General features: G+C 36.1%; 2 long non-coding RNA genes across 3 annotated transcripts; one reads left to right on the top strand and one right to left on the bottom strand.

Moving 5' to 3' along the window:
* Nucleotides 1-40,202: 40,202 nt before the first annotated feature.
* On the bottom strand, nucleotides 40,203-65,366 carry LOC130145025 (uncharacterized). 2 transcript variants are annotated; one of them, XR_008820350.1, is made up of 6 exons: nucleotides 65,075-65,366; nucleotides 61,999-62,094; nucleotides 60,901-61,006; nucleotides 55,602-55,775; nucleotides 50,233-50,296; nucleotides 40,203-46,648 (listed from the first exon to the last, which is right to left on the bottom strand). It is a non-coding gene; the product is annotated as an uncharacterized LOC130145025 (long non-coding RNA). The 2 variants fall into 2 exon arrangements; XR_008820349.1 differs by having other exon boundaries at nucleotides 40,203-50,296.
* Nucleotides 65,367-65,377: 11 nt separating this feature from the next.
* LOC130145026 (uncharacterized) lies at nucleotides 65,378-129,971 on the top strand. Its single transcript, XR_008820351.1, has 3 exons — nucleotides 65,378-65,759; nucleotides 103,269-103,341; nucleotides 129,815-129,971. It is a non-coding gene; the product is annotated as an uncharacterized LOC130145026 (long non-coding RNA).
* The last annotated feature ends 14,208 nt before the right edge of the window (nucleotides 129,972-144,179 follow it).

Genomic DNA, 144,179 nt, shown 5'->3' with positions numbered 1-144,179 from the left:
ACACAGTACAGAAATTTCCTGAGAAATCTACGTCAAGGTAAAATTGTACTGGTTTAGTGCTGGGCCTTGGATGTCTGGGACACAGGCAACCAAACTTCTAGGGGAAATGGAAGCTGGGAGAATTTACAGAAAGGGTGAGAAGAGAAGGTTATAGTGTTAATCAGAAGCTGAATGTCTTGTCTTCCTACATCCTGGCAGTGAATTTTGCTGTTTCTCACTGAAAAATAGACGGTGCTTTTTGTCCACAGAGATTCTTGGATGCGCTACTGGAAGACAGAACAGAAAAGAAATTTCATGTGTTCCCAAGTCTGGTTTTTAAAGTAAAAACTTTACTATCCTAAAGAACTGTAAAGACAACCTTCATCTCTTTGATTCACAAATAGAAATACCAGATCCACCAGATAGACATAAATGTGAAACCATGCAAATTTCCATATATGTAGTATCAGACAGGGCTACTGCCTCACCTAGATTTTATGAAAAATAATCATTCTTGAAGGTAACACTGTTTTTTTTCTAATTCTGTAAATCGGTTTCTTTCTGTTTATTGACAGGTTTGAAACCAGCATATTAGATTTGCAAGAAGAGACAAAATCAATTACATTTCTGTAATTATTAAAAAAATTTGCTTCATTCACTTTCAGGTTAGATAGGTATCCCTTATAAAACCAATACCAAAATGAAAGCAAAGGATCTGTTTGAACTTATTAATTTAACAGCATATACAGTTATTTGGTATTTGGTGCTATCTATGTTACTGGGAAATACACTTTACCTATCAGAGAGAAGGCGCTGAAGAAAGGATACTGCAGAAGCATATGTTCTGTTAGAGTAGTTAATACTGCCTGACTGTAAAGATAAAGTGGATCTCTATCAAGCACCTTGAGCTAGAAGTGATTAAAGAACATGACACTCCTCTCCCCAACATACAGTGGTGAAGGCAGGATAGTATTCCTTCAGTTTCTGAATGAAAATCAGAGGACTATACAGAAACATTTTTTTCAAGAATAGACTGAAGTACTTCATTTTGACTTCATAAAAAGGAGAGGAACTCCACGAGAGAAGGAAATTATGCTGGCTCCTTTCCAGCTATAGAAAATCAGTAGTGGTAGAAAGAATCTTGCAGGAATCTTGACTTGCACACTCCTAAGAGTTTACTTTCTAATTCTTTAAGCAGCTGGGATGAGGGTGGTTTGATCACTATACTATGGTCATTGAAAAGCTTGCAACTGAGATTTTGAAACCCAGACACAATTATTGGATCAGGAGTTCAGACTGGTCTGTGACTAAAATGATGCTAAAAATTACTTAATTATTTCCTATTTATGTAAGCACTTACCATGAAAATTCATCCTTTTCTTTTTTATGCTGAAACCATGTTCAAATTAGAACATAAGTAGTCCTTTAGAAGCATTTTCCATGTTTAGCCATAAATGGTTTTTGAGATGAAAAGAGTAATTTTGTTCTACTTGCCAGACCAGAAACAAACAAATAAACAAAAAAATGGAGCTGATTTTAGGCCTATTTAAAACCAGAACATTGTGTTTTGTAGCTGGTGTTTACTGTAATTTTGCTCAAAACTGAGCCGGGCACCCTGAGGCAAGGACAAGAAATCAATTTATTTAGCTGATATAGTCTCTAAGAGGCCAAGTAAGTCTTACATAATTTGTGCACTCTTGATACCAGCCTGTATTAAAAATAAATTTAAGAAAATAAGGGCTTATCTACAGTCTTTTTACATTCTTTTGCATGGGCAAATAAATAATGGCCTAAATATCTGAAACAAGGGGGAAAAAAACCCATCACCTATCAGTATTCAGTGAATATCTTGTCCTTTTTCAGGAGTGGTGAGTATAAATAACTTATCACCACATCTGTTGTTGCTGATTTTTTCTTTTTTTAAGACCAGCCTCCACTGATTCTCAAAAATTGTAAGGATTTTTAATAATAATTTTATAAATGAACCATGGTAAAATTTTGTATGCATATTTATGTATTTATGTTTTTAAATGTGATAAATTTCATTCACATTTTTACAAATATTCAGAGCATTAGAATATTTGTTTTGTTATTCAGGGGTGTTAAATATTCTGTCTGATGAAGCCTTTTCTATTTTGGCCTAAAGAAAAAGAAAAAACCTAAACCTAACCAAAGCCAAATCCATAAACTTAATTTCTGCTGTCCACTCAACTACCATTTGAGTAACATACAGCTGAAAGACAGGAATGCACTTCAAGAAATAATCTTATCCAAGCCCAGGCATTAATTCTGCATCCCTACAGTCACTGTCAGAGACGTTTGACTCATCTGCCCCTTAAAAAAGTCTTGTAAAGAAGACTGAGATCAGCTCTACCAGTACTGCAGTACCCTTTCCATCATATAGATTTTTCCTGTAGTTTTCTATAAGTTTCACTGCTACCTGCCATCAGAACATAGGTCTTGCCAGCCTCTGCTCTGAAAATTATGGCTGGAATACTCATGCTCTAATATCTGATTTAAAACAGTATGAGCATGGGGATGAGATTTTAATCCAGAATAATGGACTTCATATCTGGGTGGCCTCATAAGGGATTCACCTGCCCAAGTATGTCTGTCTGGTATCTTTATTGAAGCCCTAATAGTTTCTGAGGCACCTGCAGGTGTTTGAAAGATAAAACCAGAACTTAGGGAAGACCCGTGGCTTTCTTGGTGGCAGCTGGAGACCATACAGGATGTAATAAGGTACAGAAATGGTATTAGAAATAAATTTTTAGATAATTTAGTCCTGCCTACAATATCTGAGATGTATCTGCTTTGGAGGCTGGGAATCTAACTTAATGGAGTCTAGAGAGGTGTCTACTTTATCATGAGGCTAGACTACACTGACTGTATTGGTGATCTTGTATCAATAGGAAATGCAACTATTCCAATCTGAAAATAATAAAGTGCTTGGTGTTTACATGCCTTCAGATGTCAGAGATGTGAGTTTAAATGATTGCTACAAATCACCTGAAATAAAAATATCACAAGTGAAAATAATATCCTGAAGGCCCAGTCTGTTGGTCCTATTGAATAGCTGGTATTAAAAACCAAAATTGAATTAAGGACAGTAACAAGTTACTTTGTCCTGACTATGATAACTGTTACATGACTCTTCCTAACAGTAAATAGTCCAGCAATTTTCTCCATCTCTCCTGAGCAAATGCAATTGTTGTTGCCATGTAGAAGCAACACCTAATGTAATCAGCAAGGGCTTATTTGGTGTCTCCTACAATGACAGCACCCTGTTTGTTAAAAAAAAAAAAAAAAAAAAAAAGAAAAACAAACAATTAAAAAACCCCAGCAAAAGTCCTACAAAATTTCTTTAGAAACTGCCTGGAAAGGATATTAAACAAAATCCTCATCTTTTTGTGAAGAATTTGTAGTTTTATAGAATTAGTTGCCCTTAAACTACATGGAAGTATGTAAAGAACTGCTCTAAAGAAAACTAATAATTTTAAATGTAATTTATGCAGGACTGTTTATGCTTGACTGATAAGGTAATGACAAGATTGATAAAAATGATGAGACACACCTTTTTAGTTAAAAATGACTGTGAACCTCACAGCTTATTGAAGACAGTGGGTTTTACAGTGAAAAGAGTCCTAAACAAAGCAATTATTGAGCCTAGTAAAATCAGTCTTGCTCCACTACACAATATGGAAACTCATAAACCACCCTATTAATCTACCTTTTTGTATGTTTTTATTAATATGGTTATCCAAAGTGTGAAGTATCACTGTAGACTTAACTCCAGACATACAGACCATGCTCTGCCCTGACTGAGTGGCTAGAGATGTAGCAAAGCTGAGGCCCGATTGTGCCTCGCTATGCTTAACAACTAATAATTACTAGTCTTCTCACCTATATACAAATCGATGAGAAGAATATAATGAATGTAACCTACAGAGATAAAAAAGATGTCAAGAGGTCTTTAGTGCTAGAAGCTCCTACTGTAATCAGTCTCAGATAGGTCTGACATTGTATGCATGACTATGTATGTAGTTCTCTTCTCTGATGGCTGATACAAGTTAATTTGGATAACTACCCAATATACGCTTTTTATATTTGAAACCATCTCAAGGCTTATTAACTTCACACAATTCAGTTCAATAATCTTAGTTTTTCACAACTGTTTTAATACATCACTTGATTGAATAATGTATTATTTATGTTTGGTCTAAGAGGCAAAAAGAAGTTCTGGTTTCTTTCACTGCAGACTGTATGGAGTTACATTCATATGAAAGAAAATCTCCAGCTCAAATTGACTAACCAATTATACAGCTACATTTACAGGCATCTGAGAAGCAAAATGATAAGCAAAAATCAGTTTTTCATAATTTTTATGACAATTGTCAGTACTTATTATCTCTTATTATTGAAGTGCCCAATATATCCTGTATAAGGATCTTTATAACTTCATGTTTTTTTCGAATTGTCTTCCATTATTCTTTTTATAAACCCTTGAAACTAGTCATAATTCTAGTACAGGAATTAGGGAAGTTTATATTAAGTTTTTAATCTTTGACAAAAAGAAAAATAAAAAATCTTCATAGTTATCAAATCTAGAAGAGTATTTCCTGGTAGCCTCATGAAGAACTTCGGCGACAAATTGGCGAGAGCCAGAGGAAGACAGGCCTGGCATTCATGGGGATCATGCAGTGTCACAGCAATTCCCATCACGTGGAATGAAGCGTGTGGCATCCTTCAGGGAAGAATTAGCAGTAGAAAGGGAGCTCTACAGCACTCTTCACTAATTCCCACTCTGTGCCAGTAACTACATCTCTGCTATATGTATATTACTCCACATTCATCTTGCGTACAAATTATACGTATGTATAATTATGAGAAACAATTTAATAATATAAAATTATTAGATTGCCTCTAAATGTTTGCTGACTTGCATTTTTAATGAGTAGAGCTTGTAGCAGTTTTGACATATCAGCCACCTTTTTTATTTTTACATTTAATGATTTCTGATTTTACTTTGAAGCTATTTAATCACCATGAGGTATCTGCATAATACAGTGGCAGGTAGTAGCAAAGAAACAACTAAAAACTTCTCAAAGACTACATTAGCTAGAAATAGCAAATATTAGTTGAACCAGCAAAATTTTTCAAGTTGGTTAAAGAACTTTAAAGTCAAGTACCATAGTAATGATTTATAAATTTCAGTAAAGCAAATAATTTCTGACAATATGTATCGTAAATAAATCTATGTAGTGTCAAAATTGTAGCATTTCCAAATAAAGTTGGGTGGGTTTTTTTGGTTTGTTTTTTTTTCATTTCAATAAAGTGGGACCAAGCATGCTTTTGAGGAACACGATAAAAATTCTCAAAGCCCATTTCCCAGTTATATAAGAAAACATCTTGGACTTGGTGTAGTGATAGAGACCGAACTGTTCTGTACTGAAATGTGTTACAAAACAAATACCTCAGGTAGCTTCAGACAGAAATGTGGTGGTAAAAGTAGGGTGAAAGGAATCTATAAAAGAGGGGTAAATATGCATAAAATCCTTATAGCTAGAGCTACATTGCTGCTGCACAGAAGGATGAGAACAAAGCACTAGAAGCAGAGATGGGGTATAGAGAGAAGGCTGCTCCTTCCTTTTCTTCCCAGATACTAGGTTAAATATTGAGTGTTATGCTACTTCTCAGTCTGGTTGCAACTTCATTATGTGGTACTAATTAATTTAACAAGTATTTCAGCTTGACCTCTAAAGTGGAGGTCTGGAGAAAATGATAAGACAAAAGCTGCCCACTAAAATGTGCACAGAAGATAGCAGAATGAAAAGGGCAGAGCTTCTTCCTAAAAGAAGGAAGATCCTTTCACTTATTTCCAGCCTAAACTCACTTCCTACAGACTTTGCACAAAAGACATTGTCTTCGCAATGGACTTCATCAAGGGGCTTTACTAGGCTGCTGCAGATTAGGGAAACTATTTAATTCATAAGCCGCTCACAATTCCCATCTTTTCTGTGAGATAACTCTTTTGTCCAGTCTTCCTTATTTGAACATACACACTGGGGAAATATCTTTTTCTGTATAACATCATTGTGGTTTTAAATGTTTATGTATTCACAGATATTCATCACACTAGCAATTTAGATTCATATTTTGCATTTCCCCTTTTGAGAATATTAAAAATTTATTATGCTTCATGGATCACAGTCATAATGGTGTTTGATAAAAAATACTGAATGAGAAATCTGAAGATTTATTTTTAAGTAAAGTTTTGAGACATGAAAAAGAACTTCACCAGAACCATCATGTGAGGACTGCAGATAAATTTTTACAAGAGATATAGCAGACATGAATCTTATCCCTCCAAGCCTTCTAAGTGCAGAAATCTTAAGCTTACAAAATATAATTTTAGGGGAAAAAGCTTTTCACACTGACTTAGTATATAATATTTCTGTTGAGTTTTGTATGTCAAGCATACTGTTAAAAGTTAAAAAACTGAGTTCCAAAAATAAAGAACTGAAAGCACTATATATATATATATATATTTATATATATGTAAAGACTATCTGTCTTTATTTGTAGCAGAATTATGCATAACTTGTGTATTCCTCTGGTTGCCATCTTTTTTTTGCTAACTGGTATTTTTAATATTGTTTTGGACTTTGAGTCTTGAATTTTGAAGTAGAGCTTTCAAGGAAACAAAAATAATGCCTTAACCTTTCCCATTTCCAGCATCTCTCTGGCAGCTGATTGACCCATTGAGTCTGTTTTTGTGTGTGCATATATGTATTTGTATATATCTATAGTTTCTCACCCCAAATTAATGAAATGGAAAGACCTTTTTTAATAATGAGGTATTCTTCTGGGAAATTATTACGGTGAGAAGAGTGCCTACTAGTTCCTTAAACAGTTCTTGAAGAATTATCAAGGAAAGAAATGAATCGAATCATTGTCTTTAAAAAATGCAAGAAGAATTACAATTTTTTTTCGAAAACAGTTTTGCTTTCTGTTCTTCTGTGCAATGGTTTTTACTCTCTAGCTTCTTAATACCAAAATACCTGACACAGAGACTTCTGATTTTTCTGCATTGTCAAAGGCCTTTGATGGCTTCAGCAGCATCTGTGGTTATGACACTGACAAGCAAGTAACCGCTAGCCCATCAGGAGATTCTTCAGCACATTCCCTCGCCTCTCAGTGTAAGTACACAAATTTGTCTAGTTAATTATTATGTATTGCTTTTTTTTTTTTTTCTTTTTTTGACAGACTACATGAATTCTAACTGTGTTTGGCATGGACTTTTTGCTGAGCAGAGCATTTTCAAACATCTGAGATGGTTCAACAGAAATTGTTGAAAAACATTCAACATTTACATACAAGAATGTCTCTGTATGTTCAGTAGCACATATTTTTGATCTGTACCATATGATTATTTAATTTATATTTGTACTTCAAATATTACCTATACTAAGTCCTATGTAGGAAAGTTGGAAATCAGGTTATTCTCTGACTGTAATCTAAATATAATTCAGGCAGACTATCTTTAAGCCATGATTGCAACATTCACTTTAACCTGGGAGTGACTTTATTTATCCTGCATCAGCTACATGTCTGTAACTTTCCTGTATCAAATGTCACTGAACTGATAATACCTTGTCATTCTGAGGACTGACAGCTAAGCAGAACTACTGAATCCAATTTTGTCCTATGGAGCTTAAGGGATTAATTTAGAAAGGAAATTATCAATCTGATAATTGGATTCACTTTGTAATTTGATATAATCCTTTTTTCTAAAAAAGGGATTGTGTAACCCTCCTACCAAAACCTGACAGAGAGCAAGAAAAGCTAGAATAAAATTTAAGGGCTTACTTCTAAAACACCAGCTCAAGGATCTATCAACAAACCTGGGATAATTGCATTAAGCTTTTGGTACTCAAGTAACTAAGTCTCCCATGTGCAGACATGAATTAAAGTTTAATAAATAATATTTTTATTCAAGGGATATATGAAACAGTAACAAAGGTATAAATAAATAAGTAGGGTAATAATAACTGATTCTTAGTATATAACCATAATAGCTTTATAGTCTTTCTTCTGTGAAGGCAAGCAACAGACCATCTAGTTAACGTGCCCTTCCTGCAGTAACCTTTACTTTTTAAGGTTTTGAGAACCTTCCAGTGGGTATTGCTTTTATTGGCTGTACTGATGCACAAAGCCTCTTCTACTGGAAGTTCCTTGTTCTACTAGTAGCTACCACTGTCTATCCCTTGTGCTGTTCCTATGTCTTCTAGCCATGGCTCTATCAACTCTACACTCTTCCGGCACCTCTAGAAAACTCTGAAATAGCTAACATTTTGTTAGTTAGTTTTATTCTCACATAAGTGATATTATATAATATTTAAAAGAATATGCACAGAATCGGAAAATAAATGTCATCTCCCATCACACAGGAAGTATATGCACAACTTTTTCCATTTCCTCCTAGTTTAAAGGAGACTTACAGAAAAGCTGCTGATTTCTTTGCCTCTTGGATTTCTGCATGCCAATGTCATAAGCTATTTCTTTAGGCTGAATGACAACCCACCTTACTATGCTTAGGCAGAGTTAGGTGGCTTAGATTTCCATGCACTGTTAACATTGGAAACACTCTTACACTATAGGTGGCTTTTTAACAGGAATTCCCTTCAAACATACAGATGCAATACAATCAAAGCAACCATGCCTAAGGTCTACCCACTGGCCTTTACAGTTTGGTTTCCACAACCACACGTGTCACTCAAGCTACTCCCTTTTTAGGGTTGTCCTCTTCTCTGGAGTTCTCTGAAATCAGTTTGGAGGATAAGAGGATTTTGCATAGTTTAAACATCAGCCATCAGGTTTACATGTAGTTAGTGTTTCCAGTGGTTTGAGATAATAAAATCTGTAAATTAAAATGCTCTGTGATTAATGTGTTCCATTTGCTAGATGTAAAGAGTGGCTGACAGAAGTAAAAGGCTATTTAATGTTTCACATATGCATTAAGAGATATTCTGCCCAGAGACAGAGAAGTACCTCTGTCATTCCCTAACCCCTCAAGCAGCCTTCATTCATGACAACAGATTACTGAATATGAGATGGCCAAATTGTAGATGCATAGTTGAAAGCCTATAGACTGCACATCTCTCTGAGAAAAATCAGCAGTCTCCATTTAAATGGATGTAATATTGTTCTAAAAGAAGAAGGTGATTTTAGTTCACCTGAGCCCATTTTGTTTCTTTGGAAGCATTTGAAAGCGTGCAATTACCTCTTCACAAGCTCAAATAAGGGTCTTTACAACTATTGGCCAATAGGCTGATTCTCACCAACAGGAACCTTAAGATTATGACAACTTGCAATGTATAGGCCTTTTTAACCTCACTTCCACAGACTGCTTTTACAGGTCACGTAACATTACAGTGGAGAAGGTAGTGTTCAAAAAAAAGTTTGACATTTCTGCAAAAGATCCACTTGTCTTTGATCATGGGTATATTTTATGAAATGAACTTCCTTTCCCATAATAAAATATATGGGCTTGACTTGCTGTTTTATGATTTTATTTATGAGCAAGTGTACATTTGCTGAATTCAGTCCAGTGCTCGCGTAAAGTTGGAGTAACAAAATGAAGGATCATAGTATTTTTAATTTCTGATCTGCCAAGTTGCTTTCTATCCAAATTTAGATGGTTTATCAGCTGAATCTGCATTTTTAGTTGCAGTGGCAGATGTAATGAGAGCTATTACCACCTCTCAGATGTGACAGCCATCAGCTCTCAATCCTCGAGTGTGCTTATTGTACGCTGAATATGAAGTAAGTAAAGCAAATGAAAAAGACACTGCTAAGGCTTTTGGCTTGAACATTTCTGTCTAGAAGGTCAGTTCTTGCCTGATAAGTAACATCAAGCATATGGTCCAGACATTTCCCTACAGATTTTCTTGACACTGTTAGAAATATGTGGTTGGTAGTTTCTTTTATGCAAAGGTAGGACATCTGTTACACTGCATTTGTGTACTCCTAAACCAACAAATCAGAAGGGAGCACTGTGATCAGGTCATAGGACAACCTCAATTTAATTCTTAATTAATTAATTTTAACTGCAGTGTATGAATAGGGCAAAAATCCTCTCATCCCCATCTGTGTTCCTATGGGACACTGATGCTGCATGGAGGTTGTTTTGCTTAGCATGTGCAATTGCATGTAGGAAGAAGGGGTCTAGAAAGAAATATCATAGATTAAAACATTCTATTTTTTCTTTTTATGTTTTTTCAGTAGGTATAAAAAACTTCTGTATTACTAGTTCCTCCTAATAATATTTTATTTTTAAAAAGAAAAGCAGGAAATATTCTCTTCAATAAAATGACAAAATGAGCTAATATGTTAAAGAAATCTGAAACAATTTTTTATTAAAAATGTCCATTGATATAAAATGAATATAGTATGATACTACACTGCTGGGACATAGGAGTTTTACTAAAGAAAAAAATACTTTAAAGCAAAACTTACAAATGTGTCTGTATCAGTGCACTCGCTCAGCTGTGCATGTATATGTGAAATACTGAACAGCAAGGAAAAACAACCAACTGGAAATATTTAATACACCTTTTAGTTGCAAAGTCACAATTGTCTTGATAATCTGCAAGAATTTTTCCACAGTCTTTTTCAGACTCTTTAACATATATTATTAGCATCTTGTCTGTGTGTGGATAAAGCTTTTCTGCTTAGTATGAGAAAAGTCGAACACTGTCAGATTGACAGCTCCCTGAAACAGCTTTCTAGAAGTTGTGAAATGCCTTAAAGAGAAAAAAAAAATACTGCAAAATCTCCAGTTTACTTATTTTCACCGTTGCAAAGGAGGCTGATGGATAGGAATGCATAAAAGTGAATGCTGACTGTACTAGTCATTAATATGTTAATGACTCTGTTAAGAGGCTCCTCCATGAGTAGTGAGTTTCCCACTCACATTTCCCACATTTTTAAATGTAGACCAGATGCAACAGAAAGTATATTTATGCAATAGAAATAAACCCCCTTAATCCTATATGTCTGTTCTAATGAATTGTTCATGCAATTTTGTCTGTTCTATAACATTCCTGAGCAAAAAATTATCCTTATTCCTGCATACTTATTAGTTTATGCCATTATAGTCATTCACAGCATCATGAACACAGACTAGAAGTGAAATCCCCAATTAGATTGTTTTGACCTACAACTTAAAAATGTTTCCTTACAGTGAAAGGGCATTTATCATATGACCAGAGTCACTTAAAATGGAGCATAGTGTTTGGTCTTATCCCTTGAGTATGAAAAATTCAAAATGGTTTAACATTATGTCTTGGCAAAAAACTCCCACAAACCTCTCCTTTGTTTGGACTTTAAATTCCATGGTGGCTTGTATTAATCGATATCCAAGATGATTTCATTGGAATAAAAGGGCAACAGACACGAGGGCAAGATTCATTTGGAAAAGAACAGTAGCAAAATATGACAAGTCATCACAAGAGTGGTGGATAGGTATAAGTAGTTTTCAGTAGGAAAAAAAAAAAGCATCTAGCAGTAACAACTTCTTAGGTGCCCTTGAAATCCGCTGACTCATTTGAAACAGCATTCTCTGTATCCCTGACTTCTATTACTACTTATTCTCTATTATTCTAAATCAAGTAGTTTGGCTTCTAGCAATCACCACTTAAGTCCTGATAACAAAAAATGCCAGGACTGCCAAGCTGTCAAATTGAAGATTCAATCACTTTTTAAAAAAACTGACAGTCTTTTACCTTGCTAACAGTTTCAACTTATTTCAGTTGAAGTTGAAGAAGAGAATACTTGTGGAATATAGCCATTAAGAAGATAAGCAGACTTACCTTGAAAAGCAAACAGAAAACATCAATAATTATCAATTTTGAAAAAGCACACTGTATTCGCAAAGAGGCAGGAAATGATTGAAGACCAGGTGAAAACAAGTATCTAAGCTTTTTGACATAGCCACCTAGACATTGCACTATGTTCTGGTTATAACTCACCACCAGAAAAAAAACATTTTCAATTCTCTATATAAAATGAAAATAATTGATGAAAGAAAACCAAGTGAAAGAAATATTCTTAAGTGTCCCTTTAGGGTGTGGGGGACACATGCTGAAAAAGTGACACTGTGCATGTCTCAGAGACAGCAGAATCCCATAGTTATGATGATATTGTTAAATGAAGGAGGGCTGCAGTCTGGTCCTTGGTCCAAAGCCAAAGGACAAGCAGCTGATTTGCACCCACATTGCTGAGGAGTGGGCTTTTCTGTGGCGTATTTGTTTTGAAGAGAACTGTTTAGGATAGTCCAAAATTATTCTGACAGTGAGCAGACAGTTAAATACTACGCGTAAGTGATTCAGTGTAGGCATCCTAAAAAGCCCCATCTGTGGTTAATTTTAGGCATGACCTAGAAAAGAAAAATAGAGTTATAACAGGATTGCTACTGGACTGTGCTAGGTACAAAAATATAATTCAGACTGAAGCAGAGTCAAGACCAGTATTTCTAACAGGACATGTTATTAGCTGCCACCTCATATAGAGCCTGGAATATTATGTTTTATAGGGAAAAAACCCCTTTCTTCTCAGGTGGATTCTAATTATTTCTTCAAAAGCTCATTTAGTTATTTCATTTATGGGGATCAACATTGGATCAAATCCCTAAGAGTGCAACTGCTGAGCTCACCCAGCAGTCAGCATTAATATTTGGTGCCAAATTGCTTCCTGAAGTAATCTGTTAAATGAATGTGACTTTTATCAGACAATATATTCTCTTGCATTTGAGATTGTACTTTGGAGTAACATCATTAAATGGAAACATAAAAATATTAGAATCAACAGTTAAAAATTATTAGAAATTCTTCCACATTTTGCTGACATTGAATTCCTACTAAACACAACAGTCTTGAAATTCACTAACTCACTTAACATTTTAATTTAGACATTATGTGGTTTCACAGAACAGAGCTTATATACAAATGAGGTAGGTACCACAGAAAATGACAAGTTGATGAGTCTAATAGGATTATGTTTGATTTTTTCCAAATATGACTTCCTTTGTTGTGATAAATAGCAGTTTCACAAACAACATATTTCACTGTCAAAGTTTCTTTTGTTATTTTGAAATAATTATAAAAGGAATTCAATATTCTAAGTATTCGGACCCGTCCAGATGATTTCATATTGAGATTGCTTCCCCCAAGAACTGGAAACTATTTTCCAAATCGGTTTATGTTTTAAAAAAGAACAGATTTTCTATGTAAAGTGATACCTGATTCCATATTCCAAAGAATTTGAAGTGGCTAAATTTGCTTATTCACGGCTGGCACTTCAGAAAGAGAAGGAACTTGCATGGGAATTCTTGAGTTAATCATAAAATATATTTCAGTAAAGGTGTGCTGAAAACGTGAGAAATGTATTTTCTGAGTTAACTGAATTTTATTCTTTTATGTATTGAAAGGGAGGCGCTAAGCTTCGATATGCCTTGCTTTTTGCACGGGAAAAGCTGTACGTACACCTGCCCTGGCTCGGCCCGGGACAGGGTTAATTCCCTCCCCGGTGCGGGCGCGCGCGGCCGGGGACGCTCCGGTTTCGGGGGGGGGGGGGACACGGGCACGGCGCGGGGGCAGGGCCGGGCCAGCGGGCCCCAGCCGGCCACGGGGACGGGCCGTGCCACGGGGCGAAGTGCTCGGGGTGTAACGGGGGGCTGCCCGGGGCTGCCGGTCGCTGCGGGGGGGCGGGGGGCGGTCGTGGCGCGTGTCACCGGGTCTCGCGGCTCCCTGCCCTTGGGACGGAGCGCCTCTCCCCCTTCCCTCCTTCTCGTTGTGACTGTTACTGTCGTTATGATTGTTGTGCTTTTGCTTTTATTTTACCTCATCGCTTAAACTGCTCTGGTCGCCACCCCCGCGTTCCCACCCGTTCCCACCCTCACCCCCCCCCACCCCCACACCCCCCGCTCTCCGCCCGCGCCGGGTGCGGGGCAGCCGCGCTGCGAGGCGCTGCGCTACCGCCGGGTGGCGCCGTGGCGGTGCCTCACGATGTAAATACTTCGCAAGGACAGAAATAGTATTTCCCATAAGATTAGTACAAATAAAACATCTAAACTGTTTAGGATTCTATCCCTTTACTATTACAATATTCTAAATGTTTTGCTAAAGGATTATAGAAAATTGGAAAGGACTAAGAAAATGAATAGCATATATGTGAAATGTTACTGTGCCATAGAGGGGATGCTATGGTGTCCTTGGTTTCTTCTAACACACACGGATTGTTCTAAGTATCCTTTCAAACTAGCCTGTCCTTTCAGTCTTCTGCCCCTAAAAGAATGCTTGTAGATCCCATAAGCACGTATTATTCAACCGATTTCTTCCATGTCAGGTTTTTCTTTAAAAGAAACTCCGAGGCTTTGACAGCAATTAATCCAGAGCCTTCTGAGTCTGCACTCCTGACATTTTTTGTTGCCAGGACGTAAGTGGTGATTACTAGAAACTATCTTGTGGAATCACTTCCTTTGTGCCACATCTATCTCAGACAGAATTTTATTTGGAGAGATCCATTAAAACACTTTGGAAGAAAATACCAGGCTAACAGCAGTAGCAGTTTACCATACTATATTTTTTCCACATGGGTGCATAAGGATTTATGCAAATGATAATAGACACATAATGCTACAGTAATCTTAGACACAGTGTGACTGAAGTATTTGACACAAGAAAGAGAATGGGTGTATGAAATACTTCCATGCAATTCCTTCAAGACTGAAGAATTCCCTATCTAATTTCAATTTTTTTTCCTAGATTAAAAAAATGAAATGTAAATGAATGACATTGTTCAATAGAACTTTTCTGAGACCTTTAATTTTGTGTAATCTTGACATTTTGACTTCTCATTTAAATTCTGGAGGAAAAGTAATGTCAAAATATTAATCCTGAAATATGGGAAAAAAAAATCACTGACTGTTCAAACCTTTGAAACAACATAATTTAGTGTAGATGAATAATTAAACTTGGATGGACAGCTATGTAAAACAGAGCCAGTCACTGTTCTCTGAGGCCAAGTCTGAATGTCTTCATGGTACTCACCTATAGGTTTCTTCCAGGGTGTATCTGATGACCCTAAGGCACAAGCGCAGGTGTGTGTGCATGTTAGTTGGGAATGTCTGCAGTAAGGGGAAGCTGTGCCTTAGCCCAGTGCCTGCTGGAATAGTGTTGGAGAACTGCAGAGGATGGAGGGAGTATAAATTGATACAGACCAAAGGCAGTCCTCTGACCTTAAAACATAAGTTGCAGTGCACAGCTTGCATCTATATTGATGGAACATAGTGGTCATAACCGAGCTACCTATTGAGAATAATGTGTTACTTGTGGATTTTGTCTTGCCAGGGCACTGGTGCAAGAATGCAAGTTAGGACAAGCTAAAACTGGATGAAAAGCAATGCTAAGAATCCAACAGTATGGAAACTGCATACCACTGCTAAAAGCAATGGTCTGTCTCTGTCTAGTTTACAAATATATCCACAGAAACCAGGAGCTGGTTCTGTCCAACTTTAATGGTTGGATGATTGACTTGTTCTGAGTTGAGCTGCAGCTTATATGAGGGTTCACATTTACACAACAGTGAGCACTAAACCCGCACCATTTCAGTCATGTACTTTGAGGTCATCTACAGTGAGGTCAGACTTACCCCTGTAAGTTTTGGGCTTTAGACAGGCTGGCGTACACAGGGAGATCAGGTGGACCTACCTTAGTTAAGTATACACAGTTAGGTAGAAGGTATATAGGCTTCTGTGAATTTTCTTAGTCTGTTTAAGGGCAAAATTAAATATGTGAGTTTTCAGAGGCAATTTAAATTTTCCATTTTTGATTTGGCTTCTAGGAGGATCAGATGTACTCAGTCACTGTTGCTTGAAGTCATCTAACCAAATGTGGATAGCACAATCTGAGCTAGGCATTTTAAACTTTATGAAACGATAGAGATGATTAGGCACTGCAGGCTCACTTCGACTATCTAAACGTAGACATCTTGAGCTTTTTTAGAGCTTTAGGATGTCTATCTGCATAGGGCTGGCATATGTCTAAAGAAGTCCTTTACAAGCTGCAACCTTTTGAATTAGCAGATGGTGATGACAGGGAACATCTTACTATCTCAACTGGCCTAACCTAAGGTTAGGCAACTGGATGTGACCTTCCTGCACAAAATTAATGTGATCTATTTAGAACAGAATGTTAAATTAGCCATTGGATACAAATCTGTATTAGCATGATATGTGTTTGCAATTACCTGTTTGGTCAGATGAATCCCAGGTATGACAAAAATTGATGCAATAAACGACTGCTGTGTGGCAGTTAGGGAATGCCCACCCTAACTGTCTAAATCGTTGTTGTAGACTGTCTTTGAGTAAAAGTGACCAGATTTTCATAGACATCTGTGGTGATTTTTTTAAATTAATATTATTTCATAAAGTAGCAACTGGGAATTATCCATTATTTCTGAATCTCTGGCAAAAGTTAATTGTTTTATTGACTTAATTACATATAGATTTTTTTAAGTCTCACAATTGCTGAAGGGATTTATTAGTGAAACAGTTAAATACTTTTTATGAATACTGTTCCTCTATTTTCTTGAATAAAGGTGCCAGGCCAGGGACATCTTGCATCTTACAGTTTTTATGCTGTTGTGATACCTTATGATGTATTATGAGCTATAATGCAGCATATTCTCATTAGACAATTAGACAATGAGAAATAATCAAACCACAATTATCTTTACAGACAATATTCTTGATACTGTGCCCATTCTCCTTATTTTATTCAGAGTACTTTCAGATTCAGAGTACTTTGAAATATATCTAAATTTGTTTTCCAATGAAATCGTCCAACAGAAGATTGCAAGATTGCGAGTAATCGGCTGTCAGGTTTTCCATTATCACATGCATATGCTTTACCTTCTCTGTAGTTATTTAACTTAGGGGTCATTTTGTTTGAATCTGAGTGAGAGTAAAAGGGCTAACTCCTCCTGCCAAGAAACAAATCAGGTTTTTTACATTGTTTAATAACTGCATCCAGTTCCAAATGCTACCAAACAGCTATTAAACAGCAAGCCCCTTGAACAAAAACTCAATGGTGCATAACAGACTTGATTAGATGTACTCTTTTCTGAAAGGGTCATTATTCTTAGTAGGCATATTTCATTATTGTTAATCTGAGTCTAAGTCTATGCATCCATATCCTAATAACTCCATCTGAATTGTCCAATGTGATCTAGCTAATCTTAGGCTAAGTCTTCTAACATGTGGGTGGTCTTGAGAGATTTTTGAGGCTGAAGAACCACACTCGGTATTCTCTGTTGGTGTTTCTAAAAACTAAAATCAATTGTACCTAGGAAGGAAAAGGTTTTACTATTTTAATGCCTACTTTATTTTTTTTATTCCATTGAAACAAAGCAGTACTCTCAGCAGTTTCCAAGCAAACACGTAATTTTCAATTACTGCTTAGTATTGGTTTCTGTGTCTGGATTACTGAATACCTTTTCCTTTAGTCAGTCTTTGCCATTTGCAAAGAGTAACAGAGGTGTATTACTATGAGGACCTAATCTGATGTGTGTTGTTTGCCTACATATACCAATAAACAGTATCAATAAAATATGCTTTCTAAAACAATGTCAGATTGGATGATCTGTGTCCCTGCTGACAGTAGTAAGCTTCTTCAATTGAGAAGGAGGATTTGCTAGTTTTATCAGAACCATGACTTAAATATATTTCCTGATTTGTTAGTTAGCAAATGTAGGAAAATAGTCTGCAGCTGATTTTACTGAACCAGCCAATTTATGTTCTTGTATTTTACAACTCTTTAAGACACCCTTATTAGCAATTAAAAAGTTAGTCATTGTTATAACGCAGTCATATAAAGTTTGTTTTAAAAAGTAATTCTGAATTATGTGACATTGACTGCATTTTATTCACATTCAAATTTTGATAAATTAATTTAGAGCCTTATAAAAGTATATCTTATGTACAATAATTTCCTTGGGAAATGCACTAAGAGATGAAAAAGGTAGACTCCAGCATTGGAAGGCCATCTAATAGCTCTTATATAGTGGAGTTTGCACAGTATATGATTTTTAGAAACATGCATGTACGTGTCAGGATTCATGTGGCTGTTGCTATAGTACAGGCTTTCCTTCTTTGCATTATGTTCAGCCTTAAAATAGATCAAATTCAGCATATTATTTGAGTGCTTGTTGTGAACATGAGTGGCTGTTGTGATTTTCACTTCTCTGGAAACCATTAACTGCTTTACTAGCTCAGTGACCAAATAGGCCTTATATGCCAGCACGCACTGAGAGGTGAAATCGGAATATTTATGTAGATCGTGAGAAAATGTCACTGTGGGAAAACTACAGTTTAAAGTGGTATCTTAGTCACATGTTTCTTTAGTGTTCACATTTAGTTAGGGAGCTGGGGGGTAGGCTTATTAGTTCTAAATTAATTTTCCTAACCTTCTTTCTAAGTTTGGTTTTTAATTTTCATCAGTAGAAAATCTGTTATGATTCATTTATCTCACTGTCTTTAGCTGTTCAGAAAAAAACCCAAACACACATAAAATATATAAATGTTTTAGTCTTCTATAGTGTCTGAAGAGAGACCACCATCTTTAAAAGGTCGATAAATTGATCTATATAGACAATAATCTTGAGATGGAAGTGCCTATGTCTATCTGGCTTAGGGGAGAACCTAAGGGCTTTTATTCAGTTGCGTAAGAGTAGTTGTCTAGTGCTATAGATGGCTAGTCTTGTATTTACCAGTTTTGCCAACTGTGACAGTATCCACACAGTCTGGCAGTTATAACAAAGGACCCAGGGGAACCACGAATCTTTCCAAACAGATTCCTGGATACCAAACTGTGTATCTTAAAGCTCTTCAGTGGGACTGGATACCAACAGTTATTCATCTGATGTGATCCCCTAATGTCAGCTAATTTGAAATCTTGCCATAATTAAAAATACTTATACTGAGATTTTCTGTCCCACTATGCCTCAGTTTTATATACACATGATGAAAGACAATCCTTTACCCAAAATAAAACAACTGAAAGTATAAACAGAAGGAGAAATGTCAAAGTTTAGGATATGTTCTGGTTTCAGTCAGTCTTAAAAATAAAGATGAAGGTTCATAACCGGAGCACTGTAGCTAGCATGCTGTCAAAATGTAGAATGAATACTTGAGACCATCTTCTACCCAAGGTCATATTGTCAGTGAAAACATCTGTGAAAAAAGCAGCCAGTCCTATGGTAGGAACCTGTAGGATGTCTGAACACTTGTCCAAAGACACAGATACAGATAACAAGTTTAACAGCAGACACCAGTTTAACAGGAGAGTGGCCACTGGGGCCACAATAAAGACTAGATTTACTCATTTAAGCATGCTGCCTCTTGCATGATCAAACAAGGAAAATACTCCATTTTATTAAAAAAAACCTAACTGTATATTACAAAGAAGATTTGAATCTACTGTCTCTGCTTTATAGTTCATTAGGCCAACAGGGCTGCACAAGGAACTTAAACTTTTCTTTAAGCTTAATGAAAAACAGAAAGAAGATCAAGTATACGTATTAAAATGTATTAAAATCATAGCTGTGCACTGTTTTTCATGTCATTCTAAGGATGATGCTTTTAGGCAGTACTGCCCATTACAGTGCTGTTTTTCATACCATCAAGTGCATTTTGTTAAAAATATGGACTTGGAGACTTGCATTTACAGGAAACTTCCATTGCACCAATTGGTATATGCATTATATGGAAAAGTATATGAGGAGATTAGGTTCATAATTAAGACATAGTTAAAATTGAAGAGTTAAATAGTTTATATATTTTTTATAATTTTTATTTATATATATATATATATATAAGTATATTAGGAAATATATATGTGTTTTTCTATGGCTCAAACCTAGTTCAATGAGAAGGGAAAGTCTGAGACCTATGTGGCCAGCCAGTTCCCTGTGGAGAACAGGCTAGACTTGCAGCAGAGTGGCGTTAGCTGACCTTTTGGGAAACTATAACATATACAAGGAAAAGGCTAGAATCTAACACTTTGAGCATTTACAAGTGTTCTAACATGTATCTTATGAAATATTTTGTAATATGTAATATGTAAAGTTAATAGTTTTTGATAAGGGATGGAGGGAGAGAAAACCAAGGAATTGCTGGAAGTCACTCTTAACCGAATACAAATTTTTTAAGCCACTGTAGGATGATCCTTCTGCATCGTGAACTAGAATAATTTTATAGAAACATAGTAATACTTTGTCAAGGCTCTAATTCTTGATTAAGTATGTATGTCAAGTGCTTTTACCTTGCATGTTATTTCTAGAATACATCATTTGGCAGACACTAAGGAACTCATCCTAAAACTGTTGTATCAGTTGGTTCTTATGTAAGAGTTCACAAAGATAACATGCATCCAGGTTTCAGAGCTCTCTTTAGTGTCAAGAAAGAAGTTTGGGAGAAGGCTTACAAGATGCAGAAAGGCAGCAAAATTATAATGAACAGTGTAATACAACACAGTGGTTTACATGTGCCTTCTGTTACAAAACAAACAAATAAATAGAATAGAAAAAATTAACTACAAAATAAGACCTTTATAATTACTCTAAGCTCTTACCACTACCTTTTCCACATGCTTCCTAGTTCTATAAAACTAGGACTTCTCAGATTAGGTTGTGTTTAACATTTCAAGGTGTGTAAGTTTATGGTGCAACAATTAGGCTACTTGTGTGAATCTCCACACAAGAGAATGTGTGAGTTTCATAGCTTTTACAACTACAGTGCTTCATGACTAATTTCTTCTTATTTTTTTTGTGAACTGGACTCTTGCCAACTCTATCAACTCAGATTTATGAGCGAATAATAAAAAAAACCCACAAAATATCTGTAAGAAGTGCAAGTTTTAGTACTTTTTTAGCCCAAGTGATGTTGTTACTGAATGTAATACAAAAAAAGTTAAAAATATTTCTTTTGGCTCCTGACTACATGATTTACATGTCTTCCAGATGTGTTTGGAAGTATTTATTCTGAGGAGATAGTTGGATAGGTGCTTTTATCTTCCTGCCTCTAGCTCTGTTATGAAACAAATTTAAGTAGACAGGCCACCTGAAGGTCAGCCAAGTTCCACTGAAAACATAAAAAAATAGAAGTGTAAATTGGCTAGCAGTTACATCACTCACAGAGGAAAAGGGAAATCTTTACCCACTCAAGTGCTGTAGTGATAAGGCTATACATTATTTCCAGGGGAACTTTTCCCATTGTTCCTGTTGAAGCTTGTGGAGCCAAAAAACAGTTAAGGGAGAAAGAAGACATAAATGATCCTGGATCCAGCTATCTAGGGAACTGAGACTAAAATCCCTGAACTTCTCTTTTGGTTGTTATTTTAAACCCTCTAATAAACTAACGTAAAAAGCAGATAGACATCTGAAATTTTAATTCTCTTCCTCTTATCCAAGTCCCCACTACATTTCACTTAATGCTATACAATTTTGTTAGTGCAAAGAACTATGGAAATACATGAGACAATTAGTTTCCTTGAAGATCTTACATTCATTTTTAAAAAAGTATAGTGCTCAAAAGAATGAGAAAGGAATCAGAAATGCAGCAAGCTGGCAAAGATCACAGCTCAGCACAGTGGCAAATTGTTGCCTAGAATGGGGTTTTGCAGACCCTCATCTTGACTAGGAAACCAAGGGAAGAAACATGACAATTTGACCTCATCATATTGCACATAGCATCAGGAGATGCTGAAAGAAAGCTTTTAAGCACCAATCTTACACCCACAGATATCCTTTGGTTTGATTTAATTCTTTTCTGTTACCTTTCTATCATCAGAGGAATTGTTTCTTGTCTCTTGTACAACATCAGTTATTAAATACCTCTTAGAAACAGCATGTTTGTATTCAATCCACCCAATATATGAAGTGACGTTTTCTCACCATTTGTCAATAAGTACTAATTTACAATGCAAAAAGAGGACCAAAAAAAGGCTCCCCTCCTTAGTTTGAGCCAAATTAAGCAAAAATTTGAAGCTGATATATATACACAAACAAAACCTAAATGACTTCAAGAATAGCAGCTGCCTTCTTGATTATAATTTTTTTAGAAGAGAAGAAAAATGTAACTCACCTTAATTTTTAATGGGCCCATGCACCATATTTACACTGTTCTTTTACCTGTAACAGCCTTCTGCATGCCACTTGTGACACCTGTTTTTCTCTACTTGCTTCTCAGTTGACAACACAGTAAAACATACACCTGCAATGGCTTTCACCCTCCATTATTTGACTTTTTACCCCCAACAGATATACTTCATTTGTATGTGCTAAAAGAAACGATAACAAAGACATTTGGCAATGCTTCAGGCTGTTTACTGATGTAAGGACCATGTTTTGCATTAGGAAGATTAAGAAAACAAGCCACACCACAATGTTTTCATTTTTATAGTTAGAACAACAAATATTATATCTGAAGAGAATATATAAAACTGGAAAGCATAAGGTTTTCACTAAAATATGAAACTTTTTCCAAATTATTGCGGTATAACCAAAAACTGCAGTATAACCAAAAACCTAACCTAAGGAGTTATCATGGGATCAAGGAGGACACATAGCCCAGCCCCTCTGAGCCTCCATACTTTTCAACTAAGAGAGAGCCAAAGTACAGGTCTTATAAGCACTTGTCAGTCTTATGCAGGTTTTGGTTTTTGGCTTACACAATAAGAAAGATTGGCCTGCCCTACCCCCGCCCCACCCCCCCCACCCCCCCACCCCCCGGTTTTAGAAGTTAAAGAATACAAGGCAAGAAATACCCAAATCTGGGTTAGTAACTGTCAAAAGGAAAAGTAATGGAAATTCCCCATAATTTGGAATTATTTTTAGCTACATAGTTTTTTGGCAGAAGAAAATGAACCAACCAGCCAAGCCCTCATTACTTGAATTCAAAAGGACACAAGCCACCTTCTAACATAGTCCTGAGAGAGGGACAGGTTGCAGCTGTTTTATCTGACAGTGAGGGTGCCTCGTGAGCCAGCTGCTCCCCCTGGGAGATGTGAAATGGACTTGTGTTTGCAGCCTGGTGTTTAGAAAGCAAGGTATACATGCTACCATTGACACTGATAATAAATATTCATGCTTAAGGAAGGGGGCAAGTCATATATTATTATAGAGGGTGTATGAAAGTATAGAGAGCTGGGACTTCTTAGCCTAAAGAAGAGAAGGCTCAAAGGGCAATCTCATCAATGTGTACAAATATCTGAAGGAAGGGTATAAAGAAGACTATTTTCAGTGCTGTCCAATGACAAGAACAGAGGCAATGGGCACAATCTGTAACACAGGAGGTTCTGCCCGAACATCAGGAAACACTCTTGCGCTTGAAGGGTGACCAAGCACTGGCACAGGCTACCCAGAGGGGTTGTGGACCCTCCACCCTTGGAGATAGTCAAAAGTCATCTGGACATGGTCCTGATAAACTTGCTGTAGATGGCCCTGCTTGAGCAGTGGGGGTTGGATCAGATGACTGCCAGAAGTCCCTTCCAACCTCACCCATTCTGTCGTCTTGTGATTTTGTTGCAGTTCTCACCCAGTGGATGTTGCAAATCCCAAATTAGTAGACTATCGCCTCTTTTATGTTTAGAGAAATTACAGTCCAACTCAAACTTGTAAAATATCAGTACCTTGTACATAATTGTCTAATTTTTAGGTCTTGCATAATCAATTATTAGGTCTTGCTTTATAATCTTGCACCTATTAGTGCAACTTTTGGGCCTTGCAGACCTGGTTATTATGATGCTAAAGTGTGTTTCCAAGATCTGGCCTCAGTTTTAAGATGTTGGACCATGTAGCACTGAACCACATAAGGCTAATTACAACTAAAAATTGGAAACTGTCTTTCCATCTGGAAACATATGCTTCTCAAATAAATCTTACAGTGAAAAAATAGAGAAGACATATGTAAAAAAAAAATATTCAAAACAAAGACTCAAAAGTAATAGTCGTAAGTTTAAGAACTATGAACATTTCCTTTTTTTCATTATGAATATGTTATTATTAGAATTAAGTGTGTTGATTTTACCGTTTAATAACTGAATCTCTTGTATAAGGAGAAAAAAATGTATTGGGAGTATCTGGAGATGAGGTTTATTTGGGCATGCTATATTTGGAATTGTTTGCACTTCTCAATATTTTGATTTCATATGTGGTTACCCTTCTATTTTTCTTCAGTTTTCAGGGTTGCCATATTTTTGCCTGTGTTCTTGAAGGCAAAAAAAAAATGATACCCAAGACCAGTACTAAACCAAATGGTAACTTCAGCATTTGAATAATTCAATAGTTATTTTTATGTAGCTAGAATGTTATTAGAACTGAAAACATTCATATCTCTGTCTTGAAGACTTTCTATTTATATGGTTTCATCTGGTCAGAGAAAAAAAAAATATCTTCAAATCCGATTGTTCACCATATTTTGCCCAGTAGTATCTGGAGAGAGACACCTAGCTGATCTCAAGGGAACTCAAAGGAATGATCAAGATATGATAACCTCTGTCTGTTTCTTCTCTGACTCTCTGAACACAGATATGAACATATATAGTAGCTGGAGTTGGGCCAAAGTTCTGCTAGCACAAGGTGATAATGTCATTCTATAGTAGCAACTGTAACTTGCATTCAGGAGAAGACATATTTACACTATGTTTAAAATTGGCACAGCAACCTTAGAAAGAACTTTCAACTTTGACTCAATCCCACAAAAAACTTGGTGACCTGCTTTAATGCCTTATTTGCTCACATAAAATAAATTGTTTCTATGTATGTTACTGACAAGACAGGACTAAACCCACCTTTTCTTTATATAAGTCATGGCTAACGTGTTGGTAGAAAAAATTACAGAAACTGATAAAAGAGATACACAACTCATTTGCTTACATTGCTGAACACCTGTCTTAATTAAATTGGAAATATACAAATCACTTCAGGGAAGATTTTTGAATTATTTATAATAAATAAACTTTCTCTAATATAATCCATAAATATCATATAATATCATTTTCACTTGAAAAAAAAGAAAAACAGACCTTGATATACAAAAACACCAATGTATTTGCTGGTACCTAAATGACTGGTAAAAAATTCATCTGGAAGCTCAAATCTTGGGTAATTAATTCAACAATACCAAATATGAGCAAATCAGAGAGTGAATTTGCCGAATCTTACTGAACTTTTTCCCCAGTCAATCCTATGATTTATTCATGTCATCATACACATGCTTTTTCCTTTTTTCAAATGATACATTTTTTGAGCCTTGTGAATTCCTCTTCTGTATTACATTTCAAGAATTTTGACTATTTTTAAAGCAGTAGTTACAAATCTGTAGCTCTTTTGAAAATTACAAAACCCTTTCTAAATAGGAATTAAGTATACCCATCCTGAGAGGTGAGTGATACAGTGGAGTTATTTTACTCAGCATGGTCAGCTGTGTCATCATATGCATTAACATAGTGTCATGTTAAGAAGGGCGTTTCCTTGAACCCTTTACATTTGGTCAGCCTGTCAGTTTCCCAAGAAAGATGAGACCCTTGTGTCCGACCAGCCTGCCCGCTACCTGCATTTTGACAGCCCACTGTATTGGGGGGTGATTCCACTGACCTATTCAGGGACCCCTGTTGGTAGCGTCACTGAGTCAGATCCCATGTAACAACTGCTCAAATCTCCAGAGACTTACACAAAATGAACTTCAGCTGAAGGCTTTCATTATACAAAATGCAAGTTTGTGACAGAATAAGGTTTGAAGATTGCCAGTGATAATACACTGACTGCAAAACAAGCCCAAAACAAACACTTCATAACAGCCATCAAGAGTTAGTCATAGAATGAAGTGCTTACCCAACAGGTGTCCCTATGGGGGAGAAGGTGGGTTCAGCCCGTCCACTGGTCCCACAAGTTATGATGGAGTCTTCCTTAACTTCTTCCCACTTTTTATACTTCATGGCACTTTCATATTAATTTATCATACACAGGACAGGTTCCAAGTTTCTCACTTCTAGTGTAAATTAGTGCACATCCTCAGATAGCACTGCTGAAGTTTTTCACTTAGTTACACATGCTCCCCAAGTGGGGTTTTGGTCCCTTGCAGGGGGGGCTGTTTGAGTTGGAGGTCATGATCTCCCACTACCACAATTTCCTTTGTCCTACTTTTGACCAATTTTCTGTTGATATATGGGGGTTGTAGCACCTTACCAGCTTGTCTCCTCCTCACTTGAATGCTCCTTTCTTAGTGAACCGTGTTCTTTTCACCATCTGTTCTTGGTCACTCATCCTTCCCAAGGCTGACTCTTGATTAGAAGTCCCTTCATTTGTAGAGACTGGGTCAGCTTGACCTAAATTTGTGTTAAACACTGAATCAGTGTGTGGTAATTTGGCAGTTCAGACAACAGTTGCCCCCTCTTGGACTTATTTCAGTCCAGGATCAGTCCATTGTCTTTACATTTCGGTGGGGCTTGAGTGACTCCAGTCATACATACATACTGTTACGGATTGGTATCACGTGCCCAGTGAGGTGTGGTGGTACCTTGGAGGCAGGTAACTTTGGGGTGGAGGTGTGTGTTGGTATTACAGTGAGATTATTTCATCTGAGGAAAGTAATTTGCCCACAGTGGTTGGCTCAGTGGTCTCCACTCCACTCTACCCCCTTACTCCTACCAGCATGAGCTGAGCTGGCAGGGTGTGTAGCTTAGGGAGCCCTGCTAAAGTAGATTCCCTGCATGCTAACCATCCCGAAAGCCACAGCTGTCTTTTACCCTAAAAAGCTTTCTGTTATACTACGTTTCTATTAGGTCCCAGTTTTCTCTGATTCTCCCCTCCCCGCACTCCGACGTAATTTTCCCACACATAGGTTAAGATGAATATCACTTATTCAAGGATAATGTTGGTATTACATATTATAGATGTAATAACAGCTCTGAAGTTGGAGGATGCGTTGTGAATAGAAGTGATTCAGCTGGAATTTATGGTCACATAGGAAAACTAATTAACTTTCTGCTTCAGAGAGTGAAAATGTGAGGTCTTTAATGAGAAATGTTGATCAGGATCTCTTTCACACTTCTACCAAAGACAAGAGTAAAGCTATGCATAGATACATAATGTGGTAATAGTTTACATTAAGAGGGACACCTTGATTACTCTGGTTTTGGGCCCATCACTCCAAGAAGGACATTGGGGTGCTGGAGTGTGTCCAGAGAAGGTCTAGGAAGCTGGTGAAGGGTCTGAAGCAAAAGTTGTATGAGAGGCAGCTGAGGGAACTGGGGTTGCTTAGCCTGGAGAAAATGAGGCTGAGGGGAGACCTTCTACAGCTACCTGAAAGGAGGTGGTAGTGAGGTAGGTGTTGGCCTCTTCTCCTAAGTGACAAGCAGTAGGACGAGAGGAACCAGAGAGCTGCCCAGAACAAAAGAGGCACAGACAAACTGGAGCCACCAAGATGGCCTTTGCCTGGGGTACAGGAGGTTGGAGGAGAGTCTGAGGGATTAGGGTTTTAATCCTGGAGATGAAAATGGGAAATCTAACTGCTAACTGCAATTACTTAAAAAGAGAGTAGCTGTAAACCACTTAGAGTTCTGCTGGAAGTTAAATGTAATTTTGTGATTCCATAGCCAGACCTCCAAAGAATAAATAAAAGAAAGTACTATGTAAGGCAAACTTCATGTTCACACAAATAACTGTTTGGGATTCTACTTAAATTATATAGATGTATGAGCCAAAATTCTACAGTTCAAGTGGTTTATTAGACAACGTAACAGATTTTGCTGTCTTTTTTTTTTTTTTGCCAGAAAAATCCAAATTTTCATGAAAGCAAACTTCTAATTCCCTGGTTGTAGAAACTCTATTCAGTTTATTGAAGATAACAAAATTATACAACTGCATTATAAATCTGACGTATTGTTTCCAGTGATCACCTGCTATTTGTTTCAATCTCTAGAAAGAAATACACAAAACAAAATGGGACACTCTGGCTGAAAAGCTGTAGTTGTTAACTTTGGGGAAAAAAGAATTAGTTTGGAATTACTTTTTACATTTCTTGCACCTGCAAAAATCTTCTCCCTTGCCCCTTTTCTAAAGATGAAGATAATTGCTAGTTGAAACTAATTTTTTTTATATGAATGTATACTTTCTTAAACAAAAAACCTATATCGTATTTCTTTAATGTCATAGATTTAGAACATTTTAAATATCTCAGTTTACAGGTTTTCTTAAATAAAAAAGTCAAAATAAAAGAGCAAAATCCCAAACATTTTAAAAACAGCATTAAAGTTTGCTTTGACTTACCCTTCTTTTCATGTGAACTTCGAAAATACATTCCTGTGTACTAATTATAAACAAAATGCATTTTCTTATAATTGCAAAGGTGTGCCAAACTGTGAATTCAATATACCAAGTTTTAATTCATTTTACTTCACTTTTCATTTGATAAAACATGCCGTGAGCTCACTGCTGAAATTACTACACTGGTAGTAAGTTCATCTTTTTGACAATGTCTGTGTTAATACTTTTACCATTTGCTATTCAAGAAAACAACTTTTTTGTGTTTAAAAGAGCTGAATATTCTTATTGGAATCAAACTAATACCTAAGATTATGCAATAAATTTAAATAGTAACATTTGTATCAAGAAGTCTTCTTAACTTTAATAAAATAATTTTATTTTTGTAACAGAATTCTTTAATGATGCTGTGTAGATATATTGCAGTATTCCTTGTTGTAAAATGCTCTTATTTTACAGAATACTTGCTACCCTGTACAATATCAGCAGTCTTCTGAAAAATCCATCTTTACTAAAGTTAGTTGCTTTTTTATAGCATTATCTTTGTCCTTGGAACTGTTTCTGCCCATTAGCTAATACACCAGCTGTTAACTGCTAGTAACAGATTTTGAGAAGCATTTTCTTAAGAAGGGAACTAATAGTTAATTAACTTACATGTTTCTTAAGTATCTGAACATTCTTTTTTTATTGACATTTATTATCACCAACTTTTAATCTTAAACTACAAAATAAGGTAATTAAATTGCATTTGTTTGTGTAGCAGAGGACCTGATAAGAATTCGGGAGCCATGTTTATTTTTCAGACCACACATACTTTCCAGTGTGATTTTGGGGTACTGAAAGGTCAATTAAAAAAACCAAAACCAAACCTGAACCAGAGCTACTTTTCAGTAGTTCTTGCATTCCATAAAAAAGGAGATCATAACAAAGGCTGTTTGGACGGTTTTTAACATTTACAGTAAACTTTGTCCATTTTCTCAATACATCTCTTGCAAATTTTTTCAAATATTTTTCTGAATCCACTGTTCAATATTGACTGTGTAGACTAGATAAAAAATTTCTAACATACAGATGGTACGCAAACTAATAATTTAGATTTGCTACCTCTTTGGTTTTGCATGTTGTTTGATCACTTATGTATTTTTTTGTACAGCCTGATTCCTGATTAAGTACCTAGAATATTTGAAAGAAAAAAGTAATTATTAACAGTGACTTGTCAACAAACACAACTCTTTTGGGTCTAGACTTTGAAACTCAGAGCTCTGATTCACAAAATACTTTCTTGATTTTTCCAAGCTGGGTAAAATCTATTGATTCACAAATGAAATGATACTTGACATAGTAGACCAATCTGTGCATTTATGTTTTCCAACGATTGTTTCAAATTTGTGGAGTATTTATGCATTTAAGTGTATGATATATGATAATCTATACCAAATGGAATATTCAAATTTGTTTACAAGATTTAGATTATTTACTATTTTCATTGCAGTTTAGATGTTTCCACTGCTTAGTATATAAGCTTATAATATAAAGGCCATCTTGTGCCATATGTGAACATTTATGTATTAAAATTCTTTTGAAAAACCTAATTTAAAATTCTGTTTAACTTGAATGGGTTTGTAAGCTTTAGGTGACTTTTGGAAGAAAGGTCCAAAGCCAAGAGCAATGTAAATAGTGTAATATTGAGCATCACAATGTTAAGTATTAGTTGCCTAACCACTGGAACAGGTTTCTCACGAGAACATGGTAAGAACAAGAAATGGTAGACTGGCAAAAGGTCAGAAATTGAACATGAACTTCATGTGGGAAGACAAAGTAATAAGGAATGAGTGTGTTTTAAACCCTGTCCTTTTTGGATTAAGCATTTTGCACACTGGATATTTAGCATCTCCTTACATTTGGCATTATAGCTTGTAACCTTCTTCCAAAGCAAAAGCCTAAAAAATTGGACAGTAATAATTTTTTTTGTTATAAACAAAATCTTATCATGGACAAAAGAGAACACCCCATGTATAGGTAGACAAGAATTTATTGTAAGTCTCATTAATGTTTTAGTTGTCTAATAAAAATTTCAACAGTTATAGTAGTCCAAGCACAGTAACACTAACAGTCATAGTCTAAACTGAAAGAAGGTAGATTTAGGTTACATATTAGTAAGAAATGTGTCCCTGTTAGGGTGACAAGACAGCAGAACAAGTTGCCCAGCAAAGCTGTGGATGCCCCATCCCTGGAAGTGTTCAAGGCCAGGTTGGATGGGACTTTGAGCAACATGGTCTAGTGGAAGGTGTCCCTGCCCATGGCAGGGGGGTTGGAACTAGGTGGTCTTTAAGGTCCCTTCCAACCCAAACCATTTTATGATTCTATGAATTAATATAAGAGCTACAAACAGTTAAAACTGTTACACAGAACAGCCTACTGTATCTTCTTTTCTCTCTGGGACTAGGCTCCCCCTTGATCTTAAGCTCAGTGGTGACTGTCTTCATCTGGAAGAGAGGTGGGCTGACACAGCAAGTCATCAGTGTCCAAAGGTATTTGCCTAGAGGAGTCCAGTACTAGTCCTGAGGGCCCGTTCCACTGCAGTCTTGGGTCTGTCTGAATGACTTTTTGTATATTTTCTTAAAACAGCCTGTTCCTTCTCATTAGCAGACTGCTTCCTACTCATTAACTGCTGGCTAAATTGTGAATGCTACAGAACAGCCTTCCCTGTTCTCCCCTGGCACAACAGGGCTCTTGGTTGTTACGCAGACTACTGGGGTTTTACCATATCTAAAACAGGTTAAGCTAAAACAGTTTAGGCAATAGGCAGACTAAAGATCTCTCAGCCTAAATCAAGTCAGGCAAGTACTGAACCACTGCACTGCCCAGTGAGGTTGCAGATTTTTTACATCTAGAGCAGTGGGCTGGACCTCTCGAATCAGGTAACGGTGCATTAGGCTGAGGAATGAGGGTTGAATGTGTGAGGAGTCCCATCTGCATCGTCTTAAGTTTTTCCACTTGATCTAAAGCAATTCCGGACTAACTGTGTTGGAGGGATAAAGGAAAAGTAAGCGAACAAGTGCTGTAATTTAGTGCTTACGACTTTCCTCTGGGACATCTGGAGTTTGGATTCAGCTCCAAGGGCTGATTAAGTATTTGAAGTGTAAAGTGCATAAATAGAAACTCTGGTTTCAAGTCTCCTCACGCAGAGGAGAAATTAAAACAAGAATATCTCATATCCTCGATGAATGTTCTAAGCACTAAATCCTTATCTAAAGGACATTGACAACTCTTCTGCCCTCCTTCTTCAGGAAAATGGTAGTTAAATCTGCTTTATGGCGTTCATTCAATAAATGTATTCTGTGAACACCCTCTTGCCTGTGCTTTTCTCAAACCTCTGACCTTGAAAGTGAAAAAGTAAAAAAAAAAAAAGAAAAAAAAAAAGAAGAAGTTCTTGTGAATTCTTGTGGAAGACAGGCTTGATCTAGAAGGCAGTAAATCATTACTGTCAAGTTCAAAGTGCCTTTAGACAAAAAGATAAGCAGAATTTTGAGCAACTGAGGAATCTGAGCATCCCAAGGATTCATATTTTTAAGAGGGCTTGGGGAACACAGTACAGATTTAGTCATCCATATTCTACCTAAATTTGTCTCTGAACATTGTTTTTCAAATTGTTTGGGCCTTTATTAAGCCATGGCTAAATATTTTTGGATATCTATGTAGATGAATCTGAGGCCTTTTCATCAAGGAAAATTATACTGCTACTTCTTTTCTTAAATTATTTTTTTTTATTTTATTTACCCTTGCTACGTGAATGTGAAGACTATTTTGGATACCAGATACAGAACAGTATTCTTCCATAGTGTGATATACAAACAAAATGATTAATATTAAATAGGGATAAAACTGGCAAGCGGAAATAGTACCTAGTAATGTCTACCAAACTTTCTGCAACATTTCAGGACTATGTGCACTGATATCCTTATTCATTTGAAGGACATGATGGCAATGCAGCTCCTTTCAGAGCCCTGCAGTTTGTGGACTTAAATAATGTTGCCTTCAATACTCAGGAACTCTACCCATCACCATACTAAACTTTGATGGTTGCCAAAGAAACTTGCAATATAAACAGCTCTCTCATTTTTTTTTTTCACTTTTATTCTAAAACATCCATTTGATAAAAAGAATCCTAACTTACATTTTCAATGTGTAAACTACCTGCTTTATCTAGGTTGATGAAAGTCAGTCTAGGAAAGGTTAAAGTGTCTGTTCAGTAAGAGCACCAAAATATAATAAAGACTAAATTATGAAGGATACACCTAGCCAATTTTATGTGTTATATAGCGTTTACACCCTTTATTTCATGATTCTAAATTTTACATGGGAAAAGACAGAGAACATTTGGTTCTTGTCCATGCTCTTAAACCCACTTGTTTTGCATTTTTTTTAATAATCTACCTTTAGGTTACATTAGGTCTTGTAGCCCTTTGAAACTCTTGAAGTTCCCCTGTATCCTTTTCAGAGTTGAGGGGAAAAGACTGCACAACTGTGGGCAGGCCCTGAGTTTGCACACTGGCATGTTGTTCTGGTTATATTCTTTATTTCTTTCCTAGTAATTTGTCATGGTTTAACCCCAGCCAGCAACTAAGCACCACACAGCTGCTCACTTCCCCCCACCCTGCCCCTGGTGGGATGTGGGAGAGAATTGGAAGCGTAAAAGTGAGAAAACTCAGGGGTTGAGATAAAGACAGTTTAATAGGTAAAGCAGAAGCCATGCACACAAGCAAAACAAAACAAGGAATTCATTCACCACTTCCCATGGGCAGGCAGGTGTTCAGCCACCCTCAGGACAGCAGGGATCCATCACACATAATGGTTACTTGGGAAGACAAACACCACCACTCTGAACTCCTTCCCCTTCCTCTTTCTTCCCCCAGCTTTATATGCTGAGCATGATATAATTTGGTATGGGACATCCCTTTGGTCAGTTTGGGGCAGCTGTCCTGGCTTTGTCCCCTCCCAATTTTTTGTGCTCCTCCAGCCCTCTCACTGGCAGGGCCTGAGAAGCTGAAAAGTCCTTGACTTAGTATAAACACCACTTAGCAACAACAAAACCCATCAGTGTTTTATCAGCATTATTCTCATATTAAATCCAAAACACAACACTAGCAGGTACTAGGAGGAAAATTAACTCTATCCCAGCTGAAACCAAGACATAATTCTTTACACTTCACTTGTTTTCTTTTGACTTCTGCCAAGCACTGACCCGATGTTATGAAACTCCCAGTCATGCTTCTGAATAGTAACAGTCATCGTCCAGCTCAGCTTTTAATATATGAAGCTGGAATAGTTTCTCCATGTGTGCTGCATTTTATATTAATCTACAGTCAACTTTGTCTTCCATTTTATTGCTTTATAATGTCTCATAATATCCTTCATAACCTGCTGTGTCCTTACTCCCTTGAATAACTTCATATAATCAGCCAAATTTCCACTCTTTACTCACCTTTCCAGATGTTATATGTATGTATAAAATACAGCTATTATTTAATACATATACACACAGCTATCTTAATATATACATGCATCTATATGCATATATCAAAATAACCTTGAAGCTCTGTAGGTGACTTTGCTACACTGTGAAAACTAGCCTTTTACTCATATTCTCTGTTTTCTTGTCTTTCAACCAATGGTTTTATCTATATAATGGAGTGATGGTACATGCCCCATTTGACCACAGCCTTCATTCTCAGCTGGTAGCAATGGCACTAGCTCTATGACTGCAATCATCACGACATGTGGGAGCATAATGTGGCTGCCAAGCGCAATCCTGTTCTTGGGTGAGACTCAAGCATAGGTGATGCAGGTAATTCACCTCCCAAAACCTCTGCCAAGATTTGATTGTGCCACCTGATGTCAGAGACTCACCCCAGCCTGGTTCAGCATCCCTCAGGGTACTTTATTGTATAGTACGGATTTATCCTTAGATTGCTCATAGTAATTTCACAACGACATTTAGATGCTGCAGTTTCTGACTGACCCTCTTATGAAAATTTGACTTATTGATTATAAACAAGTCCAAGCATTAAATCAGTTGTACAATTTATATAATGAATCCATTTTTCAAAATAAGGGTTTGCTTGTTGTGAGATGTCTCATAATTAAAATGAATTATAAAGTCTAGCACACCCACAACAAAATAATATACTTCAATGTAATATAGTATAAAGAAGGCAAGGTACTGAAAGTTACAGCTTAGTTTGTTGGCATAAATGTATTGTTTTGTCTTTGTTTATATGCTAACATTATTGCCTTTTGGCACAGAGGAAATAACAGATGCAGTTGTTTTGCCTCCTTTACTTCCAAATATGTGCACAGTCAACAGCAAAATTGCACCAATATAGGATTTTACAGTTACAAACATTTTAGCAGGATTCCCGCCATGCAGAAGGAGAATAACAGTAACAAAATCAGGAACGGACTATGGTTCATATAAAAATTATTTTTTCTCTCAATGTGTTTATCTTTTATTTCTGCTCTGTTTCAAAGCATATGGTTGCTGTAGGTGACAGTACATGCTATATGCCAAGTTTGAAAATTAAACTACTTTTGAATCATCAAAGGGCAAAAAGAAGTCATATTTAGGTGTGAAAAACACATTTTCATGCTCAGGTAACTCCAAAGTAGCTAACTCACATTTTCTTACACTTTCAAAAAAATCACTTTTAAGTTGAAAATAAGCATGGAAAAATTTAGCTCAAAGGGTTTGTGGTCTGTTTTGAAAGCTACAAGCATAAGCAAACAATGCTTAAAAGTCTCCCTTCAAGTATCATATTATTATATGTACTAATTCTACAGTTATTAACTGCAGATATTGTGAACCTGTTTTTTCAAAAAAAATATAGAACCCTTTTCCAAAGTAGACATTATTTTTTTTTCCTAAATAAGATAAGCACTTGAAAATTGTATGCACTAGGTAATGATGATCTTATTAGTGTCTCATGAATCCCAAATAAATGCCATGCTCTGGAAACTGCATTTATTGTACTGCTTCTTATGTTTTTCAAGAATGTCCTTTTTCCCAGTCATTCATGGTTTTTTTTAGGTTTCATACTGTCTTTTTGTCCTTGCCTAACTGGAAACTTGCCTTTTGTGTCTTTTGTTTGTTTTAATTTATACAAGTATAATTTTCCTTGTGAAACCATTGACACCAGAACACTTTTTGGTATTTTCTTGGATTTATCATTTAAAGCAACTTTTGACAGATATAACTCTGTGTCACTGCTAAGTTGACCAGTATTGGGAGGATGACTGCATTTTCAGTCTTCTCCTTGCTAAGTATTCAGTATCATAGAAGTTTCTCTGTAGAGATCAGATAATTCCAGGTAGAAGGAATAAAATACTGGGATTTAGTAAAGAATACAGTTTGTATGAACTGTTGTTTTAGAGGTTCCTGCTTACAGAGTTATCCCACTTCTTTCACCACCTGTTACCCTGGAGTAGCCCAGCTAATGTGGGCAGGAATTAGCATGTGTTATAACAGCATCACATGAGAAAGATACTATGTCTCTTTAACAGCTTTTATGGAGAGGTGAACTTTTCCATCAGAATACAGTATGAGGAATTTTGGGAAGAGTCTTTGGGCTTCACTTTCCCTTGTACTGTGTGTGCCCATCATCTAAGAAATGTTTTAACCTGCTGCCCTGTTTTCAGCTGGGATAATTATCTTAGGAGTGAGGTATTCCATACCATGGGGCATCATGCCCGGTATATATATATATATGTATATATATACACACCTGCCAGGCTGGCTGGGGTGGGCAGGTCACTGCTCTGGGAAGGGCTGGGCATCGGTCGGCAGTGAGCAGCTGCATTGTGCACCAGGTGTTCCTTTCCCTCTGGATGTTATTCTTTCCCTTCCCCTAGTTGTTGTAACTGTTATTGTCATCATTGTTATTATTGTTTTTTCATTTTTATTTTGTTTCAACTATTAAATTGTTCTTATCTCAGCCCTTGAGTTTTACATTCCTCCCCTATTCTCCTCCCCACCCCTCTGGGTGAGGGGCAGTGAGCGGGTGGTTCCGTGGCACTTTGTTACCAGCTGGGTTACACCACAACAGCCCTTTTTGGTGCCCAAAGGGTTGAGATAGTGACAGGCCTGATCAGACTGTGTTAGAACAAAACTGTTGTCAGTGCTTATTGCATTAGGTCAATACTTATTGGTTACGGTGCTGTTTTCTCTGCTGTTGAAGTTGCTGCTCGTGGTCCCAGGGTTGCATTGTTTAGTTTGCTTACAGCATGTGTTCCCTATTGTGTTTTTTGTTTACTTTGGGACCTGGGTAAAAGTTATTATAGTGTTGTACTATATAGCACTGGTTGGTGATATGAATGAAAAGAATCTGGTCTGTGCACTCGGTGGTGGTGTCACCTCCATGTGCCTGGTGGCCCCTGTGGGGTAACGCCAACAACCCAACAATTGCACCTTGGGCTTTGTTTTCCCAGAGTTAGCCTGTGGGTGGGGGCCACACCTCCCCCTTCTCCACAGGGCTAATTAGTGAAACATTTAGGGGTTTGGGAGATCTTGAGTATCTTTGGTCTGCTGCCAGCACCATAGTGCAGGTCCTGACCCTGGTGCTAGGAATACTGAGTCTGGTTTACACCTCCTGGGCTTGGTGGAATGTTAAGTGAGTAAGTAGAACTACTACGTGTGAGTGAGCAACTGCATGGCACTTAATTACCAACCAGGGTTAAACCACGACACCTGCCCAGACCAAAACCTTTTGAGTATGCTGATGGTGACATCGTACAGATGACTGTACCTGTGTTTGCACCAATGCCCTTACTCTGTTTTATTTGCTTGTAGAGATGTAACCAGGCTAAACACTAAATGCTAGCCACTCAAAAATTTTTAATCACCCAAGAATCTGAGCATGTGCAAAAGTTAACCAGTTCACCTAGCCAAGCTCCTAGGCTCCTACTTCAATGCTGTCATGACAAGTCTCTAAAAAAATACCTCAATTTTTTCTCGGTCTCTGAAATTGCAGTATGAATTGGTCTTGCTCTGACTGGTCAATGCATATAGGCTGTGTCTGTGGTGGAATCAGTGTAGATCCACAAAGTAAACCAGTTGGTGCTGAGGTCCTGGTGTCCCCACTGCACAGTTCAGGTATTTCATTTTTAAGTAGCTCTTGTTTGGTCCCATGAACACCATGTCTGTTAGCAGCTAGACGACATTAGGTATCTGTCCTGGTTTCAGCTGGGATGTAGTTAACTTTCTTCTTAGTAGCTGGTGCAGTGCTGTGTTTTGGCTCTGATGTGAGAACAATGTTGATAGCACACTGATGGTTTTAGTTGGTGCTGGGTGATGTTTGTATTAAATCAAGGACTTTTCAGTTCCTTGGGTCCTGCCAGCAAGAGGGCTGGAGGGGCATGGGGAATTGGGAGGGGACACAGCCAGGACAGGTGACCTGAACTAGCCAAAGGGATATTCCATACCATGGGATGTCATGTTGAGAATATAAACTGGGGGAAGAAGGAGGAGGGGGGAACATTTGGCATTTATGGCGTTTGTCTTCCCCAGTAACCATTATGTGTGACGGAGCCCGGCTTTCCTGGGGATGGCTGAACACCTGCCTGCTGATGGGAAGTGGTGAATGAATTCCTTGCTTTGCTTTGCTTGCACGCGCAGCTTTTGCTTTACCTATTAAATTGTTCTTATCTCAGCCCATCAGTTTTACATTCCTTTCTGATCCTCCTTCCCAGCCCTCTGGATGAGTGGGAGTGAGTAAGCAGCTGCATGGTACTTGTTTGCTGGCTGGGGTTAAACCACAACAGTATCCTTCTGGAGTGTGTTTTCTTCTTTGATTTCCAAAAAGATCTAATTTCTGTGATATGAAAAAAAGTATAGTAAGTGGGGTACACAGGGAGATTTGCTTCAAAATAATCCTGATGGGAACTAAACCTCAGATGTAGATGTATGCACAGCAGGCAGCAGTGAGTTCAGTGCACAGTAGCTGCATTCGCTGTTAGTGCAAAACAAAAGACAGACGAAATACTGCTGTGTGACTGGGTAAAAATGTTTTCCTGGGAAGAGTAACAGCTTGATTCTGCCCCAACATGATTTGTTGCCATCCTCCAAGAAAGCCCCTTGGCAGTTAAAAGACTAGCCTTGTGTACTATAAAATAGTCTCCTGCCTTTTTTCTGTGGTGAATAATTGTAGGGGTGCAAATACAATAATAATAGGATGAAAATGAGAGCAGATCAGATATACTTGATTTGTAGTGCTGGCAGTTAAGGCACAGCTAGTGGGAGGTTTTGAGTCCTCCTTCCAGGTGTCCTTCCTTCCTCTCTGTCACAGACTATGCCTCTGCGGGCCCCATGTGAAAGGTGTACGTGAATTTGTTCAAAATGTAATTGTATACAGTGCGTATGACTTTATGTGTGAGATAAATGTTCTGAAAGCTGCATGTGTGCCACTAGGTGTGTAACACCTGTACCTGGTACTCAGATGAGTACCTTTTTGCAAGCTGAGCATCAGGTTGTCCTCAGAGGTAGAAGATGAAATCTCTTACTTCTGACCTCTATCTGTATTGTGTTAATGTTTGAGAAAATTTACAGAGAAGTTAGCTTCCTAGAAGTTTGGAATGAAACCAAATCTTATGATATGAAATAAAAATAAAAAAGCTGGAAAGTGGTTCGCACACCTCTTAGAAATGTTTACCTTCTCACTCTGGGTTAATCCATCACTTCAGTGTCAGAAAGCAGATTTTTTTTTTTTTTGTTAACCTGAACTGTTCTTCTCCTGTGAAGATCCACTACCACAGGAGAGAAGATGTTCAGTAGCAACATCTAGAATATCCCACTGTATTCCCACTGTGTTTTCCACCTTTTTTTATCATAAGGTCTTAATCAACTTATGGTTTAGGATTCATTCATACACCATAAATAATAAAAATTAAATTATCTGCAAAAACAAATCTGGCAACAAATAACTGTACGTGCCAGGTTATGAACAGTATAGATATTTGTATTTCACTATTGTTAAATTAATATATAGAAGTAGGCAGAAGAGTAAAAAGTGTTCCTAATATTAGAAAACTTATTTTATTTCATTTTACATCTTACTTTCAAGTCTGACAGCAAGAAAAATCTGCATTTAATATTCATTGCTAGTCCCTCACAAAGTTGATGATACTTATTATTTAGGATTCAAGAATATCTGCATTTCTCTGTAGTATAAAGTTTCCAACATTATTTTGAAAGCTCACTTTTTCCGTGGACTGGAATTGACAGGCTCAGTAACTGAGAGACTGGTTTTGAGAGTGTATTAGTTCTAATTTGGAAGTATAATTACAAATGCTACTGGGAAGGTCATATTTCAAATATAATGATGTTAAATCTCTCCTGTAGGAAAGGTCTTATGGTTTGAAAATCTCTTTACTTCTACCTGACTGATTGGCAATTCCTTACCATCATCATGAACACAAGCATTGCCTGGTAGCGGGATAAAATATTCAAGGTTTTTGGAGTCAACAGTTTTCAGTTATTTTCCTTCTGTTCTAAAACATGAAGTTGATGAATCTAAATTCTGCAACTCTGACAGGTTTAAACAAACAAAAAAAGAGATACAAGACAATGCCACAAGCCTAGTGGGCTGACATTATAAAATACATTGAGACAGAAATTAAACACTAGTCTTCCTCTTTGTTCAGAACACTGTTTATTAGAAGGACAATATAAACCTAGATGTAAAATATTCCATCAATTTTAAAGTTCTGCACTATTTTTCAATCCCTCACTGAACAACAAAAAAAAATTAATACTGATCATATGAGGTAGTTACAAGGATATTATCTTTGTACAGAACTCACCTGTCAAGTTTTCTTTTAGGGGAAAACTAGACATTTTTAAACATTCCTTAATTTCAGATTCAGAAAGGAAAAAAAAAGTCTAACTATTCAGACTATTTTGATTAAAAGTGTATCCAGATTGAAATAGTGTGTGTTATCTCAACTTTTTCTTCACAATGGTGACGACAGTAAACCACAGACAGACATATCCTGTAAAATGTTGGATACCTTTTACTCAACCCAAAAATTGAAGATGCTGATAGATACCATAGTATTTTCAAAATATAGCATAGTATGGATGTATTTTTGTTTCTTTGTTTTATTATGGTATAGCTGTGGAAAATAAGAGCATTTAAGACTTCAAATTCAGAAGGAGGTTAGAGTTTTTAAATAGAGATTTCTAGAACAAAGTAAAATCCTCAACTGGCTTCACAGGCACTAACCTTTCCTATTATAGCCAAAACGTGAATCTGTTTTCATGAGTTCAGGAATGTTGAAATTGTCTTTCCAGTCATTAGTAATGTAGGTTAATATAATTTGTGTGAAAGCTCATATATTCTTCTCTCTCTAAGTCCTTCGTTTTTTCTTCTGGAGGGATCAGAAAAGTACCAAATGTTATTTTGTAAAGAAAGATGACAGAACGATTTATTTTTATTTCCAGCTCACTGAGAAAAATAGTGATCAATCAAGAGAACTTGAAGTTATCTGTTGATAGATGTGAAGCTGCTCCCGGTTCTCCAGAGGTCTAACAGAAGGAATAACACACTGATTAAACACGTAACTGTAACCTGTGTGCAAAGTTCAGGGAAAGCAATGAGAGGGTTTTATTTATCTTTTCATGATTTATATCAGGTTCTGTATTTCTTGCCTCCCATGTTCAATTTCCTTTCCCTGCCTGGAACAGGAGGGGTTTCTAGCATTTACACTATAAACTCCTGTTCTTGCCCTTTTTGATGACATAGTTTATACATTTTCTGAGTCTTCCCTGATGTTCAAATATCTTTGCTCCTCAGGGCTTACACAGAAGGTGCAACACTGAAAGCTTTTTGTAAGTAGCCTGTGAGATCTTCAGGGCAAACAGTTTTTCTTGATTCTGTCTGCAAAGCATAAAGCACACTTTCCACAGTATAAAAATAAATCTTCCCACTCACCATCATCCCTGGTAGGCACCTGGACAAATTTCATATTAAGTAATTGCTTTTGGCTTGCTTCTTTGAGGTTCTGAGAACCTTTCAGTTCATGCTGAACTTCAGGAAAGGGAGTGAGGTTTCTCAGACTCTTGCTGCAAATAGCTAGCATCTTTCAAAACTGAGTGCTTTCCAGTAGAATCACATTTGTAGGAAAAAATATTCCTTTATTTACGTTTAAAATATTTGTGGGATTTGTGCAATTTAAGTATGCATTTTAATCAGCTTTTTATATATATATATATATATATATATATGGCAACGAGTTCTAGATCAGTGAAGCAGTATCCTGTTATATTACATTTTGGTTCTTCCCTTTTGGACATACAACAGATAATTGAATTCATAATGTAATGTCCTGAATGCATGCATTGCAGACTAGTCCTTCTGGATAAATTAAGGCTTGATTAGAAATAAAATTCTTAGATAGCGGCCAAAAAGTGCTGTTAGTATAGCTGAATTTTAATAGGGGCTAATGTGGGCTTTACATAACATTCACATTTCAGCTTAGAAAATGCTTTGACATTGCTCATGACATTGTGAAATCATTATCAGTGTATGTGTTAAGTTTTAAATAAAAAGAAAATGAGGCAATAAAACCAATAACTTTTTACTCACAGAATTAACATCACAGGAGCCTGTAACCTGTGCATGATACAGTAAATAGAAATTCTTTCATTTTCTGTATCTTAAAAAAAGAGCACAGAAAATATAAGATTTCAAATACAGATTGCAGATATATAGATAGAGAAATAAATAAATACTGAATTTAAATGCTCTTTAAACAGGATTTTAAACCAGGTGATTTTCATACATACATTTATTAAAGAAGACATCCCACAAGTCTGTAATGGCTTCCCAGTTAGGGCTACTTTCTCAGATTTATCAGTGGACCTGGTGGCCAGTCTAAACATTCACAATTACTTAATTTCTTTTATTTTTGCAAGTAAAATTCAGTGATTTAAGAACACCTTTGCACTTACTATAAGATCCAAATAGTTATTGAACACCTAGATGTAAATTCTGAAAGATTTTAGATGATCCAACACCCCACCCACACCCCTACCCATACCCCCCGTAGCCTTTTCTAATATCTGAGAAGGCTTCTGTTGAAAGCTTTGAGAAAGATAGATGGGTATCTGACAAATATCTTGTGTGTGAGGGTGTTTGGGATCCACAAAGTAAAGGTTCTTGTGCTAAGTTTTTGAAAGATGGTTGTGCTCAGAAATACCACTTAGAAACACAGCAGTTCATAGTATTTATGTTTTTCCTAATAGTCTTGATAGGATTAAAATCTACACATTTTCATTTTCATTCCCCGAGTAGTCTTTTCATTCACAGGGAGTATCTGATCAGACTGCAGTCTTTTGGTTAGAAAGAGGCCGCTATTATGACAGGAATGTAAGAGAGCTGTTTGTGCAAAACAATAATTGAGGAAAATCATGACAGTGTAGACAGCATCTAATGGACCTTGATGGGCTAGCTTACATTTCCATGCTGTGCTTCTTCTCTGATTCATTTGCTGATGTGCTTAAAAAAAAAAAAAAAAGAAAAAGAAAAAATCCCTGAAAAATTCACTATCTCTTTTAATTGGGTTTAAGTTCTTTGCTTGGCTGTCAGGTATGACCCAATTCTAATTTATAGATCTGCCACATGACATAGAAATAGTTTTAGGAATGAAATTATGTTCCTTTTAATTTTCCCTTGTCCACAGAATCAGACAAAGGAAGAACTACGAATGTGTGGACTTCTCAAAGGCCCTTGATATGGTCCCCCCCCAAATTTCTTACCTCTAAATTGGAGACATACGGTTCTGATGGATGGATCCTTAGAATGATAAGGAATTGGCTGGATGGCTGTGTCCCAAGAGTTACAGTCAGAGGCTCAACGTCCAAGTGTAAACCAGTTGTGAGTGGTATTCTTCAAGAGTCTGTACTGGGACCACTACTGTTTAGTATCTTCATCAATGACATACATAATGGGATTGAGTGTGCCCTCAGGGAGTTTGCAGATGACACCAAGCTGAGTGGGGCATTTGATTTGCTTGAAGGAATGGATGCCATTCAATGGGACCTTGAAATGCTTGAGGAGTGGGCCCATGTGAACCTCACGATGTTCAATAAGGCCAAGTGCAAGGTCTTGCACCTGGGTCAGGGCAACCCCCAGTATCAATACAGGCTGGGGGATGAAAGGATTGAGAGCAGCCCTGTGGAGAAAGACTCAGGGATACTGGTGGATGAAAAATTTGACAGAAGCAGGCAATGTGCACAGGCAGCCCAGGAAGCCAGCTGTATTCTGGGCTGCACAAAAAGAAGCATGACCAGCAGGTCAAGGGAGGTGATTCTGTCCCTCTACTCCACTTTCATGAGACCCCATATGGAGTACTGTGTTCAGCTCTGGGGTCTCCAGTATAAGAAAGACATGGACCTGTTGGAGCAATTCCAGAGGAGGGCCACAAAGATGATCAGAGGGCTGGAGCACCTCTCCTATGAAGACAGGCTGAAGGAGTTGGGGTTGTTCAACCTGGAGAAGAGAAAGCTCCAGGGAGACCTTATTGTAGCTTTCAATATCTATGGGAGGCTTATAAAACAAAGAGAGTTTTTACAGGACAAGAGGCAAAGGTTTTAAACTGAAAGAAGGTAGACTAAGACTGGATATAAAGAAGACAGACATTTTTTATTATTAGGGTGGTGAGGCACTGTAACAAGTTGCCCAGAGAAGTTGTGGATGTCCCATCCCTGGAAGTGTTCAAGGCCAGGCTAGATGGGGCTTTAAGCAATGTAGTCTAGTGGAAGGTGTCCCTGCCCATGGCAGGGGGGTTGGAACTAGATGATCTTTAAGGTCCCTTCCAACCCAAACTATTCTATCATTCCATGATTCTGTGATTTACCTAAGATAAACAACTTATCACAAATACTATTTCCAAAAGACTTGTTTGTATGTAGATTATATGAAGACTTATGTGATCTATTTTTAATCAAAATATTGTTCTCTGATGCAACTTAATATAAGTTTGTGGGAGTCAGAGAATGTCAAGTAGAAAAGAGGAAGTTAAGGGAACACCAGGATTAATTATGATATAAATGGATTAGACACATGTTTGGAAGTCAACTGAAAGAGTGGAAAGAAGCAGGAAAAGTGATTGATGTTGCTTCCTACTGTGCATTCAGAGGAGTCTGAAGACCATATCATTACTAATTTGCTACTAAATATACCACAGCTTCTTGACTTGTCACAGTGGCAAATTTTATAGGCTTGTTTTGCATAAGCAATCACTCTTACTCCTTCTCAAAATACAATTTATTATTTTTTTTTTTTTTACTCTCTGTATGAAGTCTCAGACAGGATCAAAGCCCAGTAGTGTAACATTTCATAGTGTGGTTCAGTACCCTGTGTAGTGCTACTAGAATTCAGATTATTAATTTGCCATGTTTTTTTTTATGTAGTCCTTAATTAGTCTTGCTAAGCTGCTTGGGCATCATTTGCTCCATAAATTTCAGTCACAGCAGGAAAGGGGCAAGGTGTTTCCTTTTCAACTGTATTTCAGAGGTCAAACACACAGCTAATACATTTGAGGGTCACAATCCTTTGTGTGGTCTCTTTTTGCTCACTGAAGGCCAGTCAAGGAGTCATAAATTGTCTGTGGCAGTTCTTGGCTGTTCAGGAAAAAAAAAATGGGTGTTCCAAGGCTTTAGATGCTGGTTTGGAATTTCATACAAAATTAGACAGTATTTATTTTTCATGGTAGGCATCTGGTTCTTCATCAAGAAACCCTCCAGAAACGCTTTGCCCTCAGATAAATAATTAGTATATACTGTTTGGGGAAATTTGTATGCATACATAGTTTTGATTTGATTCTTTAGAATGGTGTGACATGAGAAACAAGGAGAGAGAATTAGCAAGTGAAAGACTAATACAATAATCTTAAATGTTTCACATCTTAAATGATTCAGATTTTAATTAAAGCAATCAATGCACATGACAGTTATCTTTCATATTATATATAATTGCAGCTCTAATGCATTTTGGCTCTACAGTGGACAAATTACAGTCATAAGAATGTTACCACAAGTATCAGTTTCTGTCTACTAAGCTAACATTTTCCTAAGGTTTAAAATTAATTTTCCTGTTTTTAAATAATAACACACTAGGAAAAAAATCTATTAGAAAGTCCTATCTCCTACCAACAAATATATGCAATAATTTAAAGGAATCTATTGATACCTAGTATCCACTAAGCAAAGAATAAAATTGCTGAGTGTAAAGTAAAATGTAACTACTTTTCCATGAGATTGGATCACCAAAATGGGATTGTACAGCTGAAAAAGATAGCTAAATTTGAAATGTAGACATGTCATGATAAAATCTGAGACCTCCAGAGGGCAGGAAGGAATAAATGAATGGGGAACTGTAAAACAGAAATCCTTTATTCCAACTGCAAATGTTGCAACCAACATTAATAAACACTTTAGAAATTGTCTGTTGTGCTGCAACAGGTAGTTTCTCTTTTAATTAAATAGGGAAGATGCAAAGTGAGTTAAAACTCAAGTATTGCACCTCACTGTCTCAGAGATGCTAGGAATCCAGCACTGACAAAATTCAACACTGATGAAGAAAAACAAATTGCTGGCTCCTCTGAGTTTCTCCTTGGAGATAACCTGCTGAAATCATATATGATTTTTTAACATAAGGGGCATGATTAGACAACAAGATCACTTTAGATTGCAAGCAGCCTCTTTGGTATCAAGGAAGTGAATCTGAAAAAGAAAACAGTTACAACGTATCCTGAAGCATAGGTGTATGTATAGAGACACCTACACACATACATACAAAGATATGCACATGCTTATATAAACATATGTGTTTAGCTTGCTATCATTTCTCTAGCAGTTCTGACGGATTAGGTAATGGGGGAAGTGGGAGTATGCCACTGAGCTCCTGTTGACTCAAGATCTGCTGTTTTGCAAAAAGATAATGCTGGGGTCTGTGTAAATCAGCATCCCTGGTGTTGTGATCAACTAATTGATAGTATCTTACCTTCCAGAACTCCTACTGAGCTCTTGACTGTGAGAATACTGCTGCCTTTCTTACCACAAGCTGTCAGTTTGCAAAATGAGAACTTTATAGTAACCATCAGATAGGAGCAGGTGCCTTGTTAGGTGTACACGATCATCTATTCTTGTAAAAGTAAAAGCTTCTCACTCTTGCTGACTTCTTGCAGATTTTGTGAAGCAGATTGCCTTTCTTTTTTGTGAGGCAAAAGCTATGTGCTGTCAGAAAATAAAATAAAAATATAGAAATTGCCACTGAGAATCCAAATGTCTGAAAACGCAGTAGAGTGACATACCACCCTGCTTCACCACCTATGCTGAATCATTACTGATTTTCCTTGGCTTCTGTATCTAACTTCAGATCTCTTTCCATATGTCTAAATATTGTATAGAAGTATGCTTCTTCAGTTTTGTCTTAACATTATTTTTTATGTCCTCTAACCCTCTGTAGATTCCATCCAGCTACAAACAAGCTATGCCCTTAATGTCTTTAATTTGCTGATATTAGGACATGATTGCTTGAACAATGAGCAGGCATAGCAATAAGCAGCCATTCAAAGGCACCTACCTCTCCCCTGAAGCCTCTTAAAACTAGAAGCGTGCTCCACAAGCCTCCAGAGCAACCTCACAGCCCATAGAAAGAAACAGAAAAAATGCAAGGCTTCATCTCTCTTCAAAACAGAAGGGAAAAGGTATTGCAAATAGTATCACCTGCTTTTATCCAGAATGCTTTGGAAGAACTGAAAACAGGAAGCATTGGTGGTGCTCAGCCTGTTTAATAGGTTGAAAGAGTTATGCCTTTCCTACTGTAAAAGCAACACATGTAAATAGGGTACTCTTAAATTTGATGAACAAGGCATGGAAGATATTACAGAGATTTTGCCTGAGGATCTCATCCAATGTTAGGACAATATTTATTTCTAAATTAAAGAGAAGGACTTAATCTGGGAAGCCTTAAAAGAGCTGTATTAAATACTGTAAGCTGTAGTTTTTCCCAGTTGTGGGGTTTTATCTTGGAAATAAATAAGGTCTTATTTGAAAGCAGCATGGTTTTTATTAAGGACAGTGTTTTGTCCATTTGTAACTGGTAAAACTGAATGTCATAGTGCTGGGTAAAATATGTCAGTAGTCTAAGACAGTATGGCAAGCGGCCAGCCCACTTTTCATTCCTGCTCAATTTAAGCCATTTCTTATTTTAAGTTTTATGAAGCAAGTGTATCTGCAGAGATGTGTTAACTAATTTGGTTGCTAAAAAGCTTAAGAATGTGGAATTAATATGAAATGAGTAAAACATTATCATTTATTCATAGTGCTTTCAACTGTATCTCATTCTCCATTGTTCATCTCTAAAATGTCAATCTAGGTTAAAAATATTTGAGATAAATACAGTGAGTCTGATTCTTAAATTAGCTGCTGTGGTGCAACAAAATACCCAGTGAATCTTACTTTTGCAGGATAACTTTCACTATAGCTTTTAATGAAAAGGATAGGGACAGATGATAGCTTCAGCTTTATTGTATGTGCCTTTTCACTGGATACTGCACTAGTCTTTGGGGATTTTTGCAAATGGGTTTTTAGTAGATCTGCTGGATGTCTCTTTAATTGGAGGGCTACTAAGTTAATTTTAGTCTAAGACAAACATTATCATTTTTGCTTTCCTTCAATTTCTTTCTGTAATATCTAGTATATAATGATCCCCATATATGCAAACATGTAATCCTACGGCCTACCCAGGTCATCCTACCCGGACAGTGTTAGAGAAGCTTTACTTTGCCTGGGAACATGAGAGAGGAAGGAAAGATATTACAGCAAAAACTGAGTCACTCTTGGCCACTTGGAGTTCAGGTTTTTTCAGCCATTGTGGCTATTTGTGCATCAAAGATCAACAGTAATTTTGTAAGAGTTTAGGACTGTCCATAACCTTGGAACTCCACTGGCTAGTGCTTTCAGCAGAAGGTTCCGTCATAGCTACCAGCTAACTTTAAAGAATTTTTCTTGCCAGGCCACATCATGTCTTTTTAAAAGGATTTGGCCTAAACCAGCCAGCTTTCCCTCAGGACTCCGCCTATGCCAAACACAGAATTACTAGAGAATCAGCTCTGTTCACTTTTGATGTGGAAGCACAGAACTGAGCATCACTGCTGTACTGATGATGGTGGAGCTTGTCTCACCTGACACCTGTGTTTTACAGGTTTGTGTAACAAGTGACAAGACTGGACCCTGCACAACACTATTCATCTTAAGAATGGGAGAACAATGAATGAATGTATACAGCTCTAATTCCATAAGGAGAGGTATGAATTAAGTCAACCTCCTCTGCATAAAACTGTCAGATCTGTAACTTCAGCTTGTGTAAGTCATGATTAAAAACATGAATGCTGTTCTTGCACCTAATATTAATAGAGATGTCATTTTTGGCTATTGTGTGAATGTATCTACCAACCACAGTTAGTTACCACTTTTCCAAAGCCAATTCTCAGGCTTTTTCTTAGCCTCTACTGTTGGAGTTAGTTTGTAAACACACATACTAAAGATAATCCCCATTTATAAATAAATAACAAAATGGTAAAGTTGCAGAGCAGAGGATAATCAGAAATATTATTACTCTCAAAGACCTGTCTTTGAGCATTCAAATGTAAAGTTCAAGTATTTTTAATAGGATTGCATTTTGGGTAAGTTGATAATAGTGGATGACAGAAATTAAGTGAGTGTGCCACATAAGAGCTGGGTTTGGGTGATATTCAAGCCTACTTCCTCAAATCAAGTTATTTCTAACAAACTTTATTTCCTGCCCTTTCAAATATATTTGCCATGTTCTATCATCAAACACATGGAGTATCATAAAGTAATGGATGTGGTTCACTCAGAAAATAAAAAACCTACAGTGTTAATACAAGGTCTGGGCACTCTTGCTGGATTTTACTAGTCATGAAACGCATAGATGAAGTTATCTAAGTAGATACTCCAGGGAATTTCAAGTCTCTGGCTGTGTTACTGAGTGAAGGTGAAATAAGGACAGCAGTGCATTAGCACTTACATGTTCTTACAAAGATTTGTGACCGCTAATATATCATGTCAATTTTGGTGGATTTCTTGTGTGTTATCAAAGGACATTTGCACATTCTCTCCATTTAGCTGTGCTCTCTCATATGTGATTTAATTATTTAGTTGTCTTTCAGAATGTATTTATTTTTCAGTGTACAAAATCACACTTTTAATTAACTATTTTCCATGTATTTCTAACTTTTTTTTAATGCAAACTACATTGAAAATAGGGCTTGTCATGTAAAACAACAAAAAAGCTTTCCATTCTTCCTCTAAAAGACTACTTATTCATATACTGTGTTTATTCAAATACGGATTAAAAAATCAGCAGCTTATGTTACTAGTTTAGCCTATGTTTCAGAAGCATTTTTATCCCTCCATAACTAATGTGTATTCATACCTGCAATGCTAGGAGTTGCAGTGCTGTCAGCTTTTGTTGGGGCTGCCCTCCTTTACCCGTTAAATTACCTCAGGCGAAGCTAGCACTTCTGAGGCAACCTAAATTTCAAGCAAACTTCTGTCAGATAACTTTGGGGTAAAAGTGGTGTGACTGAGCACTGGCAGAAGACATACTGGGCTTGTCATGTTTTGTCCAGGTTTAGAGCAAATGCTGGGAACCCTGATAACTGCAGGCAGTGCTGTCAACATTCTTCTACCCGGAATACAAAGAAATTATTCATTAATTTATTTCTCTTCAGCTTCAGCCACTGGCTGCTGGACAAACTGGCTGACAGTTTGTGTTTTTGCAAACTCTGTACCTGTAGTAGCCAGATGTATTCCCTCTCTTCTTTCCTTCTTTCATCTTCCACTGTTGCTGGTGAGCTAAGCAAGAACAACAAACTATAAGAATCTTTAAAGTTTGTTCTTTTTAGAGGTCTTATTTTACCTGAAAATGCTTACTTTTGAACATGTCATTTCACCTTGGCTTTATGGTAGGATTGATAAAACAGTAAAATCCCTTTGAAGTGAAAATAGCCAAATTAAAGCTTCTTCTGTTTAACCCACTTTTTAGAAAACATTTCAAGAGACAAAATGGCTTAAAAGCAGACATTTTGTCAGGAGCCATGAGCTTCAGAAAAGCTGAACACCAGCTCTCTAGCACATTTCTAATTAAATATGCAATTAAAAAGCTTTCAGTGGCCCCTAAGGCTTCCCAGCCTAGTTAATAGAAAACTTCTCATCTCACTTTAACAAGCAAGATAATTTTTTTTTTAAATTATCCACTGTTAAATAAAATGCCTTCCTACTTTGTTTCCTCACTGTGCTTCAAGGATTTATTGCATGCTGAACCAAGTGGCTCAGGATTTTAGAAGCAAAACAAATAAAGATAATGAACATTAAATATTTTTTTTTTAAGAGTTACACTTATACAGACTATATTTTAGGTAATTTTTTTGGCTGAATTAATATGCAGGTTATGTGAAAGTGTACCAAGTATTAAGTAATTATTTGATTATTTTAAATATTTAAAGATTTGTATTTCAGTATAGGAATTCAGATTTGCTCTTTTCAGAGAATGTAGTGTTACTTCAGTTGGACTATCAACATTGTTCCACTTTACTCTCAGTGGTGTAGGTATGGCACAGAGAACAGAAGTTGGATCGTAGTAGCATAAATTATAGGATGTTGTCCTTTTAGTTCTTCGTCCTCTAAAGGATTTTTTTTTCTGGGTGGGGGCAGCTGCAGCCTTGGGATTGAAGTGTGGATGGAAGATACAGTTGAAAATGGCACATGGACACTTATGATAGATGAGGGTAGTCAGAGTACAAGGGAGGAATGGGCACAATCCTGGTTTCAATACAGAGCCTCTAAGTGGGACAATCTACAAGGTAATACTGGAGAGCAAATCCAACAGAAGTGAGCCTGTGGAAAGTGTCCAGGGATATACTGAAAGCACTTTGTGCTGCCAAAGAGGCAGTTAAAACTAATCCATGCTCTAAAAATTCTTATATTATAATTTTTATAATATTGCTGCTTTTGAATTGTGGTGGTTGTAATATTTCTCACACTAGTACTAACAGTAATAATCAAGTCATTTAAGTTTGCTGCCAATTCATACATTCCATGTGCTCATTTCTTCTCTTCACTGTTAATGCTTCTTCTTCACATGTAAATCCTTCTTTGTTCTTAAAAATAGTATATATCACCTCAACCCACCATATGTTCGTGGGATGTGTGGTGGTGAAACAGCATATATATATATATATATATAGTTTCTAATTCTTCACTTCATATGAAAATTACTCTTAGGTCTTGCAATATAAGTTCTGTGCTATAGTCAGTTTCCTGTCACAAAAGATTTTGCGGAAAAGGTTACTAGAATGTTATAGTCTTTTTGTAACATAATAGAATTTTAATTGTTAAAGAAAAAAGACTTACTGACAAATTTGTTTAGCAAAGTCAATATTTGAAGGTTGAATATTTGTGCTTAAAAAACACAGTCAGTTTTGGAATGTGAATAACTTGCCAAGTGTGTAGACAACCTTCCATAGTGTTTCAAAGCTTAATAGAATAGGTTACACAAGAAATAGATATATTTGTCATTTATATCTCCTCACATCTGTGTTTCTGAAAGCTTCTCTTTAGTGTTTTAGCTTTGCTAGGAGCATTTTTTTTACAAGTGATTCATGTCTTTGTGTGGCTACATAATTTCAGTATCTGAATGTAATGTAGACATATGTGATAAAGTAGTAATTAAATTATTAATACTAAACAGCAGTAACAGAAATAGCTATCTTAAAGATAAGTGCACATTTTCAATCAATGATGACTCTGAAAATGGAACTGCATAAACACATTCAAATAAATCAAACAGAACCAATTTGTGATACTCTCAAGGAATGATGACATACCAATTTAAATATCTAATTTCCTACAGTCTTCTGGAAATACAAAAAATGTGCAGCTCATTGTAGCCCTGATCTATGAGGCCTTTAAAAAAATTCTTTGGTTTCTTTGGCTTTGCGCATGTAAAAAAGCTTTCTGTAACTGAATGGACCAGCTGCCTGTGATCAGTCTTTTGCAATGGTTAGAGATGTAGACTCTGTTTGTCCTGTTTTCAATTTATTTGCAATTTAGTTCAGGAGAAAAATATACTGGAAAATCATAAATCAAGTGTTTCCTTCTGTGTTTGCATATGTAAGTGCATGTGTGTGTGTGTATACATATATATATACACACACACACACACACACACACACACACACACACACACACTCTTTGTGATGAGGGCAGATTCTGTCTGGCTCAATGAGTATCACATAGCACATGGATTGCACTTGTTTCCTTTGTTTTCTGATCTTTCTGGTTTTTTTTTCCAGGGAGAATAAATAAGTTGATGTTAAGTGAAAGTTTTCAGTTATGCAACGCTTCAAATTCCTTAACTAATTAAGAAGTAAACTCTTGGGACTGTATTTCTGTATTGAATATTCATGTTACTGAGTTCAAAATCCATGTTTTAGCAGTATTTTCAAATATTCCCCAAAACATTCTTGTACTCTAATCATTTACTGAAACACTAGTCTTAAGAGATGAACTCAGCTAAAGCAATTTCCTTATAGAGCTGAAATTTTGAGATGCAAAGGAGAAGGTTATGAGGAAGCATTGTTTTACTGTGCATCTTGATCAAGACTTACTGCCTTGGAATTTGTGTTTTGGATTTGGAAAGACACCTAATGGTAAGGTTAATTTTACATAATTAATAGAACTACAGTCTGGGAACCTGTGTCTCAGCAACTCACCCAAGGCCCAATTTATTGCTATTGGAGGAAAATAAATATCTCTAGAGTAAGTTTAATTTGACCCATGTTACTCTAGCAAAAGATAAAGATATATGGGAGATTTCAAATGAGAAACAAATAAAGACACATAAATGAATGGGAAGTAAAAGTAATCTGCTTCAGACAGTGAAAACTATGGAGGAGATATCTGCAGCAACAGCAATAGGACTGTGTTAGACAAAGGTAAAGAATAAAAACAGAAAAAGGAGAAGAAGTTGAAATACAGTCAATATATCTCAAAATGCGACTACTGCACTTACATTTTCTATAGCTTTAAGGATAGTTGTAATTTACTTTTGAACGTATGGTGGTTTAAAGAAGTGCCAGAGTTGTTGTAGGTATAAAGAGACTGATATCAGCTGAGCGGTAGTTAAGGAAATGGCGTAGATGGACAATACTGCTGAAGTAATCTGTAGGTTACCAGATATACATGAAGAAAAGGCCGTAGCCTCATTGCAATTGAGGCTTGTGCCTCAATATCCAGAACATCCAGGTCAGCACGAGTGCTCAATAACAGGTAGTACTGATGCCAAAGAAATACATCAGCTGCTATGTATTAAATATTATTGACACTATTCATAGTAAATGAATTTGATACCAGGAAAAGTAATTTGATAAAATATGATAAAATAATATCCAGCAAATTCTTTGCTGAATTGAGCTGAGCTACTTGGCAGACAAACCTGGAAGGCCAAAGAATTGTAAGAGTCTGCTCCGAACATAAAAAAGACAGACCCCCTACCTTTCCTCTGTACTAATTATTTATTTAACAGGAGTCAAAGACTATTATTATTTGAAGAGGAGAAATCTAGAGAGAAGTCTAGACAAAGTAATGCTTTCCTGTATCTTTGCAAGCCTACTGGTTTGCCATTACCTCAATGTTTGTCTTGAAGGTTGTTAGAGTTATAATGAAAAACACTGGACTGATTTAAACAAGCTGCTAGATTCTGAGCCCTGCATACATTAGAGACTTTATTAAATACCTGTATGAATCCCAAACACATATTATATAGAATTATATAATATGAACATAATTTGCACTATACAGACATATTCCTGGTAAACTTAACAGCCCATTCTTTGGAAAAAAAAAGGTCATTTTTCCTGTATAGCTAAGGGACAAAGTAGATTTAGGCCTCTTCATAAAAAAGGTCAAACAGCATAAGCCATTTATCCATCATAATAACTATGGTACTATTATGCATAAAAGCTTCAAATGCCTTTTCTTCCATGACTTAATTTTCAAGGGGATTCACAGAGATTTAGTAGCATGACTCCCATCAGAATATATCACATATCTAAATGTACACACTCCACCCTGAAAATTGAGATGTTAGGACCCAATTCAGCAAACATATTCAGGCAAGTAACTTAATTTACATTTGCATTCTTATTACATTCAGTGGAAGTACTGAACTCTGCATCTTCAGGAGCAAGCTATTAAATGTAGTACAGGAAAATAAACAGCTTGCAATCCTAATTCTAAACAGAAGAATTTTAAAATACAATTTTATCAATAATTTACTACAGTATTGCAGATTTGTAGTTTCTGAATTGGGCACAGCTTGATTTTCCAGTTATCAGAAAATTAGTTAGTTTCCAGTGTTGCAAACTGGCTATTTTTTTTCTCCTTGAAGTGTTTCTTACATAAGCAACTGGCAATTATTTGCTGTTAAACATTTCTAATGCTTAACATTAGAATAAATATAATTTATTTATAAATATAAATTATAAAAAAATAATAAATAAAAATAAAGGACTTTCACATATGCAACAAGGTTATTGAATTGATGATTTGTTCATTTTAATCTGTACACAAAGGAAGACACTATGATGTTTTGTGGGAGTAGAAATCGTGGCAGTTAGAAATGTGCATAAGACATAAATAGAATAAGTATTATACTTCACATCCTCACCTCTTGGGAATTTTTGCCATACTGTGAAGAGTTAGCTTAAGAGAAGTGCAACTGGACATTTCCTTGGAAAGACTCCCCATAGTTTCCATGGACTTTAAATCACAGCCAGGGTGTTGCAGTGGGTTTGAAAACAAATGCTATTACAATTACATATATGGAGAAAAAACCACTAGAATAAATCTTCCTAAAATAATTGAAATAGACCATAGACGTAAAATGAAATATTTGCAGAATATCAATATTCCATTTAATCCGATTTTATCTGACCATGTGTTTGTAATAAGAAACATATATTTGGATACAGACCCCCTCTCAATGTCACCAATAAAACTATTTTCATTTTCTTATGTAGAGGTAGGATGTAACTGTGGAATCTATTACAGTCTGGAGATAAGTGGGAGGATATATGAAATAAAAGTTTTCATCTCTTACCTTGTTCAATCTCAATGTTTTAAAGGACATGATTCTCTTGCAATGTTATCACACAACCATGCACCCAGGTTATGGCAGACATAAGGTATCTTTGGCCATGATACTCTGAGCAACACTCACATGGTGAAAGTATTTGTATGTACGATGAAAGTCTTGTGTTACTCATTTGTCACTCTATTTTGGAAAAAGGATCAGAAATAATACATTTCAGGTTTAGTCATGTTGCATTTTCTGTCATAATGCAATTGGGAACTCAGTGGCAAAGAAACTAAAGTCACCTTTGTGGTAACATGTTCTTCTTGTGTTTATATTCAAAAGTAACGCTGACAGTTCTGGGATTCAAGGTAAGACCAGTAATGCAAAGATAACACTGCTAGCTTTATTCTTCTTGTGTCTGTTTTTTATTATATTTCAAACTGAGGCGAAAAATGTATTTTCTTACTTTAGTCTTTGTAACCTACCAGAACATAAACTTTAGGTCAGTAGTTGCTTTCTGTCCCTTTAGCTAGTCCACTAGTAAGAGAATATTGGTTAAATAATAACAACTTCTTCTTCTTTTTTTCTCTGAAGGCATATAAGTGTGTTCCCTAACAAAACCAAGGAGGTAGACATTCAGCGCCATCACACCTGAGCTGTAAGGCTCTGTAAGGCTCTGTGCCAAGCTCAGCCCTGAAACCCTCTGCAATGAATAGGAATACGGAAGAACATGTGGGGAACGGGACTCAGACCAGCTACCTGGATGTGTGAATGGGTAACTTCAGCCAGCCAACAGCAAGCTCCAGGAAGAGAAGCAAGTCTGAACTTCTAAGGCTATGGTTTCATTACAGGTTGGTGTTTCTGTCCTAGCCATATACTGCCACCTTGCTTGGACAATGCTAGCTCCTTAGCTGTAAGCAGGGAATGTCATATTGAATGGTATCAGGAGCCAATGTGACTGGAAAAAGTAGATATTAACGTATGTAGTGAAGGTACCATAAGAGGTCTTTTACATTATTCTGAAATTGTAATCATATATATTTTTCTAATTTCATTCTGGCTTGTCTTCAGGAAAAACTCTGGTATGATTTCAGTTTCAATATTTTCACTAAATATGTAAGTAGTTTTTGTAAATCACATTCCCTAAGCCTGTCTGATGGCACAGTCTGTTAACAGCTGTGTCTGCTTGCAGCTGGGGAGGTAACGTACCGTTATTGTCTCTAGCATGACACATCAGGCTGAGACTGTCTTTTGATTTAGATTGGCTTCAGTAGGGCTCCCTGATTTAAACTTGCCTCTTCCACGTTCCCCAAAATTGTAAAGCATGATTTTTTCTTGCTTCAGAGCCAGAAATGCAAGAATTTCAAGGACAGCATAATCAAGGAAAAGTGTAATAGTTGTGCTTTGGTCTAAACCTAGCTGCCAACTAAACCCCACAGAGCCACTCACTCACTCCCCTCACAGTGGGATGGGAAATCAAAGGTTGAAAGTGAGAAAACTCATGGGTTGAGACAAAGGCAGTTTAACAGGTAAAGCAAAAGCTGTGTACACAAGCAAAGCAAAACAAAGAATTCATCCACTACTTTGCACCAGCAGGGAGGTGTTCAGCCATCCCCAGAAAAGCAGGGCTCGATCATGTGTAACAGTTACTGGGGTAGACAAGTCCCATAACGGTGAATGTGTCTCCTTCTTCCCACAGATTTGTATGCTGAGCATGATGCCATATGGGATAGGAGATCCCTCTGGCCAGCTGGGGTCAACTGTCCCGGCTATGCCCCCTCCCAATTCCTCCTTGCTGGTATGGTGGGGTGAGAAGCAGAAGAGGCCTTGCCTGTGTCAGCACTGCTCAGCCAGAAGGAGAACATCCCTGTGTTATCAACACTTTCTAGCACAAATCCAAAGCACAGGCCCATACTAGCTACCGTGAAGGAAATTGACTCTACCCCAGCCAAAGCCAGCACCAGTTCTTAGCCTTGATGTTGGTGTGCTTAGGTGAGAGGGGAGATTTTCTGATTCTTTTCTTGTGATGTCATAACTGAATTTCCACTCTGATGAGGTCTTTTATGTATTATGCATAAAGTTAAATAATATAAATAAGGCTGCATATTTTTTGCGAAATCTCAGACTGAGCCTGTGGGATCTATGGAAACATCCTTGGTTTTGCATGCTTTTCCTTCTAACAGGATTTCAAATCTCAAGAGACCAACAGCAAGAGTACAACTGCACAAAGCCTGGTCAACAGTCCATTCTCCAAATATAAACATAACTCTTAAGTTTTCTGGTTATCACTACGGATTAGAAAATCTAGATACTTTACTCTCATCTCTATTTTTTTCTCTGTAGTCACAAGTCATGTAAGGTATCCTAAAAAAGAGTAATTCCCTAAAGTCACTCTCTCAAATCATAAGTCTTTTACTTAATCCCATTGTTCTTATTATCAAATCACTACCAAGAAAGTGGGAAACTTAAAAGAAATTCACTATAACAATTCATAAAACAGGCTATTTAGATTGCATTAAATCACAATCTTGTTCAGAACCATGGTATTCAGTTTATTTCATTTCAAAAGAACAAAATAAACTGAATATTTTGATTCTAATTAACAGATTTATTATAGTTTAGATTAAAATATTATCTAAAATATATTAGAATATTATATATTCTCTAAATTAATGAATGCATTTAATTCCCATTCACATTGCTGTCTATAAGGGGGGAAAAGTCCCTAGACAGTAGTGATAAGAAGAAATACCAGTTTTCTATTTCTGACATTACAATAACTTTTTGTTACATGGGTTTGCTTTAAACAAAATGAAAACTTTTATCTATCCAGGAATGATAAGAGTTAATGCTTTTTAATTGTTTTAGGGATAGACTTTCTCCAGCCTCAGTCATTATTTAATGTCTAATAAGTACAGAGAAAACGTAGTATCTTGTACCTGCCTTGGTTAATTTTAAAAGATAAATTTATCCTTATGTAACCATATTTTGAGTGTTGGTGTTTTAATTCCACTGAATGCTGCATGCCTCTTTTATTGGCACTTTTCTCGTCAAGACTGATACAGAAAGCATCCTGCTATGTAGTCATATGAAACCAAAACATAGGACACTGGAAAGCTGGGGCTCCCACAAATGCACACATTTTGACAAAGTGGCAGAAATTCCCATACTGAGCTCCATTCTTACCTCAGTGAAGAATTTCAGCTTAGTAACATACCTTAAGTTAGAAAGGTTCATTTTTTAAAAGCAGTCATATTAGTATTTCTACAGCTGTTTTTATTTTAAGGACTTTGAAATGGTGCCTGTATTGGTTTTGTCTTTAGTGGAAAACTTCAGAATTATCTATCAGTGCTACACTGTTCTGTCTTAAGAAAACTAATTGATTTGTTAGACTTTTTCTTTTTTCAGAGATATGACCTTAAAAAGACAGAAACTCAATTGCACCTTAAGCTATGAAGCTACTCCTTTGCTAAAATAATGATTCTGATTTGAAATAAAAGGGAAAAATACCATCTCTAAAACCTAGGGTGGACTTCTAGGCTTCAGAATAAACACGGAAAGAGAATAGTTTACTATCATGAGGAAAAAGAAAGTTTGGAAAAAATGAATATAAACAATATAGGTGCAATTTATTTAGAGCTAAAACCAAAACCAGGTAAACTAACAAAAACAAACTTGAAACCATGCTAGTAATGAAGGAGTATTTATACAGACAAATGTATCTAAGGGTAAAACAGACCTATGTAAGTGGTATAAAACCCCAAATGTAGAAGATGAAGAGAAAGGACCAGAGAATGAAGTTGATTGTAAAAGAAGATGAGAAAATCAAAAGTGTGGAGGTAGAAGGAAGGTCACACACAGGCTATGACTAAGAAGACAATTTTCAAGTACACGAGGAAAAAAGGTCAGCAGGGGAAACACCACACCCTATGAAAGATGGCAAATTTATTGTCAAAAGAGGCGGATATCACTTAAAAGAAAATGGATTTGCTTCAGTGTTCAAAAAGGATGATAGAGGATAGCTCTAAGAAATAGACATAAATTTCCCTGGAGAGGAAGGAGAAATACTAAAGGTAATCACATCAGGAGAGCTGAAGTAATTATGACATCTAGCAGTTGATAAGACTGTAAGGCAAGGTGAACTCCATTGAAGAATTCTTTAAAGAATGTAGCAAAAAGCCAAAACAGACTTTATTTTTTTTCCCTGAATCCCTAAGAGTTCTGAAGAAAAGTAGCTATAAGTAGCATGTGCGTAAGTAAGATGAAAACAGTGGACAGAAATACAGTTTTCATTTCTAATTGGTATTTTCAGTAGTAACTCACAAACTATTCATATTCAAAGTCGATTTTGTTTGCATCTCTAAACAGTTAGGCAGTGCTAAGTTAAAGTAGGAGCTAAAAAGTGCTTATATCTTCTGAGAATTTGATGTAAGACCATTGAGAAAAATATTTTGAAACAGTGATTACTAATTTCCAGTAAAACCCCAACTGATTAACATTAAATCAGTTAGATTCTCATCCTTTATTTCTTTTTGAGCACTGAAATTTTATTATTATCATGAAAAACAGAAATCGAAGGGGTTTACCAGATTTGAAATTTTAGAGCTAAATTATGAATTGCTTGTTCTTCATGAAGTTCAGAGTTAAATATCGTAAAATATCTATAATTTGTACTGGATGCATTTTTCTCCCGTTCATCAAAAGGATATGCAATCATATGAACCAATATAAAATTCACTGAAGTGAGCAGGATTTTGTTAATTAACTTCAGTTTAATCAGATCACATTACATAGCTGTGTATTGAGATGTGTAAGACATGCTACAAAGTTTTTCAAAAGTTTCAGTTTCCAGAGATGGCATTAAGACATAAAAAAATCACAGGAAATACATTTTCAGAGATACTCCATTGGGATTTACAGTTATGCCAGACACAGACTTTTGAGCTACTTGGAATGTGACACCCCCGATATCCATCTTGTGATGTGCTAGCTTTCAACTTCTGACACGTAACTTGTACCCTGCAGGTTTCAGAACACCAAACTCACCCAGGTTATTATATATATTTCTACCTGTAGCCTGCAACTTCATGTCAAGTGATGATTTGAGAGAATCAAGAGGTGGAAGTGACACTCTGCCTCCTATCACCCTGCTGCTTAGCTGGCAGTCAGCATAGGCAGACTGCCAACACCCTACCCCCGATACCCTGCCCTTTGACCGACATCAGCAGTGTAGGCAGGATGCTGCCCACATTATCCATGTAAGCTATGCTATCAAATCGCACTGCCACCGGTGAAGCCAAGGTGTGGTATGACTCCTCCTCACCTTCAGAAGCCATTTGTGTGATTGGCTGTTGCTGCCAGGTGATCCAGACACATAGCATCCCTGGCCATCAGCTGGAGCCATGGCATCGCTCGTGATCCTCTGTTTGCTGTTGGTGACCATCCTCTGTTTGCTGTTGGTGACCTAGTGAGACACTTTATGGGCATGTTGTTGCCCACCTTTCTTGCTGCCACAATAAAGCTTTTACTTTATAATGCTGTCAGACTCCATTACTGCTTAGACTGGTCAGCCTTACATCAACCAATTTTTGAAAATACTGGCAATTAAAGACAAATTGTCATTATTGAGAAAGTATTGAGCATGGACTTTTATGGCATGCATGGAAATCAATAGCTGTTCAAATATTAAATTACAGAGTTCCATAAGTCCACTAGTTCATGTATGATTTACAAACAGATTTTTTAATTTGTTGTAGAGTTTTATTTTAAGTATATCAGGAGATGTAATGTCCAGTTCTTTTTATGATCTCTGATTGTGTAGCCCTCTTACTGTTTATCTTAAAAACAATGCCTGTCACCTATTATCTTGCAATAATAGAGACATGATATTCTGATTTTGTAGCAATATGCATTTTTTTTGTGTAAGAACTACTGCTAAAATATTTTCCTTATTTTCGTAGCCATGTCTGAATTGCTGCAGAAAAACTGAAAAAATGCAGTAAGTCTTGATTGATTTTTGGATGTAGGTAGTTACACTGAGAATATATGAGCAGGAACTATATGAAACCATCATGTCTTTAACAAGGGAAAAATCACAAAATGCAAGTTCTGTGGAACTTGTCTGTATTCTGAATTGTTATGAAGATGCAAGTAGAAAGTAATGGATGGCACTATTATTGGAGGTGATAGGTAATACTGGAAAAAATGAGATCTGGGCAAATTCCAAGTATTCTCATTTATTCAATCAATCTCAGATGACAGTGACATCACAGTGACCCTTGAAATGATAGTGCACACAAGAGAAAAACAGCTTCTATCTAGTAAGAAGTTCTTTCTTTGAAGGATGTGGGCCTTGTACTAATAAAAAACCCCACAATAAACCAAGCTACAAAATCCCCCAAAGAAACAAAACCCCACTTACTCTGGTCTCCTGTGAAATGAGAGCTGGATTAGTACGTTGGTTGCCAAGGCGGCACTGTCTTCTGTGTAGGTATGTATGTCTGTTTCCTGAAACAACCTATAAATAAAAGTATCATGGTGTTTCTCAATGCATGAAGTCTTTAGTTATATTTACTTCAGTTTCTGTAACTCACAAATAATTTGTTGTAAAGACTAATGGGAAGTCTGTCTGCTTTTTCCATGGTACAAGAGCTGATCGCATCCTGGCTTAGACAATGTGATAAACGGATTTTATGCACAAATGCCTCTCTGAAATTTAGGGAGAGTTTTCTCTGAGGCAGACGTGTATATTAAACTCATTTATCAAACAACACTTTACCTGAAACAGGATGCAAGCAGTCTTTTTAAAATTGTACACACACCAATAAAGTGTAATAAGTAGCAAGAAAGTATACTTCTTTAGTCTGTCTATTGTTTTGGGTTTGGTGGTTGTTTGTTTGTTTGTTAATATCCTGGGTCTAAAACTTGCACTATACAAATGGTGCAAATAATAATGGAATCATCTGTTTTTCAGTTCTGTGGCTTTGGTTTCATTTTGGAGTTTTGTTTTTTTCTCCCCATACTGCAACAAAAATCTAAAGGTTCATAATGGGAAACAATTGGTATGAAACCAGAACTGTTAATTCTTGATTTGTGTGCTCTTATGCTCACATACTGAAAACTTGTATTTAAAAAGTCTGTGCTGACTTTTCAAAAAATGACACCAAGCATATTTACACTTTTGTGAAGTCTAGGTTTTATCAACATCTTTCTATCACATATTTCACCTCCTCTTACTGCTTCCAGATCAGAATACCTGATGCTGTGTTTCAAATGTAATGGAAATGATCACTACCAATCTTTTGTTTTCCTATTTGTTTGTGAAGATGAGCTGTGAATGTACAGATGCAGAAGGAAGTACAGTCTCTTCTAAGTATAAGAAACTTCAATCTTACCAAGATTTCCATGCTTGAATGGAACTTGCAGCATCTTGGCAACTCGGATGAGAGAAAATGATTAAAAATGTTGGAAAACTTGGAAAGTTTTCTTCAGCCTAAAATACTTGAGGATGGTCATTGAAATACAATACATTTGGACTAGATCTTGTTACTTAGTCATCTTCAGTACCCTGCCCGTTGTCCTAACAATGTCAGTCATACATTGGTGGACAAACTAGCTGAGGCAGGAGCATCTAATTCTTTTACTAATTACATAGTTTTGAACCACATTAAAAAGAATATTTGGCATGCATCTCTGGTCAGAAATTGTAAATCAAAATTATTATATCTTTGTAATTATAACCAACACGCATTTTTTCTTTCTTAGTAAAGTTGAATCTGTATATTTGGGGAATGTCCCCTGCATCCAAAGATGCTGAAAAGAAAGGATGCTTCACTGAGTTTTTCACATATTTATTATACAATAGGATGCTCATCAGCAGGAAATCTGAAATTAGCATATTCTCAGCAGAAACAAGGGAGTGCTGAATTTATGGTGACCTAAGGGATTCTATAATTTAAAAAATTAATTTGAAAGCTTGTGCCAATCCCTCTGGGTCAAACAAATAAATACATTGTTGTCTTTTCTTGAGCAATAACATTTATTATCTAACTTTCACACTCCATTTAAAAGCCAGACTGTTACTTTTAACAAGTCTAAAGTTCTGATGCAGGGCAATGTAAAGATTAATAAACACATGCAGCAGCATATTACAGCAAAGCTCCTGGCTACATCCAGGCTGAGTTGAGAAAAAGTGTCTCAAAATCTTTTTGTTCCGATCAACAGCACCAGGATCAGGCCCAGCAGTTGCAATAGAAAATTGTTTACTTTTTTGTATTCTTTTAGAAGTTTTCAGATAGTAGAAGATAGTTCCCATTTATATAAGACTTAGCTCTGGTTTATTTTTACATTTTGACAGCTTTAGCAACCTACAATAGTTTTTGCTGCTACCTGCACTAATGTAAAAGTAAAAAACCACTGCTGTAACTCTGGTGATGTACTTGTAAATAATACATCATTAATAAGCTTTGTACATCAATTTACATTTATAAAAGAGTCCATCACTTCTTTATTTAATGAACCTGTCTACATCGCCCAACAGCAGAAAATGTCATAGACTCAGAAGAGGTAGGCAGTGCTTTTGAAATTTGAGGTTAATGATTTCTAACTTACAGGTAATTTCTGCTTAGCTCTTTATTAACACCTGGCTTAGCAAAGTCAAGCATGCTCCTTGTTCATGGAGCATCGATTTCCTGCTGCAAGTTCTGAAGTATTTACGGCAATATTGATATCACTAAAACCTTTCCTTCAAAGTGTTGAATAGATTCATCTGCCAGATGAATCCCAGATTTTTCTGGGAACCCAGGAGTGGAACAACTGAGGGGATACCTGGGAACCTCTTTCCATCTCCTCTTCTGAGGATGGTAAAGGACCAAGAGAGAGCTTCTCCCTTGCCAGTGCCCTGTCCCTGACTCCCTAGAGCAGGGCAAATTCCTTTTCCCACCTGAATGTGTTTTCAACGTAACACATCAAGGTCCTGCTTAACTTTTTAGGTGGCAACATACATTTAGCTTCAGCCTCTGCTTTGAAGGCTAAGCTGAATCTCTAAATAGCACAAAATTAAACCATATAACCAGACTTGAGTTCTCTGAGCTCATTTGCACCTCCAGTGTCATCAGGGAAGGCAACATAAATGAATTTCAATAGGTGACAGCTGTCAATCACAAGTGCCCTTATTCATGGTGGTTTCAGGCTTCAGAGGAAAATGTTTGTGATCTCCCACTTCTGCTATGGAAGTTCCCAGCCCTACTAAGTCCTTGGCTCCTGCTTCACAAGTTGTCAAGTGGTGAGAAAACACAGGTCCTCTGTATTGCTTTAAATAATTTACTGTTATTGAGTTGCTGAAAATTAGCCGAGCCCATGGATGCAGTGAGTTAAAGCTTTAACTGACTGCTAAAAAAGCTGGTGCCATTAAATAATAGAACAGCCAATAATTATTCAGAAAGCTTATATTGTAGCAAATTGGCATACCGTTGTACCCACAAAGCAAAATTACTAACCTGGTTCTCACAAGGGGAAAAAACCTCCCATCAGCAGCAGCAACCTGAAACAAAACTGGCCGCTGCCTCCACCGTCAGCTCAGCCCAGTGAGCTACAGGGGAGGCAGAACTTCCCCCAGAGGTGAACACCTTGCCATGCTACCCTTGCTCTGGGCTCTCTTCCCGTTTATCCTCCGCCATTTGGTAAGCCCCCCTGATGACAGAGCCGATCACGTTGGCTGCAGGGCTCTGCGTGGCGGCCGTGCTGGGGCCGGCTGCCACCGACGGGGCGCTGGGCCCCCGCCGCCATGCTCCCTGCGGGCTCGCAGCGCGCAGCTGCCTGCGCGGGAAGGGCCCAGCAGGGCCGGGCGCACCCTGGCAGCGGGCCGTGTGCAGCCAGCACGGGCGGCGGCGCCCGGAGGCGCTCAGTGACCCCGGCTGGGGTGCGCCACGTTGAGGCAACGCTTGTGATCGCAGAGACTGCCGTTTGCAGTCGTGGGGTCTTGTGCACTTTAATGCCAACTTCAATTTCGTGTCACTGTATCAGCTTTCTTTTTTTGCCGCTGCCTTCTTGCCCTTAACATGAACGTGATAGTGAAGTCGCTGGCCTATTCCCAGAAGATGGGAAAGACATTAAAGATGAAGGATTGAGAGTGGGAGACTCACAACTTAAGTTTTTGAAATATTCTGCAAAATGGATTCTGTGGTAAGACCTTTTATAAGTATCTGATGTGATACTGAGCAAATCAGATGTTTCTCCTTTTGCTGTAATGTGGTGAAGGTGTGTTTTTCAAGTTGAAGTACGTAACGTTTATTTTCAGAAATGTTTCATCCTGGTAGGTGTAATCTTAAACCAGTAAGAGCCAGGAGGGCTCTGGAAATGTGCATTCAAGTCCCCTTAAAGAAGTTTTTTTAATTCGAATCTCCCATTTCCCAGAAGAATTCATAACTACTAATTTATTCAATAAAAGAAAATGTTACTGTTCTCCCAGCTTTGTGTTCTGTGAGGTTTACCATCTCTGAGAAAACATATTTCTCACCCTAGGTGACATAGTGTGTAAAATCCTTGATACTAAGTTCTAGTGGTGGCTGAGTAGTGGGCAAGGCCTGTTTGTTGACAAAACACATTAATTTGATGCAGATACACACCCTGAGAAACTTAACCTGTGGAGGTTAGGCACCTCTAGGGTTGGAAGGCAGCCAAGTAAATGGTTTGAGAATCTTAATGTTGGAATGGGGTTATCTCCTTGTAGTGTACAAAAACCAGCAAGGGGCAGAAACACTTCACCAGAAGCAAGAGGTACTGAGATCACTTGTCCTTCCAAGAGCCAGGAATTGGTGGCTCAGGTGGACTGCCTTTTTCAGTATTTTATAGAGTGCCGCTACTGTCTGCATAGCAGTTTGCTCCTTTATTTAGAAATTATGAGCCTGGATTTGGGGCTTGATAGGTGTCTTTGAGCTGTCTTGGTGGTTCTGTGCTTCTCAAAGTGTGTAGTTCCCACTACATTAACTGGGACTTGGATATTAAATAACTTTTTCTGTCCACCCCTTAAATTCTTCTAAGGATCTAGCTCTCAGATACAGAAGTGAGCACTATAAAAAAAAAAAGCCCAAGGGGAGATGAATAATTCCTTATTCAGTGCAGGTTTGCATAGTACGTAGGGACATACTGCAGGCGGAGTATAAAGGAATATTGAGGCATTGTTGCTTCATTCTCTGAGCAGTGGCCATCATCCTGTGCACAGAATAAAGCCAATGTCCTGTGAGGAAAACAGTATATGATAATGTCATTGTTACTCTTAATAGTTGGCCCAAATAAGTTGCAGTTTAGCCTGAGACTAGAATTAAGCTGAACAAAAATTTTGTGAAGTGTGCACTTGATGATTTGGTTTAGCTTACTCTGGCATAGGATATATATAAATATTTAGGCCAAATGATCACTTTATACACTAACAACAGCATGCAGTGAATAAGTAGCCTCATAGTTCACTACAGATGTAAGTTCACTACAGCATCAGATCACATAAGCTACTAGGTGATAAATTATGTGACTGTATGTATGTATCCTCAATTTCTGCCCTTCTTCCTTCTACTTGTCTCAGAAATTTAAAAAAAATTCCAATAGTCAGCTCTTTTGAGCTGCGGGAGTGTGTCTAGTGCATTCACTCATTTTCCAAGCCTTTGGGTATTATTATATAACAAACGAGTAATTGTAAGTGCACAAAGAATGGAAAAAATAAAGTTGGTAAGAGTGTTAAATTTTTGAGTTTGAGCCAGCAGGAGTCTCTCTTGTTCTGTTCTTCACAGAAGCATGTACAATGCTTCAGAAAAAAAGGGCTTCCCAGCTGATAAAGAACAGTAGATTTTAATACGTTTCTTACTGCAGAACTAATTACAACCATTGTAATACTGCTTACATGTATATGTTTTCTTATTCAGCACAAAACTCTGAGCTGCAACATAATTAATGTGGTTTTGTTTCTCCTTTTTAATATAAGTATTTTAGGGAAGTCATCTTGATGCAGGCTACGTTAGTCATAATCATACCTGCTGTTACAAGAAGAGCGTATAGAATAATCGAAGCACTGACAAATCTTTAAGCTTTTTGTTTGATTGAAAGTGCATAATATATGTAAGAGAAGGTGTTAGGATAGTATTCTGTCAACAATAAACTGATATTAGCAAACCTCAAAATAATGTATCTGCGTAGATAATTACTTTGGCTTTTTATAGTTAAGCTGGAAAGGAGTAAAATAATAGAAGGCATGTATAAAGCAAGCGGCTTTTCTCCTCTGAGAAAGAAAACCTAGGGAAACAAAAAGTTATGCTTAGTAATAAAAGTGCAGTATGTACAGTTTTCTACAGGAATCATGCGTAGGTTAAAACATAATGTTGACAAATTTGTGCTAAGATTTTTTAAAGACTTTTTTACACTTATGAGTTTGGACACTTTAAGGGTTATTAACTTCTGAATATTTGCAGATGTGAAAGTGAATTCTTAGGCTCTTACTTACAGGGACAAGTTAGTCTGGGTTTTTCTAATATTTTTTTGTTATTCCCCAACAAGTTCTGTGAGAAACCCAGGCCTTTGGGAGGAAAAAGGGTATAACCAGACAAATACAAACTTAAACAATATTCAGAGAGCATTGCCAAGAATATGCAACATAATGCCAATGAGACTGGATTTCCTGAATGTGTATATCCAGTAGTGATTCTCCAAACAGAATATAACTTCCCAATTAGGTAATGAATAAAGAGAGAGAGAGTCCACACACTTAAGTTTCTGAAGGAGTTATGAATGTAATGGTAGGACATAGCATCACAGCTGCAGCCATGGTACTGCTGCATAGTAAGAGATTGTTGAGGGGCAGAAATGGGGCCATTGAGCAGAGAGAAGAAAATAGGCTTGCCTTGGTTTAAAGACCAACTCTCCAGAAGCCTCCAGTCTGTATGCTTCATGCATCTGATACAAAGAGGCCTTTATTTAAAACATTACATTAGGGTTTGAAACATGCAGGTGCCAGACTGCTATATTTTCCTTCTGCAACAACTGAATACCTGAGGTGGCTCATCTGGGTGATCCAAATGCTATGGACACCACATCTCTGTTGTCCCCACCCATCTCTACTGTGTTTGAATTGGTGTCAGCACCCAGCCCCTTCCTCACAGGGCTCCTTTTCCCCAACCTGACACCCCTTCCCCCCATATTTTCAGGACTGTACAAGAAGTTACAGCCACAAAAATCCTCCAAACTGTGTCAGAGAAGCTAGACAAAAATTCAGAGCAGCGTGATGTGCAAAGGCAGGAAGATTCAGAGTATGTGCACATAGCTGATTAACAAAGTTTGTTGAAATCTTGTTATGCCAGCCTTGATTCCTTGAATATTTAACATTGCAAAACAAAGGGGTCACAACACCCAGGAAATGTCATGTAGTTGGGGAAAGAGCAGGTGTTCATGTCAATATTGGAAAGAAGAGGAAAGCCAAGAGCAGCCATCTTCCTAAGTTCCCATTTTCTGAACGTTCACCTCTGCTTTGATTGTCACCCCCAAATTTTCAGGCTTCAGATTATTATTTTTGTTTTTTTTTTTTTCTGGACGGGGGTGGCAAGGGGATCATTGTACATGATGACATTACAAAATCCACTATTTGTATAAATGCCTAAATGATCCAGAGAAGTACCCCATAGAAAAATTCTCCGCTTAATTCTATTCAACTATTCACATTCTGCATGAGCTGTGAGGACATTAAAGAAGGCCAGAAGTAACTTCCCAGATGCATTTCTTTGCAATGTTTATATACCCTTCCAAAGGACACTCCTTACTTTTCATTAACCTTTCTCTGTGTGAGCATGTCTTATTCAGTAGAGACTAAAGCTACTTATATTTAAATCACCTCTTTTGTAAGAAAGAAGTAAAGAAAAGATACTGAAGAATATCAGGAAGTAGCAGGAGGTATTTTATTGGCAGTAAGGCATAGGACTGACTTTGTTTTGGCTTTTAAAGAATGAAAGAGAAGCTGTATTACAAAACTACTGGACACTCATTCAAACATTTGAGCTTTATTCATACTAGGGACAGCCCCAAGCTTTTAAGTGTCACCCAGTATTGACTTGAAACATGAGCTTCCAGAGCAGCAGTATACCCTGTGTCTGGTATGCATTACAGTCTGATTTAGAGTACATAGTTATAATGTAGATTGTAGACTTCTGAAGAGAGCTATCACAGTCTCTGATGGACTGTCTTAATAAAGTCACTAAGCATACACTTTAAAGCACTGCATCAATTTAAAAATGAATAAAAGGCAGTATAAACTCAACTTGATCCCAGTGGTAGTAAGCCTTGTAGATCTAGCTTCAGGTACAATTTTGTCTGCCTTCATGCAGTTTGCAGGATGCACAAGTACCAAACTGCCTGTCTTACTTGCCTTTGCCCTTTGGGTAATCACTATCATTTTAGTGAGCTTCTGACGGTACTCCAGGGTATAGGTAATGAAAGCCAATATCAGATGCATACAGTATTAGACCTTATTGCAGTGCTGCCATCACACATCATTACTATCAATTTGACCTTGTCAACACACTGTGCAATATGTTCTTTGCTTTAGGTTTTATTACTGCTGTTCTTACTGTCTGTAGGAGTTACGTGATCTAATTGATCTGAACAGCACACTCACCCATAACTAGAATAAGCGTTCTGTCTTCAGGCATATTATTGTAGTGATTTCTTGCATTTTTCCATAGTTCATATCTGAGCAGACCTGTTATGTGCATTATGTGCTGTAATGTATTTTGCCTTTTAGATAAGATCTTGTGCTCCCTGTCATTTACTCTCCTTTAAGGTGAATAAAGAGCTTATTGGGGATGCATACCTCATCCTCTGAGAGTAGTTGCTGTCAATGCATTTATGCCATCATTTATTCTGAAAATGTTGCATGGAAAATGCTACTCAATAAATATATAGTTTTTGCATACTTATCGTCAGTGTATTAAAATGATATTCAGGTCAGTGAGGAAAACTGAGGAGCTCCTGAGACCAGAAAGACACTATGTTTTCCAGTTTCAATAGCAGTGTATTGAAGAATTAAGTGAATTAAAGAAGGAAGACTTATAGAATTGCAATAAATAGAATATAAAAATGATTTCCGATTGTGAAATTGCAGGGAAGAAATAGACTAGCTGTTACAGGAGTTGGAAAACTTTTCAAGGAGCAGAGGAAGAAGGCATTTTGTTAAGAACAAAAATCAGAGTTTGTTACTCACCTGTATGGTGAAGGGGAGAGTGGAGAAAGATGACAAAGGAGAGAGAGTGAGACAGCTAAAGGGCAGAGTTTTAAGAATGAAACCAATAAATATCAAAGAGGCGTGGAAGGAGTTAGGATAAGGAATAGAGAAAGTTATAATAGCTTTGGTATAAAGAATGAATTCTAGCTCATTTACTTTAACCTTGTAAAAGGTAGGAATTTAATCTAATGTAATCTAGGTTTCCTTGATAGTCTGTGGAGTGAGCTCTTCCAAAGGCTGGTTTATGTCTTCCCTCAGAGATGCTTTGTCCTCTCTCTCTCTTTCTGCAATGACTATGATGAGAGTTTAAACTGACTGTCAAACTTTTACATGCCTTCAGTTAGGAGGGAAGCATTTCCATAACTATATCAAGATAGTTTTATACCTACAGCAGTACGGCCTGGCAGACAGGAGCACCTAGAGCGATGCAACAAAGTATGACACAGAACTAAGGCTAAACAAGCTTAAACCTAGCATGAAACTGGCAAAAACCAATGGAAGAATGATTCCTCTGCATCACTTGTGGGAGAGTTAAATTTAAAAAAAAAAAAAAAAAAAAAAAAAGCCTTCAGTGGATTTATTACAGAATTGTAATAGCTACATGTTAATTTGGTAATCTGTAAACAGCCTTGCACTGCGCAGAGGAAGACATGAGTACATTTATTTGATCTCATTTTGTTTCAGAGAAAATAAATAGATTTTCCCATTAAACATCTTCTTCCTTTTTATATCATGTATTTTACACCCAAATCTTGAGTGAAACAGTTTAGTAGATACAGGTGAATTAACACTTTTCCCCTTGCTTCTAGAGGCAGCAAGTTAGTGGTGGTAGCACATGGAAAGGTCACTGGGAAAGCTTGAACCATAACACAGTTCACCATAGGAGGAAGCATAGATACAAATATTTCTAAAGTCTGAGGTATTTCATGCTTCTAAAATACTTGTTTTTAGATTAAAACAGCATTATTTTCACAGGCATTGAAATCACTACCAACTCAATTGTTTCTAGCTTTAAGTTTAAACACCTCATAAATGTAATATTATTTATCAGAGCATTCCATTAATATAAATTTTGTGGATAGAAAATGAAAAATCGTAAAAGGATCAAACCCATAAACATAAGTGAAAAAAAGAAAAGAACAACTTCATACAGGAAAACAATATACACACTTTCAGGAAGCTTCCATATTGACTAGATTCTCAAGTGTATCTATATCTTTAACAGTTACATTAGCCCTATCACTATAATACACATTATATTTTATACTGATTTTTTGGAAAAACACGCAAACAAACTTTTATCATTTTATTGATGAAGATTTTGAATTTACAGGTTTCTTCAGTGCTGCAATGTGATATATTGATTTATAGATTATTACTGGAACAATGCTACTAGAGTGCTACTTACATAATAAGCTGATTTAGATAGAAAAAGCAAAATTAATTCTGTTATAGATGTACTCTGTATGTTCTGAGCTACAGTTAAGTGATGCTTTACTAATGTCATTTCATTGGTAGGGTTGAGAAGCTGCATAAAGGAGCATGCATTTCTGTCTAGCTCAATAAATCATGGGCCTAGTTGAAAAGAAATTATTCTATGATGGTATTTCATTTAATCTTTCAGGACATAGTTACAATTTTTGACTAAATGACTGCTACACATACAAGTCATGACAGGTTAAAGTATTATATAGACAAAGTTAAACAAGACTTAAGACAGCTCCAGTTATTTCAAAGTTAAAAGAAACTAAGTGGAATTATGAATTAAAAAATACAAAAAGTCTGTCAAGATGTGATTTTGCCTTGGAAAAGCAGAAGCTAATTAGATAGTGGTAAGCCACAAGTAATAACATTATATTTATTAAAAAAACCCCAACAACAATACACACCATGAAACCAAACAAATAAAATAAAAAAAAAAGCTGCAAAAATAGATTATTTGTGATTATTTGTGTGAATTGCGTATGGTTTTTCTCTTCAATCTGTATCACACCCCTTTTAATCCCTAAGAATAAGATTCCTAAAAATAACATGCTTTTGGAGGAATGGTTATATTTTATTACATTTGTTAATATGGTTTGTACTACATTTCTAAATGTAATAGCTTATATTTATAGGCAAAAATTATTAACATAAAAGAAGGAAAAATCTGTTATTTGTGTCCACATTAGCATGCTTGGTAAGAGCAGTAGTGAGGTTTCAAAGTGAATCTTCTGGCCATCCCTGAGCATTGATTCAGTTTGAAAGTGATATTCATTCACAAGAATTTGATTGGTTTTGGAGATAACCACAGCAGAATCTCTGCTCTCAGATATGCATCAGGTGCACTCAAACTGATGATGCAGATCTAAGTGTTTGAACCAAAGATTTGCCCTTTTGGATGTCTTCAAATCATAAGAATGCTGGGATCATTCATCCTGGGGAACAGACTAAATTTAGTCTGGAGGAAGAAAAAGCCATATTGCATATAAAACATTGTCAACATAGTCACTTTACCGTTGGTATTCTGATCTAAAGAGCATCTCCTATGGTACAAAATAGCTTTCTAATGCAGACATAGTATTTTTCATGCACTGTTTATTATTTACTTCTCACCTAAATAAGACAAAGTAGCCAGAAGCAGAAACAATTAAATGTAATTGGTCATCAGATACCAAAAACGTGTAACAGTGACTGCAAATACTTAATGTGCATAATTTGTGAAGAATTCCAGAGATTAATGTGCTTTACCCATACTATTTAGTGAATAATTTTGAAAAATAATTCTCCAACACATGTGGAGGAACCAGAATAATTTTGCAGCCCTTTATTAAATGAGAAAAAAAAAGAGAATGCTTGATTTACTTGTAATGGATGATTGGAACAAAGCTCAGTTGTTTATATAAACAACTCTACTCATGACCTGTGGGATGGAATTTCATGGTTTTTTCCCTTAAATTACAAGAGAAGGAGCATAGCTGATGTCACCATTTTGCACCTAATTACTGTGGTTGGACAACCAACAGAATGTGGCATCTCTACAGGTACTGAATTGGATTTAGGATTTTTATGTGCAGGTTCAGTATCAAGTTCTGAAAGGAAATTAATGTCAATAGAATTCCAAATATGTTTATTTTATCTTTAGTTTGTACTTCCACTCGTACTTCCACATTCTATTTCAGTCTCCTTCCATCTGCAAATAGCCACCTCCCTTTTATTCAGCACTCACCTTTGCTCAGCCAAGGCTCTTCACTGCAGACATTAATCTCCTTGGCTTTTGACGTTGAAGTGCCACTGATGTTATAATCTGCTTTTTATTTAGGAGGAATGGGAGGCAAGTCACAATAGCATAGGCAGAGATGATTTATTTTAGCAAGCTAGCAAGACTGAAGGTTTTCTGGCAAGAAGAAAACCCCTCAAGGCACAAAGAACTCAGTGTATCTTAACTGTATACCTCCAATTCACATGCTTGTTTGTTCCTCACAATTTACCCTCTGGTATGGACAAAGTTCTAGAAAAAATCTTTGCAAAGAGGAAATACATATAAATAGCACTTTCTAAACTGTATGAATTATGAAAAGATAGATGGCCACAAGCTGAAGGTTTCTACAGTCCCTGTTCAGAGAGATACTGTCTGAAACTCCTTTGCCAGGAAGCCTTTATGCAGTTTGGGTAGCTAAAATGAAGAGGCTTTTGTTTCATTTTGGGAAGCCTGTATGTTCCACAGGAGGCATAGGGACAGCATATCACAACTAATTGTAGCCAAACCAGAGCCCTGTGACATCTAGAAATTAGAAATGTATTGACTAGGGTATAGTTAATACAAACCCGAATATAACCATTCTGAAATAATGTAAACAACAACAAGAGTATGCAAGCATTTTCTAACAGTGTGAAGGCATAGCCAGACACAATCCTTAAGCATTTTACATAATATGAGAATAATGTGACCACCAAGAGGGAAAAGGCAGGTTGCATGCAGGAGGCAACCAAGCAATAAAAAGTTGCAGAGGACAATACAATCACTTGTATTCAAATTCACAGAGCTTCCTACCACGTACACCAGGATAACTGGAAAGACACCCCTCACCCGCAAATAATCATTATGAGGAGGAAATGATATCCCCCTTGAGGGTAGGAGGTGAGTGGCAAATAGCAGAAAAAAGATCAGGCACAAGGGAAGAAAATTGTAGAACAAGACATGACACTGCACTTCTGACTTCAAAGATCTCTAAAGCCTGATCACCTTGATCTCACCAAAGACTGCCATGAACCATAGTCACCAGTGATGTGGTGTTGTATACACCCAGCTAATTTGGAATATAAACTGTTGAATACACTTTGATACACTTTGTTTGTACTGACACTTTGTTGAAGGCGCTTTGACACATTTTGTATCAATATTGATGATTTCTAATGTTTAAGAACTCAGCATTAGCATGAAAAGTGCTGTTAAGGAGTGAATTTAGCAGAAATTTATTTTAAAGTTTAAGGGCAATCTGACTTACCTGTATACTAAGGATTCTCACCACAGCAATCAGTTTTTTTCTATGTGTGTATACATACACATGTTTTCAGTTGCAATGTAATGTAGAATTGTTCTCATTTTAACAATTTATTTATACTCAGATATAAAGAGACAGAGGCATTTTTCATAACAAAAGAGAAAAATTGAATCTGCATTTTAAATCTCTTTTGATTTACAGGTAGGTGCTTACCCGTTATGTCACATCATAACATCTAAAATTTTTGCACTAGCTATTCATTAGCTTGCATTTCCACTCTGTTTCTTCTTGACATGATACAGATTGGTTGTCTCTGGTGAACTGGTTAGAGAGTTTAGCTCTTAAAATTTGCTGGGTCTTTTTACTTCCTTATATCACATCATCAAGCCAGTGCAACTACTGCAGCAAGCACAGTGAGTTCTTGCTGTTTTCTTATGGTTTAAAGGGACATAGATGAAAAATTTCTCCATCTTGGCTCTGAAAAAAATGGAACAAACAAATAAGAGACTTACTCAAATTATTTATGACATATAAATGAAAACACCTTGGGTAATGGTTTTAAAAGAGGGTGGATTTAGATTAGATATAAGGAAGAAATTCTTCACTATGAGGGTGGTGAGGCACTGGAACAGGTTGCCCAGAGAAGCTCTGGGTGCCCCATCCCCGGAAGTGTTCAAGGTCAGGTTGGATGGAGCTTTGAGCAGCATCTCAAATAGTGGAAGGTGTCCCTGCCCATGGCAGGGGAGTTGGAACTGGCTGCTATTTAAGGACCCTTCCAACACAAACCATTCTATGATTTATATTCTGTTTTCTTTCTGGATTGAATGAGTTTTAATATTACCGGTGAGACAGTGATTCAACAGACATCACTTTAACTCAAAATATTAGGCCTAAGTTATTGATTAATGAGCTGATGTTGGGTCCTTCATTCCTGTTCTTCCACCCACACATTCAGTATTTCTCTAAAGCCTCACTATCTGTTTCTTCCCTCTGTAAAAAATAAAAATAAATCAGCTCCTCTTAAAAAAAGAGGAGACAACTCACCTCTCCAAACCATACACTAGGAAAAAATGACATCCAACATGTATGTCTGAATTACTTCCCTTATGGCATAGAAAAAGAATCTCACACAAGCTGATGTCAATTAATTATATCTAGTAATGAAACATCTAGATCAAGCCATACAAAAGTAAATAAATCTTTATTCATTGTCTAGTAATTTTATTCATTTCTGATCTGTAGTCAACTGTTTAGGTGGTAAAATCATGAATAATCCTAAACTTCTTTTCTTGGTCCCTTATTTTTTCCTCCACCTCTCTGTCTCCAGTAACTCAGCAATTCTTGACTTCTGTTAATTACCAGTCCACTTGACCTTGCTTTATTTTTTATTTATTTATTTATTTATTTTACACAGTTCTGAAACACAAAGCCAGAAAGAAAGGAGCTGGTTTAGAGAAATCTCCTATTTTTTTAAAAGAAAACACAATTCTGACTGGGACTAGCTTTCTGCTTAAGACATTTTAGGAAAAAGGCAGCAAAGAAAATAAGCAGTTTACAGATTTGTACCATGCTACCCTATTGCAAACAGGTAGTGGAGAGGTGACAAGGTCCCAGAGTAGATACAAGAATAAGCAATATAAATTTAGCTAGGATAAACTCCTGAAATTCAGCTCATATAAATTCCACCTAAATTCTTGTGCTTAACATTCATATTGCTTGGTGGTAGGATTTCAAGTGTTCTAAATACATGAGTGTATGAAAACTTCTTTCAGACTTGTATCAGATTAACAACTTGAATTTCATTAGTCATTCACTCAGGTTATGCTGTTATCAAACTACATATGTTATCTCACTTATTACATGTGTGTAGTAAAACACAGTAAGTAAAACTTAAATGAATAAAAGTTAGAACAAACAAACAAATAAAAACCCACCTGGATATTAATTAGCCTTTGCTAATAACAGATAAAATAATTCACTGAAGAAAAAATAGAAATATAACAATAATTCAATTTTTTTCCTCCTGAACAGGCTTTTACAAATCAAACTAGCAATGAAGGTGTTCTCATGTTTTTTTAACAAGTTTTCCTCTTAAAGTTACATATGGAAACACCAGCTTCACATAATATGTATCAGCTACAGCTACAAATGATTTATCAGAAATTTAAAAAAATAATAATAATAGGCCAAAACATCAAGCATCAAGTGAAATTACTTGAGAAAGAATTCAGCTGTTTTAGATATCCCAAGTCAACCATTTGCTTCTGAGCTACAAATACTACATTCCCTTTTCCTTTTCAGGAAGTAGAATAAAGGCATACCTCTAGAAATAGTTAATTTTTTTCATCCCAAAATAAGTGTCCAGGATGGCCCTTCTGCACCAAATCCTTTTTCTTCTTAGTAGATTAAATAGAGATCCTAAAGCAACTTGAACAGTTCAACATATTTCTCTTAAGCTATCTAGGTTTTAGGTGTCTAAAGTCAGGTGAGAAAAATCATCTCATAAGTGTCTGTAATTGTCAAAGTTCTTGAGCTGCAGCAGAAAACCTAGGGGAGTTTGATTAGCTGATTTACTAAGTATGAAGATGGTGAAAGGCTGTATAGAAAAAAAGTTAAAATGAACATGAATTTGAAATGTAATACTTTGTTTCACTGCCTTGCTCTCTGTCAAACCAAGGGGTTCGTACCATATTGCCCTTTATTCCATAAACTGATGATTTACAGTAAGAAAACTTGAAACAAGGTAGTTTAAGGAACAAAAGCAATACTGTCATCCCTGTAGAAGACTGAAAGTAGTGAAAACTATTTTCTAGAAACTAAACAAATGCATCAGTAACAGGAAGTTAATAAATGTCAGGGACTAGTGGAAAATAACTGCCGGAACAGTATAACATCAGACAGTCTGGGCAGAAAATGCATATCACAGATTCTTTTTAAAGAATTGAGAAATTGGTAGCAGTGCAGTAAAAAAAGATAAATAATGAAAGTCTTGTGAAGTGATACTGTGGAAAAAACAGATGTTATCAAGGCATTGGAAATGTCAGCTGCCTGCTCTCATCTTCTCAGGTGCAATCAAGAACTCTCTAAACAGCTTCACACCCTATATCTTTGATATTATTCTGGCCATCTGGAAGATAATGGTATTTTAGAATGCACTATCAAACTTAACCCAGAAAGAAAGGTCACATCGAAGTTTCTATGTCAAGTGAAAGTAGGATTTATTTCAGTTTTCTTTTAAAATATACATGCCAATTAAAAGTTTGACTAACAACTTGTTTTTTATAGATAATGCACTTTAGTGGCGATTGATGTCTAGCCAGCTGACTAGGATATAGTGCAGATTCAAAATCTTAAACATGCACTCATTGTACATTCTGTAATTTTTTTAAGATTTTTAAATATATAGTGATATGAGAACATTATTATGCATAAAATTTAATTCTGCTTAAATTATATTTGTGACCAAATGTACATTTCATATCCTGTATTTTGATAGGGAGATATAACTTTTATTGGCATATTAATTTAGATTATTTATGTTATGAAGTCTCGGTCACCCTTGAAGCATATGTGATTTAATTTCCTTATTTCAAGCAGAATATTCCACTTCCATATGCACCCCGGAAGGACAAATAATAATAATTACAGGTCCTGCTAATAAGAATCCCAGGTCAGTTTTTCTGCTCCACATCAATATTTAGTTGAAGCAAAGTGTTATACCACTGCTTGGTCTAGAATGTACATTTAGGTGACTGATTGAATATGGATTTAGGTGATTGATTCTGACTCAGAAAGTCTTATTTGGATGCACTTACTTAATTTTCCCCTCTCCCCCCAGTAGTGACAAATATTTTTTTTTCCATTGCATGTTCTGGGAGAATTTAAAAATATTTAGATTTTGTCTGTGGTGAAATTATTGGAAGTTCAATCAATGAAAAGAATGAGTTTAACATAATGCAGATGCTAAAGCTTTTTTCTCTTTCATATTGCTAATAAAATGCTTATTATCTCTACTATTAGGTGAAAAATCTTGTAATCTAATAAAATAGAATAAGAAGCTGGGGTAATGAATGGCATATAGTAGTGATACCAAGCATGCAACTGACTTCATAGGTACTTACTCCCCTGACTCCAAACTTCTAAAAAGCAAGCTTTTATAATATATTTATTTTCTGCATTTCATCAAAGTCAACCCCCCCAAAATCATATTTCTTACAAGAAAAATTCTGTTCAAATAGTATACAGCAAGGCTTCACCCAGTATGGAAATTCATCATTCCCTCAAGCTAAGCATGGTAAGAGCAATTCTACTAAGCAGTTTAAAACAAGAGATGGTGAATAATAATGTTAGTCTGTGGGAATCTGAAATGGTCTGTGAAGGGATATTTGGGTATTCTGTCTTGGAGAAAAAAATTACGGTGTATGGATTGTATCGCATTTTTAAAGCTATTGATTTGGCATAAGTGACCACAGATATCTCTTGAATAATTTTAAGGCAGAGCAGGAATAGCGAAGTCACTGCAATAGCTTGATAAAGTGATCTTGAGTTTATTTAAATAAATCAGAATCTGTACTGCACTTTAACACATTGTTATGCAGACATCACAAAGTGGCATTAGACTGTGGAAAAAAGAAAATTGTATACATGAAGAAACAGACTTACAGATAAAGACTGAAAAAGGCTGAGAAATACAACAGAGACTGTGATGTCTGGAGTCAGCATGACTTTTGCTTATTGCAGTTACCTTACGACCAGAGATATTTAGTGCTCCTTATGTATGATTGGAAAAGCAGTATTAGCAATCAGCATCTCTTAGAGAAGAAATCAATCCATATACATATTTAAACACGGATAATGTATTCACAGTATGTGAATTGACTATGAAATTAAAAAAGATTCCTGTACATGTTAATGGATAAGTATAAGGAGCGAGACCTCCAAAAGGAGATAATGCACCTAGTTATCACTGTAGGGGAAAAATCAAAAATGTTGATTTTCAAAATCTCACTCAACTGTCGTTCAATGTTTAAGGTGATGGCGAGTTTCCTAAGTCTCTGTCTAGTCAACAGCTTAAATCTTATCTATGGGAGCTGTAATAGTAAATGATTTAAGATCAAACATAATTTTAATATATAATAATATACAAAACTGAAGGAGGTGCTGATTTTATACCCTGTAGGCTGGTTATAAGGGAATGATCACCTGGTGATCATATAAAGTATGATCACCTGGGACATGGATAATGTGCATTGTTTGTCTTATTAAGTAAGAACTATATTAAATCTTAATTTGTAATTGTGGAGATTTTCTCCTAAATGGAGAGTCTTTCATGGTACCTTTAAGTATGTCCCTTTCTTAAAGTTTATATGTCCTTAAATGTTCTATTTTTCTAATTGGCAAAGTACCAATGTCTTTTTGTGTGTTTTGCTTTCTATCATTATGTAGAAACAACCTCATTATTTATTTTTCTTATCAAATGTTCTTGGGACTCTTAATCCACACATGCAGAAAAAAAGCAAATTGTACAAACACTATCCACATTTCCATTAAAAAAAAAAAAAAAAAAAGGAGGTATTTATTTGCTTTAAGGAAGGCTTCAGAACTCCGATCTGTCTTGCACACAAAGTCTTATCTTCAGTCTCGACCTCCTTGAAGAGATTTTGTATTTTGGTTGACTGTCAGATATTAAACTAACATACATTAGCAGCAAGTATTTTCATGTCATTGGAGCATACTGCTGTTGCCACCTGAGGATCTAATTGCACAGCCTTGGGGACTGCATTACGAAATGAGTCATAGAGTCATGTCAGAAATACCTGTCTGATAACTAGCGTTAAACTGTGTTAAACGTTCTCAGCATGGCTGTTGAGAATAATCTCCATGTTGTTCTTATTAGTTGCAGGTATGATTGGGACACACATCCCTTTCAAGGTTTTCACTGGGGTTTTTGACTCTTTTAAACTCTTGAATTGTTCAAGCATTCAAATGTACTAAAAAAGGGGTAAGGAAATTGGAAGGTCTTCCCCATTGTCTGTTTAGAAACCTGTGCCCGTTTCAAAATAGTAGGAATCATAGTATCATTTTGATTGGAAAAGATGTTTGAGATTGTCAAGTCCCACTGTTTGCCCATCACTAAACCATGTCCTTAAGCACCACATGTACATGTTTTTTAAACACCTCCAGGGATGATGACTAACCACTTCCCTGTGCAGTCTATTCCTGACCACCTTTCAGTGAAGAATTTTTTCCTAATACCCAATCTAAACCTCCCCTGCCATAGCTTGATGCATTTCCTCTTGTCCTGTTGCTAGTTATCTGTGAGAAGAGACTGATACCCCTCTGCCTACAACCTCCTTTCAGGTAGTTGTATGGAGTGATAAGATCACCCCTGAGCCTCCTCTTCTCCAGACTAAACAATCCCAGTTCCCTCAGCTGCTCCTGGTAAGACCTGTGCTCCATACCCTTCACCAGCTCCGTTGCCTGTGAACTGGTGTGAGTCTTCTTGCAGCTTACACTTTTTTTCCCTTGACATTGAAAAATAAAATTAACATGAGACAGTGCTCCAGCGCTAGCTGCTGTGCCTTTGTTTGAAGGGTGGGGTCTGTTTACAGTCTGAGGAACAATACCTATATTGGAAAACGTAGAAAAGTCAGAGCATTCTGCTTAAGCATGGGTCTGTGATGGTGTGTATTCTTTAAGTGTCAGGAAGCACAGTTTAGGTTTGTGCCAGCTAGCAGTCTGCCAGCACATAGGTAATTTTCAGGGGTCAGAAGAGGCTGGAGATTGTCTCCATATGTAGTTTGGGTGAGGTCACCTTGGGCTGGGAGAAAGAGCCTTAGGCACAAAATGTGAATCCTAACACTTCTCACAGAATTAAATGTGTTCTGTTTTATTTACATAGATTCTGTTCTCTACAGCTGAGAGAAAAGAAATATTCCCTTCCCAGACTCAACCCAAAAGCCCCACATTTTACTTCATGAACAGACCATACAATCAGTATAGACATGTTTAAAAGACATTATTGTAGTAGCGGGTGCATAACAATTTGTCTGATTGCATGTAGCTTCCATGTGTTTGTACCAGTAAGAAAAAGACTCTTACAATTCTTTCTTACATAAGACCATCCTTTGATTACATTCCAGATACAACCTTTTTTTTTTTTTTTTTTTTTTCTAAATTTTATTCCCCAAGTAGTCTATTTGTATGTGGTGCACAAACGTTAAGACTTGTAATCTCCCCACTGATATTAAATCCTACTGAGATAAACACAGCAGCCTGCTTTAATCAAGAAAAATTGTAGACTGAAATTTTCAACATAAGTTATAACTCTGTACCTGACTGACAATCCCTGTTAGAGGAGAGAGTTCTTATAAGAAATTCATCCTGTGTGTGAAAGGTCAGAATCAGAGGCTAAGTGTTCTACAGCAAGCCTCTAGGCTTGTTGTTACAAAAGCCCAGAGGAGCAAAACCTTGTTCAAGTCAGGCAATAATGGGAAAAGAGAAACAAAAAAAAAGAAACTCTGGAGGAGAAAATAATATCCATCTCTGTGTTTTCAGAGGAAGAGCAGACAGGAAGAAGAAAATCCCGACAAAGAAAACCTCTGTGGTAGAAGGTTTAAGTGTAAGAGCCTGTATCAAAAAAATGTAAATAACTTCTATAAAAAACCCAACAAAAGCCCAAACTCTGTCCTTCAACATGATCATTGGAATATATTATAATTATTTACAAATTAAACTGTAAAAAAAGAGTACTTAAAGAAATTCTAAAATATTAAGGCACTAGAAAAGCACATTGAAATTATGGGTACAACTTAACCTTGCCCCAAGATGATGTTATGCAATAATCATATGATTATTTTTTATTTGTAGTCTTCAGTGAACCTGAGGACTCACTTTATTTGTGAAAACCTACTTCTCACAACCTCCCTGTCTGCATGGGCAACAGTGACTAAAATAAAGCCTAAAATGAAAATTTGGGCTGCTGTGTAGAGCAGGGAAATTACTATCAGCTGATACTTGTCATACATATTCCATTGCAGATGCAAAAGTATAAAAAAAATTCTCGCTGATGTGAATACACTGTCCATTTTTTTGTTTGGGTTTTTTTTTGGGGGGTGGGGGGTGGGGTGGGGTTTTTTTTTTGTTTACAATCAGTTCCCAGAGTTGTGGCTTCACACTCCCTCTTTTCTCTCATCCTCTCGCTCCCAGCACATAGCATGGCCATTACATTATGGATTAAAAAATAGTATTTAAGGATGATTCTTGCTGCTGCAGTCAATTATCTGAAAGTTGAAGGCTGGTTTATATTACTTGTTTCTATAGGAACTTGAGGTGGTTTTGGAACATGATAGGACACGCCCACAGTTACCTGTGCATGACAGCTGGGAACTTGCATGCTGTAAAAATAATATCCTGATTCATAGTGAAACCGAGAAAAGCCACAGGAATAGCAAGGATGATAACTAAGTTTTTTCCATATAAGCAAAAATTTTTACTACCGCAGTTAGCCTATCTGCCATCATAGCACTTGTCAGAATTAAATTACTGAGAGTATAAACAGTATACAAACAGCTGACAGTCAAACTAGCAAGAACCTGTCCACTGCCTATTACAGGACTTACGGTTTTATATGCATTGAGCCAAGGTCACTTAACTTTGCCTTATGATATTATATGTATTTTGTTACCTTATAAATGCAAAGGGCACTATAATGGCTGCTCTGAGTGCCAGACTATGTAGGTATTTAGGAGTTAAAATCAGTCTATGAACAATGATGTTTATTTATATCCTAAATATAAGACTAATTTCTATTCACTTATACTGAATGTAGGACATACTTAACAGCTATTAATCTGTACAGTAATTAGCATTAGTCTTGCAAACTGAAGATAATGTAAAAGCTTTTGCTGAAATATAAAAAAAATCCAATGGTTCATCATTAACAGACAACTTCAGTTTCTGATAAATAATACTCCCTATTATTACAGGTTGTGCCTAATTACTGTGAATGAATAAAAATTGATTATCTTGTCCAGATCATATAGCAAAATTTTTGACATAAACATTTTTCCTGTGTGTTCATATTTTCTTTTTTTCCTCTTTTGTCAATACATTTCTGAAATATCCTTCTTTCAACATTGCTAAGAAATTTGAATTTAGTCTAAGTTATGAACACCTGCATGAAAGACAGGAAAAGTAACTGCTACTGTTAAAAAAATAAATTAGAGTCTTGTAAATAAGTTCATAATCTGGAATATGATTTCATATGCCAGAATTTATGAGATGTCCTGGTACTGAAAACATTCTTAATGATTATGTCATTTTCTAATGAAATAGCCTGACTGTCATTCTGCTGCTATTAAAAGGAAAAAGTGTGTGCAAATCACCATAAGTGCTGGAAAACACATTTAAAAGGCAATTAGAATATTTTTATAATTATTTTGAAGGTGTTCTCCAATGGAAACAAACTTCTCCAGCAATTTATATCTAATTCAGTTTCAAGACACTATCTTAATTTTAAGAATTGCAATCTCTGCTATATATGTTCTGCTTATATAAACTGTATATATTTATATATATATATAAATGATATATATGCCTACAAACATGATGCTATTTCCTTTAGTAACAGCTTAGCACTCAAGAACTATAGCTTTATATCACTGATCAAGACTAAACAAAATAAAAAATACATAACATTGAGAAATTACCTCTACATATGTGAAATCAAGCATTGTGTACGTGATATATATATTATCACCTAATCTTGAATTATTGGACTTTGGGACAGTTAAGATTAACTCTTTCACCATACAAAGAATATTCATTGCAACAAGTGCTCCTCCTTACAAGTTCCTTTAATCAGACCATATATATGTCGTTACAAGCATGACAGTTGAACACCACGAATAGTTCAGGCTCTGCATGTGGTGGTAGAATTCAAAATAATGAAAGTGTAACCCCGAATAATGATCTAACTAGCCTGCAACATTTAAGAAGGCAGTACAACTAGTAAAGTTAGACAACTAAAGTGGACTGCATAAAATGTCCTCCTTATGTACTCTGCCTTCAAAAATTATGATTTATCCCATGTTGTTTTCCTCAGAAATAAGGCTCAAACCAAAGTGAAGGTATTTGTCTTTCTGTAAGAACAACCAGATCTACTTAAAATTCCTTCTTTACATCATGATCTTTATATTCAAAGAACAAAAAATTGAAAGAATCTACCACAGATCCTCCAAATAAATAATTTTCCTTCTGAAATATCAGTTAATCTTTAAAAGTAAAAACCCCAAAACCTAGGCTTTAACGCCCACGGAAACATTACAGGTTGCCATTAAAATATAAACTACAACATGATTCAACCTGTAATTTGCTCACTGGATCATACTGCCTTTTTTGCCCTTAGAACACATCACCTAGTTATGAAAGTCATAACCTGTTTTTTTTTATTATTATTTTGATTCCTAAACAAGTAATTACAATAAATACTTGAACTTCCCCTAACCCTCTCATTTCCTATGCAGTGAATGGCTTACACATGGAACTAATTAAAACTGTACCTTCCTTATTCTTCTATTTCTTAAGATGATGTAGATGAGTCAAAATATAGATTTATTTCAAAAAATCATCTTCCCACCACTTCTAAAACCTCTTTGATAGAGTTGGATGTGGTAGTGTAATGTCTGTTGGCAAGAACATGACCTATTTCTAGAATAATGTGTCATATATCAACCCACAAGTGTCTATATTCTTTTTACTGTTTAAGTCCCCTCTATGGTGCGTGTGATACTATATTTGCCATCAGATGAGCATACTCCTGATGTCTTGGCAGCCAATGACCGGGCATCTATTCCAGCCATCCAGCAGTGGCAATGATGAGAGTTTGGAAAATACAGAAAAAAATGTAAAATACTACCTGGCAACTTAAAGCAGCCAATGACACTGAAATAAAAGTATGGCTGAGCTCTTCTTTGACAGAAAATACTGGAAAAGCTTTGTTTTCCCAGTTTATCACTGTCAGCTCTCTTCCCTTCCTTCGCACATAACCTCAGAACTTAACAAGGCCTCCAAAAAGAGTATCCTCGTCAAAATTCAAAAAGCAACCCCCTAACCCCATAGATCATTTAAAGTGTCTTGTCTTTACTTATGTCAGTCTTCTATGCCCCAGCCTGAACTTGGAAGAACTGCTCTTTAAAGGAAGTTTAAAATTCAGTTTTCTTCCGTTTTGGTTAACCTATTCATGCCGGCCTACACTGCCATTGCCGTGTACCTCTCTTTCTAACCATGCGATGCAACAATGTAGCAACCGTGCAGAGCAAGGTAACTAACACCCTGCCTATGGCTACAGAGAGAATTTTCCCAGTCTACCACCCACAAGTTTTTGAGTGACATTTGGACTTTCTTCTACATAAAAAGATGTCAGCGTTGCTGGCATTCTGCAGCATGAACCTTAGGATATGATATCTACTGTCTTGAACAAGAACTGAAAGATTAAAATTAAAAAATGCATTATAGATTACAGTATAAAACATTACAGAGACATAATATAATACATTATAGAGACATTATGGAAGACAGAGGTATGTTCGGCTGTAAAATGAGTGGCTCCATTTCCCAGATCACAGTTATAAGGAGTGCCTCTGGTTTGGCTGTAAAACTAGACATCCTGTACTCATCTCTGGAACGGTTTCAAATGAATGGAACACAAAGCATTTCAGGAGAAAGATAGGAAAAAAAGGGAGTATATATCTTTGAGAGTGTTCATATGTTGCACACATGTATTTTTGCCTGTAATCATATATCAAATAAGCTACAGATACAGAAGATGAGTAAAAGAATTTTAATTTTCTTTATAAGTTTGTCCTTCAAGACAGAGAATATTGTCCGTGTTTTTGAAATACTTTCAGAACAGATCACAAAATATAAATGTACATAGACAAGGGTAGGCTGTCAAATTGGTTTTTAGAAGGCAATTCTTAGAAAAAGGCCCTAATGACAAAGACATGCTTTTAAGAGGGAAATGTTAAAGTTTTATTTTTAAAAATGGTAAATTGTTGTTCTTCTTATGAGGAAATATTAACCAGCCCCACTTCAGCAAATGGAGTGAGAAAGACATTCAAGAGAAATCTGTTTTATTCTGTAAATGAATGAACCTAGCTCCCTCCACTGAACTTGATGAATCAGTAAATGTAGTGGTCTGAATTTATATGTCAAAATTGAGTGAGATGGATCATACATTCTGTGATTCTTATGGGGAAATCTTTCTGCAGTTTCCATCAAGACAGGAAAAAAAATACATTGGTGAAATTATGGTAAGACAGTGTTTTCTGTTTTTTTTGACCTACTGTTCTAAATATATATAGTTGTAGCCTTAAATAGCTTTTATATAAAAAATAGGATAAAATATCAATGTCATTTCTTCTTAAAATTAAATGTACTTTATTGCAGAGTGAGGGCTATTATCCCCTTACCTGGTCATGGAAAAATTTAGGAAATCACTTACAGGGATTTATCTGTTTATTGATATATATTTTAATTTGTTACTTATACCTAAAACTTAAACATATGCAAAATGTCACAACTGTAAATCACTTTGAAACATTTTGGAACTAGAAAAAATGGGCAATGAATGTTATATCCTGACCTTTTGCAATGATTGGTGCTATAAGCAGCAGCTCTTAAATACAGTTGTACTTTGATGAATATGAAATGCTTTCTAATATTTCTGAAACAATGTGAATATTAATAATTAATTACATAGAGTTAGTTCTATGAACTTTCACATTGAGAAATTTGTGGTTCAGATTGTTTTTACATGTAAGCTAAATATGCCTTACAGTTGAGATTTTCATGTTTCAGGGTGAATCCACTGTAATTTGTAAGTAATGCCATAATGCAGCCTTCTGAGCAGAGTACAAAAAAGAAGCTTGTAAAAGGGTGCTTTAAAAAAAGATGCAGAATGGGTTCTACCAAATGTAGTGGTCTGCCCATATAGGAGAGGCACTTCATCTTCTATCAAATTACAAACTTTGTTTTATCAAATTTTATAAGACATCAAAATATAATTAATTATTTTTTTTGTTTTATTCCATATTCAGTACTACAATTGTGTGATGGTGCTAAGCAACCACATTTCTAATCAGTAATGACAGGAGATAATGTTGTTTATCATTAAATAATGTATTGCAGTTGTAGAGCCTGGAGAAAGGAGAAGTGAGGTAGATGTACATTTCTTTATGTAAGATGGTGGCATAAAGAGCACAACACTGGAGTTTCTTAATATTACATAAATGGCTGTAGTGTTTAGAGAGGAAAGGCAGTAATGAATTATTAATACAGATCCATTTTACAATAGGTCTAGAAGGCCCATGTGACATCTGCTGAAAATCCAGGTCACTGGGTTGAGCAGCATCTGTGTGAAGCTGAGTATCAGTTCTTGTGCATGATTTGAACTCTTTAGGTCCCCCTTTCACCGCTACTCAGTTACCTGAGTAAATTCTCATTGATTTGGCTTCAACTGTGAACAGAAAATGACAATATTCCTTTTGAAAAAAATAAATACATTCATTATAGTTTACTAGATATTTAAATGTTAGATTTTTGCTTTCAGCTGTGTTGAGTACCCAATTTTCTATAAAAGGATAAGATAGAAAAATTGAAGCAGAATGCAAAAAGCAAAATGTTGAAGTATTATGTTCTGCTTTTTTTTTAGTTTCATAGGTAGAACAAAGTCTGCACTTATCCATAATATAATGAAATCATACTGGTATTCTAGAATAATTGGTGTGTTGGGAGCTGCTGTAAAACCACGTGTATTTGGGGATAAGAAGAACTACCCTTCTTAGAGATAAGGAATATTAATTGGCCTAGCAAGGTTTGAAGAGCAAAAAGGATAACAGCACAGAACTCAGAGGCAATAAATAATCCTTCTATGCAGCTTTCATCATAAAAGCAAATCGGCAAACAGAGATGCTGTTAAACATTATAAATACTGGGAAAAGCAGAATTATAGCTGTCTTAATCCTCAGTGAGGCAGTATCCTCAAAGTAACTCCATTACTGTTACGTTTTTAGGGTGAAGAGACTAAGCCCATGACTTCCCTTTCCATTTTATCATGTGCAAATCTTGAACTTAGTAAGCTATTGAAACATATGTACAATACATGTGTTTCTGTGTGTAATTACCATTGTAATACTCAAGCCAAGCCAGTATATTACAATAAACTTGTCTTTTTAGTTTGTGTTGCTGCTTATACTTGTACAAAAATGGTCAAAAAACTCTTAACAAGTCAGTACTTGTTGGGTACACTTACATATTGTATCATCTTGCTCAGCTATTTGATGACTATACAGGTCACCAATAAGAAAGAATTAGAATTAAACAATTTTGCTTATTTAATTTCTATAGTTTTTCCCATTTAACATGAGTTACAACTAAATTGTACATCTAGTTAATTTGTTGTGATTATCTGACATATACTGGAATTGTTCATGAGCCAGACAAAAGTTCCGGTTCTGGAAAACCATGTTATTTGTGAGTAACAGGAGCCCATGTAAGGAAAGAAACCAGTTTTAAAGCACAGCATTGATAATTTGGATTTTTAGTTTACCAGCAACTATCAGGCAGACTTAGAAAGCCATTCATCCATGTAGAACTCAAAGGCAGAAAAGTGTGCCTGGTATGTAATGAGACATTCTGTACTGTGGAAAAAAATTTGATCTTTTTTGTCAAAACCATACAGTGAAGTCAAGGGAGAGTGGATGCAAGGAAAATATTTCCAAGTCTCAGTGAACTAGTGATAGTACTAACCTTACTAGTATTAGTTTTGTCCCTTGTTTCAGTCAGGCAATTCAGTTGATGCATCTAAGAGAGCAAGGTAGTTAATAGAATACAGATCAACAAAGGTCAGAGGGAAGCTTTGAGAAATGGTACAGTAATACATCTCAGCCACCAGCTGTGGAGGCAAACTATAAATGATACAAGGCAGGAGAAAAAAGCATGTTCCCTTTTTTCAGTGGCACTGTAGTCAAAGACAAAGCAACCTACCTGCTGTGTTTTTCTTCTAATTGGCAAGAGGACCTTACAGCAGCTGTGTAAAAATGCCAGATGCCACACATGTGCTTTTTCTTTTCCCTAATTAATTTTGTTGAGTATCCTCTCTGTTTTGCCATTGACTGTTATCAATAATTCTGAGACCCTTAGAGCAGTCACCTGTGCAATCACATCTATCTCCATTATCATCTTCTCCCCTCTCTTCTTTTCCTGAGTCCACATGTGTCAGTTTTCTTCCATTTATCTACTGCTTTAATTCTAGACCTCTGTTACTGCATTGTATCACATTGCATTGTATAATTCAGTAAAGTCTATAGAAGTTCCCACAACCACAGGAATGGTAGTTTCCTTAAGTGAAATTTATGGCATTCCAGTTAAAAGCAGTTTATTTCAAATGAATGTTTTTGCTAAACATTTTTATCAGGTTCTGTCTGTTACTTACATGTATGATGTCAAGTGCCCTTTCCTTGACTTGTCTTTTTGTGCCATTACGATGACACAATGAAGATCCAAAGCTCAAGGGTGTCTTTTACTTACTGTAATATGAACATAGGGATTGCACATTCAAATCTGGCATACAATCTCATCTTAATCTGTCCATAGGGTTTACACTAACAACGTTTGCATTAGACAGAGTTCAAAACTGGACAACCTCATTTTACTAGGTGTGTGAGGTTTTTGAATGTACCATCACTACAATGTAGTCATTGTACGAATTATCACAGTTTCAAATTATTCACACAAATTACCTTAATTTATCATTCCATATCTTTCAAGGCTTTGCTTTACAAATTATCTGGCTTTCCATATATATTTAAAGCTTACATTAGGTAGATCTGCAATACCAAAGAATATTGATTATATACTCATTTTGTCGTTTCCTTAAATGTTACGCCACTGATTGTGGGAAAATTAACTGTAAACTAACTCAATAACTACATTTCTTTGTTTCATAATTATATGAAATCTTTTAAAGTTTGTTGTATAATATTAGCAAATACTGAGTTACGTAAATTATTTCTTCTTCAGTTGTTGTAACAATACAGTATAGAAAATTGACTTGAAATCACAGGATAGATCAATAAAAAACCACATTTAATTTATTCTGTGTTTAATGCCATTATTATGAAGTAAATTCGTCCTAGAATAGCCAAAGGAGGGAATGATTTCACATAAAAACGTGATTGTGAATATTCATTAAAGCAATCGCAACTCAGAAATACAGCAGAGGCGTTTAAAATGGCTTACACAGGTAGAAAAAAATGACATCAAAGGAATGGATAATAACTGCCATAGAGAAGAAAAAACTAGAACTGCTCTTTTAAAAGAGCTGTGTGTTGAGCTATCTACTGTATAGTTCCCTTCTTCAATAAAGGGAGGGGAAAATAATGGTTATTAAGCACTTAAAATACTTAATAAACATGTCAGCAGGCATCTGTTAAAGACTTTATGTTGTGTTCAACAAAACTTATTTTTTTAATAAGAAAAATAAGCAGAAATCCTTCTTTTCAAAGAATAAAAAAGGGACAAAAAATCATAAATGGAATTTACTCTTATGATTGCTTGATGTGGCTGAATGTTGAAGTGTTTGTGTAATTCAGTAAATATTTAGCAGGATACTTACATTCAAGCATGAGAGATGTCTGAAAGAATTACTGTAGTTGATATTAAACAAACAGTGAATTAAGGCCTGAATGTTCAAAAATGCAACTTATGATTCTGAACGGAGATAACAAAACTATTTATACTAAATAATGTGCTAAATAATATCTAGTGGCTAAACCTTTGTAAATGTTAACTGAGGTAGTATTGGAAGTAAACCCCAAATTTTTGATTGCTTTTTTTTTCAGAATCCGTAGAATTTTTTCTAAAAAACATATGCCCTGAAGTTAGTTAAATATCATAAGGTTCAATTCAGAATCCCAAACCCCTTGATAAAACAGAAATATGTCAATTTTTACCCAATATTCCAAGTTATTTTGCATTTATGAAAAGTACACATACCTTTACTGCTGTAATATGCCATTGCCAAAGACAACTTCTAATGTTAGAAATTTTGAAGAACTGCAACATGCTGAAGATTTTTTCTCATTAGAGGGTATTTGTGTCTTAAAGAGAAAAGAAACTACAGAAGATTATGCTTATGCCAGATTTACTAGGATGAGTGTTTCCCTTACGAAACTTAATGGCTTTGGTCAAAAATTGTTTATCTCTGACTCATCAGATTGTAATGTGGTACTTGCAGATAAGCATAAGAAAGTACACCCATGACATGCAGAAATGTTTGATATAAAAGTTTTAAAATGCTTTTACTGTAGGTGTTCCAGTACCAGAGTATTTTGCAATTTCAGTCTTTATTTCCCTCCATCCTACCCTAAAATTAATAACAGCTCAGAGATCAGCATTTTAAATGTAATAAAAGACTTGTTTGTTTTATCCTGTTGTTTACTAAAAGAAACTCAAAAGCTTTGTATAAAATACATTAACCAGTGTACTCTAAGGCGTTTAGCTAAAATCTTGTTCTAGAATACCAAACGTATCACATGAAGTGTAAAGGAGCATAACTTACATAGTCGTGAAGAAAACTTGAGGTCTTGCTCTTTTCAACACCAGTTTTATGTAGCTGAAAAGCTTTATATCCAGATTATCTTCTGTCTACAGGATTTTCCAGTAAAAAAAAAAAAGTAATAGTTAAACAAAAGTGCTGCAGTGAAGGTAGAGATCAGGGCAATTCCCAAAAAATTATTCTCACCAGATAGGTTAGAGGACACCGTCCTCTTGTATAAAACAGTAGAGCACTAGTGTAATCATAGAGCTGTGAAGGTGATCCCATAAATGAGCCTTTGCTTCACAGTGGCTTCAGTGCGCTTGTGGCTTCTGAGACTGTATTTACACTCAGTAAGCTTTTATAATAAACTTTTTTGCATGGTAGGAGAAGCTTGTCACTGCTACTGGACTTCTGTTTTTGCATGCTTTGTTGGGACATAGAAGAAGGGCTAGTATTCCTTCATGCACGGTGACACTTATAAAAGTGTGTCTTGTATACATGACTTTTTTTTCATCCAACACTGATTTCATTAGACCTCAGACATGTTTGTTCTTCTCTGAACTACATGTGGTAGACAGGAAGTTATTTTTGCTAAAGGCATGTTAATAGATAGAGACATGACCCCTCTGTTTTGGGGGGATGTTTTAGGAGCCATGGATGCAAGCCATTCTCTTCCAGGAACAAAAAAGCCCCAACTTCTCACCTTTTGTTTTACTTTATTAATTTATAGCATAGATACAACTAAAGAAATCAAATAAATGTGGTCTATAATTTTATGCCATGCCTGTCATTTAAATGCTGTTTGAAAAGAGCCATGGTAGAAAAGATGGTGAGTCTTCATTGCCACACATTGACGATTCATATTTATACACTACCTCTTAAATTGCTACTTCCTCTACATTCTTAGAGTGGCCAGAGATTTCTTGCTTCTAACAGTGGATGGAGCTGGGGAAGATGGAAACTGGAGCACTCAATGACAGAGCACTCTAGATGAGGCAAACGGGTTGAAATTGAAAAGATTTGTACAAAACTAGTCTTAGACTATGTAGAAAATCATCATTCCTGCTCCTCACATACTGCCAAGACATACAGAAAAACTTTCAAAGGCCTAATCAACACGGATTCCACTCTGCTTCAAACACTTCTGTCCAAAAAAACCATATTGTCACTGCTGTGAACTAACTCCTTCCCACAGATATGTACTTGCAGAATTAATCCAAGTGATGTGTGCAAATAGCCTGCTTACTTTGTCAGGGTGATCAAAACCAACCTTTAAGAATCCTACTTTTCCATTTTTCCTGAAAGATGAAGGCATGAACATGACATAGAAAAGCGTAATACTTTAATTTCAGAAGTTCAATTCCCTAAGTTAACTTTTCAGTTCTGAAAATATTTTGTTACTAATGTGGTAAATTTAATTAAATCTTTCTAGAATTGATACATTCTTTGAGTTCTCAATAAATATGTAGGACCAAATTGTGGAAGCTTTACACATGCTGAGCAGCAGTTAGCACAAATAACTAGTTATTTTTCTTCTAGTGATGTTATCCTCAAAACCAAATACTCTTCAGTATGATTAAGGTATCAGACTCTGCTGGAAGTAACTCCCAGCTTGTATTCTTACATTCTGTGAGGTTTAATACTTTGCAGCATTCCATAATTTTCCAGTATTAACTGAAATGTTATCTACACAGAAAGGTGAATGACTGAAATTATTTATTTGAACACCTTTTGTACTTACTTCCCTAACGTGTCAGACTCTATATTAGTTTGTCAGGAGAAAACAAAATTCTTCAGAATGTGCTCATTTAAAGAAAAATCATACAGTGCCTAATCCACACCCAAAACCAAGAGAGCTATGTGAGAGTTCTTTAAATTCCGGACTCTAACTGTGGTGATGGAAAGGGTACTTTTTCTAAATGAACTATGGTTTTTAGACAAGAATGATAAATAGTCTTTTTAATAGTATAAATTTGTACATGGGACAGACCTACTTGCTTTTCCTAGTGATTACTTTATCACTCTGAGCATATAATTTCTAAAAACGTTCAAAACTGTTTTCTGTACGTGGCAAAGATAAATTGTTTGTTCATTTGCTTTAAACAGAAGCTTTAATGTTTGGAGTCTATGCAATCAATCTAGTTTCAAGAGAAACACAATCCTGTAAAAAACATCATATAAATGAAAGGGGAGTGTGTTTCTTTTTAAATGCCATGTCTTTCCTTTGTTAGGTATTATGTGTATCTGAGTATCTTTTTCCAATATTTTGCCACTTAATAGCAAAAGTTAAAAATGAAAAATCAGCAATGTGCTTACTGATTTTAGAATAAATATCGCCCTTTTTCAACATGCTGGTTGCAGATTAATCCAGCTGCTACATTGTCTGCACATCTTAAAGAACAGCAAACATGGACAGTGTCTTTACCAAATGCAGTAAACAAACACAGGGTTGTGTTATACACACAACTCCTAATCTCCTCTCCTTCCCTTCATGCTGTGTTCACCCTTCCACTGCCTGTCTGGATCCTAACTTCAATGGCTGTAGTTTGGTGTGTATGTGTGGGGGTATTCAAGCCCTTTGCTGAAAGGAGCATAATGTCAATGCTCCTATACTTGATAACATGCTTTTAAATCTTGCTCTTAGTCTGCAAGTTACATTCAAATTTAGTGTATGATGTGGTGCATTTTATGTCTGTCAGAGCCTTGTTTGTTGTTCTGTCACGCCTAAAACTAGTTGTTCAGTTCCTGGTCTGCATTTCTTGAACCAGCTGTGGGTGTGTTTATTAGAGCCATTGGATCTCCATTATCAGCCTGGGCCCTGTCTCTGATCATCCTGTGCCTGTGCTCCTTCTTCTACATCCCATGTTCCCGGTTCTCAGGGCTTCCACTATCAGACCAGGACTGTATTTCTCTACACAACATCACTACATCAGTCATAAATACCTCGTTATAAAAGGAGTAACTGCTTACTACTACTATTTGTACAAAAACTGTAAGCCTAACATAGAAATAATCAAATGTAAGCTAACTCAAACACAGCCATTAGAAAAGAAAAATATGATTATTATTTTTTTTAGAAAAAATAAATTAGACCAATTGTTGTCACAGCTAAAGCAAATAAATATGTAAGCATTCAAGACAGGTTCAGACAAGACAAGTCTGACAAGACTCTGCTTTGAGGACTTGCAAACTCAGTGGCCTGTTCCTAGCAATGGCAATACAGTATTACTGGGCTAGAAGGCTACAGTAGCTTTCAATTTACCTCTGCTTAGCAACTAAGGCATCTAGTGTCCCTCTGTGGGCTTGACATTAGGGAACTTTCCAGCTTCCATTTCCTGCATTACCAAATTTTTATAAATTTTGTAATTTAAAAAGTAATGGAATAGACCTTGTAACTCAGCATTCTATTCTAGGTGCAGTTGTATAGGGTATAGTGAGTTATTCCTGCAAAGCAGAATACAAAGATTCCTGTTTAGCTGCAGGGGATTAAGTCTTCTTACCTGTGTCATCCCATAGCAGCCTCTTTTTCATGTGTTTTCGGTGATGGTAACAGGTTCACATCCCTTCACCAAGAGTAAAAAGAACTACTTCATCTCTGTCCTCTGTGAGATCTTTAAGCAGCCAGCCACTGGATAAATTAAAAGCACATTACTTCCTTCTTACTATTATCTGCTTTGACTAAGAGGGCTAGAACACCTGATTATGTACAGCAATGGCAAATATACATGTAAGAATTATTGCTGCTATGCTGTTTTAATTATATATGGGTACCTGAGCTTTTAATGTATTTATGCATTGACTGCAACGTCTCTGACCTAAAACAGGGATCTGCAAAGTAGCAGTTAAGCAGTTAAGCAAATCTCCTTTTTTACTTTAAAATATTAGAGCCATGCTTGTTTCTGAATACATAATTATTCATATTATTCATTATGAAACAAGATATATAACCTACATTCTCAAAAGAACAAAGGAAACTTTTTTTTAAGAAATATATTCTTGATTCATATAGCTAAACTAGGAAAATTATTAGACACAGTGGTCACACAGTAGGAGGCTGCCTAATGCTTGGCAGCAGTATTAGGTATTGAATATTGCTGTGACTCCATTTTTTCTCATAGCTTTAGATGCTGAGAAGTGCTCTTCCAGTAAACCTCGTATTTCTTCCATGAGAGTAGAAACAGCTTTTTTTTTTCTTTCTTTCTTCTTGTTTTGGTTTTGTTTTGTGTTTTGTCTGTTTTTTGTTTTGGGGTTTGTTTATTTGTTTTTTCAAAGGAAAAGATCCCTGGCGCACAGGTAGTTAATTAGATTCTGGTGTCTTAATCTCAGAAAGTACCCTCTCCTGTCCAAAGTGGGAGGAAAAAAGGAGCTGGATTCAAGTATCCTGAAATAAACATCCCATGACAGTTGAGCTATTCTTGGGTATTCCTCCTTGCTTTCAGCTCTACTCCGGGAGCATACAACTTTACTCTGATAATTTTAAGAAAGGAGAACTTATATGGCAGGTTACATATACTAGTGTAATGACTGCGTATTTATTTCAGTTACTTTTGTAAACTACCTTTAATAACAATGCTTTGAGGCCAACAGTAATGCTTTAGAATTCTATATAATCCATAACATATGCAGCTGATATGCAATTATAGGACTTTTGCTCAGAGTGACTACTGGACTTGGCTAGTTGTGATCAAATTATGAAAAATCCATGTAATAGAGGAACTTTTAGATTACCAAGAAAGTTGCAGGAAAATGTTTAGACCCAGAAATAAACCCTTTTGTTTCTGCCTTAATGTCAGAGAAGCTTCACAGTAGAACAATGATGTAGATGAGAAGAAAATGTTAGAAGAAACAGAAATACAGGTCTTGGACTTAGAGATTCATTATGTTTGAGAAGGGAGAAAAACAGTTGTATGAAAGAATACCTATTAGAGCAACATAATGGGGACATTAAAGATTGAGTAGTGCTAAGAGCCAGGCTGCACACATAAATTATAATAACGTTTCATGCAACTTGGAAACAAAGCAGTGGCAAGTGGTTTGAAAATTATGACAAAATTACACCTGTTGTTATTCTCAACTGGTAAAAGGGATTAGTGATTACAAGTTTGTTATAAACATGTTCAATTTCTAGTTACAAAAAAATTCTGAAATACACCTAAACCCACAATATTGCAGGTTTGGGTTTGTAACTATACCTGTTCTGGCAAGCAACAACACAACCAGGATATATATTATGTCTAGAGCTGGGTCGTGCTGGTGTGGTAGTGTACTACCAAGTTTGATGCAATACTAATTATGTTGTAATTTATGATACTTTTTCTTATACCATTCTGCTTGGAACCTATAAGTTTATAAGCTTGTAAACTTAAAGAGATAGGTATGATACTTGTCTCAATGGTTTGGTTTTTTTTTCAGTAAAAAAAACAACAAAGGACTTAACAGAGGAAAAAACCACATACCTCTGCTTATTTTTTTTTTTTAGTGACTGTATAATAAACTTTAGTTTTATTGAGCTGTTGACTAAGTTATATATTGACTGACTTGCTGTAAAAGTTACATAGAAGTAGGCCCTCAGAGGCAACTGAAGGTAGGTATGTAGTAAATTAATCAGCCAGCACCAGTACGCTGTCTCAGTAGGAAGCACAGAGATATTTTGGGCAGAAGTAAGGCAAGCAAACAACTAGGGCTGGCATCATCTGCAGAAAAGAGGGAGTGCATTGATGGTAATGTGATGAGATGAAAATCAATAAGTAGTGGGGAGCTAAGATGGGAAAGGTTTTGAAAATGAGAAGACCTGAACATAGTGAAAGAGTGATTCTTTTCTTAATAGAACTTTAGTTGGGCTGAGAGAACGTAATAACCAAGTCTCATTTTAACCAATATTTTTTCTAAATAGATGACAAAATGCTTTGCAAAAGATGTTGGTAGCGTTACCTTAAAGCCGGAGAACTGAAGCTAACTAAAGCTAGTTCCAGGCTATATCTCTACTGGTAAATAAACAGTCCAGGAACATTTGACTGTTTCTAGGGCCAAACAGCATGCACAGCTTACATCCCAGGCTCTATCCCATACCTCCCACCCCACAGCCAGGATGATTCCCATTAGGTTGGTTGCCTATTATTAGGAACAGTCCGTTGTACATGCTATTCCTTGAACTGTGCCCCAGAGTTGTCTGAGAGCAGGCTACTACTTCAAGACAAAATCATGCCAGTTAATCATAACACTGGATTCATGTCTGAGCATGAGCACATTTTCTGGTGCTTTGTAGATTCCCTGGTATAAGTCAGCTTCCAAGACCAGTAGTGGCATCCTAAAGAAGAATCAGTGTGATGGTCCCTTAAACCCCATCACAGCACTGTATCTTCCATATGCCAGTCACTCTCAGTCATTTGACAGCTAGGTCATTTATGAAATACTGCGTTCAGCTCCTCACTCACCTGCTGTTTTAGGGTGAATCCTTTCTCCTTGTATTTCTGTTGCTTGTTGGTGGCAGCTGCTGTCTTTTCATGGCTTGATTCTGGGAGTGTGTTGAGGAAAATAAGGTGCCGGCCTTGACTGGAATCAGCACAAATCCCCCTGAGAGTCCTGTCTCCATTGTCAATGGGCTAGTACCTAACTATCTGCTTCAATGTATCATGGGATAGTTGTTTTGATTCCTAGCAGAATGCAAAAATGCATTATTGCTGTTACACATTTAGTTTTGCAAATCAGTTCTGTACATAGCTCTTCTTAACAGTGGTGTGATTGTTGGTAGATACCATTTGCAGACAAAAAAGATAAAAAATATATTCCTAGATTCACTGCAGTTACAGTTTTGCTACTGAGAGCATTAGGACTTCAGTTTGTTTTCCCCTGATAGAATAATTTCTGGAACCAGAGATACTGGCAGTAGAGACCAAGGAGATTATTTTCTCAGTAAAATGTAGAAGCTGTTTTCCACAAAGCTCTCGAAATCTGTATTATTATCTGTATTATTAGTACATCATGTACTGTCTCTACAGCTGTAAGCATAGAACACATGCTAGAAACGATACATTCAGTAAAATGTATGCAGAGACCAAAGAGGCAGAGAATCAGTCTTTATGGTGTAAGGTTTAATGTATCAATATATGAAGTAGGCAATTACCGATGAGAAGCATCACGCTGCTAGCGTAACTCATTTCAAGAAAACTGTGGCTGTTAGAAAAAATTGAGAAGAGATTTGACTTGGAGAGCTGAAGCAGATGGATAATCTGATCCCTTTATAACTGGACTTCTTTAGTGAATAGAGACTGAAATGCCATCTCTTCAAGTGACATTCTAAACACAGATTCTTCTAAAATGAATGTTTTAAGGTTTAATGAAAATACTGTCTTAAGCTAATCAAAAAGCAAATTCTAAATACATTATTAAAACTCAGGACTAGTTGCAAATACCAATTATCAAACCAACTTTTGATGCACATTCATAAAATAGGAGTTGAAGAGATAGTAATGAATTATTTTTCTTTGCAGTAATCTCAAGTCATAAGCTCCTAGCTCTTCAGTCTTCCCGTTTATCCCCTAGGAACTGAATTATTCCTTAGTTAAAAAGGCACAGTACTAATATTATCCTTTAATCGTACCACTGATGTGCCAGATCCTGTTACATTATATCCAGTGTGACATCACATGGCAAACAGTATATAGCTTCAGCCAGCAATTTCTTTTATGATGCCTGGCAGTTTATAAATCTAGTAACATTCTGTCCTTGATAATGTAGATGTCATTTCTTTGCAATACAGTCTTTTCAACAAAGTACTCAGTCCCTTAGACATGCACAATTTTCGATAAATCTGCTTTGATGAGGTGATGAAGGCAGAGTTCAGATAATGTTTCTTGTCTGCTGAAGGCTGTAGGTTCCCTTTTAATAAAATTCTGCTGATAAGAATAAAACAGCCTCTTACTCAGGTTGTAGTAATCAGAAATTAGGCTGTTTGAAATAGGACCTTAGTTTTGCCTAAAAGAAAATTGCTCCTCAAAACGAGACATGCAGATTAAAGCCTTTATTTCTATGTCCACTTTATGGGTCTATAAAATAAGAATCACCTTGGAAGACAAATCAATTTTAATGAATATTGTGGAAAAATGGTTTTGAAGTAGCTGAAGTAAGATAAGCAAAGGGTTTTTTTCCTTCATCCTTAGGTAATCAGGAAAGGCTATGGACCACATTTAACTGAAAATGGACATCTATGCAAAGGGTCAAGCAAGGCTACCCTTCTGGAATCACTAGTAAGGAGGCAGTTACGCCAGTTTTCTTAATTGCAAGTGAACAGGGATAATGAAAAATACTCTAATTCTGTATTTACTTTCTTGCAAGCATGTCAGGTTTTTTCCTCCCTCCCAGGTGGATCTTTTGTATTGCATACCCTGCCTCTGTACTGAGAGATTTTTGCTGTACTAGTCTCATACATTAATCCACTGAATTAGGCAGTGTCTTCTGCATGAAACCACAGCTGTCTTGAGTTTGGAAGCCAGGCTTTAGAGAACCTTTAGGGCAGGATCTTAAAAACAACTTAAGAAAACAAGTCCTGCTGAAAGTCATTTAAGCATGCTGGGAAATTGCCTCTTTATCAATTATGCCTAACCATTTTAATAACATTTCACACTGCTTGTGATTGCACACAGAAGATGAAAGATGAGCTGGCTGTTGAGAAGAGGTAAATAAACTGGAAGTGTAAATCAGTCAGGTAATTAAAATGCTGACTTACAGCAGCACTCTTTGCTATGATAGAGACTCTTGTGCAATGACACTTAACCTTTGTGAAAAGGTCAGGTTTCTACTTTCTGAAGCACTGAAAGTGTTTTTATTTTGATAATGATTGTGCATGTCAGCCATAATATTCTTGCTTCTTATGCTTTTCTATATTTAATTGGTACAGAAAACACTCAGGGATTTATTCACCTGCTTGAACAGTGTCTAGTGCCATTGGTAGCATATCAAAGGCGTTTGAACACAGCTGGGAGATAAAAGACAGGACTTGAGGAAAGCCTATGCTTTCTGGACTAGCAATTGGATGCTATGTAGAATGTGGTGGGCACATCAAGTAGGACTGGACAGCAGAATGATGCTGTCAGATACTTCAGTTAAAAAATAACTCAGAATATGTGTTATTAGTACTGATTCTTCCTCGTCCACTTTTTTTTTAGGCACATCTGAGGAGTTTAACTCATAATTTTTATAACAAAAATTGTATCTGTACTTCCTCAAGAAAATGCTATTTGATTGAAATCTGCTTTTTTTTTTTTTTTTTTCCAGATTATACTTCATTCTTATGTTACCTATTCTTACATAAAATAAATACCTATGTTTCTGTTGCCTGGTCCATTGAAAATGAACATTCTGTGCTTCAACACCATCTCAGTAAGTGGCAATTTAGAAAGCTTATTTCATATTGTCTTTGTCTGTAGCTCTGAAGTTTGGGGTCAAGTTTGACTAAAACTCCTTATATAGCAAAAACTCATTGCAACTTTTATGAAACATTTAATTAATTTTTTGCCATAGTTCTACATGCTTAATTTCATGACTGTCCTCTGGCTTTTACATATTTCCTAACTCCTCATATAGCATTTTCTTACCCATAACTTTTATCTCTGAGATGTCAATTTCAGCTTTTGTCTTATGTAAAAGTCAGTCCTGAAGAAATGGCCGATGGTATATTTGTAACTCCATTTAAATTATCACTTCTTGCAAGCTCCTCAAAAATCTATAGGTTTTGGTTGTAAGAATGTTTCCTTTTCTGTGTCCATTACAATTATTATTGATTGCACTATTTAATACCAACACGAGAATCCATTTCCCCCATTCCCATCAGAATGTTTTCTTCTAGTGAGTAGTTTTATTAGCTTTCCTTTCACAATTAATGAAGTCCTTTTCATTTTATTTTGGTTTTTATTCTGATTCTACTTAGAGAGTAGGTCACTGGCATGCCTCTCTTTCTGGTGGTTCTTAGTTCACTATTTTGTTGTGGATATCTACATCAGGACAGTACTTCTGGGTGGGCTTTTGTTGACCTCACATTGTCAAACTATGCAGGCTATGGATATTCAAGGAAATATACTTCTCTCTATAGCCATAAACAAAATCCCTTTTCTAGTTTGAAGTGTTCCTGGATTTTCACTTTGTTAGCTGATATGCCTTCTAATGGAAACTCCATAGTCATTCACACTACTGCGAATCTAATACCCCTCATCAGAAGCAGTATCTGGGAGAGAATGAATGCATAGGTTAACTACTGATTACCTTATTATTACATCAACTCAGGCTATAGTTTGTTCACACAAATATTTTGCTGACTTTCGAGTTAACTTAAGACATTTTTCTTATTATTTCAGATAACCATATGTTCTGACATATAATTTCTAACCATTTCAGAAGTGGGATAAATGGAGCATTTGGAATCGGTAGGTAAGTGCAGGAAAATGCACCAGATACCTTTTCCCTTGAATGTTCTTTATGTCACCTCTGTGCTACTTGCTAGAAGACTTCTTTCTTGAGTGCTTTCTCTATGGTTAGCTTTGTTTGCCTTAGGGGACTTAACCTGTTGTGAGTTACAATTCAGTTGAGGATTTTGGCCAGTAAATCTGAATCACTTCATAAAGAATAAGCACTAGAAAAAAATGCAGTCTATGGTGTTACAGTGGAGTAAGTACAAGAACTAAAAGCTACCTTTGGAAAATTTGGACAATGCATCTATCATGCCATAATTTTCCTTCTGTTGCATGTGCCATAAATTCCATAATCTTTCTCATGCTCTTCATGAACAAGCTGTGTTACTTCATTCTGTGTTTTCTGTCTTCAATTTTCAAGTTGCATTATATAATTTTGACTAAAACTAATGTTGATCTTAATGCTTTAAGCATTGCAGATTTTTGAAAAACACATTTGTATTAACTACAGAGGAGAAAAATACTAACAACTCAAATCATTATGTTTGTTTTCCTTCAAACTGAACTGACTACATGGTAATGCAGGCTAAATGCCTTTCTCTCCCACACAAAGTTTAATTCAGAGCGTGACTTCTTCAGTAAGAATGTAAAAAAGCATAGACCAAGGAAAGTATTAGCAAATTCTGTATCTTAGTTCCACTTGTAAAATATCATAGCAGTATTTAAATTTTTAAAACCTACACATTTTTTCAGCTAAATGTATGCTATATTCAGAAAGCTAAAGAAAAAAGAATATCCATAGATGGAGTGGCAGTTCACCCCATTCACACCATAACCATGAAATAGGAATGGCTTTTTCATCTCTAATACATGCTATTTCTTGTAATTACAGAGGTTTGGAAGTAATTTAATCCATCCCATGAGTTATTCTTGTCATAAATTCTTATTCCACATTGCCTAGTTGCCTAGGTTTTACCATGATATTCAGATGTCTAGTCAGGCGTACCCATTTGTCTCCTGCCTACAGTCCTGCTTGAACAAAATAGTGGAGATGTTCTACTGCATAATTTCTGTGTGATTTATTTTTTGTCCTTAAAAAAAAGAATAAAAGCAAGTCACTTGCTGAGAACTCATTCTTTTGTCTTATGATACATCTTTATATTTGGTATTGCTGAACCTGCAGGTTATTTTGGTTTGGGTGTTTTTTGTTTTTGTTTTCCTGAGGTAGGAAAATAAAGATTGGATTAAACCTCTGTATTTAAGTTCTGAGTTTGGTTAAGAAACTGACTGGTTTGCAGCTGTTGGCTGTTTCCCCAGACTTTTTAAAGGCTCTAAATAAAACACTTATTTTGCCCAGTTTGGCAGTCTGTGTTTGAATCAGTTGCCAAAATGTATGTCACCTGTGAGGGCTATGGACCTGCTCAGCTCCTAATGGTCATTCCAGGGGGCCATGATCAGTCCTGAAACATGTCTGTCTTAGGAACACTCTAACATCTCATGCAGCACAAGACACCCATCTTTAGGCAAGTAATTGAGCTGCTGATCTCTTTGAGGGATTGGATTTTCAACACCAAACTCATGTAGACACTTACCTGACCACAAGATTGCTTCTAACCTATGATGCTACATAAAGAAACATATATTTTTAGGTGTCTCAAACTTTTATTGAATCCTGTTTTCTTACTCCCATGGAGTAGCACTGGAGTTACTAGTTCAACAAAGCAGTTAGACATATATCTAAATCAGTCTTGGCCTACAGGTGAGTTTATTCATATGCCACTTATGTCATTCATGTGCCTAAAGCTAAGCACTTCAAAACTTTGCTGGATGTAATTAGACTGTGCATGTCATTCTGTGGAAACAAATGGAACAATTTGTGTGATGAAACACTGCAAAAATTGTGCAAGGGTAGCCACATTGCTACCTTGACAAAAGTAAAACCCCTGGGACAAACCCTCTGTATCCACAACTTGGCTGAAATGGTCATGTTCCTTTGAAGACCATCCCCCTTTTTTATATCAAAATGATAAAACCCATATTTAAATGTAATTCAGCCACCACAGATTTCTTCAGCAACAGGCAAAAGTTGCAATCAAAAGCAGATCATTATGCAGATCCAAACAGGCTGTAGGGATTTTCTGTCTTTTCACAGCAGAAGCATAATATTCAGCTCATCAACAGTCCACCGAGGCCAGGTATTTATACTCCTGATGCCCTTGTTTCATGTCATGAGTCACTTCAGGGTTTAGTAGACTTTCTATGAATTCTGAGGAAAACATATTATATACACTTCTTTCATGTTGCTGAAATTCATATGCTTGGTTTAAGAGAGACTTTAACAACACTTGACTTTTATGTACATTACCAGATTAGAAGTTAATGCCTTATGCAAAGTTGAATGATGAACATAATGTTTTCTTTTTTAAAAAAGGAGTAAAATCATTTTACACAAAACAATACAGACATTCCTAGCATTCTGTGAATATTAAAACATTGCATACACTTGCTCTAGTGAGCTCCTTTGCTGGAGAAAATAAAATGAAGAGCACCTACTACTAAGCAGTTTACCTGTTTACTAGCTTATATGAAACATGTCTGTGAATTACCATGTCTTCTAGATCTTTCCTTGGTAAGCACACAGTTTAATAAACTTGATGCAGTGGGAAGAGTTCCCAGTTGTTTGGTTTTTTTCTTTCTTTCATTTTTTTTTTCCCCTTCTTCCCCCCCCCCCCCCCCCCCAGTTTTATGGGACATATTTAAGGCAACACATTCAGGGAATGGTGGTTTGTCAGGTGTCTTTGCTTCAGGAATTTAAAGTGATAAGTCAGCAACACATTTGTGTCCCCCCATATTCCCTTTTCTTTTGCTGTTTGGTACACAGATTGCCGCAGACACAGTTGAGCATTAACTTAAATTGCAAACTGTAGACATGTGTGCTAGAATTAAATCCTAATGTTACTAAAGTTGATGAGACTTTTGACATGCACTTCACTGGTACTTTTTTCTGTTATGTGTAAGTAACACAGTATGCCAGGTGTAGCCATAGCCTACTCTTACTAATCTGTTGTGATTAGCATCTGAAGTGGTTGTAGCTTTTTGCTTGAGAGAAGCCTAGACAAGTCCCACTGACTCCTCTCATGTTTCTATTGTTTGAAAATGGGAAGGTGGGTGACCAGCAGAAGGATAGGCAAGGGCCAAGTATGCAGGCTTGCATGCAAAAGGGGCTGAAGAAAAGAAAAATGACAGTAGTTAATGATGAAAAAGGGGGATATTAAACCAAGGAACAACCTGAGCAGACAAGAGGCACTAAAGGATTAAAGGGCAGCTGAAAGGGTGCAGAAGGGAAAATGTAGTGTTAATAGCAGTGAAAAGGAAGAGGATGCAGTACCAACATCATAACACATGTTGTGATTAGAACAGTCCATATGCATTCACAGCTGGAAAGAAAAATGGGAAGTTCTAGAGCAGGTATAGCACATACAGATTTCTTAGTCTAGGAGCATATTTAACTATTTTCTGAATTAAAGCTTACAAGAAAGAAAGGTGCAATAAAAAAGAGCAAATTCCCTAGCTTCCCTTTGCTGAACACAAAGGAACGATATTACTCCAGCTTCAGAGAGGAGTTAAAATTTAAAATGATAAAGCTGAGGATTTGGAATTATAAACAATATGTTTTCAGAGATATATTAGTGCCAAAAGCCATGCACAGTCATAACCATCATGAGTAACTGCTTGGTAATTTAAATGGAAAAATTACATTAAAATACAAAACTTAATGATTTCTTAATGCAAAAATGTCAAAGAGAAAAATTCAAAAAGAAGAAGCACATGATAATGATTCTATAAATTATCCTAGTTAGCAGTTAGTTTGGGAATGAATGCATATTCTATGTGGTATGTACTGTTGCACCACAGTTTGTTCAATCAAGTTACTTTCTAATTTTCAAATTTTGAAACGTAATATGTAATTATGCTCTACTTAATATCTTCTATTTAGCTGTTGCTTTAACTAAGGCCAGATGGACTGCAATTAGATTTCAAATGGGAACATTTAACACTTTTGAAATTAAACTGATTATTCTAATTCTTCATGAAAGTGATAAAAATAGAGAGAGGGCAGGAGACTTGCAAAAGTTTTAGCCAAACCACAGTACATTTAAAAAGAAAAAGGAAGTCCTTTCACAGTTGTTCTCAGAAGAGCCAAAATCTTAAAAAAAAAAGTTTGCTATTGCGATAGAAGATAAACAAACAGAAGACACGATAAAGACCAGAATATCTTTTTTTCTTTAATAAAGCACATACGTACTGCTTACTAATTTTTGTAAAATGCAACAAAAGAAACAGAAAATACAGGTACTAGAATGAATCAGGCCCTGCTTGTGCATTGTTTGAGATGCATACACTCTCTGCAGATGAGGTGACCTGGTAATTCTTTTACATGTTTGATTTCCCTGGTAGCGCATGTCTGTTAATGAAGCTGATATAGGAAAAGAACTGGACAGGTGAGAAAGTGAAGCAAAGAAGCAGTTCCCTGCATACCTCTCACATTTGCCATTGTATATACTGTTGAATCTGATCATAATCTACCTTTAGACATTACTTAATCTAGCAATGGCTTTTTTTGCAATCATTTAGTTGTTCTTTTTTTACTCTGTCTTTCCACTTTCTTATAAAATTTTTCATTCATTGTGGTAGATACAGGTGGGTGTTTAAAAGCTAGAAGCCATTGTATCATCTTTTTGAATTTCTGCTGAAGTGAGGTCACATGTATAAAAGGATGAAAGACTCATTTAAAAAAGAAAAAAAAAAGAACAACTTTGCAGTAAGGAAGCTCTTGTGAGAAATGGAAATCTTATTTCTCTTTTGCCTGTTTGTTTAATACATATTGTAGTCAAACACCACTGGACAGAAAGTAGAATTTGTCCAAAGTGTTGCAGTTAGTGAAAGTTCATGTCTGTTTTGGATATTAGTAATATTCCTGTCTGAAGAAGGCAAAAAAACCCCAAGTATTTAACTTTCTGAATGAGCATGTCAGCTTCTGGCAATAATCTGTATCTACATATCTATATTTAGCCACCTATATGTGAATATAAAAATAACATTACAATTGGCTAGTTATAGGTAGTTCTTTGTCTAATAAAGGGAATTTTATGTTTCATATTTTGAAGCAGCTAAGCACTGCTTAAGTCTGAATTTTGGACTTCATGCTATGATGAATTATATCATGGTGAATTAAATTATATCTGGTTAATTTAGAAGTATAAAATATTTGTGGTTGAGGGTGTAGTGAGAATGAGTTGATGACCCAAACCTCGTCAATGTGTACCAGTGTTTAATGTGGAACTTTCTTTAGCTTCATATATAGCAAAAAGTGTTAAATAACGTAACAGACTAAAATTATTTATAGATAGATTCAATTATTCTAACAGTGTTCTTTTTTGCTTGTTTTTTATGCTTTTTAACAGTGACACACTATTCTTCAGATATGTTTCTTTTATAAGATTTCCTGATAACAAAAGTATTACACTTATTATCTTAAACGGATTTTGTTTTGTTTACTCTTCAAAAAGAAATGTTTCATATTTAATCTATGAGTAAATATCAAATAAGATCTCAAGTAAGGCCTAGGTAAGGCAATCTGATTCTAGGTCTTAATTGCTTTACTACTACTACATAGCAAACAACAATGAATATTGCTACTTATTTTCAGCATTCACTTCATATCATCCCTGTTCCATTACATATCTTGAACTCATTGCCTATATAATTATTTTTTTCGTAACCCATATAATCTAAAACCAGTGAGGCTGGCTGCATAAGCAAGAATTTGCTAAAACAAGCCCTGGATTTCTCAGCCAGATGTAGTGGTATTTCAGCATGTCTTGAAAAAAAAAACCCGAAACAGAATTGTAAATAAAGTCTCAAGGTGACTCAGATAAGAAAGTTATTTGTGAAATGAAAAACAAATAATGGCTGACACTTATAGATGAATTCAGATTTTTAACTCTGCAAAGAAATGCAAATTTTGTTTAAATATTATTTAGCATTAATTCCCTTTTTGTAATTATGCAGCCTCTTTGGTGTGGAATCAGAATAATTTATTAAATGTTAAAAATGCAGTACAAGATAATAATTTACAGCTTGTTTGTAAAGTCAACTCAAAGCTGTTATCTTGATATATAATCCTGAGTTTCTGAAATTCTAACCCTCTAGAACTGTTTGCATTCATTCACTTTAAAATGAGCCAATGGAAACCAGCACAAAATTGATTATCTAACTTTAATAAGTTTATGTTTAAGGAAAGATTAATCTTTTCACTCATGTGTCCATAGCTAAGCAGGAAGTTCTTAAGGCACCTGACACTACATTGTATGTGGTCAGAAGAGGAATGTAGGAGCAGGGATCATTCTAGCACTCCAGAAGGGGCATTTACCACCCCTCTTTTTGAAGTTGAGCCACTACACAGTTGCAAAGCTCCAGGGGGATGATGCAGACCATAAAACAGTGACTTGATGTCCCCAGTGCATTTTTTATGAGGGTATCACTGACAAGTGTGAATTATTTATAGGTGGCATGCAAGCAAGTGTCTGCTAAACTTATGGTACCTTCCTGAGAGATGACAAAGACCATCAAAAATACAGGGATGGGTGGAGAGGAAGGCTGAGGAGCTGAATCACTGAATCACAGAATGGCTGAAGTCAGAAAACACCTCTGGAGACTGTTTCAGCCAGCCCCTGCCTAAATCAGAGTATGGTCACCTACAGCAGGTTGCCCAGGACTGTGTTCAGTCAGGTTTTGAATATCTCCACAGATGGAGACACCACAACTTCCCTGGGAAACCTGTTGTAGTGTTCAACCACCCTCAAAGTAAACAACTGTTCTCTAATGTTCAGACAAAATAACATGTGTTTCAATTTATGCATATTGCTTCTTGGCACCAATGACAAGAGTCTGTTTCTCTTCATTTTCCTGAGTCTCTCTTCTGCAGGCTGAACAGTCCCAGCCCTCTCCATTTCATCTCATATGCAAGATGTTCCATGCCCTTAATACTCTTAGCGGCCTTTCACTGGACTCACTCCACTAAGTCCCTTTTCCTAGATTTTCATCATTGTTAACTTCTCTTGCAAGCCTTATGTACTGAATTTTAACCTAGATCAGTCATAATTTTGCTATTGCAATGGGGTAAGGCCTACCCCTGGCACCACTGCTCAAGTGAATGAGACCCAGAGGACACCTACGCAGCTCTGCCTGTTTGGGTTACTCTGGTACATATGGGAAAGAAAGAAAGAAGCAAAGATAACACAAGTTGTCATGTAACTGTTAAGAACTTTACATTTGCATCACACATTTGGGGGCTGAGCTTATGACTTATGTAAAATATGCTAATTATCGCTATGTATGGGGATACCCTGGATCCATGTGGACATCTGAAATGGACTGGAGAGGCTGGAGCCTTAATTTTTACAAGTGTGTAGTGTGTGAACACTGTAGCATAGAAATCACTAACCAGCGGCTGTCCTGGTACTGCTTAGTAAATAAATTTGAGACCCTGTGACACTGGATGCTGTGGTTCTGTTCTTATGGCTGCAGCACCCAAATTCTCCCATGTCAGATTGATTTCACATTTTACATAGGAACATCATTGAAGAAAAAGTAGGAATGAGATCACTGTATGGCTGTGTCCAGAAACTCAGCAATACTCATTAATTACAATGAATAATATTAATTAATTAGAAATATCTAAATTAAATACCCAAATATATTATGACAAAAAAGTTTTTCAAATTGGATAGAGATAGTAATTTTTTTATTTTCTACAGGTGATGTTTTTGAATAATTTTTCAATACTTGTGACATTCAAATATTTAATTTAATATTCCTCTTTTGTTTAAGAGAAAAAAAACTAAAGGGAAATTAAAAAAAAACCCTTCAGCTATTCAAACACCGTAATCCAGGTGGTATTGAGCTTAATGTATTACTATTACAAAGTCTCTGGAGGAGTTAAGGGAATAGTTCTTTGCAATAAGTAGAAGAGAAAGTGCATTGTGATGAGGAAACTGTGGAGGGGCAAAGAAGTGTAAGGATGCATACTAATAGAGTTTTGTTTTTACCTTCAATTTATACTGCATAATTGAGGACACCTACTCTTCAAAAAATCATCATTAATATTACTGTCACATAGGCACTGATCGAGTTTCCAAAAGGCAGAAACAGTGGAAAGTTAAAGATCTTTAAGTGTTTTTTTATTTTTACTTTTTTCTGCTATGGGATTTTAAACTGTTGAGTTTTTTCATACTAGTTGAAGGACTTCTGACCTTCATGAATTAATGAGTTACAGATAAAAAAGAAAAGAGAGGAAAGTAGTAAAGATCATATTAGCCATAGAGACTATGAAGATTGTACTTTCAGAGGCATTCCCAGTTGAAAATATAGTACTTGGAAGGCCAGTTGCAATAAGAAACTATTATGACTGGCAAAAATAAATGTTCAAGTGATATTCATGCACAGAATAATAAATCATAACAAAAATATATGAGCCTTTGTCTATGAATTTGTTATTTTAATACATGAACGTATACTATCTGTTTAAGGTCTTGACAGTTACATACCCCAGGTTTTCTGTTCTAACTTCTTCACCTGGACCGTCTAAAAAATAAAACATCTCCTTTCAGACTGAAAAAATCAACCCTCTATCTGCAAATTTCTTGTGACTTATATTACACTTCTTAAGACTTGCACCTTAAGCATTACAGGAAGTATTATCATAGAAAATTGAATAAACAGAGCAGGCTCATTTATTGCTCGGTTCTGATCATTTCTGTTTATGTTAAAGGTTGATCTCACAGAAAGATTCTCTTAATTTTCCTTCTGTTTTTTTTTTAAAATCACTGATAATTTTGACATGTCTTCTTTTAATGTTCATGGAACATCTTGGTTGCAGAATAATTCAGTTTCTTGCCAAGGATTTTGCTTCAGCTTTCAATAAATTTCTCAAAGAAAATTACTTCCAATCTTGCTATGTAGAACCATTTATTCTCCAATAAATATGAAAATTAGATTACTTTGTAGATTATAATTGTGATGGTTAGTTTATGTAGGTTTTCCACTTGCTAGAATAGCACATTTCCCTGCATCTAATTACAAGTTTGTTAGTACCATTTAACCTGGATGGTTTGCAGCAACTTTGCAGAATGTGCTTATGGAACTTGGAGCTCAAAGGATGTGAGTAGGTGATTTCATTTTAAGATAAAGGTTTTGCAGGAAGGAATAAGTCTAAGTGCAGACATAGACATAGCATCAAGACCTTTCACTTCAAGCACTTATAAATGACACATAACATTAGCTTAGCTGCCCATAACTAGTGCAGAGAGTGCAGTATTTTGAAGAGTAAGAGATTTTGTGGAAATGAAAAGCACTCTGAAGGTACCCACTCTTTCCAGCTGACTCCAGTGGAAAGTTAATAAGGCTATCCTTCAAACTGATGTCAGAGGCTGTGTCTACATTAGCAATTAGTGCAGCACAGCTTGAGTGGACCTACAGAGTGAAATAGTTGGTGTGGGGACCAAAAGCCCATGCTATTTTCATTTTAGGCATTGTAATGTATGCTAATTTTAGGCTGCTCCCATGGGCTAGGAGTTGTAATACGTTAGGTGCTCTTCTTCCTGTTATGAAATAACAAATTAATAGACTGCATTTTCCTGTATAGCTTCATCTCGGAAGAATCTGGCTTTGCCATTCAAAGACTCAGAAAGTGAGGATAACGGAGAAATTAGCTTTCTACCCTTAATTCATTTGCTAAAATGAGGGTGGAATAAATCCAAGCCACTATGAAACATTAAGACTGCATGTAAACATAATGTTGTAACTCGTTTAGTTGTGCAGTGGATCTAACTCTGTTCTTGAGATCATGTTGACTATATTTCCTCAACAAAGGTGTTTCACTAGGAGTAATTTTGCTTCATTACGGCATTATAATTGAGTGACTTGGGAAATCACTTTTCCCGTAACACTGCTTTCACCTCATACATCAAATCTGAGCAACCTTCTGCCAGCCATCTTCTATTCTCTGATCTAGTGAGGGGAATCTTACTTAAATGAATAAGCAACCAGAAAAAAAAAAAAAAAAAGAAAAAAAAAGAAAAAAAAAGAAGAAATTAAGGCAACTAGAGAAGACGAGAAAACCTTTACACTATAAAGATGCAGTTATCCATGCTATTCTTTTTCTTAATGTGTGCCAGCTGAATGAGTAAAATTCAATGACAATTTTCTATTGAATCTATAGGTCATCTGAAAAATAATCTATTATTGGCAATTCCCTGTAATACTCAATGACTTATGACAGTGTAATCTTACATTAAGATACACCACTCAAATAAACTTTTCTGCACACAATTGTTATGAATAAGGTAGGAAATCTAATTAGTTAAGTGGCCTTTGTAAATACTACATATGTCCTGAGGAAAAATGGGATGGAATTCATATGGCACAACACAGGTATTTACAGGGCAGGCATCTTCATCCAAGGTAGTCACCAGGTCACCCCTAGTTATTTTGAAAGATACTTTCAGAGAATGAGTCTTCTCAACTTAATGTAGATATAAAGGCCTGTTTGCTTCTGTTTTGAAAGTATTTCTCTTTGTTGACAACGAAGGTTTACACTGATGATACCTCAATGGAGATGAATATCAACTACAAATTTAGAAAGTTCTTTGATAATCAAATCCTCATTCTATCCCAGAGTCTGTAAGGAGCCTATGCTAGTCATTTTATAATATTTTCTTCAAAAATTTTTATTATATGTATAGTTACGTTGATCAAGGGTAAATAAACATGCACACAGGTATATATGCCACTGTGTGTGTTTGTTCTGTGTGTGAATTTGATCACTTGAGATAAACCATGAATAACATAGAGGACCTTCCAGAAAACACACAACATACCTGACAAAAGGTTTTATAATATTTGTACACATCCAGCTGTACCTTGGGAAGAAAAGCAGATATTAGAAGAACCAGGAAGTAACTGCTTCTGAGAAATACAGAGTAATTGGATTTCTCTAGCATTCAACATTCAGATCCTTTGTGACAAATGGCAGTTTGGAGCCAAAAAGTTTGAACTTTTTTCGTTTAACTTAACAAAGATAAGAAAATATTTTCTCCAAAAGGACAATCATCTGATATGTGATGTGGCCCTGGTGGAAGAATCTTTCTAAACCAATACGTGTAACAATCTAAAATATTTATTGTCCCTGTGTTAAATCCTTTTCAGGAACATAGATTTAAAAGAATCTGATTTTTGTGTGTGTGTTTATGGAAATTTCAGTATAATACGGAAGTCAGATTCTTCAATGAATTAAAGAAGTTACTAGAAAGACCCACATAGCTCCTCTTCATTTTCTATGTTTTTGAGTTATTGAAAGCAATTCACCTAGCTCCCATTAGCATTGACAGACTCCAGAAGGAATAGGAGACATGAGTTTCACTTTTTAAGGACCATATTCCTTGTGGCTGAAGCCTAAATGGGTTAAATTGTGTGACAATTTAAATGACGCCTTCTTAAAAAACCCTCCTGAATGTGTGTGTGAGTGGGTATGGGTATACACACACACATAATATGAATATATAAATGTGCATGTATTCTATATGTATGTATATATTCTATATGTGTGTATACACACATCTTTCACCCAGAAATTTGGTGCCTATTTTGAGATTTTTTTTCTATTTAAAAGCATAGTGGAATATATGGTACAGAAGATGCAGATGGTTAGCATAAAGGTAAACACTGTCACACTGTTACTGCAATAACTATTCTTTGCTGCAAAACATAACTTTGCATTCTATCTTCTGATTTGCAAATGAAGCGAAGTGAATGAGTGGGCAATGAAGACATCAGAGTAAGTTCTGACCATCTGTGCTGTATGCAAGTATATTCACTGTCATGCTATTAAAATCTCCCCAGATAATTTCCCACAGTTAGCTTTTCTAAATTTTTTTCAACACGTTACATTTCATGGTTTTCCCTTTAAGAAAGCATTCTGATAAAGAAATGGTGTAGATAAGTAGATGTTTGGGATTAGAAACAGAAGTGATGCAAAATAAGACAGTTAATACAAAAAAGACACCAGCTTCTAACCAATCTACTCTACTCAACAGTTCCTTCTTCAGCTTCCTAAAACCAGAAGTTATTTACCCCCAAAATAAGAAATACTAAAGACAGCTTTAACAAAAATTTATAAGATATGGTTTAAAAGATATTGCAAGCAAATCAAACCTAAGACATATCACTGGAAAAGCTGATGTCTCCATTTCTATTAAGTTTTTTGTTACCATTTCCTAAACTCTATGAGAGGATGAAAAAAAAAGCAGGGAGAGAGATTATGAGTTGGGATGAAAATGATCAATCTGTTACAGTGGAAATAACAGTGTGAGTTTAATTTTCACTGTAAATAACAATCAAATGCTGGCAATTAGGAGATTGAGTTGCAATTACATGATACTTGTTCTATGCAAAGAAAAGAATCCTGAAGCAGACCTTGGTTTCATCAACAGCTTTTTCAGGATAGTCAGGTCCAGAGCAGTGCATACATTTGGTCCAACTCTACTCTCCAACAGATCACTCTTAGCTTTTCTTCTATTAAACTCCTAATATTCAAACTTCATGGCTGGCTGTCTTACAAAATGCCTATTGTTTCTGCTCCTTCTGTGCTTATCAAGCAGAAGGCTAGCCAGAGAATTGTGGAAGCATGTAATGTCTGGTCACATTGATGAATCTCAGGTTTTAAGATATGTGGGTTCTCTCTTTGCTTTAAAAGAGACATGATAGCCCCTGGGAAAAGAAAAAATATAAAAAATTAGCTTTTTAATCGAAGTTTGCATTTGCTTCTCATCATGTTCCTACAGAGTAATTACACACATGATTAGTTTTTGTATATGTATCTCTGTGCTTTTTAAATTATTATTATTATTTATTTTAAAAAATTCACTTCAACATTCACAACAACAGCGTATTAGTGAAAAGGTTCAGAATTTATTAAACTTTATACATTCAGTTGAATACACAACTGCATGTCTGTCAAGGGCATTGATCATCTTCAGTAGTTTGCATTATTCATGATGATCAACACTTCATTAAAAATGATTTAGTAATTACATGCGTATTTGGGTTTCTCTTTCAAAATAAAGGTTGCAAGTATATCAAGCTGAAGTTTTGCACTTAGAGGATATGTGTTTATATGCAACCTGACATAAATATTCTAGGAACATAAGATATTTCTTTCTAAGAGGAAAAATCCAGTCTTTTACAGAAGAGATTTCAAATTCAGCTTTTGCTGTAAGATCTCATATACTCTCCACATATAAATGTAAACAGCAGTCAGATTGCAAATCTATTAATTTTATACATCACTGATGCTATTTTAGAAATATTTGAAGGTCATTAGAACTTGTATTCCTTTGTTGTGGAAACACATGTATTTATTAACACATTTACAGAATGACAGTGTTAAAGATACCCCTTTTGTACAAACAGCATAATTGAAGTCTAGGCTAAGCATGAAACAAAGTTACAGAAGTAATATTGCCAAGTGTTTCTTGCCTTGAAAAATGTGTATCAGATAAAGTAACGGTTAAAAACAAAACAAAACAAAACAAAACAAAACAAAACAAAACAAAACAAAACAAAACAAAACAAAACAAAACAAAACAAAACAAAAACCCCACCAATTTCATCAGTAGAAGCTGGCTTTGTATCACCTTTAATATTTTAAAGTTCTCAAGTGAGCAAGCCCTGTTTTTCCCAGTGGTCTCCCTTTCCATTTAAGCAGTGATGAACAATCTAGACTAGTGTGCATAATTTTTTCTGGGACTTAATCATGAGAAGACTGAATCTTCCACAGAAGAATAAGGTAGAGTACAATGTGAGTAAATTAAGTGCTAAAACCCAAACAAAGCCTCAAAATAAATAAATAAGTAAGTAAATTGCAGAGCACAATAGTAGCTTAATTTGATATACTTCCAAGACATTCAGCGTTTAAATGTGCTGTGGAAAGATCTATGTATACATAAAATAGCTTTTTGACATTATTACCTTTTATATCAGATGTAAGAGATATCACACAAAAGCTAAGCCAAAACTAGGAACAGTTGTGAAGTGCAAGAAGAGCTACTGTAAGTACAACAGCAGCTAAAGAAAGGCTAAGAAAGGTGTGGACCTTCTGTTCAATGGGGCAAGGGACCTACTGACAAAGGACATGGAAAAGATAAAGTAACAGAGTGTCTTCTGTACCTCAGTGTTCTCTGGCAAGGTTTATCTTCAGATCTTCCTGAGCCTTATCAGGAGAGTCTATAGTGGAATGATGCAGTGTATTCATATACCCACTGCTAGGTTACTTGAATTTCCAGAGGAGTCATAATTCCTAAAGTTTTAACATAGCCATGACCAAAAATGTACTAAACCTAAGTCTTGAAAGAATGTTAATCTGTAGAGAGGTGGGGTGGGGATGGGGGTGAGTGGGAACTGCTGCTTTTCTTTAAACCAGATTTCATACATGAACCTTTTCATGCAATCCCTTTAAAGATATCTAAATCTACCTGTCAAAAAAACCTCGATACTCAGTTACATGATCTGGAATAGCAGTTAATTTGTTTTTGATGGTAAGTGATATTTATGTGTGATTTTCTTACAGAATAATCTCTGAGTACTTTACAGCATAGCTAAATTAATACCGACCTGTGGAGGCAGAAGGAGTTTGTATGATTATGTGCAGTACAGTATGAAATGCCATAAACTGGAATCATTATGAGATTTATCAATGCATTAATTTGTACTTTTCTCGATGCTTTTGTTCCTACTGGCAAAATAAATTAAAAATCTACAGGAAAAAAATCCTGAAATTCCAGTACAGGATTCAGGCAGTTAATAATGAACATTATAGAGAAGTATAATTTCTTTTTCATCTAAAAAGAATGAGTTATATAAAACAGAATTTAGAGTCGGAATTTCACATAGAATGATGAGTTGAGTTCAATACCTTTGGATGTTCCCATGTGACTGAGTGGTTCTGAATAGCTTGTCTTAGAAATCTTCACCTCAAAATTCAGTTTGTTTTAAAAGTAGGCATGATACAAATCAGTTTTGCTTTGTTTATAGGCTACAAGTTTTGCTTCTTGTTGACTTAAAGAGGTAAACTATTAACAAGGCATTCTGAACAGCATGCACAGAAGCAACTTCTAGTGTTTCAGTGTGTGGACTCTAAGGTATATTTACCATTTAAAGCAGAATATTGTAAATATTTATTGAAATAAATTATCTCCCATCATACATACATGAAGATAATTTGTGCAAAGTTGGAATAACACACATATATGCTGTAATAGCAGGCAGTCTGAGACCAAGATTAAAAATTAAATTTCTGTTGCTGTCTGATGAAAAGATAATGAAAATTAACAAAAAAATAGTCTTAAACTTCAAAGAATGATTTAAAATATGCTGAATTATAGTTCTGGACTTTCTTTTTAAGCTAGCTTTCAATGCTAATCCTTTATAAAGTAATTTTTAGATACTGAGTAATTCTTAGACAAGCTCAGAAAGGGCAGAATACTTTTATGCATACTAATAAAAATACAAAAATATCACTCAAGATTGTTATGTGAAAGCTAGCGTATACAATGAAAAGTTAAAATGTATTATTACTCTTGTAGTGCAAAATGGCTACAATACAAGTTATTAGCATATACTTAGGGAAAACAGTATAACAGTAAGTGAGGAATAACCTTTCTACTGTCATTACATTTGGTACTAAGTGTCCTAAGGACTTTCCAAATATAGATCATATTTAGACTTATTGTTCTTGATGGCCACTAATAAATCTTTCTTCTGTGACTTCTGGTACTGTTTCAATTCCATTATATTTTTGGCTTGTATATACACTATGGCAAATCCCACAATTTAATTATGTCAAGTGTGAAGAAAGGCCTTCACATCCTTTATTATTTAATTTAGACACCAGATAAATTAATTTACCTCTTTCCTAAAGTGATAACAATTCATTTGGCAGCCAGTATTTCATGTGTAGTTAAGACATTTTTCTCCATCAGCTTCTTTGCATTTGTTGATGTGGAATTCCATTTTCATTGTGTACTGTGTCATTATAGAAGGTTTCTTGTTTACAGATCTCTGTGACCATATATCTTGAATAATTAAACATTACCAGCAAACTTTCTAGTCTTATTATTCATTGTTTTCTAAAACATTTAGAAATATATTGAGCAGCACAGTTTCCAGATAACCACAATGGTAAATTCCCTCCAGAGTAAAAACTTCCACTTTTTTTGTTTACAGTCATCATTGCCAAACTTCTGTTATTTTCCTACACTAGAGTTTATGCCCCTGTCTATTTTTCTAATTTGGATAACGCTTCCACTCCTTACTTAAAGTGGCTGTCTTTTCTCTCCTTTTAAAGTATATTGGCTTTAGAATGGCTTTTGATAGGTAGCGTGCATCTACTCTGAATATCTACTATTTCATCTTTACACTACCTTCATTTTGTGTCTAAGCTAATGTTAATCTTTCAGATATTCCTTTTAACTGTATTCCCCAATTTTATGTACGTAGTAATTTTAAAATGAAAGTTAGAGTTTTTCCTTTTCTTGTTCAAAAGTATTGAATTTCAGTGCATAACCCTCATAGTGTGTATTGAATAACAAGTCCCACTCATTGCATGACTAACTCAAGAGTCACTTCTCCTCTGTGGGTTTGATAAATACAACCCAAATTTTTCTTTTTTAATCTAAAATTTATATTCTCTGCTTCTTGACATTAATGGTGATAGTAACAAAACTGTCATGACAATTCAATAAGAGCTTAAAAAATAGGTCAACAAGCTATAAGGATAGTTTGAACAAGGAAAATAGCTTCAAGAAAAGAAGGGATCTGCTATGTGGAAATGAAGCTGGGCTCCACAAAGCTATGTAAAATGAAATACATCATAGTGTTAATTAATTAATTAATTAATTAAGGGAAATGAGATGTGGTAATCCTTAACAGTAAAGCCGATAGTCTGCAGAAACACACAAGTAAAAACTTGCCTACATAGGGATGGGTCTGCTAGTAGGGATGTTTTTGACTGATTATCTAATGTGGCTAGAGTGACTGTGAGACACTATGAGAGCCCAAATGAGATACGAAGCACAAAAATGTAAGAATACATGGAAACATAACAAGCATCTCTTGTTATTTATGGTATTTTACAGTTAAGATTCATTGGTGCTACTGAAATTCAATAGAATAGTAAAGAAGGAATTAATATTCCAGTAATATTTCTATAACTGGGATTATAGTAAAGATTAAAATTTTAATGTACCAATTGTTTTATCTTTACTTTTGTATTATCTGCCAACTGCAACTTCTAATTTTTTTACTTATTTGGGTAGAACTTTCCTAGCTTAATCCCTTCCAAGAGATTTTTAGTTCCAATCCCAAGAAAGTTCAGCCATTTCCATGTGTGATCAGCATGATCCTTCTAAATTAAAACACATTATGTTCTTTTTTACAGTAAAGCTCATTCAGATTGTGTAGGAAGATCTTGGATGACTGAGAAGTATATGTAGAATACATCAACATTTTAATAAAGTGTGGAAGGCTTCAAAGTAATACCTAAAGGTTATGCTTATCTATGTCTTTCTAGTATTCCATAGATTTATGATCCTCATACAAGGACCGGAAAACATTTAAGGTACATTCTGGTTTAAAGATATTTTAAAACCATATCTTAAGAACTATTTTGATTCTTAGAAAATATTTAATACACTGTATAAGGTAAATAAAAACTTTATTGAGTTATGATTTTTTTCCTGTCATCTCAGAAGTAGCTAAGAAAACTATTTAAATGTCATCCTTTCTTAAAGAGAAAACCAGAAAACATTAATTGTGCTACTAATTTAATTAGTTGCATTTTAATTTCAGGACCATGGTAACAACTTCTTATGTTTCATGATTTAACATTCTGTGTGTAAAACAGATTCAGTTAATGTACGTATCCTGAAAACAACATGTTCTCAAAGAAGCAGAACTCTTTCCCTCTATTTTCCCATACTCCTCCTCCCCTATCCATCTGCATCCTTTCCATTCCGCTCCTTCGGTCTTTACCCTATACATCTCACAGTAGGTTTCAAATAGTTCTTTTAAAATATCCTATAACAACGTTTGCACAGTCCCAAAATTCTCTCTGCTTCATCCCAGAACATCCTGCAAGGCATTCTGGAAATTTAGTTTCTCTGCTGAGTCATCTTGTTAAGTTTTGCAGTGGGGACAATGACCCAGTTGTGCTCCTTTGTTGGTCTTACCAGTAGACAGTTCAGGGTTCTCTGGTTTTGCTGATTGCATTACTTAAATTCCTCCAGAAACTTCCCATGCTGTTTGCATCCTGCTGTACTGCCCTTTCAGCAACTTAGTAGGGAAGTTCAACACTCTGTAAGAACCAGGGTCTCCCGTACAGAGACTTCATCAAGTTATTTTAAGATGAGTCTGTCCATAGTTCCTGGCCTTGGCTGGCTTTCTGTAACAAGCTCTCCCCACTGTGTGATCCTCACTGTTCTCCCTCAGATCAATATCCTGTGACATACTTAGTTTAAAGCTTTCCTCACCTTCTTAGCAAGATTGCCTTTACCTCAATTTGACAAATAGAACCTGTCTTTCACTAGCAGTCCTTATTCTTCAAAGAGGGATCCATGGTCATAAAACCTGAAGTACTACCTGCATCACCAGCTGCACTTGTCGATTTACAGGATGCATCCAGTCCCACCCAGCCATTTCCTCTCCACCTGTGGGAAAGAAGAGAAGACTATCTGTTTTCACCTCAGCTAGCTCCAAAGCTTTCCTTAATGGATCGTGATCCCCCTCTTTGGTGATTAGAGCACTGCACTAATTCTGTAAGTTCAGATCTGAAAATGGAGGCTTTCTCCTGATGCCAGAAGTCGCAAGCTTCCAAGTACTTTCATCTTTGGATCCTCAATCCTCCACTTGTTCAAGCATAGCCTCTTGATATTCTTACTTCCTTGCACTGTGCTGTTCAGGCTTTTGTGTTTGTAGGGTCTCTGTGAAGACATTGTCAACCTCCTGTTGCCTCACAGGCTGCTCATCTCCTCGCCTAGCTCCTTCACCTGGTGATGAAGCCTGGACCACAGGCCAACTCCCATGGATAACGCCACCAATATAAGACCTGGGTGATGGCAGCTATCCTCTGGAGGACTGTCTGTGTCAAGGTCACAGTCTTCTAGGAGGCAGTTTGCTGTTTGAACTGGTAGATTGTAGCAGCTCGAAATGCAGACAGTAAGAAGTAGCTAAGCAACATATCAGAAATTGTCTGGGAGGGGTCTACAGTGAGACAGAAGGATGTCATACTTTGTCTCAACTTTTGTCATTATTGTACTTCACCTCTTTAATTTCCTTTAAACTATCATAAATACAATAAACATGAAATTTCCTTTCTGGAGGTGTGCAGTCAGAACCTGTCTCACTGAATGTTTCACTTTCCATTATAAATAATCAGATTTGCTATATTTTCTGAAGTCTTTTATTTCTAAATGGACAGGTCTGCACAGTAAACAGATGTACTATGTACTTAAAGCTTGCATATATATATTGAAAGAAACTATCAAACCAAATATTTTAAAAATATTCAGTTCCATCTTGGCTGCAAATCACCAACTCACTTTAATGGTGTTGTGGTTTAACCCCGGGCGGCAACTAAGCCCAACGCAGCCACTCACTCATTCCCCCTCACCCAGAGGGATGGGGAGGAGAATTGGAAAGGAATGTTGAACTCGAGGGTTGAGATAAGAACAGTTTAATAGGTAAAGCAAAAGCCGCACACACAAGCAAAACAAAGCAAGGAATTCATTCACCGCTTTCCATGGGCAGGCAGGTGTTCAGCCATCCCCAGGGAAGCCGGGCTCCATCACGCGCAACAGTTACATGGGAAGACAAATGCCGTAATGCTGGATGTCCCCCTCTTCCTTCTTCTTCCCCCAGTTTATATACTCAGCATGACGTCCCATGGTATGGAATATCGCTTTGGCTGGTTCAGGTCACCTGTCCTGGCTGTGTCCCCTCCCAGTTCCCCGTGCCTCTCCAGCCTTCTTGCTGGCAGGGTCCAAGGAACTGCAAAGTCTTTGATTTAGTATAAACATCACCCAGCACCAACCAAAACCATCAGTGTGCTATCAACATTGTTCTCACATCATAGTCAAAACACAGCACTGCACAACTTACAGCTACTAAGAAGAAAGCTAACTCTATCCCAGCTGGAACCAGGACAAATGGATTTATTTACCAAAAAAAAAAAAAAAAAAAAGAGTAACTAAGTCTTCCCTTTTAAAGTGTTTCTCCTTAGAACTGGCTGGTAATACTGAACTGGTTTTTGTAACTGAATTTTTAATAGGAAAATTCTCCAGAATGCATTTCGGAAAGCAGAGCATTTTAAATTAGTAGAAGCAATTGAAAGGCATTTGCCATTGGGTAACAGCCAGGAGCTAGGAGTTATGTTTCCTTTTTGATCATCTCCAATGGAATGGCACATCAAAATATCTCTAGCTTATCACTGAATCTCAGCAACATCTGAATTAAATTAAACTGTTTTGTAGCCAAGATTGCTTAGTGTTTAGAAAAGGATGTTAAACTCCTGTCAAAAATAAAGGAAGTAAATACTTGAAATAAAACTGCTTAGACAATCCAGAAATTTAATTGTCCAAACAGGAATTTAGCAAAGACATGAATTCTCTTATGGAAACTGGTAATATCAATACAGCATACATTAATCTAAACATCAATTTTACATTTTATCCACAACTAATATGGGAAACTATCACATGGTGGGGAAGCATATCACCAAGTAAATATTTTATGAAAAAAAAACCGACAAAAACCAAACCCCAAACTGACCACATAACCCTGTCTACATATTTATTTGCCTTTAGGGTTTTTTCTCAATATTCATGATTGAGTGCTTCTTGGTAAGGGAAATATGAAAATAAACTGACTTTGAAATGTTATTTTGCTGCTTTCCTATCATAACCATTATCTTTTAATTTATTGATATGAAACATTATAATAGCGATTATATATTCAGAATGTAAATCTAATACATTTTGTAGTCGAATGACAGCTATCCCAGAGGCAAAATGCTTATCATGCATACACTGTAAAATGTGTGTTTGCTTCAGTCTTTTGGGATTCCTCAATATACAACCCAGATCTCAGCTGAAAAATGTAATAGGAATTTCATTTCATAGCTGTCACTGGGGAGTAAAAAGAATATGGCTGACTGAATAATATTTACATGGAGTTCTCTTTTTGTATGCTTCAAGTCTTTGAACTTATGAAGGAAAGGCTTAATCAAGGACTTAAGAAATGTTTGTTGAAACATGTCCAGATGCTATTGCATTTGAAAAAATAGTTGCAAAAGGAAGTATATTATGTTTCAGACTTCTTGCTGGGTTTAAAAATGAAAAATCATCAAATAAATGTAGATGATCATAGTGAAAAATTAATTTACAAGATTTCTGATCTCTTTGACTAGTCATACCAGGATTGCTTTGAAATGTTTAGTATTTTTAATTACATATGTCAGATGCTGTGCATTTCAGAAATAAACTTTCTAGCTTATAATGAGAAAAAGTTTTATACCTAAAGTACTGACAGTTTTGATTTTCAAAATGTGCAAGGGAATTCAACAGGTGGGGGCTCAGATCTCTCATACTGTTGTAAAAAAGCAAGTCCATGTGAAGAAATACTGTCACAAAGCTGGGAGGTAATGTTAACATGGAGAAGGGCTGGAATATCACATGGGAAATAACAACTGACCTTGATGATACTGAAGTAGAGCAACACGCAGGGATACAATGTCAAGATCAAATACAAAATGAATTTCAGCTATAAGATGGCAACTTATCCCTGAAGGCAAATAATGAAGAGAGCATGTAGGGCACATTATTAATAGCACAATGTGTCACCAATAGAAATCAGATTTGGAAATGTGACTGTAGAAAGATTCAGCTGAAGTATATCCAATAGAGAAAGTGAATAGTGGTTTCTGAACCACAGGAAGACTTTATTTCCATAAACCACTCAGATCATGTAGGTGCAGAAACAGTTATCTGAAATTAAACAGATGCAAAGATGGAAAGTAAGAAGAATGCAGATCTATTTAAATTAAAGGAAACTAAAGAAGCTTGATTTTCTTTATGCTAAAGCTGTAGGAGAATATGTATAACAGCAATTAATAGATTAGGAGGATATACAATTATAAAATAAAGTGTAAATTTCTAAAATAAGCATGACACAAAACATACAAAGTAGTTATCTTCTAGAAGAAAGTGTTTTCAAAGGTTCTGGACAACATTTCAATTTTGGGGGTGTATAGGCTGTTCAGTTTTTGTTTGGCGTACCTTGTACTTCTTTTCTAGGTAGTTTTATAGTTGAAGCATTTTGACAGACCGTCTTGCAGTACATGTATGCAAAAAGCTGAAGACAATAGATTCTTTAAAGTGACTAATAACTTTGGATAATATAAAAATATTCAACTGTTGCCTTTATGATTTTTTTATAAGAAATTGATCTTTTTTTATTTTTTGTAGACTTCAGACAGAAGTGAAAACAAATAGTTTACACTTTTTGGGAAGAGTTTTTCCCCAAACTACGTTCTGTGTTTTAATAACTGACAGTATCATCTTATATAAATATCCGTCTGATATTCCTAACATCATTGATTTATTTTATAGTTCATGCTCTCTTTTGCTACAGTCAGCTTTTAAAACCACTTCTATGTAAGATTACGGTGTGAGAAAAAATCAGAGCTCTCTTCTCTCCTCCTTTTTTAGATACTTAGATACTGCCCTACCATCTTGTTAAAAAATTAAAATATCATTATCTGTCTGTTCATGGGGTTAATAAAGTACGAACTGCCTCATCAAGCACCTGTGCACATACACATACATGCACATACAACACACAAATAGATGTGTGTGCACATGCACAAAGAAAAAAAATCTGCCAAGATTCAGGTCCTAGACCAACCACTAACTAAGGAAAATTAAGGAAGTATTTCTCTCTGGATGGTAGTTCAACAGTTGTCTTCAGAAGCTTTACAGATACGAAGTATATAAACTTGATATTGACAGGGTTAGGACAGTGGACCAGTTGTGCTGATCCAGTATGACAACATTGGAATTATAATGCTACCCAGCTTGGGGCAAGCCATGCAATGCAATCTGAAGCAGCAACTGCTCTTGAAGTAGAAGGACAATATGGAAAGCAATCTGTTATAAGCCTTTATAGCTAAGTTGGAGTTATATGATTGCCACTTAATGAATAAAAGAGTGGGTTTCCTAATATTTTTTTTAATTAGCATGTTTCTCAGAAGCTTGTTAAACAGGTGGCTATTCAAAATAATTTATACGTTTCACAATAGCTTCTAAGGCTTTTTTTCCTCTTAAGGTTTAAAACAGCTTAGGGTTGACAGATATTTAAAATTACAATTTTGTTTATGTTTCTTTTGTTATATGTGTGAAATCTCCAACAAAAACATGGGGTTTTTTTCCTCTGGAACACATAGAATGATAGTAACCGCTAACATACGTGATGCTACACTTCAGGCTGTACTTGGTTTCAGCAATGTATTAGGCTGGGGAGAGATAACTTTATAAGTCACATGGGCAGTTTTTCTTCATCATACTTTGGCACCCAAATTCTGCTCTGCCATGAAACAAGCGTGCTGAAAATGTAGACAGTGATGGCTGCCCAAATACTTAGCACTTTATAGCCTGCAGATCTGAAAAGCAAGGCAATTCATTTTGGATAATCTAGTAGAGACACCAAAAGATAATTGGTGGATTTGATGTAGTTAAAGGTAGGCAAGATAGCTGAAATGCATCACTTAATGAAAAATGCTCAGCACTAATCCTCTGGAAAGTTCCACAGTTTTTCAGTTTTTATGAATTGTGTTTATTATCCAAATATGGTAAAGAACTATGAAACGTATAACCTGCTTTGCAGGCTATATGTGTACTAGATAGTACTTTCTTGGAAATGTGCTCTCATTAAATTCAGTGAGACTGTAGCTTAGCATTCAAACAAACAATGACAAATATTTTATCTGTAAATTATTTTGAAATGACATCATCTTTTGTCAAAGAACAGTCTCCTGAACAGTTCAGTGAAGACTGAAAGTTAAGAAAGGTTTAAAAACAATCCTGTACATAAAATTTAAAAAAAAACCAACCCCAAATTCAGTTATATGTAAAGTACTATGTGTTCCACTTGCATGATAACCTTTTTGTGTATCCATTGACTAGAGCAATTATATACTGCACATTTTCAATCAAGCTTTTCAGTACATGAAACAAGTGAGAGTTGTTCTTACTTACTTTTTTACTTGTGTGATATGTAGGCAGAAGAACAGACCATTTTTTCAGGCTGTACCTTCCTGATGAGCTATCGTGTTTGTTTCATCCAAGGTACAGTATTTCCTTGAGACATTTTGAACTTCCATTATTCTCAATGACAAAATAAAATAAAAATAAGTAGTAAAACTTCAAAATACTTACCTAAACCAACTCTACAATCTTCATTTTATTTCTACCAAAACAAAAGTGGTATGGGAATGGCAGATCAGTTTAAATGAGTAATGTTGATAATGTTCTCATGTTGTACTGGGAAGTTTCACTAACTGAATAGAAGACAGGGAATTTTGTACCATATCTTCAGAATTTCCTGACTTTTTTTTTTTTTTTTTTTTAATAAAAAGTTATCCTTCTGATGTACTGGTAAATAGGCTGCATTTGTATTCATGCAGAAGTGTTGACAGACAAAATTTCTTAGATTTGCTAGGATTCTAATACATGTACCCATTTATTTTTCAGTATTGTTTAGCTTGATAAGAGAGAAAATATTACCGTAGTGCTGAAAAAAAATGATGGGAAAATGGACTTATCTGATTATTGCATTTTTTCCTGTCATATGTAAATATACAGCAAAGCTTTATTAAAAATGCTGCAGAGGAATTGACTGTATTTTACTGACCTTCCCTAGGCTGTGCAGCTTAGTTTGAATGCTTTCAAAGTTATGGTGATTTACACATTTCTCAGCTTTGTCATAGGCTAATTTGCAGTAAAAATTCTCCACTTCCATTCAAGATATTCTTAACTTGTGGAATTTGATTACTACAGTAAATGCTAAATTACAATATGGATACTGTTATTTAAAACAAGCAAATGAGGCAGAAGACCAGCTTGGCTTAAGAGGCAAGTCTTGAAACTCAAGAGGAAAAAGGAATTGTGTATTCAGAGAGAAGACATGAAAGGCCAAAGCTCAACTGAAGTTGAAACTGGCCAGTGTTGTCTCAGATAACAAGCAGGGCTTTTTATAGTACATCAACAGCAAAAGGAGATCCAAGGAAAATATTAGCTCAGTTTTTGATGAAGATTGTCATCTGACTAACAGGGATGAAGAAAAAGCAGAGGCATTTGATGGTTTTTTTTCCCTCAGTCTTTAATAATACTGATAGATCTTGGACTGCCCAGTCCTCTGAGTGAAAGGACTGCAAGTGTGGGAACAGTGGCTTTCCATTTGTGGACATTGAAATTGTAAGGGACCAGCTGTATCAGCTGAATGTTCATAAGTCTACGGGGCCTGATGGGGTCAATCCCAGAATTCTGAAGGAGCTAGCGGACGTTATGGCAGGACCCATCTCAATCATCTACCAAAGGTCTTGGGAGTGTGGAGAGGTCTCTGCTGACTGGAAACTACCTAACATTATTCAGATTTACAAGAAAAGCATGAGGAAAGACCCAGGCAACAAAAAAACCTTAATTTAAGTTCAGTTCCTGGAAAAATTATGGAGAAGATTATACTGGGTGCTATTGAAAGACATTTAAAAAAACCAATGAAGTCATCAGGGAGAGTCAATATGGATTCAGAAAAAGTCCTGTTTAACTCATTAGATATCCTTCTATGATAATGTCACCCACCTAGTGGATGATGGAAAGATGGTGGATGCAGTTTTTCTAGATTTTAGTAAGGCGTTTGATACTGTCCCTCACAGCACCCTTAAGTACTCTTAATACTTCACATCTTATTTTCATTTTTGCCAGTCATCCTTCTGCATTCAGGAAGAGGACTGTATATTTGCAGTCCCTTTTGCTTGTATTGTTCTTTGTCTTGCAGACTTTGTTACTTAGATTTTTCCTGTGTGCAACTATACACATCACCGTTTTGCCTTTTTTGTGGTCATATTGCTAACACATGTAAAATTCTTAAGCGTTGCACCTTGCTATTTTATCACAGTTCTAACAAAATACTTACATACTGTTGCTGGTTACACCATTTTAATGTACTTATATTTGGGTCTAAGGCAAAGTATTATGAATTATACCCTAATTAATAAACTTAGGTTTTCTGAATGTTTCAGGTCTCTACTTTGTCTGCACTGTTCTTAGGGAGGATGGCTGACACCATGCACCTTGCCTGGTATGGTTCTGCTGTGGAGGAGCCTTCACGCTAAAGAAAAAAATTGTTGAAAACTTTACAGTCCCTTTCAGAGGCAAAAATCCTTGTTTCTGGTGTATGTGCTTCCTGACTTTCTTGGTGCTGAATTAACTGGTAAGTGGAAATGTTTGCCTTCAGACCCCTGCTATAGTTTGTCTAGAAAGGGCAAAATCTCTTAAGGGTTCTTAAATGGAGATTTTTATCTGGAAAACTGTTGGGTGCTAACTCGCAAGTGCCTAAAATTAGAAAACTGAACTGAGTAGTTCTTATAATTTTACCAAGCAATATCCATACTGTGACTCAGCTGATCAAGCTTGGACTTCACAATGTCTGAATTAGTCACCTGAGGCTTCCCTTTCAATGAACAGATAGTAATAAGCATTTAATCTTATTCTAAAGAATATTTTCAATGTTCTTGTTTCAGTGACAAGTACATTCTTGTCTTTTTCTTAACCTTTACAAACAATCCTGAATGGTTAACTGAGGAGTAGGCATCCACATTACAGACATCTTAAATTAGATCTGCCTTAGTGAACATGGCAGACACTAAGCAATGCCAATCCTACCTATTCTAACTCTCTGAACGAACAATGACAAATCTGTAAGGTTGTCCTACTAGTAAACTGGCCTTTGAAGTGGGTTCTTTTGTCAGAGACCTGCTTTATTTCCAGGGCAGATATATTAATAGAAGGGAAGCAGACTAAACCATGTTTCCAGTGAGAGAGCATTAAATGTCTAACCTACATATTAAGGAACTTCGGGGTATTTTATTTGTGCTGTTTACTTAAACAAAGCTAGTGTATTATCATTGGTCCCAGAACAAGTGAAACTAACATACTATCTTGCCTAGAACTTGGATCTCCTCTCAACACTGTGCTGTCCTGCGAACGCTGTTTTCGTGTGTTCACAGTTTCTGAAATAATAGAGATCTTTGTCTCTTCCAATGAAGTGGTACTTTTATACTGTGAAATTGCAGATGTAGGCTGTGTGCCATTAAGAATGGTGTGGGTACATGTGGATTGCTTCAAGGTTTAAATTTAAATTTAAAAATATTTTTGGAGGCCTGTGTATGGTGGCATTGAGAATGTATTTGATGCAGCCTTGTCCATACTAACTTTTGGAAAAGGTTCTGAACTCAACTGTCTCCTAAACTATGCTTAAATATTGGCTTTTGAGAGCTATTTGGAATAGATAGAAACAGAGACAGGGACTAATTCTGCAACAATGTAATGTAGATTATCAGAATCCAGTGGAATTTCCCTGCCCCCTTTTTATTTTGCTGCATGGATCCCTTGAGGTAAAGTCTTAGTTTCAAACTGTGTTTCCCCTGTAGTTTTTCCATGCTACTTATGACTTTACTGACCAATATACAAGATTCATCACACCTCTTTTTGAGATTTAACTGAGGTATCTAAATGATAAATATTGTTGCTAGTGGCTCCAGATGTTGTCAGACATTCAGAGAGTAATTCAGTTCATCTTCAGTGTCTGTTCCTCTCCACTGATTCATAAGAGAGCCTATGACAGCTATTCTTTTAATTCAGCTGCTTTCAGTTTTGGAAAGATGAATTTCGAAAATGCTTAGAGAAAACCTGGCTTACCATTACGTCTACTCTTCTGTTTTGGACGTTCTGTATCACTGTTCTTGTTACCTGGTCTCACCCAATTGATTTAACCATCTGTCATGGTTTCAGCTGGAACAGAGTTAATTTCCTTCTTAGTACCTGGTACGATGCTGTGTTTTGGATTTAGTATGAGAATAATGTTGATAACACACTGATGTGTTAGTTGTTGCTAAGTAATGCTTACTCTTAATAAAGGTTTTTCACTTTCCCATGTTCTGCCAGTGAGCAGGTGCACAAGAAACTGGGGAGGAGCAGAGCCAGGACAGGTGACCTGAACCAGCCAAAGAGATATTCCATACCACAGAATGTCATGCTCAGTATATAAATGCAGGGGAGTTGGCCAGGGAGGGGCCAATTGCTGCTTGGGTGCTGGATGGGCATTGGTCAGCACGTGGTGACCGACGCTATTGTGCATCACTTGTGTTTGTTCCCTTGGGTTTTATTCCTCTTTCTCCCTCTCCTTTTCATTAAAATTGTTATTTTTTTTTTAAACTTACTTCAGTTATTAAGCTGTTCTTATCTCAACCCATGGGTTTTACCTTTTTCTGATTCTTCTCCCCATCCCACCAAGGGGGCAGGGGCAGTGAGCGATTGGCTGTGTGGTACTTAGTCACTGGCTTCCATGACACCATCTTCAAATTTTAACTAAGGAGCATATGAAGATGTTAGCTCTCAGTGATATGTATGACCTATAATTCAACAGAAAACATATCATCGGCATCTTTCACTACAAATGTTGTAGTATGTTATGCAAACTGAATGCAAAAGCTCCCTTGCCATTCTGATCACAAAGATGGATCACACAGCATCTCTGACTTAGTGCTTTACTGAACTATGTATTGTTGGGAGAGAAAATGTCTTGCAAGGAATGACAGCCTGAAGGCCAATGTAGATCTCCACAGGAGTATCTGAAGACACAAAATATTCTGAAGAATTCCCTAGTCTATATCTAATTCTGCCTCTCCAAACTTCTCCCATTTTGAGCTATTTACTTAAGAGTTGTAACAAAATAAATAGCAGTGGTTTTTAAAAATTTATCATTTCAGTTCTTCATCTAACTAAACTGCTAAGGAAATGCGCTAACTTACATAAAGAATCTTAAGTGGTCCCTACAGCTTCTCCAGGTACCTCTCAAATGTAAGTAAAAGCAGGTGCAGCAATTTTACTGCAGTTACTTTGTTTTATTTTCACTCTTTGTAAAACAGATATCATCCTTTTGGAAGTCAGTTTAGTCTCTTGTGGCTCTTTCTGTGCTTGCTGCTGGTGACAGGTCATTAAGTGCTTCCCACACTTCCACCAGCAAAACGATAAATTTTAGTTGTAGAGGAATGTGAGATATAGTAGAGTGTAATATAACTATCACTCATTTGAGTCTAAAATAAGTAAGCGGGCAGGATCTCTAAAATGTTTAGCCTTTCACCCTTTTCTAAGACAGCTGCTTTTCATTAGGCTTCTGCATGCGTGCCAAACCAGCTACATTACTGGACAGGTATTTTTATTTTTACTTGACATACACTCTCCAATGATTGTGGAACACTGAATTTAATCAAATACCTAATAAAACCTTAGTCATTCTCTTGATTTGTAGTCTATGCCTGTGGTCATTACCAAAGGGATTATAGGTTCCTATGGGTTTAAATTTTGGTTTGTTTTGTTGTGGGGTTTTTGTGTTTGCCTGTTTGTTTGTATTTTAAACTGGAACAGAAAGTGTTTATACTTTGTTCATTGCATTTCCAGTGAAGTGGCCTCCTTGTGCAGCAAGTCCAAACAAAATTCAGTTAAATACAGCAACCCTGTTTTGGCAGAATACTAGAGTGTAAGCAGTGAAGTAGCTAATCAAATTTCCATCTATTTATGCTGTGTTCAGCTTTAAATGAGGTTTTATACTTTGAGATATTATATTAGAAATTAAGTTAGACATTTGCTTATAATAACTTATGGATAGAACTAAACTTAACCATAAAATTTCACAGACATTCTTTGGGGGAAAAAATCGTACCAGAAAAAACTGTTAGTAGTAACTCTAGATATCAGCTGTGCTAGAGTATACTCAAAGCCCTGAATCATGGAAACACAATTAAGAAGCATCAATACTGCAACTATGTGATTATATTTAGATAGAACTGAACTTTCTTTCCATCGTTAGAATTAGTAGTTAGATTTCTGATATGATTAAGTGTTTTTTTTTTCTGAAAATACTTCCTCCAACATGCTAGTGTTGCATTAATTTTAGAAAAGCAGTCCTACGCTGAGAAGAATTCATAGTGATGTTCATTAAATAGAGATCATGTCATTATTCAACAGCAGTCTTTAAGAAGATTGAGAAATATATAATCATGTTGAGAAGCAGTGGAGGGAGACGTATGAAAATTAAAAATTGTGTTTCCCAGAGTACCTAGAGAAGAATCACAGTGATTCACTGGGGTGCAGGGGGGAGAGGAGACAGGGAAGGAGACATTTTCTGAAAAGATAAACCATTTGATCAAATGGTTAGTGTTATATATTATTTTGGAGATGTTCTTAAATGTCCAGCCTCAGATGACTTCAATTTAATATATTTCAATGAGTTCCTTCAAAGGTACAATGTCAGGGAAAATATTTTTGGTAATGTTGATAGAAATGACAATAAGCAAGTGATGTTAGTACAATTTCCATCATATTATACAATTTATGATGCACATCTTAGTCCTTTATCAATTGCAAAACTTTTGTTTACAGTATGGAAACATTATGTTAAAACAGGTCAAGAACTAGGAAATTGCTTGAAATAATGTCTTATGAAGAAAGTATTATATCTAACAAAATCATGAAGTTTTTATTTGTTGAAGGGAATGCATTAAAATACATATTCTGTGGATAAAATACCAGATTTATATAGGTGTTGGGGCAAAGTCTTACGGTATACAGGTCCTGCAGCAAACACATCATGTCTCTAATGTAAACACTGGGTTTTCTGGCAAAACCTGAGAAAAAGAGAAAGTTGTTTCATATGGGTAGATCTCCCAGGTGGCTACTTTGACTAAATGAAATGGATCAAAAGAGATACTGTAAATAAAGATCAGAGTATAAATATTTACTGTGCCACTAATGTGAGTGAAGTTACAACAAAATAGAAATAAATATTTCTTGACTTTTGTAACTAATTTACAAATAAGAATTTTGATTTAATAGCTCTTATAAGGATTGGCAGAGTTTGGGTTAGTATATACAAAAATATAACACTCTTTGCTGTTCCTGTTCTTTTGCTAGACTAGTTATGCAAAACACCAGAAGACCACTTCTGATAAATATTTGAGATGAAATGCAGTCTTTTGTATGACTACATGTGCTTGATCTACTTGAACACCCAAATGTTCATAAAGGGAAAGCAGGAAAACATTTTGAATGTGGCCAGCAGCTGATGTCTGGGTCATATTTATGTATGAATGAGTGTTTGAAGATTTATTTCTGTCTTTTGATTAGCATCATATAGTCGAAACAATACAGAAATTCCTGATTTAATTTATGAATTAAAAAGCTGTGGATACCAGTAAAGCTGTACTTAGCAATAAATGTGAACTATGGAGGCATTTTAAAAGCTAAGTACATGGAATAGATAAAAGCGCGTTTTTTTCTGAATGACAGCAGAAATTTAGACGAGACATCAAGTTATCATCCTAAAGAAAAGTAGTACTTTTGTCATAAGTACCTTTAAAAATAACTCTAGCAAGTATCCTTTATTTAATAGCTCTGCACTATTCATCTTCCCTGCAGTGAGTGAGTCATGACCCTTGCAACTGTAGTAATTAAACTTTTCAGTTGCAAAAAGAGTCTCTGACGGTCTCAAAAGGAGAATTACAAATTAGAGCTCTGACAGACCAACCCTCTGAAAAGAAAGAGTCTATTTCCCTTGGCTTTTTAACTCCAATTCAATCTTGGTGGATAGAGTCGGGGGGGTGTGTGTGTGGGAAAAATGTTTCACATATAAGATCATGGATTTTAGGCTGGTAATATATCTGAATGTGCATTTTCTGTTACTCTAATCATGATGATATAAATATAACATTACACCCTACAAGTTCATTAGTGGGAGAAGAAGCAATTGAATGTTCATTATGGGCTAGGCAGTGACAGTGATGCAATAAAAATGAAGTAGGACATGAACAAGACCAGTGGGTGGAACACAGGCTAGTGGAAGATGGTTTCAGGTCTGATCACAGTGTACCACACTGGGCTGTTCTCTAACAACCAGTACTTAAACCATGCCCAATTCAACTGTGTGCAGAGAAGGAAGTAGTTCACAAAATAAACTGAAAACCTAATATTTACCAGAACTATTGGAGATGTCTTAACCTTTTATGCAAGGTGTAGTAAAGATTAGATCACAGCTGTACCCATTCATCATCCAGCCTTCTGCTGAGAGGTTATCAGATAACTGTTACATATCCATTCAAGGCTCTGCTCTGCTGTATTTTGAATGCCTGAATTAGAACCTCTGTGCTGGGATACAAAATACAAACTTTTTGAGGCATGGCTTGTGTCAAAAAGATCTACCATAGACCCTTACTTAGCTCCCCATAATCTTACCCTACCTATCTCACCATTTTACTTACCATTTGCTAATTATTGTTATCATAATTTCTTAAAACAATGTGCATTAAAAGAAACAATTAAATTCAACTTTGCTTAAAGCCTCCTATAATAAGTCTACCCTCAACTGCCTTATTAAGCTAAGTAACAGTAATACACAATTAAATAATAATTAGATAATGACTTTTGCTGAGGTGAAATTATAATTAATGAAGTTTAAATTAAAGCACTGACCTTGAGGGATAATAAACCATGCTAATTGAAACTAGAAGTTAATATATTATACCATAGATTTTCAAAACACTGGAGGCTTTAGGGAGGTATGACTTTCCTTTTTTCCTCAATGACATGGGCTTGGTTCACCATTTTTTTGCCTTCAGGGGATGGACAAATGTATTGTCATAGATTCAGAAGTAGCAGTTAAAAAAGTTACTGCTGAAGGTAAATTAATTTAATCCATTTCCTCATTTGTATTGAAATGAACTGGAAATGTTCATACTGTCTTGCATCTGAACTATGAAATCCTACAGACAGAAGACCACACCGAACAACATACAGTGGTTTCAAAAGCATTTCTTTTGAGACAGAACAACAATGATTTGCATAACTTCGTCTTGGTGATTTTCATGCTCTTACCAAGGTCAACACTTACTGACTCTCATGACCAATGCCAAAACCATGAATTAATTAAAAGACTAGGAATTTAAAAACATATCATAACCGCAAATTAATTGCATGTATATTCAGATTACTTTCTCCCTCCTACATCCATAAATCATGCAAAAGAATTGTGGACAGCAGGTCAAGGGAGGTGATTGACCCTCTCTACTCTGCTCTCATGAAACCTCACCTGGAGTACTGTGTTTAGCACTGGGGCTCCCAGCATAAGAAAGACATGGACCTCCTCATGCAGGTCCAGAGGAGGGCCATGAAGATGATGAGAAGGCTGAAGCACCTTTCTTATGAGGACAGGCTGAGAGAGTTGGTGTTGTTTAGCCTGGAGAAGAGAAGGCTCCAGGCAGACATTATAGTGGCCTTCTAGCACCTGAAAAGAGTCTACAGGAAAGATGAAAAGGGGCTCCTTATTACAGAGTGTAGTGATAGGGCAAGGGGTAATGGCTTTAAATTGAAAGATGGTACATTTAGATTAGATATTAGGAAGAAATTCTTTACTGTGAAGACGGTGAGACACTGGAACAGATTGCCTGGTTGTGGATGCTCCATCCCTGGAAGTGTTCGAGGGCAGGCTGGATGGGGCTTTGAGTAACCTGGTCTAGTGGAAGGTGTCAGGGCAGTTGGAACTAGATGATCCTTAAGGTCCCTTCCAACCGAAACCATTCTATGATTGAAGATCCTATTCGAGGTGTTAATACTATGTCATAGCAATATTTTAATTTATTTATGGCACAGGGCTGTCTAGTAAGGAGTTTTAGGTTTTGTGTAAAATATTATTAATCTTTTTTTCATTTCTGCTTGAAGTTAAGGTAAGCAATGGGTTCAGTGACTGATTTGTGCTATGAAATTTTATGAAAAGAAATGTCACTATGAGAGATATTTTTATTTCTCCTCTCAACTATTATTTTTTTTAAATTGCATTGAAATAACGTTAATCCACCTACTACAGAAAAGTGGTCATATGGATATTGGGGGTGAAAATCCATAAAGTGCTTGTAATACAAGTATGTTTTTGTTTATTATTGAAGAGTTTTTCAGGAGCACATCAGTTGATATCATCCCACAGCTCACCTTGAAAAGTAGTTTGTTCTGCAAATAGTCAAGTTGATTTCAAATAAACTCAATAATCAGTATTCTTTTTGAAAAACAGAACACAGTCCAGGTCCCCCATTGTTTTACAACATACATCCACTGGATTTAGTAGAATTACACTGATTCAGAGCAGCTGAAGATCTGGCACATAAATCATGCAAAAATGCTATTCCAGTACGCTGGGAAATCAGTATGGCTGTTTGGAAAGTAGAGATCATCTGGAAATTCTGGAACTGTTCCTATAGAGCTTAAGCATAATAATTATTATTGATGGTATATTGCTTCTGTATTTCCAACAGTGAGTAAGATTGGCAGAATAATGTATAAGAATAGATGTTTTGGGATTAACTTCCTTATGCATAAAACACCTTCCCTCAATACTGATGAAGGCTTTTTGCCAGTGCTTTGCTAACATTAAGTGCTGACGGAGGGAGACAAAAATAGCCTTCTGCAAGATACACTGAGAGGCCACTCTGACAGAACAAATCTCATTTGCTTGTGTCCCAGCCTCACACTTAACACTGCTAAGCCTTTATGTTCTTGGCAGTATGAGTCCTGGGTCCTGAACGCAGATCCTGTTTCCACTTACATTTATAATGCAACCAGAAAGGCATCTTGGTAGAACAGTCACCTTCACTTTGACTTATAAAAAGGAAATTGTTTAGACTGCAAGGATAGTCAATTGGAATGTGCCTTGAAGCAATATTTCAGCACTGCATCCTGTGCTTAAGTGCTGCCATCTTTCAAATAAAGCATCTACTCCTATTTGGATCAGGAACAAGAGATCATCCTCCTTTTTATATTGCCTTTGTCCTACTCCAGTGTTGATTCTGACCTTCTCAGAAAGACAGGGCAGGGAAACTTGTTAGTGAGTCTAGGACACTGTTTTTCAGTTTCTGCTGAAATGTAAGATGTAAATGTTGATTCAGAAGGGACTGTGGAATTTAGCAAACACTTTGTTTCCAGAGACAGAATGAAATAGAACAGATTTTATCTAGATAAAATTTGCATACTTAAGTTAAAGCAATGTTGATGCCATTTTAAATTCTGATTTGAAGGCAGACTACCCCTTGCTTTTACTTCATGGATGAATTTCTGGTCAGCATCCAGTTGCTGAGATGCTTGCTACTGGGCAATTAAAATAACAGCATAATGATTTTAGGTTTTGGTGGGTTTTTGGTTTTTTTTTAGAAAAATAGGTTGCATAAGTTATCCATACATAGCAAGGTCTGAATTCAAGTTTTTTTTCCCAGCTGTACATTTTCATGAATTGATATGAATGCGTATTTACTTTCCATGTACTGACTTTACTAAAGCAGTATTTTGGCACTGTTCTAAGCATCAGCTTTATGAAAGATTATAAATAAATATATACATGTATGCATATACATATGTGTGTGCCTGACTGCTTTGAGTAAAAGAATCTGTTACTTCTCCTTGGACTGCCATGACTAACTGAATTTGCACCAGAGCAATTTTAGTGCGAATACTCGGGGGCATATTCACTTTTGCCTGTTTTGCAGAGCTGTGTGAAGTGCTGAGCATCTACAATGTTCACTGCCTTCACTGGCTTTCACTGAGAGCTAAGATTCGCTCATGTGCTCAAGGACATTTAGAGGACTATGTAAACTCCAAATGAATGAGTCATGTTATATTCATTAGCATCAGCTGTAAAGCAAAGCATTCAGGTAATCATGTCAAAAAAACCCCAACCCTCTATCATCTGTTACACATGCAAAGCAAGAGAGAATTTTTAGTATCACCTGGTTTTCATGGACTGAAGCTCCTGGTAATTGCAAACTCTGTATTAATCTATATTAATGTATTCACACTGGATTACTGTGATTAGTGTTTAGATATATATATATATATATATATATATAACACAAATATGGCAACATATCCCATGGGCAAAAATAGACAGTGAGATGAAAAGTGTAGAATCTGCAGTTCTGCACAAATGACTCTGATCACTTAATGACTCATAATGGCTCACTGAGAATCTGAGGCATAAAGTAATGAAGTACATCTTGTTGACAGCCACCCACATGTGACAGCCTGTACAGTAATCCAATGATAACAGCAATGATATTATGCTACAATTTTTTGAAACTTTGGACTGAGTCAAAGTGAAGTTTGGACATGTGACAAAAAAACGCAACTTGCAAGTGCCTCTTCTTTTTATGAGTTCCATCCTAATTAACAATTGAAAATGAGCATTTAGTTTCTTCTGGAAATGGGCTTCTGGTTTGATGCCTACTGGGCAATTGCCCACATCAGAAAACTGGCGTGTTGTTCGCTACAGCTCAGTACACATTTCCATCTCCAGTTTCAGGCTAAACCCTTATGGTGAATTTCCATACAGTGAGTCACCACAGAGTCCTCAGTGAAACTGTCCTATAAAAGGATGGTCCCATGTCTTCTGTATGTTCTCTGTTTCTCCCTATAAACAAGATGCCTAATTTGCAGTTCTATCTAACTTCGGGCAAGTGATAAAACAAGGAGAACGTGCTCTCAAGATGCAGTGAGATACAATTTTCCTTTCCTACATAGCTCAGTGAGCAAGTACTATTGATACAAAGAACATCATTCTCCAAATTTGTATTTTTGGGGAACTATTTCTGAATATTCATTTAAGTACAATGCAAGCAGCGTAATTTTGTGGGAGCAATTACAGTTCAAGTATCCTATATAAAGTTGTTTATTTAGAAAGAGTCAACTCACTGTCTAGGGTTTTAAAGTAACTTCCCCCTTCTCCAGTTTCCCCAGTATTTGCTTAGCACTTATAGGCAAATCTGTGTATTCAAAAACATGTAGACAGAAATGAAAGACAAAAGAAAGAGGAACATGCTTTCAAAAGCATTCTTTCCTGGAGCTTCCATTACATCCCAATATTCTTCTGGCAGTTCTCATCCCAGACTGTTAGCATCATGTTCATATCAAGGACATTCTTAATCTCATACCTCTTTCTATCCATGTAACTTCCCTAATTGGATGTGGAATCTTTTTTTTTTAATTATTATTATTATTTGTTCTTTATAAAAATAGAGACTATTAACTAGAATAAAATCTAGATGTAACCATCAAATACATGTGTTTTGAAGATGTTTGGAACCGGGGTTTAGTTCTAAAATGTTCCTAACATTTTTTAGAAAGCAACAGCCTGATAGAAAAATGAGAACTGGCAACTGTACATAGAATAACTATACTTAAATTACATCCCCATAAGGATTAGGACATAATAGAAATTGATGATTCTTTAAGAAATGTATTGTTCTTGCAAGCACTGGGAAAGGTTACTTTCTAGGATAGAAGTATACCACTACACAGAGCAAAGAATATATTTTATTTTAGCAAAATATTCTGTCCTTTTGTCCTGTACCTTACTGGATAATAATGTAGAAGGTATAAGGCTGAAATGTTTTGGATTATTGAAACCTCCTTTCCACTGAACAAAAATGTGATTGGCTGTCTAATGAATTGGACCATGAAGAAGTACATAATGATGGTTAGAGATTAAAAATCACCTGTGTGGACTCTGTTCAGGCATTCTTATAATCATTTAAATATGAAGTAGAATGAAACACAAGGCAGTGCTAATTGATATGGATTTTAATAGGAAGTTTGTCCTTAGCAGGCACCTGAAATTTCATCTATAAGCAACAGTGCAATTTGATTGGCACAAAATGAAGTCAGAACAAACTATACCTAGAGTTCAAAATTCTAGTCCTGTAGTAAGAAAACCAAAGGAACTAATCTTTTTTTGTTGTTTTAATAAGAAACCTTTTGGCATTAGGTAGTGTTACACTAACAGCAATTCTAATTCTTTGTTGCTCCTGAATACCTTGCTACTGTATTGTGACTTGAAGAAGCTGCAGGCAATTTTTTATGAAGTGAATGAAATGGAATGGAACAGCACACATGCAGATTCATTTGCACATGCACCCAGAATAGTATCTCTACTTACTAAAAAACTTAATATGATCGCAGAACAATGCCCACAGTATAGTTACTTATCTCCTTTTCATGCTGCATTTTCATTTACAGTTTAATAGCTTGTTTGTTTATTTAATATGTCATTAAATTAGAAAAAAACCCACCCCAAAACATATTGAAGTTTTTTCATAAAATGTACTAGTTTATCTGTGGAAGGCAGTGACACGCTATGGCTTTTCTTCAAAGTTACAATATTGTTTTGCATTATTCTTTTGTGATAGGCATCACTATACCTGCAGAAGTGATTTTCCTCCTGTAGTACCATTCACAAATACATACACCTGTATGCTTCTGATTTGCTCAGGACTTTAGATACATGTATTTCCAGTCCTGCCTGACACAAGTCTGCTTCCTCCACTGGAGAGAGCTCTAACATGTTCCATACCACTTCCTCATCGTGAGAAGGTAATGATTGCCATACTGATGCGTTTGCTGGCATGACATCTCTGGCATGACAGTGCTGGTTTTGAACCTCTTGTCACATCTCTCCCCCATCTGGAAAACAATTTGTACCTTCTTCTATATTAAAATCATTTTCTTTTTCTTCTTCATTTTGATAGTGGCAGGACATGCACTAACTGAAAACTTCAACTAAACACAGAATTCACAGAACCATAGAATCCTGTAGGTTGGATAAGACCTTTGAGATCATTAGGTCCAACTGTTAACCCAGGACTGCAAGTCCACCACTAAACCTTGTCCCTAAGCACCACATCTACATGTTTTTTAAACACCTCCAGGGATGGTGATTCCACCACCTCCTGGGTCAGGCTGTTCCGATCTTTGACCACCCTTTCCATGAAGATGTTTCCTAATATCCAATCTAAACCTCCCCTGGTGCAACTTGAGACTGTTTCCTCTTGTCCTATCACTGGTGCATGCATACAGAGGTGTGAGGGAGATAAAATATTGATGGATCATTGCTTTTGTCTTCTGTCAGTTGTCCATGCAAATACAGCCTTCATATGCAGAGGATTGCTTTAAACTCTCTTGGCCAAATGCAAACTGATTTTTCCAGGTCACCAGAAGTCCCTGCCAAATTTCAGATTTCTAGCAGTTACCACACAGCTCAGATGCTACAACACTTGAAAACTAGGATGCAGATATTGTTAAACTGCCAGTAATATATTGTATTTACATTCTACAGTTTTATAAATAGTTGACCATTTCTATTCAAACACTTCAAGACATCAGTTGTGCCTGGTTAGATGACAAATTCAATAAAAATTGCTTTGAAAAAGACTTCCAGTTTCCCAGCTTTTAAAGTAACTATTTAAACAGAAAGCTATTTGCACTGTTAAATGTGGGTAGAATTCTAGACTGCATATGCAAAAGGGTTTTTATTATTATTTCTGACTTGTGCAAATAGGACCTGCCTGTTTGTGTAGCTCTGAGCAGCCAGGCAGCAAACGTGACTTGTATCAGGTGTAAGAAGCAGCTAATTACTTATATCGGCACCGCAGCTGTAACTCCTTGCTCAGGAAGAGAAATGATGTATCTCCCTTTACACAGGAGTTCATTCAGTACTGTTTCGTGCACAATTACATTCCCCTATGATTACCAAAATGCCTGGGGGAAAAAAAACAAAAACAAAAACCAACAACAAAAACCCACCACACAACTATTTTCTTCAAATTGTCTGAATAAGTACCAAACATTGCTGTCTGTGTGGTAGAAACAAAATGAAAGGCCAAAAAATACTCAAGAGCACATATTCAGTAGCGAGCCATGCAAGTATTTGTCACTTCCAGAAACTGCAATTGTTTCTAAGTAATAATGCATTTTCTTTTCAGAAAATACAGCTTAAATAAATACATCCTGTGTGGTGTTGTTTGTTTTTGTGGTGTTTTTTTGTTTGTTTTTTTTTTAAAAAAAAGCATGCACCTTTGCCAAAACTGACTCATATTTTTTTCTTTTTCTTGAGAGCCACATTGGGACTCCGCTACTTTTACTCTTATTTTGTACTGAAGATTAAGGTCAGAAATACTCAATTACCAAGAAGTCTTTCACCTTTCATGAGATTCAACCCTTAAAGATATATTCTAATTTAAGGCTTCCATTTTATAGAAAGAAGTGGAATTTTGTTTTAAGTGTTCCAAACCATGTTTTGATGTTTTCCAGCTCTTCACTCACATGGTCTCCCAGGGCTACCTGAAACACACATGCAGTGATGCAGGACTCGATGAAGCATGAATGGGAAATTCCTTAGACACCTTGCCTGGTCTGTGACCTGGAGTACTAAAGAATCGTTTGCATTGACCTTTCTGGCACTATTTGGGAATTACAGTAAAACTGCATTAAATGTTAAACAAAAGTTAAACATACAAAGCAGCTGCAGGATAGACAATTAAGCAAAGAT

The sequence above is a fragment of the Falco biarmicus genome, chromosome 2, assembly GCF_023638135.1.
Source record: "Falco biarmicus isolate bFalBia1 chromosome 2, bFalBia1.pri, whole genome shotgun sequence".
Taxonomy (NCBI): Eukaryota; Metazoa; Chordata; class Aves; order Falconiformes; family Falconidae; genus Falco; species Falco biarmicus.
Note: the sequence above shows the minus strand (reverse complement) of the source record. Positions and strands in the feature narration are given on the sequence as shown.